A 144,179-nucleotide genomic window follows, 5' to 3' on the forward strand; every position below is an offset into this window, starting at 1 on the left:
TTTTTAAAAATTTAATAGATGGCCCCCATAAAACAGAATAGACAGAATTATTGGTGCTTTGCCACGTTATCTGAAGGTGGTTTCTAGGTCCAAGTAAGTTATCTTAAGACAGGTTCCATTTTGCACTGAACATGCAAATCTTACTGAGAGCAACGTAACTGACTGCATGCTGCAATTCAATGGTGAATGAACTCCTGAGGTTATTTTTCTCTATATACATGTATATTCATACAAGCAAAGGACAGCTAAAAATACACCTATGGATTCTTTTAAACACGTTCTGTAAATTTATTAATTTTCTTGCAACCTCCTCCAACTAGCAGCTTAATGTGATAGTGCTCTAGGTATGGCTCAAAAATAAATCCATGTTAATAACTACTTCATACTAATAAGAGTCAGCAACTTCACCTAATTTTATGGTTGTGGTCTTGTGTGTGTTCGGGGCTTTATTACTTGATGTTTCCTTACAATAAGTTAGATTGATGGATGAGGAGGCATGCAGGAATGAGATAGATGAGTTAGTTGAGTGGTGTGGTAACAACAACCTCGCACTCAATGTCAGCAAGACCAAGGAATTGACTGTGGACTTCAGGAAGGGGAAGTCAGGAGAACACACACCAGTCCTTATTGAGGGGTCAGTGGTGGAAAGGGTGAGCAGCTTCAAGTTCCTGGCCGTCAACATCTCAGAGGATCTATTTTGGGCCCAACACATTGATGCAATCATGAAGAAGGCACACCGGTGGCTCTATTTCATTAGGAGTTTAAGTAGATTTGGTAGATCTCCAAACACCCTTGCAAATTTCTACAGATGTAGGGTGGAGGGCATTCTGACTGGTTGCATCACCGCCTGGTACGGAGGCTCCAATGCACAGGTTCAAAAGAGGCTGCAGAGGGTTGTAGACTCAGCCAGCTCCATCATGGGCCCAACCCTTCCTGCCATCAAGGACAGCTTCAAGAGGGGGTGCGTCAAGAAGGTGGCATCCATCATTAAGGACCCTCATCATCCAGGCCATGCCCTCTTCACATTACCACCATCAGGGAGGAGGTACAGGAGCTTGAAGACCCACACTCAATGTTTCAGGAACAGCTTCTTCCCCCTAGACCATCAGATTTCTAAACGGTCCACAAACCCATGAACACTACCTCATTATTCCTCTTTTGCACTATTTATTTATTTTTGTAACTTATTGTAATTTTTATGTCTTGCACTATACTGATGCCACAAAACAACACATTTCATAACATATGTCAGTGATCATAAACCTGATTCTGATTCTGAATACAATGAAAAAATGGAAAATGGATCTTAAAAACTCTTGGGCTAATCTGTGCTATGCAATATGGAATTTGTAATTTGTATTGAGCTGACAGGCTGGTGCACTTTGCAGACAACGTTCTTTTATTAAGAAGATAAATTATTTTTGTTTAATTTTCTTTATTTTACTTTATATTTAAATTTTTAATTAATTTACAACAGTTTAATATATTTTAGCTATATATAAACTTTTTCAATTAAAAAAAATATTTAAATAGCTCTGACTTTTAAAGACATTTAATAGCATGAAACATATCATTCACAGAGGCAACTGTTAAAAACAAGGATAGTTTTGAAGGATGGTTCCACTGCTTGAACCGTAGTTGCTACTCATAGCATGCTTTGCCTCACAGAAGGGCCATAGAGTGGAGGCTCCATTATAATGGATCCCATCCAGCAGGGGAGGGTTAGTTCAGGTGTGGGAATCAAGTGGTAGCAAAAACAAGCCTTGGGGTGGGTTGAGAACAATCCAACCCAGTATAACATGAAATTGGTTAAATGTGATTCTGTTCCATGTGTATTGTGTAGGTAGCAAGGTAATCACCACACTCACAACAGTTTTATGAATAGATCCCATTCTCAATATTTTGCACTTAGAGTCATAGAGTCATAGAGCTATACAGCACAGAATCAGGCCCTTCAGCCTAACTCATCCATGCCGACCAAATTGCCTAACTGAGCTAGCGTATGCCCATATCCATCTGAACCCTTCCTACCCATGCAACTGTCCAAGACACTTTTAAATGTAATTGCACTCACCTCTACCACTTCCTGTGATAGTTCGTACCATATACTGTAAGCACCACCCTGTGTGTGTAAAAGTTGCCCCTTAGGTCCCTTTTAAACCTTTCCCCTCTCACCTTAAATCTATGACTTCTAGTTTTGTAGTCCCTTGCTCTTGGCTATTCACTCTATCTATACCCCTCATGATTTTATAAACCTCTGTAAGGTCACACCTCAGCCCCTCATGCTCCAGGAAAAAAAAGTCCTAGCTTTTCCAACCTCTCCTTATAAGCCAAACCCTCCAGTTCCAGTATCATCCTTGTAAATCTTTTTTGTCTCATTGTTTTTAATTGTGTTGGTATTAACTTTTCTGTTTACAATACAGGACTATATGAAAAAGATAGGAGATATGTTATTGTCTACACATAATAGAAGACAATAATAGCTTTAAAACATTTATTCCAAGTCCTTTCTCATTGTAAATATTTGCTTGGATTTGAGATTGGAAAGATGGTTCCTATAGTTGTTACTTCCCTGCCCTCCAATGTATTGATGCATTAATGCAGGTGTCTGTTTAAAAGTCTGAGCCCCGAATACTTTATTGGGATTGGCACCGACATTGACTGGTTGCTAACAAATCAGAGCAGATTTCAAAGCAATAATTATTACAGCTACTTATCTAATTAGAGATTATGTTTTATTTTTCAAATTAATTACAACTTCAGTAAAACAGAATACAATCATGTCATACAAGGTATCATTTACTTTTCTGAATTATCAGTAATTCTGGTTCTCCTTTTCTTTACTCGTGAAGCTGATTTAAGGCCTCAAGAGAAAGCACTCACTTAAACTGATGTCAGTCTAAGTTAACAAGATTATGTTGAGTCTGGCATTACTTTACCAGTGCTATTTTCCCCATTGTACAAAGTTTTGAAGAGATTACTGGCTGAGTTACTCTTCCAAAACCATAGCTAATACCACTGTAGGGTAACATCAGTCCAAGACATATTTAATTTGTTAACAGGAAAAGCTTTTCAAAAGTCAATTGACACCAACCTGAGGTGGATTTCTTCAATTTCAGGTGCTTTCAGTCAATTTTATAGGAATGTTTAAAGCTTCCATTAAACACAATACTCTTGAAGTTTTAGTAAGATGTGTATTTCTTGTTGGACAGAAGAAAGAAACAGTCTTTATCAGGAGTATACACTAAATAAAACCTGACCTTAGCCACAACAATGCTGAAGTCCTTGATGAGATCCGAAAGGTAAAGAATTCTTGTAGAGAGGACTAGTTTCACTCATTCCAGCAGGAATGTGGTCCACCAATTTAGCAGGGCAGCACAGGACCACTATCAGAGTTAGCACCATTGTTTCAGCATGTTTAGACCTCAGCTGATGCAACAGCTTTGAACAAACTTGATAACTGCATTAAGGTCATCAAATATTTCATTTCACCTTCGATCAATAAAAGTAAGTCTGGAAGAAGCCGGTGATCCAGACAATGTTTACCAATGATTCTAAAAACACTAGGATCTAGGTTAAAAAGATGGTTGACCCCTCGTTGAGGTATGGGGAACAGATAAAATGAAGACATTTGTACAAGAGGGTATGAATTGTCAAACTGGAGCGTTGGTAGGCTGAAGTGGAAGTAGGTCAGTAATGATGAGGGCAATGAGTGAATGGGACATAGTGAGGGATAGAATACAAGCATCCAAGTAATAGAACAACCCATGTTAATGGAGGCTGGAGGCCAATGGTTGACCAGGAAAGCTTTGAAAGAGTCATATTTGGAAGTGTTAAAGTCATGGATGATGGTTTTGGCAGCAGATGGGTTGACATGACAGAGAGTCATGCAATGTTATGAAGGAAGAAACGGAAGGAAGAACCCACAAATGTCACTCAACCTAGACACAAGTAGGATGCTTAAATTCAGAACAGTTGCCTCCTATCTGAGCATGTGGACAAGGAGAAAGGTGGAGTTGGTGAAAATTAAATGGAATTTATCACAGGAATTGAAGTCAATGGCTTCAATATTCCTGATTTTAACTAAAGGATGCTGCATCTCATCCAAGGCTGGTTATCTAAACAGCAGAGTGACAACACAAAGCCAGTAAAGGGATTAAAAGTGTCATTGGACAGTAGAGCTTGCAGTTGTCATGGTACAGGTAAACCTGACACCATTTATTCTGATAATGCAGATGAGAAATGTATTGTACGATAAATCCTTGCTACACTCCATACTTCACAGTGTGGAAGGAGAAGAGAAGGTATTGGAGCAGGTTTTCTGGCTATGATTTAAAGGGTAAGTTTGCAACCAATTGAAGCTGCTTTCACTTGCAAGGATAGTTTACCTGGAGGAAGATAATGTGGCCAGCTGTCCCAAAGTCTGCAGAGAGGTGAAGGAGAACCTTAATGGGTGGTCTCCAGCTTAATGATAAGAAGACATTGACTACCCACCCCTTTGTTATTAGAGGTGAGGATGGAGAGAGCAGAGGAAAGTGACTCAAGGCAATGGGTGATCATAAATAAAAGAAGCTGAAGGTACCAGTATTTTCCAGGATAATAATGGTGTAGTGAGTGTTTTTTTTTGCCAATAGTGGTTGATGCAATCCAATCATATTTAACAATGGCTGGCAAAACAAGTCAAGTTTTACTTCAGGGAATAAAGGGCTGTACCAGGCAAGCAACATGTGTGAAAGAGACAGGGTGTTTAAATAGTGCAGGTGAACGATTGACTGAACAGGTTAACACTGCAGAAATACTAAAACAAGTATAGAGCCAGAGGAAGAGATAAGTGAGAGTTTGTGTCCAGCAGCAAATGCAGAAGAGCAGTTGGTAGGAGGTAGGCCCATGTGAGTGGTGAGGAACACAAGGAAATAAACAGAATGGTCTTGAGTGTGAATGAGTTAACAAGAGGACAAAGGACAAATGAAATAGCAAGGTATATTGGCATTGATAAGAGAATTTAAATGTAAAGAGGATACAAGGCTTGTGAAATGTGAAGATCAACAGTCACTCGGTGTGGAAGTTGAAGAATGTGTGAGGAATTTTAGCATGTAACTAGGGGATTTCAAAGAAGAGATAAAAGGGATGGAATAAAATGACATGTTCAAATGATGCAAAGTACCAGAGAAATTTACTAAAACTTCCTACAGGGATTGCCCCACAAAACTGGTGAAGATGCAGCTACTGAACAGGAGAACCTTCAAGGGGAGTCCTAGCCTCTGTCCTCTGGTTATAGGAAAACAATGGTTGATTGTTCTCAGAGTCAGTTTCCAGCTGCACAAAACTGGTTCTCTGCACATAACAAAATCATAATCCAGTAAAATCATACAGTAATGAAATCCAAGATAGCAATAATGAGGGTTTTTGTAAGAAATGCACTAACGAAATCACAGTAAGTATGTACTCTTCAAAGGCTACACTGGAGGTATATTCCTAGGAGTAATTTGTCATATCCACTGTGGCATTGGAGGAAGTACTGCAGAATCCCACCTCCCACCCCCCCCCCCCGCCCCCCGGAACAGTGTAAACATTATTTGTCCCCTTCCATGTACTTTTGATGAAGTTACAGGGAAAGATTGCACATAAAATGTTATCCCCAGTCCATTAGAAGAAGCCTGGTACAAGGAAATGTTTTTGATCTAATTGTGCTGAACATGTTCAGGGAGTTCAGTCTTGACACATGGCGTATTTACTATTCTCCAACGCTATCGGACCCAACCTGAAAATGAACAGAAAAAAATCTCCAAAAACGGAAGATGGATTTTTTTAACTGATTGAAATAACATAAATGTTATTTTGAAGTTTATTTAAGTGGTCTGAAAGTTGGAATATTTATATGTGGTAATGTGATCAGTAGAATGGTTGTTGTACAGCTTCTGGCAAAATGCATTTCTCTGAATAAGAAGTCAGTTAATCTGTAAGGACATTGTGTGATTTATGTGTTATTCACAGATATTTGATATAAGGAAGCAAAGTAGAGAAAAACATTTATTTTACACTGTCAATTGAAATCAATGAGTTTGCAGATCCTGGTATGAGATCAAGCTCATCCCCCAGCACTTACATTGGGGAATCTCAGCAGGGTCCAGTTTATCCATTGGGAGTCCAGCAGCAAAGCATCTGTTTCAAATGCAGCACCCAGCTTCTTTAGTAATTTTGGGATTGCTGCACTTGTTATGCTTGTGGAAGTCCCAGACTTGCAGACATTTAACTGTGAATGCTGGTATTTCCATTTGGAACAGCTGGGATTTGCCAACGTAAACAGGCAACATTCTAACACATATAAACAATACTACCCTCTACCACTGACTACTTCCTGCACAGACCACCAATTTTACTGTTTGCCAAGCAGTAAAACTAATATAAAAGGTTATTAATACAATGGATGTCTTGGTTAAATAGGCATATGCCCTGGATTTACATATACCTTATAAAAGTCCATTGAACAAACATATGAGCATGAAACGAACAATAATTTCTGCCCCATCCAGATAATTACAAGACCTGATACATCTTTCATTCAGTCCTGAACCATACAATCTCCTAGAAAATGGAGAAATCCTGGTCAATTCAGGAAAAACCCTGGGAAACTGGGTGGCTCAGTCACTGAAGGAAAGCTCTGTTGCCTTTCTGTCTTCACCTTAGCCAAATGTACCCTTTCTAACTGGAAGTGGCCATCTATCCAAAAGAAACTGTAAGTCCTCAGTACTGGCGAAAACCTTCAGATGAATTAGGTGCATAAGTTTTGGACAATTAGTACACGGCCACATTACTTCATTGATTTCCGTGTCAATTTCAATCCTGGATTGCGGGCTACAGGATTGTGCCAAATAGCTAACAACAACTTCACCACTTCCATATTAGACCACACTTGCACTGTAATTACTGTTAGTACTGTATGTTAAAACCAATGGTTTTACCATTATTATAATTCAAAAATCCAGGCCACTGTTCTCTCCTGTTACTAATGTGCAGAATATCAAAGCAATCATTATGAGTAAAATAACTCAATTTTGTCTTTTTGTAGCAATACACAGAATGCTGGAGGAACTCAGGAGCATCTGCAGTCTCTTGTGTCTCCATTTTGTCTATTTGTACTTGGCTGCCACACATCAAATCTGTTCAAGGAACAATAATTGAAATCAGGTGTAATAATAACATAATACAGATCTACTATTGATCACAAAATTTGCTCTCTCTTGGGCTGTCTATTGTCTAAAGTCTCCATCAACCCTTAAAATAATGTAATTGGGCTGGTTAACTATGAAGACAGCTGTCCAACAACTTGTCAGATGAAACAATGTGCAACAGTCAGTCAATGGTGCTGGCAGTGATGTGGGAGAGGAACCTGATGTGCGAGCTCCAAACCTTTCCAAAGTGTTTACAGGTGACTTGGCAGATGGAAGGTGAAACATACCCTACTTCAGATCCCAGCTCTCCTGCATCCAAGCCTGATCTCTCTGGTGCCTCTGCGCAAAGTCCACACTAGCCTTCGACCAGCTTCTCCAGAGAGTGGTTGTGGGCAGGATATCCCCAGTTTCAGAGGAAATGCTGAATTTCTTGGAAGTTGTAGAGTCATAGAGTTGTCGAAACAGAGCACAGAAACAAGACCTTCAGCCCATTGAGTCCACACTGCCCATCAACCACCTACTTACACTAATCTTAGATTAATCCCATTTTTTATTCTCCCCATGTTCTCACCAGCTCCCCTGGATTCCACCACTCACCTATACATTGGAGGCAATTTATAGTGGCCAGTTACTTTACCAATCTACATGACTTTTCTTGACCTTATTACTGTATTTAGTTTCCTCTATATCTCAGGTAGATCTTGATAACGATTGACATGCTAATGTTAGGGTGAGCATCAGAAAGTGATCTGCATTTCATCAGTTTTGCCTGCACAAAGCATATCCTGAATAATGAGTCAATTAACATACCTTTTCACTGAAACCATCTGATATTGAATAAGCCCCCATCCATCCTCAATTTGATTAATACTCCAGATTAATTGTTTCGAGAAGAACAGAGTGCATAAAAGAAAGGAGAAGAGTTAGACCACCTCTTTCAAGCCTGCCTCAGTATTTGTGGCCCATCCGCCCCAGGCCAGAGCTCTTCTTCTGTGATTGTTACCCTTAGTTCTTAAGACCTTGATCTTTCAAAATTTTATCTACTTCTTATATACCCTGAATGATCTGGCCTCCATAACCCTCTCAGGTAAAGAATTCCAGAGTTTCACCATCCTCTACTAGTAGAAGTTCTCACACACCTCCATTTTAAATGACTGTTTCTTAATCTGTACCATCTCTCCTCATTTGAGAGTCCTCCACTAGTGGAAACATCTTGGCATCCACCCTGTCATGTCCACTCAGGATCTTCTATGCTTCAATAAAATCATCCCTCCTTCCACTAAACTCCAAAGACTATAGAACTAATGTCTTCAGTCACTAGTTATAGGACAACCCTTTCATCCCAGGAATTAGCCTAATGAATTTCTTTTGCACTGCCTCCAATGCCAGTATATCCTTACTTAAATAAGAGGACTAAAACTATCCACTTTACTCCAGGTGTACTTCCATTTTTCTAAAGTTCAACCCCCTTGCAATTTGCTCTCCTAATCACATGTGATTCACGCACAAGAACATCTAGATCTCTTTGTACTTCACTCATCTGTAATCTCCACTCCGCCCCCCCCCCCCCACCCACCCCAACTACTTTTGTGTCATCGGCAAACTTGGATATCTTACATTCTTCCCTCTCCTCTAGGTCATTAACATAAATAGTAAATAATTGAGGGCCACGAATTGAGCCTTTGGGCACCCCGTCCAGCTTGAAAAAAGCTTATTTATTCTGACTCTCTGTCTTCTATGTGATAACCAATTTTCAGTCCATGTGAATATATTTCCCCTGATACTATGGGTTCTACCACGTGCACCAGCATTTTGTGAAGTTCCTTGTCAAAAATGCTTTCTGAAAATCCAATTACATTACATCTGCAGATTCCCCTCTATTGACTCTGCTTTTCACATCCTCAAAGGACTCTAGAAAATTTGTCATTCATAAAAGTATGTTGAAATAGTTTGATTACATTAATGTTCTTAAATGACCAGTTATTTCTTCCTTGAATATAACTCCAGTAAATTTCCCAACAACAGATGTAAATCTAACAGGCTTACCCACTTTTAATCTTCCTCTTTTTTTGAACAATAGAGTCACAACTGTGGTTTACCAATCCATTGGCACCTTCCTGGAACATGGTTAGTTTTGAAAAACTTCAACCAATGGCTCCCTTAGCTCTGCAGCTGCTTCCTTTAAAATCCTCAGGTGCAGGTCATTGGAACCTGGCAGCTTGTTTGCCTTGTCCCATTTTATCCTATTAGTTTTTCCAGTACCTTGTGCCTTGTGAAAGTGATTGTCACAAGTTCTTACATACTGTTTGAAACTAATCTATCAGAAATCTTCGGGATGTTTGCAGTAACCTCAGCCAAGAGGACTGATGCAAAGTTATGATTTAACTTATCTGCCATTTCCTTGTTTCCCATTATTAATTCCACATCTCACTCTCTTAGGGTCCCACATTTATCCTCTTCCTTTTTATATATCTATAGAAACCCATACTGTTTGTTTCCTTACCAGTTTTCTCTCATAATCAATTTTCTCCCTCCTTCTTAACTTTTTAGTTTGTCGCTGCTGGTTTTTGTAACCTTTACAGTCCTCCAGTCTGCCAACAGCCTTTGCCAATTTGTATGCTCTAGTCTTTGATTTAATAATTTCCTTGACCTCTTTTGTTAACTAGAATGTTTCAGCTTTCACCTAAGATCTCTCTTTCCAGTTGGGGCAAATTTCTGCTATGAAAGTACAGACACCTCTACAATCAAGCATTGTAATTGCTCTTATTTAAGTGAAGGACATTGGTTATGGACCCCAGGTATTCACCTGCAAAATGAATCTAGAATTCCACCATGTTATGATTGTTAGTCCCCAGGGGATCCTTGACCACAACATCTTTTATTAATCCTACCTTAATACACATGACTAAATCTAAAATAGCCTGTTCCTGGGTCGGTTCTGTAACATACTGCTTAAAGAAACAATTCCTAACACATCCACACATTCCTCTTCCATGGTACCCTTTCCAGTTTGATTAGTCCAACCACATGCAGATTAAAATTGCCCATGATAATTGCAGCTTCCTTCTTACATGCCTTTGAGTAATAGGCATTAGTTCACCACTTTACTTCTTACCAGAGCGTGGCTACAAGCATTTTATCTCTATTATTAATTCAATCATGGAGACATAGAAAATTTGCAACACACAATTCCATCCATTGTATTTGTACCGGTCATAAAGGAGCTACCCAGCCTAATCCAAGCTACCAGTCCTTCAGATCACAGTTCTTCAAGTGCACAATGTGATTCAGTTTAAGCAAACTACTCTGAGTACAGTAACTGTAGTTTATTAAATTTTTACTACTACCATCATCTGTTCTCTGTTTCAAACTTAGTAGAAAAACATGTTCTGAGCCATTTTATGAAATCGTTGACTCTCTTTTCTCTCAAGTTCCAACAAGGAGGAGCAAACTCAAGGCCAAAACCATATGCTTATATTTACCGAAAAAACTTTGATAATTCTCCTTTGATAGATTTCCTAACTGATATATTTTGTTAACCATAATATATCATGGTTTCCTTTACTTACATGTGCATCATTCCCTTATTTTTAGTTCTCTCAAACTTTCTACTGTACTTTCTACATACTTAACACTGATTCTTGAAAACAAACAGCTGTGTTCTCGAAAACCACCAAACATTGTATTATTGATATGTCTCACTGCGGAATCTACAATCAGCAAGAGGGTGAATTCATGGGAATCTGGTTTTCAAAACAAAAATGTAGCTAATTTTTTTTACAAGAAGAAGATGCATTGTGGTTATAACTAATTTGATGCAGATCTGGTAAGGAAAGTACCAAACTTTACTAAATATTGTAGTTGGCATTGATCAGCACTCATGCCCATCAGAATTATACACAGAGAGGGAAAGACAAACAAGAAAACATTGAAAAAAAGCCTCATTGGTTAATATGGACCAAATCTCCAGCCCAAACACTTACAAAAATGAATAAAAATTTCCTAAATCCAGTTATATCTTGCTCCACTTGATCTCATCTGCCTAAACATTGGATGTCTGTCAGTGCTAGGGAGAAATGAAAAATTACGCTGAAACTTTTACATATCTTTTTGCCATGCATAGAACTATTAAGTTCTCACATTGTCCTCAAACTATTGTTTGCCCATTAATGCACAGAAATTAGACTTCACCTGTTATTTGTCATGCTATAACATTGTTGCATTCAGCACTAGAATCATATTGGGTCCCTCTCAAAAAAATTACAATATTGGTCAAATGGTTGTTTGAAACAGCCTGAAGGTGGTGTACATCCACAATGAAGCATTTAGATGGGACTTGAATGTCTCCTGCAAGGTCCAATTCAAATTTAACTCAGGAATTGACTCTTTGCTGTGTAGGAACTACAGATCATCCCTTCAAGGCACTTTCTATAGGTTGCTGCACCACACATTATGACTCCCATGGAGGAGAGAGAGGCTACACGAAGAGGGAGAGTTTTAAGTTTTGGTGAAAATGTCATCAAAGTCTTTTACATGAACAGTTTGCCAAGGGATCAGGAAACCCACCACGACCACCATTAGAAGAGCTGAGCAAGAGATGGCTAAAGGTCTACTCAAAGAGATGAATTCTCTCATAATGGAACAAGGTGGGAACAGTTTCTATGACCTCATAAGATGCGTCAATGTGAGCTGCACACCAAGGAAAAGGCTGCTGTCTTAGGCATAAATACTTATCACACACACACTGCAGATGCTGGAAATCTGAAGCAACAGAAAATGACAAGGGATAAGGTTGGTCCTCAGTTTAAAATCCTAAATTCGGGGAAGGCTGACTTCAATGGTGTAAGAGAAGATCTGATGAAAGTAGATTGGGAATAGATGCTTGTGGGTAAAAGGACAGCTGATAAGTGAAAATCTTTCAAAAAAGAGTTAGTAAGAGTTTAGGATCAGCATGTTCCATTAAGGAGGAAAGGCAAGGATGGTATGATTAAGGAACCTCAGATAACGAAAGATATTGAACCTTTTACTTGGTGAAAGTCTCTAGAGGAATCTGGTGGAAGTCTCTTAAGGAAGATTAAGGAGAATTCCAAGACATTCTATAAGTATATCAGGAGCAAGAGGGTAGCCAGGGAAAGAGTGGGTCCCCTCAGGGACCCAAAGGATAGTCTATGTCTGGGGTCAGAGGATGTGGGCAAGGTCCAAAATGAATACTTCTTATCTGTGTTCACCAAGGAGAAAGAAGTGGAAGATAAGTGAGTTCAGGGAGGAGTACATTGATAATCTTCACTACATTTAAGAAATCAAATACAGATTGGTTGACTGCTTTACCTCCGTTCATTCCACAAAGGTGACCCTCAGTTTCCTGTTATCTGTCACTTTAATTCTCTATCTACCCGCCACTCCCCTTGTCTTTGGCATCTCATGTTATTCTAATGCTCAAGGTATGCTTGAGGAAGAGCACTTCATCTTCCATTAAGACATTTTGTAGCCCTTGGCATTCAATATTGAATTCAGATTACTAGTCTTTCCAATTTACATCAGAACTGGCCAGTTTTGGTATCAGGACATTCACCTGTAACATTAACTCAGCTTTCTCTCTCCACAGATGCTGTCTGATCTACTGGCTATTTCTAACATTCTCTTTCATTTCAGATTTCTGGCAACTGCTGTGTCCTGCATCTCACAGTTCCAGCAACTTTTTCTCTCTCTACTTATACTCCACTACCGAGATAAAGTGATGATTATCTTAACATTCACTTCCCTCTCTTAGGAGGCACTAAAAGCAATTGGGTCACCTGCACAACCTTGGTCTTCACCCTACCACAGATGTTTCCTTTGATCTCTTCACCTTTCTTTACTCGGTAACTTCAAAGACTACATGTTTTGTCACTTTTTTCAGTTTTGATACTCATTGATCTGAGATTCTGCCTGATCTGCTGAGTATCCGCCTGATCTGCTGAGTATCCCCAGCACTTTCTGTTTTTATTAGAACTTACGAGTCAATTATATATTGGTTCAATTTGCCTAAGAAATGCTTTCTATTCCATGTGGAATAGCCAGCCTTTCCCCCATGAAAGCATGTTCAATATCCATGGGATTAAAGCCTCAAAGTAATAGGTTGTGCATTCAGGTCTGGGTTGAGAAGAAATTTCTACATCAGAGGGTAATTCAATTTTGGAACTCTACACCCAAGAGGGCTTTGGAGGCTTAGTCGCGGAGGATATTCAACACAGAAGTCGATAGATTTTTTGGATATTAAGGGAATCAGTGCATCAGGGTTGGTGCAGGAAAGTGACACTGAGAAAACAGAGCAGCCAACATTATATTGATGGTAGATTAGATATGAAAAGCCAAATGTCCTACTACTGCTTCATTTTATTATGTTCTTATGACGCTGTTCTAAATCATTTCTAGGTTAATTGACTTGTGGAAATTATCCTTAGCCTAGCTGGTTGCTTGGAGAATCAGGTCGAATTGATGTGCATGTGGTAAAGAACAGATTGCAGGGAAATAAGTAGAGGTATGAGATTGATGGGATTGTTCTGAGTGTCTGCATAGACTTGATGGGCCAAGTGGCCTCTACCTATGTCATGGAAAATAAGGCAAAGCTTGCTAAAAGCTGTTCTTTGTTGCATTTCTGCTTGGGAATCCATCCTGCACTTGTGCCTCTATTGATTTCAATGAAGAGGAACAGCTGTAAAGGAGTAAATTAAAAGGTAACTTGCATTTGTTTATCTAATAAGGTTTAGTGAACATTTTTAATTATGTTATTAAGTGCTTTGTTTTGGTTTTTAAAATTAACAACTTTTAACATTTCAATAGTTTTATTTTTCTAATATCACCTTTGTTTTTTTAACATCTGTTGGAAGTCTCGTTCAGCTAACTGTAAAAGATTTTTCAGCTTCTATCAATTCCATGATTACACCTGGAAAGTCCTGCTTTGGGGTAGCGCCTCAACAATGAAATTGAAGTCAATTTCATTCTGGAATTTCCACTAGGAGATTTGCTAAAGGTAATACAGCAGGGTAGTTCAGCAGGAAATTCCAGGCCACTAACTTACAGCAGTAATGACAAATGGAGAAGGGTAAAGCATGATTATTAGCAATGTAAAAAGGCTGAGAGGACTTACATTTATCAGTGGACATATTAATATGTTCAGTAAAACTTCGATATTCAAATCTTAATTAAATGCCCTCAATTTGTATACAAAGGTCAGAATTTTAATACATTTTGTTTTCCTGCTCTAGGTAAGGACTTCCCAAGTAAGCAGTGCAGTGAAACTAGAGCAGGTTGCAGTTTAAAGCCCTATTCACTCCTATTATTAGGGGTGAGGAGGTAAGCATTAATGAAGTATACTGAATATTAGCATGCCCACACTCAGCCCACAATGTTTTGCACTTCATTTCCCCCCCAAGAACAGTTCATGATACTGTGCCCCTTTGAAAATTTTACAAGAGCACAGATCATATTACTAAGTACAGCAAGCTTACTTCCCTAGTCAAAAACAAAAGGAAACCTTTCTGTTGCGTAAGTGTTAGCTAGTTCATTTTGTAGAAGGGTCATGCCTAGACTATAAGCTTGTAGATTTCAACTCCTTGACAGTTTTCTCAACTTTTTCTGGTTTTGTCACTCAGCCACAATCCTGAATGAATGCTGCATTAGCAAATGAAAGTTGAACTGCAGTTCGAAGGATTCATTCTGGTGTCAATCCTAATGTAATGTTCAGGGAGATTTCCAGGTGTTCTGGCCACTATTTCTTTCTCAACGACTACCACAAAGATAAAAGGAAATCTTCATTATTTTCATTGTCATTTGTGGAATCTTATTTTCTTTGCAATAAGCCCACTCCGCATGCCATCACAGCAGCCAAGGAAATTTTATTGCAAGTAAAATGCGATATTTCTGGATGTGCAGAAAGGCACCATATAAACAAAAGTCTCAAACTCATGGTAATCTGTACACATTTCACCAAATTTACAAATGATTAAATTTCTCTTTCTATTAATATAGATCTGGAAAAATCTGGCAATTATTATCTGATAGCAGTTGATTGTTGGCACCACAACAGAAGCTTATTAAACAGATTTTCCGTCCTGCTTCTCCAGACATGGTGCAAGCACTGGGAAGTAACATATAAATGCAGAGTTCATTACCTTCTTGAGATGCGTCCTAATTTTTTTAAGCAGGAATAAAATCATTTTGAGAATCATGGTTTTACATTTGCAGATGAATGCGGGTAGTTCCATGGGGCATTATCTCACATTATGTATCTCAAGCGTCAGGATTTCCAGGTATAGGTATGCAAATCGGAAGATCCAAACTTACTGCCTGCCCTTCATAAAGGATTCACAGCCACAAAAATGCTGTGAAGTCCAGAACCAGAGTGCAAAATTGTAGTAATTTACAGTGGAGAATCCACTCAAAAAATCCATGCCAGGTTATAACATTTTCATCCTTTTTAACTGAGAGTAGCAATTGTAAGAGACATGAATATTTAGCAACCTACCTTCGAGGCAAGCGAACCAGCTCCGAGAACGGAGCACGCATCGGCAGGAAGTCCTGCTGCAAAATGGCGCCGGGCCTTCTTCTTCGACAGGAAGGAGAGAAAGCTTGTGTGTGGGAAGAGTTGGTGACGTATCGCGGGCTTCACTTCCGTCCAGAGAGGGCGGGATCTGTAACGGGTTTAAAAGCTAGCGCGGGAAGTTGAAAAATAAATCAGTCTCAAGTTCAGACCTCCGACTGCGTGTTTTATTCTTAGCTCAGTGCATAGCACCTCGCTACATTGGTGACCCCGACGGTCCAAACGGGATTTGGACATAAGGTGACTGACCTTTCAGCTGTTCACGCAGTTTCACTTAAACTGCCAACTTTCTGGACGCTGCGGCCCCGACTGCGGTTTGATCAAGCAGAGGCCCAGTTCCAGATTCAACAGATTTCTTCTGACTCCACGTGCTACTATTACGTGGTGATCTCCCTCGACTAGGAAACAGCCGCCCAGGTCGAGGACTTCATTCAGTCGCCACTGGAAGAAGGCAAATACGCAGCATTCAAAGCGCTGGTCATTTGCACCTTCAGTCTCTCACAGTGGGAGTGAGGCGCCCGCTTGCTGCACCTGGACGGTTTGGGAGACAGGCCACCGTCTGCACTAATGAACGAAATACTGGCCCTGGCTGACGGACACAAGCCCTGCCTCATGTTCAAGCAGGCGTTTCTAGAGCAGCTGCCCGAAGTCATACATCTGCTACTCGCTGATGCAGATTTCAGTGACCCCCGGAAGGTTGCAGCCTGGGCAGACGTTCTGTGGAAGGCCAAGAGGGAGAGTGAGGTGGCCGTCACACAGATCACCAAGCCACGTGCCCAATGGCAGAGCAGACCAGGCCCAGCAACGGAGCGTGTGCAACCTAGAGGAAGCAGTGAGGGACCCAACGTTCAGTGGTGTTTCTACCATCAGTGGTGGGGCGCAGAAGCCCGCCAGTGTCGCCCACCCTGTGAGTTCCCAGGAAACGCCGAGGCCAGCCGCCGCTGATGGCTACGGCAGCTGGCCACCAAGACAGCCTTTTGTTCATCTGGGACAAACAATCGGGACGCCACTTCTTGGTCGACACTGGAGTGGAAATCAGTGTTTTACTCCTGATGGTGCGCGACACCCACAACAGGGAACCAGGGCCCACCCTCAGGGCCGTGAACGGCAGCACGATACGAACCTACGGCACCCGCACAGTGCAGCTGCAGTTCGGCGCTAGCCGGTTCACGTGGGACTTCACACTGGCTGCCGTGGCCCAGCCACTCCTAGGGGCGGACTTCTTGTGGGCCCACAGCCTACTGGTTGAATTACGCAGGAAAAGGCCGGTACATGCCAAGATTTTTCAGATGTTCTCCTTGGGTGAAGCCAAGTTACCGGTCCCACACCTGGACTCCGTCACGCTGTCGGACAACTAATTCACCGAAATCTTGGCGGACTTCCCATCAGTTCTGGCACCACAGTTCACAACAGCCATACCCAGATACGGAGTACAGCACCACATCCCGACCAAGGGACCACCCCTCCACGCTCGTGCACGACGGCTTCCCCCGGACAAGCTCCACCTGGCAAAGGAGGAGTTCAAGCGGATGAAGGAATTGGGGATTGTACAGAGATCCGACAACCCATGGGCTTCCCCCCTGCACATGGTGTCCAAAGCAGCTGGGGGCTGGAGACCGTGTGGCGACTACCGTTGGTTGAACGAGGACACAACCCCAGACCGCTACCCCGTACCCCACATACAGGACTTTGCAATGAACCTGCACAGGGCGAGCATCTTTTCCAAGGTAGACCACGTTCGGGGATACCATCAAATCCTGGTACACCCTGAAGACATCCCCAAGACAGCACTCATCACCCCGTTCGGCCTGTTCGAGTTCCTCCGGATGCCTTTCGGCCTGAAGAATGCCGCACAGACGTTCCAGCAGCTGATGGATGCCGTAGGACATGACCTGGACTTCGCGTTCATCTAGTTGGATGACATCCTCATAGCCAGCCGCAATTGCCAGGAACACCTGTCCCATCTCTGCCTTTACTCCCACTTGGGTGACTTCGGCCTCACCATCAACTCAGCCAAGTGCCAGTTCGGGCTCGACACCATCGACTTCTTGGGCCACAGAATTACCAAAGACGGGGCAACTCCCCTGCCTGCCAAGGTAGACACGATCCGCCACTTCGTCCGGCCCAACACGGTCAAAGGCTTGCAGGAATTCATTGGTATGGTCAACTTCTGCCGCCGTTTCCTCCCCTCGGCGGTACAAGTCATGCGCCCTTTGTTCACCCTGATGTCGGGTAAAGGCAAGGACATTAATTGGGACAAAGAGGCCGCGGCCGCCTTCGTTAAAGCCAAAGAAGCCTTAGCAAATGCTGCGATGCTGGTGCACCCCAGAACGGACGTCCCAACCGCCCTCACAGTGGACGCGTCCAACACGGCAGTCGGTGGGGTGCTGGAGCAACTCATCGAGGTGCGCTGGCAACCCCTAGTGTTCTTCAGCAAGCACCTGTGGCAGCCTGAACTCAAGTATAGTGCTTTCGACTGAGAGCTGTTAGCACTTTACCTGGCAATCCGGCATTTCCGGTACTTTTTAGAGGGCAGGCCGTTCACCGCATTCACGGACCACAAACTATTGACCTTCGTATTCACGAAGGCATCCGATCCCTGGTCGGCCCATCAGCAGCGACATCTGTCCTACATCTCTGAGTACATGACGGACATCCAGCATGTCTTGGGAAAGGACAGTGTCGTGGCGGACGCACTCTCCAGACCAGCTATCCAGGTCCTGTCCCAGGGAGTGGACTATGCAGCGCTAGCAGAGGCACAGCAGGCGGACGACAAGTTGCCCAGCTACAGGACCGCAGTCTCGGGTTTGCAGCTGCAAGACTTCCTAGTAGGCGCAGGTGGGAGGACCCTCCTATGCGATATAGCTACCGGCCAACCTTGCCCCATTGTCCCGGCAGCCTGGCAGCGGCAAGTTTTCAACTCTGTACACGGTTTGGCGCACCCATCCGTCAGGACAACCGCCCGGATGGTCTCCAGCAGGTTCGTGTGGCACGGACTCTGCAAACAGGTCAGCGAGTGGGCCAAGACGTGCGTGCAGTGCCAAACAGCCAAGGTGCAGCGGCACACCAGAGCACCGCCGCAGCAGTTCGAACCCACCCACTGGAGGTTCGACAACATTCATGTGGATATCGTGGGGCCCCTGCCTGTGTTGAGAGGAGTGAGGTACCTACTAACTACGGTTGACTGATTCACAAGATGGCCAGAGGAGGCCCCACTCACTGACACCACCACCGATTCCTGTGCCCGAGCGCTGATTGCAACCTGGGTAGCACGCTTCAGTGTACCGGCCCACATTACCTCCGACAGAGGCGCCCAGTTCACCTCCAGCCTGTGACAATAGACAACAGACAATAGGAGCAGAAGTAGACCATTCGGCCCTTCGAGTCTGCACCGCCATTTTGAGATCATGGCTGATCCTCAACAATCAATATCCTGTTCCTGCCTTGTCCCCATATCCCATGATTCCCCTATCTATAAGAAACCTATCTAGCTCCTTCTTGAAAGTGCCCAGAGAATTGGCCTCCACTGCCCTCTGAGGCAGTGCATTCCACAAATTCACAACCCTCTGGGAGAGGAAGTTTTTCCTCACCTCTGTCCTAAATGGCCTAGCCCTTATTCTTAAATCATGCCCCCTGGTCCTGGACTTCCCCAACATCTGGAACATATTTCCTGTCTCTATCTTGTCCAATCCCTTAATAATCCTGTATGTTTCAATCAGATCCCCTCTCAATCTTCTCAATTCCAGCGTGTACGATCCCAGTCTCTCCAACCTCTCAGCATAAGACAGTCCCGACATCCCTGGAATTAACCTCGTAAACCTACGCTGCACGCCCTCTATAGCCAGGATATCCTTCCTTAACCCTGGAGACCAAAACTGTACACAAATCTCCAGAAGTGGTCTCACCAGGGCCCTGTACAAATGCAAAAGAATCTCTTTGCTTTTGTACTCAATTCCCCTTGTAATACAGGCCAACATTCCATTAGCCTTCATCACTGCCTGCTGCACTTGCTCATTCACTTTCAGTGACTAATGAACAAGGACTCCTAGATCCCTTTGTATTTCCCCCTTACCTAACTCCACACCATTCAGATAATAATCCGCCTTCCTGTTCCTGCTGCCAAAGTGGATAACCTCACACTTATCCACATTAAACTTCATCTGCCAAGTATCTGCCCACTTACCCAACCTATCCAAATCACCTTGAATTCTCCTAACTTCCTCTACACGTCGCACTGCCACCCAACTTTGTATCATCAGCAAACTTGCTAATGTTATTCACAATGCCTTCATCTAAATCATCAACATAGATGGTAAACAGCTGCAGTCCCAGCACCGAGCCCTGTGGCACCCCACAAGTCAAGGCCTGCCATTCTGACAAACATCCATTCACCCCTACCCTTTGTTTCCTATCCGCCAACCAGTTTTCTATCCATGTTAATACCCGCCCCCAATTCCATGAGCCCTAATTTTACCCACCAATCTCTTGTACGGCACTTTATCAAATGCCTTCTGAAAGTCGAGGTATACAACATCCACTGAATCTCCCTCGTCTATTTTCCTGGTTACATCCTCAAAAAACTCCAGTAGATTAGTCAAGCATGATTTGCCCTTGGTAAATCCATGTTGACTCGACCCAATCCTATCATGTCATTATTTCATCCTTAATAATGGACTCTAGCATCTTCCCCACCACAGATGTTAGGCTAACTGGACGATAGTTCCTCGTTTTCTCCCTCCCTCCTTTCTTAAAAAGTGGGATAACATTAGCTATTCTCCAATCCTCAGGAACTGACCCTGAATCTAAGGAACATCAGAAAATGATCACCAATGCATCCACAATTTCTAGAGCCACCTCCTTTAGTACCCTGGGATGCAAACCGTCTGGACCTGGGGATTTGTCAGTCTTCAGCCCCATTAGTCTACCCATCACCATTTCTTTCCTAATGTCAATCCACTTCAGTTCCTCTGTCACCCTCTGCCTTTTGACCATCCTTACTTCTGGGAGATTTCTTACGTCTTCCCCCTTGAAGACAGATCCAAAGTACTTATTAAATTTGACTGCCATCTCCCTGTTTCCGGTAATAATTTCACCCGATTCAGTCTTCAAGGGCCCAACATTGTTCCTAATTAACTTCTTTCCCTTCACATACCTAAAAAAGCTTTTGCTATCCTCCTTAATATTCCTGGCTAGCTTGCCTTCGTACCTCATTTTTTCTTCCTGAATTACCTTTTTAGTTAAATTCTGCTGCACCTTAAAAATTCCCCAATCTTCTGTCTTCCCACTCAGCTTGGCTCTGCCATACTTCTTCCTTTTTAACACAATGCTATCTCTGACTTCCTTTGTCAGCCATGGTGGCCCCTTTCCCCTCTTTGAGTCTTTCCTTCTCTGGGGAATAAACTGATCCTGCACCTTGAGCATTATTCCCAAGAATACCTGCCATTGCTGTTCCACTGACAATTCTGCTAGGATGCCCGCCCAGTCAACTTTAGCCAGCTCCTCCCTCATGGCTCCATAGTCTCCAACTGCAAAATTGACCCTTCTGATTTGCCCTTTTCCCTCTCCAATTGCAGATAAAAACTTATCATGTTATGGTCACTACCTCCCAATGGCTCCTTTACTTCGAGTTCTCTTATCAAATCCTGCTCATTACACAGCACTAAATCCAGAATAGCCCTCTCCCTGGTCAGCTCTTGTACCAGCTGCTCCAAGAATGCATCCCGGAGGCACTCTATAAACTCCCTTTCCCGGGGTCCAGTACCAGCCTGATTTTCCCAGTCCACTTGCATATTGAAATCCCCCATAACTACTGTGACATTACCCTTGCCACATGCCAACATTAACTCACTATTCAGCTTGCATCCAATATCCATGCCACCGTTCGGAGGCCTGTAGATAACACCCACTAGGGTCTTTTTGCCCTTACAGTTCCTCAGTTCTATCCACACTGACTCTACTTCTCCTGATTCAATGTCCCCCCCTTGCAAGGGACTGAATCTCATTCCTCATCAACAGGGCCACCCCACCCCCTCTGCCCACCTTCCTGTCCTTACGATAGCATGTATACCCTTGAAAATTCATTTCCCTGGTCTGATCTCCCTGCAGCCATGTCTCCGTTATCCCAACAACATCATACTTACCCATTCGTATCTGAGCTTCAAGCTCGCCTACCTTATTCCTGACACTCCGTGCATTCAGATATAGGATTTTTAACCCATTTCTCCTCTCTTCATTCGTATTAATGTTCCGAAATTGTGTAGTTCCTACCTGTCCTCTACCCTCCATCTCGCTATCTTCTCTCTCATTCTGGATCCCCTCCCCCTGCAAATTTAGTTTAAACCCCCCCGAGCAGCATTAGCAAACCTTCCTGCAAGAATGTCAGTACCCCTCCAGTTCAGGTGTAAACCGTCCCGTTGGAACAGATCCCATCTTCCCTGGAACAAATCCCAATTATCCATAAACCTGAAGCCCTCCCTCTCGCACCATCCCCTCAGCCACGTATTAATCTGCCTAATCTTCCTATTCCTCTCCTCACTCGCATGTGGCACAGGCAGCAATCCTGAGATTGTTACCCTGGATGTCCTGCCCCTCAACTTAGCACCTAACTCCCTGAACTCCTTACGCAGGACCTCCTCTCTTTTCCTGCCCACGTCGTTAGTCCCTACATGGATCACAACATCTGGGTTCACGCCCTCCCTCCTGAGAATAACCTGAACCCGATCTGAGATATCCCGGACCCTGGCACCAGGGAGGCAACAGACCATCCGTAATTCCCGATCATCCCCACAGAATATCCCATCTATCCCCCTGACTATAGAATCCCCTATCACTACCGCTCTCCTCTCTTCCTTCTTCCCCTTCTGAGTTGAGGGTCCACTTTCGGTGCCAGAGACCAGACCTCCGCAACTAGTTCCTGGTAGGTCATCCCCACCAACAGTATCCAAAGCGGTATACCTATTATTGATGGGGACAGCCACAGGGGTGCTCTGCTCTCTCTGCCTGCTCCCCTTCCCTCTCCTGACAGTTACCCAGTTACTCTCCTCCTGTCTTATCGGCGTGTCTATCTCCCGATAACTCTTATCTATCTCTGCCTCCGCCTCCCGAATGATCTGTAGTTCGTCCAGCTGCTGCTCCAATTCCCTAACTCGGTCTGCTAGGAGCTGCAGCTGGACGCACCTTTTGCAGGTGTGATCATCAGGGACAACTGTGCTGACCCTGTGGTCGGCCATGGCCAGCCTGTTGGGAGCACGTTTACACCACACAACCGCCTACCACCCACAGTCGAACGGGCTGGTGGAACGCTTCTACCGCCACTTGAAGTCGGCTCTCATGGCCTGCCTGACAGGGCCCAACTGGGTGGACGAGCTCCCCTGGGTCCTGCTGGGAATCTGCACAGTACCCAAAGAGGATCTGCACACTTCATAGGCCGAGCTGGTGTACGGCGCACACCTGGTCATCCCAGGAGAGTTCATACCAGCCCCAAGGGGGCAGGAGGAAGAACCGGCAGCACTCGTGGACAGACTACGTGAGAGGGTCAGCAACCTAGCCCCCGTACCGACTTCATGACACGGACAAACCCCGACCTGTGTACCCAAAGACCTGCAGAACTGTAAGTTTGTTTTTGCTTGAAGGGGCGCACACCGGCCACCTCTGCAGCAGCCGTATGAGGGACCGTTCACCAAGTACTGAGGAACAACGGGTCCACATACGTCCTGGACATCGGGGGGAAAAAAGAAGTGTTCACGGTGGACTGGCTTAAACCGGCCCATGTGGACTTGTCCCAGACTGTCGAGGCTCAGGGTCCTCGGTGCAGACGCAGACCGCCCAAACAGCGACTGTCCCAAACTGTGGATTTTGGGAGGGGTATCGCCAGTTCTGGGGGGTGGGGGGGGTGGTCATGTAGCGACCTACCTTCGAGGCAAGCAAACCGGCTCTGAGAACGGAGCACACATCGGCAGGAAGGCTGGCTGCAAAATGGCGCCGGGCCTTCTTCTTCGACAGGGAGGAGAGAAAGCCCGCGCGCGAGAAGAGTTGGTGACGTATCGCGGGCGTCACTTCCGGACGGGATCTGTAATGGGTTTAAAAGCTAGTGTGGGAAGTTGAAAAATAAATCAGTCTCGAGTTCAGACCTCCGACTGTGTGTTTCATTCTTAGTTCAGTGCGTAGCACCTCACTATAGATAGGTAATTCACAATTTTTTTGAATGGAGCTGTTTAAATATTTAATTACTGTTAAGCATTCATTTAAAAATTAACAAGTTCAGATTTAAATTTTTAATTGCATGAGTGTTTTTTTTTATATAGGCTTTTGACATTTATGAATGTAGGAAACCCTGTTCAAGTTTTTGACAGGCTTAACAACTAGCGAGGGGTGGTTTAACTGACTGAAAATTTCTTCAACTGCTATGTGGAAGTGGCCCATTCTGTACTCTATCCCCATGCATTAATTATGGCTGTTATCCATACAAGTGCAGGACCTTGATGTTGCAAGGCCCATCACAATAGTGTTGGTATACATTGCTGCCAGTGGGATGTAACCACCGGCATTCGTTGAATGAGTGACTCAATGACTAAGTATTGGAGAAAGCACTCACTATTAGTTGTAGCAGAGTCTGGATTTTGGAAGGTATATTGAGTCAGTTCCAAAGCTACCCAGTCAAGTCCCCTGACATTAGCAGGAAGTCCTTTAGAAAAGCAACAGATTAGTGCAATGTTCTCCTGGTAGTGCCACAGTTGTCCAACAATCGATGAAGATTGCATCTTAATGTTGTAACTTATGCTGGGAAGGGCAGACATAAGCACTGTGCAAACAGTGAAGCTGTTGCTGCTCATCTAATACTGGAATTCAAGGGGAAAAAAAAAATCAGGAAAATTGTAATAACAAGCATCTTTGAAAGGCCTCCATGACATTGCCAGAAAGCACATAGCACTGAATATCTCTTTATCCTTTGTCTACAATGCCTAAGCCAGTAGTGGATTACTTTTCTGTGTGGGAAGAACTATTTTGACAATCTGAATCACTTCTGAAGCTGTTCAAATGGGATTACAAATCCTGACTTTCCTGAAAAGTTCTTGCCACCATCATTCCAATTGCTTTCTGATTTTTGACTTCACCTGAAATCCAGCATTGAATTGCCCACTTCCAGAAGTTGTCTGGCAACTACATCAGCAAATTTGCCTGCTGAACCTGCAGAAACATTGATAAACATTTCAAGCCCACTGATATCTTTGAGAGTCAGTAAGCCTGGAGGCATGCATGTTGCAGCATTTTTATATTGGGGGAAGATGGCCATTTATAGAAGGAAGAATCTGCATTCCACAATGACTTAGAAATCAGGTGCCAGCTTTAAGGACCAACTTTTCACTGCAGGTGAGTGCAGGCCAGGCAGCAGTGTGGGTGGCTTGCTGCTCACTGAGGTAGACTGGGGATGACGTATCATTGACTAAGCCTTCCACCGCCCCCCTCCCCCAATCACTACCTTCATCAGTTTGGTGTCGATTTTTGTCAAAGGGCACTTCAGGAAGTGGCGAGTTTTCTTTCATTTAAAAAAATGTATAAATGGTGGTGTTACTCAGATTGATAGCTGTGATTGCAGCTTGCTAATGCTGCAAAAGTCATAATCCACTATTTTATTGTTTCTCTCAATCCTTTTATATGCAGCAGCTAAAACCACTTGATACAGCACAGCAGTTTTTAATTTACTCTCCCCTGTTGTAATTCAGAGAAATGAGTTACAAGTGAAAGCTTTGTCTTTTTAAGAAGGAAAAGAAATCCATGACTGATAGGACTAAACAAACTTTAAAAAGGGGTTCCAGGCTTGGGAGAAAGAAAGCAAATTCATGAGAGACATAAATAGGCTTAAACAATGAAATCTCATTGGTTAAGCAGTTGCTGTAGAAAGCATACATTTTTAAAATGTAGAGGAGCAAAATACTTTGAAAAATGCCATCTGTCTTGTGCAAAATAGAGGCAATTAGTTGCAATATTTTCACTTAATGTTTAAATTTTTCCTACTAAACACCATCTTCTTAACATCTACTGCTGCTTAAATTTCAAACTTCCTTTTGATTTTCCAATACCAGATGTCTGGTATTTGAAGATAAAAAAAATCTAACCACCAGCAGCATGATGACCAAAGCAGCCTTGTGGATTGGAGCAATATAAACTTAGTCTTTATTGCCTTAGAATTTGGCTTTTGAAATGCAAAATAATGCCTTTAATTAAGTCTCCTGTCTGTTAACTCGTGCATTTTCCAGTGATGATATCATAATTATCTCAAATAAATCTTCAACATATATTGTTTCAAGTCAGGTTAACATTAATACTTCTTGCATTTTATTGAAGTTAGAGTAAACTTTAAAAAAATGTGGATGAGAACATGAATACTGGACTGTAATTTTGCTCAAGGATTCACATTTAAGCATTAAAAGTAGTGACATCAATATTAACAATTAAAAACTAACCCAAAGAGGAAATTACAGCCTAATTATTCACCCTCATTCTTCCATATTTTTTGTGTAGCTAGGAGGATTTTAGCAGGATTCTGAAAAAAAACACAAGCACTCTGTAATTATACAAGGTAATAGAATTTTGATGAAGCATTCATTGTGTAGAAGATACATTTATAGAAAATCTTAGCAAACACATCTGTTCATTATCTAATGAAGCTTGCTCGACTTTCTATAAATGGAAATCTACAACTTAATTAATTGAACAATATGCACGGGGCAACACACGCACACGTTAAATACCGCAAAGAATGTGCACTAGGTGAATCAATGGCTGGTAGGAGCTAATAATTTACAGTCTCAGAGGGAATACTAAAGTTTAGTTGATTGATGGATGAGAATTGTTGCTGTTTAAAAAAAAACATGAATTTATTTCATTAACACCGGGAAATTATATTCTTGTAGTCACGTGGTTTTTAAATTAAAGTTTTGAAATAAAATATCTCATACAAATACACAGAAACTCAACTGTGCAAGAGAACAAGTTAAATACTTTTGCAAGAATTTTGCCTTGATTTCACAATGGACTCAGTCAGGTACCTGACTACTTGGCATAGTATAGTGAATGAATTACTGGATATTCATAGAACTTAAATTGCACATTTTTTTAAAGAATTAGAGGAAGAATCAGATATAATTTACAAATAATCTCATTAAATAAATACTAATCTGAACGATAATGAGTATTTTATATTAGCTTATATAACACATGTGCCTCGTCCTCCATGGCTTGGATTGAGAAACGAAAGTAAGGACTTCAGTGTTAGTGAAGGTGACATTGGAATAGAATAGCAATTGGAAAGAAAGTGACAGCATTTAAATATAGAAAGATAAAGAATGGAGAGCAGAGATAAAAATAGGAGTAACGAGACAGAATGAAAGAAATTGGCATTGTAGAGATAAAGTGTGCAAAGTGAAATTGCCAAAAGATCATGTAAAAATTATCAATTCATTGATGAGAAACCAGGAATTTACATTAATAACTTTTTTTGCATGTGATTTCTTCCAATCTGTTGCTATTACTAATACATTTAACAGCTAGAGTTGCTCATTTGTTTTGTTTATCCAAGATTTCTACTGAAGCTTCAGTAGGGTATCATGGAACTACCACTTGCCCACACCCACCAAGCAAGCAGCAGACTCATAAGCAGCACCATGGCTGTACTATTATTAGTTGAAGCACTTATTAACTTTGAAGTCATTTGACTCTTAATTTTTGTTTTTCTTAATTTTAACTTATTTCTGTTAAACATTATTGGGAGATAGAGACTGGCTGTAAGAGAGCTTAAGTAATATTAGGGGATATAATCATAAAAAATTCTGAATAAACTGCATGTTTAAAAGTTCCCTTACATTATTGGCTTAAAAATGCTTTTATTCCCTTATTAGCATCAAGGAATGCATTGTTAAATCATACTTAGTTGAAACAATTTGATTTCTTTTGAAAGAGAAGACTCTGTCTTCAGTCAGGCAATAAACAATTCTTAAGGTTTGCTGCCCTCACACAACTTGGTTTAAGTTCAATTCTTCTTGAAAGTAAATTCATACAATCACATATAAGCTACAATACTGTTGCCATTAAATTAAAGTCAACCTGCTGAAAAGCAAATATATTTATTAAGCACTTTACTATACATAAGAATTTTTTGCTCAATATAATACAAGAAATAAAATAAAATCTTACAATGCAAAATTCAATGTACATTTAAGCTATTTACAACCAAATACAAAACCAAATGATTTAAGTGTAAATCTAACTAACTGAAATACTGTTAAGTGATTATTTGAATAAACAAAGTAGATTTGCATATCAAAACCAAAATTGGATAGAAGATAATAGAAACATACAGAATTCAAATACTGTCTAGAGTTAAGGGTAGAAGAAAAGGTTTTGAGGGCTCCACCAGCACTCTCCTCAGTTGTTTTTTTTAATCCAAATGACTAATTGAATAACCTTGGGCATTTTTCATTTAGAATCGAATAGGTGACTAAATCACTAAATGAGAGATTCAGACTGGTTCCAGTCAAGAGACCTGCTGCAAGAATACATTCTATTTTTGAGTCCCTTATGCTTTATGCTTTAGACAACTTAATCACCAATCCCAATCCATCTGATTGTAACTACTGGGAATTGAAATAAGGATCTGGAAAGTAACACAGATTTCGAAATGTTCACTTTACAGTATTTACACAGAAACATTAACATGGTATTTCCTAATGAGTTCAAACCAAATATGAATTCACAAAAGTCTAAATAAAAAAACTTTCTCTGAAAATCTTAGCACCTTATGTATCAAGCTGTAGCTATTGTCTAACCAGAATGGTTCTTAAGAAAGACATTTTTAAAACCTAAATAGTAATAAAGGCCGCAGGCATTATTTTAAGTTTTAAGCACATTCCTTGTGTAATATAACTCAAGAAAGGACCAAAATGAAGTTGTATTTATACTGATTCACTGCACCAAGGATTCAGTTTTGGATTTTAGGATTAATGGCACATGATAAAGCCTGAAGAGCCAAAGTCAACACTTTCAAGATCTGAAACTGCAGTCTTTTATCTTAATATATTGATCAAAGAGAATAGTCCACAGGACAAAAATACTGTGTTAGAATATAAATGTCTAACTTTTCTCCCAAGAGGCTACACCTAATTCTAATCTACAGGACATAAATTGATCCCACCTTGGAATCAGCTTTTTGCCTAAGTATCGACATGCAATATACCACAGTAGTCCTGCCATCTATACCTTCAACATCTTACAGTGACACACCTTTTTCTCCACACAAAAAGCCACAAACAAATAGCAAGCAGTTTTCTTTTCTGTGACACGTTATGCAGCTAGGTGTTGGATATCATTTTGTCAAATGGGAAAGAAAACTGCATATAAAAATCATCATGTATTCTTGAACACCATTACATTTTGTACATCCATCTTAAATTCATTACAAAGAACTTCCTTTCAAAACCATGAAGTTGCCTTTTTGTTTTGCATGTATCCATACACATCAATGCTTAATAAAAACATATAAATAAGAGACCGACTCATTCCAGTATCACTTTCAGTTTCATGTGGATGGCTTAACTATGAAATCAATTTGTTAAATAATTTAAGGAGAGATAGGGCAAAAAGCTTCATGTGTAATCAATGTACAAATTCAAATACAAGTTCATAGCAGTAGGTTGGGTATATTTTGCAGCAATCTGCAGCAAACATCAGATCTAGAACATCAGGAATGCCTTGTTTTCTCACAGGGCTGCAGTTTTCAATCAGTCTTGCCATAACTCCAATTTTGCATTCTGCATTCTTATCTCTCCCCAATGCATCAAAAAATATCTATAATTGTTCTAGTGTCATATAATGGTTTGTCCTTATGAAAGTATAAAGTACACAAATATATAAAGCATATATTTATATATGGTTACACTTAAAGATAGCTTTAATCATGGGCACAGATAGAATGGTTTTTTTAATGAAACGTCGTAATAGTAGTAAAACTTCACTTCCACTGCTTCCATCGAGTAAAGGTACTTTTAGGACTGATATTGAGTGACTTCATCATAACCAGGCCAGATCCACTAAGGCTGCAATTAGTTCAATGCCTTCAGGTTACTGGCAGCGAAGTAAGATGGGAATTAAATGCTGCACTTCTATGAAATCCATTTGTGTTTTATCTGAAAAGATTGAACAATGTTTACATTAAAATATATTTACATACATTTATGACTAAGAATTTATCAAATTCAATGTGTTAGTCATTAATTCTTGCCTTTAAATGAGGTAATAGTAATAAATTCCATGCTAAGCAATTTTGTAAGCGTTGCAGTTATTCATTGGTACCCTTACCAATAAACCTCTCCTCACGTTAATGTAGGTTGTGAGACAGTACTCTCTCTGATAGAACCATCAGAATGAAATCTGATCCCAATGTTAACTAACATCCACACACACATCTTTAAACTATGTTCATTGGATAGCAGCCAATTTTCTCTTTTTAGCTAAACTTCACCAAGGTCATACATAGTATACCAATTTGTACAACAGTTAAGGCAAACTAATGCTTAGACTCAGGTTCAAACTTGGGTTCCAAAGTAGCAGCAAATTAACCAATCTAGTCAAGAGAAACTAAACACTTATGAATATAACATTTGCTGAAAGGGTGATAACCATGAGGCAGAGAGAAATTTGTGATATACTGATCTGGGGAGGGATTGTTTATTCATCTAACCAATTGAGCAAATCCAAATGTCTTCTCTACAATCGGCAACTCCAGTATTTTATCTTCTCTTCTGAGAGTTGATAGTTCAAACAATGACATTAAATCTAACTCAAAAGATGGAACTTGGACGTTGGATTTTAAGCCACGAAATCGTCCTTGTCTTTGACCATACATAATAAATAATCCAATTGTAATGCAATTTAATCTGAAGATTTAAGAAAACTGCATTTGTAATAGTGAATGAAAAGCAAACAAAAACTGTAAAAGTTGGAAATCCGAAAGAAAAACAGGAAGTGCTTGAAATACTTAGCAAGCTGGGTAGAAATAAGAATTTCAAATTGATGACCTTTCATAAAAGCTTGCCAAAATAAGGCAAAAGCATGATTAAACTTGCAGATAAAGGTTTATGGTGGAGAGGACAAAGGAATGTCTGTGACGGGGTGAAAAGCAAGAGAGACTACAATATAAATGGTGGTTTGCACATATTTAGAGGCCAATCTTCAAGTCATTGTTGAATTGTTCACTGAAGCATTCATGAGAATGGGCCTTTACACTTAAGATATACAAAATAATAGTTCCCTATCAACCTGTCTACTTTTGTTTCAAAAATATATTATATTCATGAATATACAGATAGTACATAGCTTTCTTTACATTCATAGTGTTGTGCAGTCTAGACATTTCTAGTGTTCTTGTCTATACGTTTGTAGTGTCATCCAGTTAATACATTCTATGTACCAAACAGCAATGCCACATGTGCTTGCGAGGCTGTTACATAGGACCCAATTCCACAGTGCCCAGTGGTGGCAGGAATTTAGATAACAGTCCTTCCCCACAAAGCGTTTGTGATGGTTGCAACAAGCTTAATTGTGTCCCCTAGTAGTCCTTCTACAGCCTGGAATGTGCCAGGCAGCTGCATCTTGAACAAATTTCAGACAGAACAAAATGCATTCTTCACTAAGTTGATGGTCTTCCAGCAGCACTGGATATTTGTGTTGGGTAACATCCTTGGGAACAGCCCAAAGATCAAAAAGTCCTCAGTTATGCAGCTGCCCAGGATGAATCTCAACAAGGACTCTTGCATCCTTTTCCACATCTGCTTTACAAATGCACAGTTCACAAAGAGTTGGGTAATTTTCTCACTGTCATCGTAGCCCTCTCGAGGGCAGCGTGCATTGAAAATTAGAATCCCACTTGCAGGAAAGATCTAATGGGAAGGGCCTCTCTCACTGCCAGCCTGGTGAGGTCTTGGTGCTTGTTGATGAGTTCTGGTGATGAGGCATTCTGCCAAATGGTTTTGACAATCTGCTTGGGAAGCCATCCCACAGGATCCATTGTGCCCTTCTTCTGCAGTGCCTGCAGGATATTCCATGCTGTTCACTGGCTGATGGACTTGTGATCAAAGGTGTTTTTTTTTAATGGACCTTTCTACAAAAGACAGGTAATGTGGCAAAGTCCAACTGAATGGAACATTGAGCACCAACGAGGTCAGGCTTATCCTTTGCAACACTGGAGACACGCAAAACCACAACACAGTGACACTTGGTGTTCGTGTACTTAGGTTCTACGCACAGTTTGATGCAACCACACACAGGTGACTGCTATGGCAGAGGAATGGGATATTGGCCACAGCTGCATCATGTACAGCAACACTGAGAGCACCTCACACCAGGTGACCAGGTTCTTGACTGCCATCGAGAGGGATCACTGCTCCCGCATTCCCAACTTTTACTGGATCTTGCACACCCTGGCTCCTCCAAACCAGATCCCCAGAACCGATGGTGAAGAGAGTGGAGGACCATGCATGGCCTCACTCATCCTGCAGATGACTCTAGCCCTCAAGGCCAGCCTGCCTGCTGCACAACTTGATCCTCTGACAATAAAGGTCCATAGTGAGACCCTGGAAAACACAGACCACTTCCTAAATCTCAGGGACCACCTTTCAGTGAAGGTAATGATAAAATTCCTCACCATTTTGAGTGAGGCTTTGATCTGTGATGACAAAGGTGTTTGAAGATCAAGACCTTAGAGCCAGTGCAAAAGCCAAGACATCAGTGATTTCTGTCCTTCTATATGTTTCTGAGATTTAGATTATGTATAGCAGGCACCAAGCATAGGAGAGATATCACCAAAGCAGTCTGCAAATTCCTCCAAATTTTCCGGTAGGCTAAAACAAACCAAGTTCAGATATCCTCTCCAAGTCCATTTCCAGAATTAAGGTCTTTATTACATTCAATTGGCTCTGTTGTATCACTCGCATGCCCCGTAACACTCACATAGAACAAAGCTGCTCACTTCACCTGTCTACATCTAATTGCCTGAAATTTCATTGGAGTGGTAAGCCCCTTGTATTTCTTGCACATCAACAAGAAAGGAAGAGATTACTAGCCAGACAGAGGAAATGATTCAAAGATGCTCTCAAAACCTACTTAAAAAAATACAACAACCCCCTGACTTCTGGGAATCCCTGGGCCATGATGGGTCAAAGTAGACGTAGAATACTGCATAGCACTGAGAACCTCAGCTTCATGCACACAGGTGCTCAGCGTAAAGAGTGGGAGGGTACCTCATCCCAAACTACCGAACTGCCTGCTTCACCAAGAACCTTCTGTCTCAACTGTGGCAAAATCTGTGGGTCCCACAGTGGCCTCATCAGTCACCTCATGACCACAGAACTGAAGTGAATACAAGCCATTCTTGTTAACACGGAGCCATCTACTTTTGATAGGACAACCCTTTCGCCCCAAGAATTAGCAAAGAGAAACTCTTCTGGACTATTTCCACTGCTAGGATATCCTTTCTTAAAAAAGTTGAGCAAAACTATACACAGGATGTGGCATTACCAACACCCTGTATAATTGTAACAATACTTCTCTATTTTTAAACTTCAGCCTCCTCGCAATAGAGGCCTGTATGTCATTTGCCTTCTTAATTACCTGCTGCACCTGCATGCTAATTCTGTGTGTCATGCACAAGAACACCAAGATTGCTTTGTACTCTAGAGCAACAAACAAAATGCTGGAGGAACTCAGCGGGTCAGGCAGCATCAATAGAGGGAAATGGACAGTTGACATTCCTCAACCTGAAAGTTGCTGACATTTGATGCAGTAATATCAGTTCAGCAAAATGTCCACAATTTTGTGATTTCCATACATACTGTATGACATTTAACACAGAAGTACCAATATTGCTGTGAACAATCCAACACACCTCTAAAGCTTGCTCAATTTGCAGTCTTTTCTACTGCAGTCAAGGGAAATTAGGTGAATTTAAGTTATTACAAATTTAATTTTAAGATATCACACTTTTTGGACAGTATCTGAGTTTTTAAATGGCTTACTATGCAATAATTACTGCTTAGAAAAGTATCTGATTTTAATAAACTAATTATGTATAGGCTTTGAAATTTTGTAAGGATTTTTAAACCCAATGATGGATTTATGCAATATCATCAAGTAGTTACTGAGATTTCTAGGTCTTTCTGTGTAGCTAAATGTTCTTGTAAAATTTAAACATAAATTATACACAATTTATGTTTTTCTTTTGAATGTTGGGTATCTGATGCTATGTGCCTGTGATGCTGCTGCAAGCAAGTTTTTCATTGTACTTGTGCATATGACAATAAACTTGATTTTGACTTACATTGCTAACCACAGTTCCTAGCCCAATCATTGTTTGGCTTTCATTGCATCTGTTAAATTTATTTCCATTTATTTCCTAGTTTGCACTTCGGGTTTCTCAGAGAGGATCCTCCAGTCTGGTTTCTTTAAGAGCTTTGCCTTGCATTTTGTTTTACACTGCTTACAGAGATCACAAATCAGTGGACAGCAATATATTGAAAAAAGATTCCAGGTTAAAAGTATTTTCTGCTGAACGGCTTCCAAGAGCTTGTAGCAAGCTGTAAATAGTTGAGTGTTACTTCACCTCAAAGTAGAATCTTGGTCGTTATTCAAGGTAGAAACAAATTATTTCTGCTCCTATATGTAAAAGTATTAATACAATTCCTTGCACTGATGGCTAAGTTGCTAGCGTTTTGACAGGAGGAAAAATCAGTGCAGGATCAACACCAATGTAGACAATTATTGGCCTGCTGTGTTTCTGGAACAAGGAAGGAGGTGCCCAATACCCCCACATATATAAATTGAGGTCCTGTAATATAAACTGGTCTATATGTAATGTACTGGATGCAATGTACATTGTCCCTGCTTCATCTCACTGCATGGACATGAATGTAAACCGGCTAAGTCAGCAAATAATTCACCTTGTGTTGAAGCTACATCTCAAGTTCCCATACCTTTCTGAATGTTACCCTGCAAAACTCAAGATATTCTGGTTTCAAGTCTAAAGGAAAATTACTTCTTTGCAAGTAGTCAATTGTGAAAGAAGTGCAAGGTTATGTCAGTTTACATATAATGACAATATAATCAGATTTATTTTATCAGGTAAAGATATAACACCAGTTTCTTTCCCTTCCTACAGATGAGGCAAACTTACTGTTTGTGGTATGCTCAACTGTGAATAGGAGTGGAGCTGATGTTGGATGTCTGTATCTCTTGCTGAGCATGCACCACCCTAAGGGCCAGAAGATTTTTGCTCACTACCTGCACAGTAATTTGCAAGTCAAAAAAATGGTTGGGTTACATAAAGATGGATGGTCTGGCGCTTGAGATTACTACCTCGGGTAGCTAAAATGAAAATTTAAAAGTGATGTATGTACTTATCAATTCAGGCAGCTGTACAGTTAATATTCCAGACTTACGATCTTTCAGAACTGGAAAACCTTAGAGACTTAACAGGTATTGAGCAGGCAAAGTGGCAGCGAAATGAGGAAATGTAGGAAAGAACAAAAAGAAAAGGTATGTAACAGAATAGAAAACAAGTTAAATTGAGAAAAGGAATAGTACAAAGTATATAAAAACTGTAAACAACCTTTATGTCATTTAATTTCTTCCGTTCTCCAAACTATTACAGAACTTCCCTTTCGTTTCTTCCCTTCGCTACTTTCACTGTCTCCTGTTTAAAACCTGTTACATTTTTAACTTTGGCTCATTCTTTCCTCATTACTTTTGTTTCTCCAAAGATACTGCCTGACATGCAGAGTATATCCATCATGTTCTATCTTAATTTCCAAGGCATTTGTTTTTGTCACCCAAAACCGACCTTCATTGAAGGAATAGCTATCTTCCATCTATTTCTTCTGATGATTCAAATCAAGATGCCTTTCTAATGAGTTTCAATTGCAGTGACATCAAATATACAATCTAGATACAAAGAATCTATCACTGTCATTATGGTGTTACTTCCAATTTTCAAGAATTTTAGCAGAACAGATAAGAGGGAAACCACATCTGGGGAGTTGAGTCACGGATCAGCCATGATCTAACTAAATGATGGACAATAAGGCCTAGAAGGACTACTCTCGTTTCTATTTCTCCTTTCTATGTTCCATTGCATAGACTGACTCCTGCAATAGATGAAATCATGCATAAAGATATCAACCCTGTTATAGGAAATTTGGATCTACAACACTCTTCAGATGTCACAGCATTAATAATTGAATGCATTAGACAAGAAAATAAATAAGCTTGAGGGTACCTGCTACAATGGTGTCTCTTTCTTATAATTAAAGCTTGGGTCTGTCCCTTCGATCTGCAATTTTAGGGCTTGCTTTAGACTCAGTTCAGTCTCTGCTAATGGATAACCTTCCAAACATTCATTATGTCCTCTTTCCTGTGCACTTCTTGGAACAGCAACTCTGCTCAGAAAAACAGGATTCCCTTGCAAGTAATTTGGATTTGTCATTATTCCATTTCGTTTCTTCTGTTCTCCATGCTGTTGAATTAAGAACTGTTGTTGAGTCCTTGTATTTTCCTGTGGACTCTGTGGAATCAAGATTTTACACTGTGATTCATGTGATGTCTGTTTTAGTGATACTGCATTACTCTGCACCATTTTATTTATGGCTGTTCGTTTGTCAAGTTGTGTCATTTCATACTCTAAAACCTTTGGCTGAGGGGAGCTGTTTTGTTTGTTTTGTGCTGTTCTTTTTCCAGACGAAGCAGTTTTGGAACCTTCACTGGACACACCGTGTCCAGTTTTGCTGCTCTTACTAGATCTCACATTGGGTTTCATTTGTCCCCATTCATATTCACTGGTTGGGGAGCTAGCATGCTGTCCTATGGAACGTGTAGTAGATGATGGAGATACAATAGACTGCCTGCTTCGACTGCGTGGCAAAGAATGCTGCTGTATCTGTTCTGTGAAGGACATACCATGGAAACTGTCCATAGGTACAGTTTGGGCGGTTGCTGTGGATGATGTTGTGCGAAGAGAGGAGTTTTTGGAACTCTTTAGTGAATTATTGGACAGAGAGGACTTCTGCCGATCGACTGTTGAATCTGGAGATTCAGAGGGTGAACTAAAAGGATGTTGAGGGCCATTAGAAAAACCCCGCATTGCAGACTGTAGATCTCCTCCACCAGTGCTGCCTGAGCTATTTGATTTAATTGTCAAAGACTGCATTTTCACAGTGACAGACTGAGGGGCTGCCTGTTCCATTGTATGAACTGGAGATGGGCTACATCCATTTAAACTCGAGGCTCCATACTTTTCCAATAACTTTATGATTTGTGTATGGCCACCTTTTGCAGCAACCCTCATTGCAGTGCGCCCAAATTGGTCTGCATGATTTGGATCAGCACCGTGTTCTAGCAATATTTGGACAACATCCACATGTCCTTCCTGGGCTGCAATGCAAAGAGCAGTGGCACCCTGGTTGCATGTATGATCTACTGATGCTCCATGGTCAATCAGCAGCTGGACAACTTTCATGTGCCCCTGCCATGCAGAAGACTGTAAAGCTGACCTCTTCTCATTATCAGCAGAATTAACATCAGCATGATAGTTTATCAAAAGTTGAGCCATTTCCAAGTGTCCCTGCCAGCAGGAAACATGCAAAGCAGTTCTTCCCTCAGCATCTGTGCTTTCTACATTTGCTCCATTTTCTAGCAAATATTCAGCCATTGCTAGCTGATTTTCAAGTGCTAGGATGTACAGAGTTGGGCGGCTGTCAGCATCCTTGCAATTAACATCGGCCCCATGGCTCAAGAGAAGTTCAACTACATCTCTGTGGCCTTCTAATGATGCAACACGTAATGCATTCCTCCCATCATAGCCTCTCTGATCCACATTTGATTTGTTTTCAAGCATAACCTGTACACAGTCATAATGGCCTTCCTGACCAGCCAGTATTAAAGGGATTCGACCATCATTGTCCACCTCATTAGTTCTAGCACCTTGTTCAATAAGTGCTTCACATACTACTCGATGACCCTCAAATGCTGACATATGCAATGGAGTCCAACCAGCATCATCCCTATGATTCTCATCGAGTCCTCTGTCCAGCAGAGTACGCACCACTTCTACATTTCCTTGTGCTGAGGCTATACTCAATACTGTTCTTCCTTCACTATCAATAGTATCCACTGCTGCACCCCAAAACAACAAGGTGTTTACAACAGATGCATGGCCCATGGAAGCAGCAGCTAGAAGAGGAGTACGACCATTGTTATCTGTGTGATCCACATCTGCCCCTCCTTCAAGAAGCAAATCGACAACGTCCACATGACCTTCATAGGCTGCGACTAATAGTGGAGTCATACCATCTTTGTCACAATGGTCAACTTCTGCTCCTCGGTCAATCAGCAAGCTAACCACTGATGCATGACCTTTGCTTGCAGGGACACACAATGCAGCAACTGACAGAGCTGTTCTTCCATCCACATCTTCGTGATTTATCACAGCACCATGATCAACCAGGTGTTCAACTATTTCTCTATGCCCCATGTATGCTGCTGCAATAAGTGCCGTCCTTCCTTCATTATCTGCTTTGTTAACCTCGGCTCCATGTTGAAGCAGGTTTAGAACAATGTCCTCATGTCCGCCCCATGCTGCTGCCCTAAGAGCAGTTCGACTGTCTGCATCTGCACAATCCACTTTAGCGCCAGCATAAAGAAGTGCAGAAACCACCTCAGTGTGACCTCCCCAAGCTGCTGACCTCAAAGCTGTCCATCCATCTTGGTCAGTATGATTTATGTTAGCACCATGTCCAATGAGGCAATTAACAACCTTGGTGTGACCCTGCCTTGCAGCAAGTGTAAGTGCTGTCTGTCCATGATTATCTTCGATTTCCAGATCAGCTTCCCTGGATATCAGTAGGTTAACTACATCTAAGTTGCCACTGTAGGCTGCACTACCCAACAATGTTCTTCCATTAGAGTCAATCTGGTTAACAGAGGCACCATTATCTAGAAGAGTTCGAATGGAGTCCTCCCTCTCCAATGCCTGCCGAACAATGCACGATGTGCGGTCATCATCACTGTTGACATGAGCTCCTGCCTTCACTAAAAGCTGTAGTATTTCCTGTTCTTTAGGAATCATTGTCGACAAAGCTCCTTTCACAGGCGTACTGTTCCAAATCATCCACAAAGCTAAATGATGTGTCTCCAGCTGCAAGTTAGAATTAAGCAGGTGCAGAGCTAACTCTTGTACTTCCACAGGCGAGAGTTCTTTTGCACGACACGTGTAACTCATAGCCAACATTCTGTGGCCCTCTGCTGCATTACACAAGTATTTCTGGGTGCAGTGCTTCACGTCAAGCAACCACTCAGCAAAACTGTAATGAAACAGAATTTTAGTGCTCCCCAAGCCATCAACAAGAACCTTTGATAATATATCTAATTTCCGCTGAAATTCTTCTATTGTCATGGTCATATTTTTTGTCCAGACTGCATGATATAATTCCAAAGTCGTCAATGGCCTACAAGCAGCCAAAATTACATTTAGAATAGGCTGCACTTTTGCAAATTGTTTTCGCACAAAGAGCCTCTGACAAAGCCAGAGATAGAGTCCATTCAGTGTTCCTGGAATATCCCTAATCTCTCGCAGCATAATAAAACTTTCCACCACTCCATCAAGGACACGTTCGAGATAAAGGAAACAGCCACTGCTTTTAATATGAAGTTGGTTCAACATTTCAGCTGTTTCTTTTGTCAGATGCTGCCTGAGTGCTTCCTCTTGGTCCAGCCGATGTAGGATATACTGCTGTACATCTTTCACTATGTAGGCTTTACGTAGATCATCCAAGCTAATTTTTCGGAAGCCTGCAAGAAAAAAAAACTGCAATTAGGTAATATTATTAAAGTAGTTTATTGAACTTCTGGCTGCTAACACTTCTGCACTTTTTCATGCACCTTATAAATTCAGCCCTGATTGTATAACCCTTGGCCCTCGATATCTTCCCAACTACTTGGCCATCTGCAACCTCTCTTTTCTCTTGAAAGTTTTTGAACAACTATGCCTTTGGAAAATGAATATGCTTTTCCAGACTGTAACAGAAACAATCAGATCATCTTCTAACATTCTACTTTGAAATCTGCTTTTACCTGGTTTTGAGTCTAGCTGGATAATTAACTATTATTGCTTTACATCTTACCTTAATAGTCCTACCTCTGAAACTTTACAAGCTTTTCTTATCTGTCATTTACAAGCTATGCCTCAGCTAAATATCACTTAAAGATGCAACATCAGATATGTCAGATACAATACGCATGTCATTTCACCCCGTTCACCATCAGCTTTCTAGATCCCTTCACTATCTTGCTATTGCCGAAGTGCTCTTCCAACATCTATTCCTGAGTAAGCCGCGATTTCATTCAAATAAACAAAAAGATCAAAGATCTGCAAAGATCCAAAATTCTTAATCATACACTTCCTAATGGCACCATCTTGTTCAACCATTACCCCCATGATCTAGGATCTACATTGTCTTCCATTTTGCTCACGCTTCAACTTTAAAATTCACATTCCTGTTCATACATGACTTCACTCTATCCTATTTATTTAATCTTCCGTGGTCCTCCATGTGTGCAGAGTGCATAAGTGCATTCTCTGCACTCTTATGCATTCATAACTGCACCCGCAATGTTAATGGACATGCCTCCAGCGATCTAAATTGCAATCTCTGGAATTTCAGCCCTAAATCCCTCCACTTCATCTTCAGGATTTTCCTTAAAACATGCCACATATGTTTTAGTTACTTGCCCCATTATCATCTTCTTCAGGTCTGTATCAGTGTTTTGTCAGGCATGAATCCCATGAGGCACTTTGGGATGTTTCTCCACTTTAAAACACGGTCTTAAGCTGTTGTATGTTCCATAGATCAGAAAAACCTGAGATCCCACTTTAGATTTTTATTCCCTAACTTTTGCTGGAAAATGTATATGCAAACACTTATTAAGTTGAATTGGGATGAATTAACAAGTCTCCACATATACCTGACCAGTACTCACTTACTGAACTCACAATAACACACCAGAACGTACCCAACACCCATAAAACCAAATTCTAGAACAGCTTATCAACATCAGGACAGCAGAATATAAAACAAAAGAATCGATGGTTTTGTTGTATATAGGAGGAGAGAACAGGAAAGGAAAGACACTAATAAAAACACTGTTCCTTCACCTTAAGATTAGAGGTATTTTACCATGACGACAAAAACCTCAAATAATAGTATTTTTAAAATGAACTGTTAATTAAACCTCCATTATTTAAAAAAAACATGGATGATTTCCTCATTATCTTTAAAACATTTTGAATTTCTCTTCAGAGCTGCTTGTCACAGTTGCATCAATATTCACTCATCATATGAAATTATCTGAGGTCTTTTACTTTTAAGACTTAAAAGTTAATATTTGAAACACAAGGAAAACATGGTAACACTATTGATAGATAACAAAGTGATTTTAAAAAGAATCAACATCTTTCAATTTAATCAAATATATTCTATTGAAAAGTGTTTATCTCAGATCTCTGATATTCAAATTTTTCATTTTGCTAAATCCAAAGGTCGTACAAAGTGCCAAGGAAGTATTGGCTATTAAGTCACTCAACGGGAATTAGGTCAATCATTTTCTGACTTTGACCTGCAATCACACATTTTGGTGTTTCCAGCAGGTTTGACAAAAAAAAATTCACAAAATCATACCTGAATTTTTCATAAGGGACTGCAGAACACTCTTTTCAAACTCAAATGCCATAGAAATTCTTTTCCATATTATACTTAGTCCACAACAGAGTAGAAGCTGTGATATTAACTATTAGGTTAAAGAAGACCCATTCTCAGTGAAAACTGGTATCAACAAGGCTGTGCCCTTGCTCCAAACAATTTTTCTCAATCTTTCCTGCCATAATGTTGTATTTCACTTCCATTAAATGTCCTGTGAGAGTAGATCGAATCTCCTGAACTAATGGGAAGTCGTTCAACCAATGACGACCACACTCCAGAGTCAGTTATCCAACCACAGTAGCCAAGCTGCAGCATGCAAATGACACTTGCATTTATGGAAGACCAAGCAAACACACGTCAGTGTCCTTTCCTAGGCCAAGTTCCCCAGGATTGAGGTCCTTGTTTCACTCAGTCAGCTTCTTTGGGTAGGCCACATCATTCACATGGTCAATACCAGGCTCCTAAATTGGCACTTTATTCAAAACTCTGTCATGAGTGGAGATTATCAGGGAGACAGTCAAAAAAATTCAAGGACCTACTCAAAGCCTCCTTGAAGAAATATAAATGGGTGCTTGATGGTCAACATGGACTCTTTGGGCAGAAGATGCTATTTTCTGTCTTGCACAACTTTATGGCTCTATATCCACTGACAGAAAAGAAATGGATGTCATCCAGATAGACAATTAGGGAGGGTTTAAATTTGTTTGACTGGCTTAGACTTAAAGTAGCTAGTAAGAGGGTTATAAGACAGATGAGACATATTTTCATTCAGAAGCGGTAGGAGTCTCAAACTCACTACCTAAAAAGAGTGCAGACATGATGGGCGCTTACTATGTTGTAGATTTTTAATGATTCCATGACTTGTGTGGCACAAAATATGCTTGCCACTCATCTGTCTTAGCTGAATGTTGTTCAGGTCTTGCTGCAGACTAGTAAAGAATGAGACAAAGTTTAGAAACGGATAAGAATTTAACTTCAGGCAACATGAAGACAAGTTTGAGAAGAAGGGTGATGGATACAGGACTGAAGGTGTTGTATGTTCATGAAATAACGTAGATGAGTTCACAGCGCAGTTAGAAATTGACAGGTATGACATTGTGGGCATCATAGAGTTGTGGTTGAAAGAAGATCACAGTTGGGAGCTAAACATCCAAGGATACATATCCTATCAAAAAGACAGGCAGGTGGGCAGAGGGGGTGGGATGGCTCTGTTGGTAAAAAAAAATGAAATGAAATCCTTCGCAAGAAGTGACATAGGATCAGAAGATGTAGAATCCTTGTGGGTAAAGTTAAGAAACTGCAAGGGTAAAAAGACCCTGATGGGAATTATATACAGGCCTCTGAATAGTGGCTAGGATGTGGGGTACAAATTACAACAGGAAATAGAAAAGGCATGTAAAAAGGGAAATGTTACAGTGGTCATGAGGGATTTTAATATGCAGGTAGATTGGGAAAATCAGGTTGGTACTGGATCCCAAGAGAAGGAATTTGTAGAATGCCTACGAGATGGCCTTTTAGAGCAGCTTGTGGTCGAGCCCACTAGGGAAAAGGCAATTCTGGATTTGTTGTTGTGCAATGAACCAGATTTATTTAGAGAGATTAAGGTAAAGGAACCCTTAGGAGACAGTGATCATAATATGATAGAATTCACCCTGCAGTTTGAGAAGGAGAAACTAAAATCAGATGTATCGGTATTACAGTTGAGTAAAAGTAATTACAGAGGCTTGAGAGAGGAGCGAGCCAAATTTGATTGGAAGGGGACCCTAGCAGGGATGACAGTAGAGCAGCAATGGCAGGAGTTTCTGGGAGTAATTTGGAAGACACAGGATCAATTCATCCCAAAGAAGCAGCATTCTACAGGGAGGATGAGGCAACTGTGGCTGACAAGGGAAGTCAAAGACAGCATAAAAGCAAAAGAAAGGGCATACAATATTGCAAAAATTAGTGGGAAGCTAGAGGATTGGGAAGCTTTTAAAAACCAACAGAAGAAACCAAATAAAAAAGCAATAAGGGGAGAAAAGATGAAATATGAAGGTAAGCTAGCCAATAATATAAAAGTGGATACCAAAAGTTTTTTCAGATATATAAAGAGTAAAAGAGAGGCAAGTGTGGAAATCAGACTGCTGGAAAATGATGCTGGAGAGATAATAATGGGGAACAAAGAAATGGTAGATGAACTGAATAAGTATTTTGCGTCAGTCTTCACTGTGGAAGACACCAGCAACGTGCCAGAAATTCTCAAGAGAGTCAGGGGGCAGAAGTGAGCGTAGTTGCTGTTACTAAGGAGAAGGTGCTTGGAAAACTGAAAGGTCTGAAGGTAGGTAAGTCACCTGGACTGGATGGACTATACCCCAGGATTCTGAAAGAGGTAGCTGAAGAGATTGTGGAGGCATTAGTTGTGATCTTTCAAGAATCACTAGAGTCAGGAATGGTTGGGGAGGACTGGAAAATCATAAATGTCACTCCATTCTTTAAGAAGGGAGGGAGGCAAAAGACAGCAAATTATAGGCCAGTTAGCCTGACTTCAGTGGTTGATAAGATGTTGGAGTCCATTATTAAGGATGGAAGCTCATGATAAAATAGGCTGAAGTCAGCAAGGTTTCCTTAAGGGGTGCTCTTGCCTGACAAATCTGTTGTAATTCTTTGAGGAAGTAACCAGCAGGATAGACAAAGAAGAGTCAGAGGATGTTGTTTACTTGGATTTTCAGAAGGCCTTTGACAAAGTGCTGCACATGAGGCTGCTCAACAAGATAGGAGCCTGTGGTATTATAGGAAAGGTATTAGCATGGATAGAAGATTGGCTGACTGGCAGAAGGCAAAGAGTGGGAATAAAGGGGGCCTTTTCTGGTTGGCTGCCGATAACTATTGGTATTCCGCAGGGGTTGGTGTTGGGTCCGCTACTTTTCACGTTACATGTTAATGACCAGGATGACAGAATTGATGGCTTTGTGGCTGAGAGTGCGGATGATACAAAGATAGGTGGAGGGGAAGATAATGTTGAGAAAGCAGGGAGTCTGCAGAAGGACTTGGACAGGTTGCGAGAATGGGCAAAGAAGTGGCAGCATATGGAAGGGTATGGTCATGCACTTTGGTAGAAGGAATAAACACGTAGACTATTTTCCAAATGGGGAGTAAATTCAGAAATCAGAAGTGCAAAGGGACTTGGGAGTCCTAGTGCAGGATTCCCTAAAGGTTAACTTTCAGGTTGAGTCAGTGGTAAGGAAGGTAAATGCAATGTTAGCATTCATATTGAGAGGACTAGAATATAAAAACAAGGAGGTAATACTGAGGCTACAGTGTTATATCCTGCTACAGTATTCTTCCGAAACTGGGACAGCCACCATAGTTTCCACTGGAAAGGTTGCCTGTAATCTGAATCTCTCTCTCTAGCCAAAATCCACAATTTGAAAAGTATCACCAGTGGCCTTCCACTGTTGGTAAGTTCATTCCCTTTCAGCTGCCCTGCAGAAAGTGTGAAATTATGCATTCTAAAAGACAAAAAAAAGGGAGAAGCACAAAGTAATAAGAGGAAGAGAGGGAGTAGGATCACACAGATAATAGAGAGTATATTGTCTGACTTCCTACAAACAGCACTGTTGGTGATCCACTAACTTTAAAATTTTTGTTCATTCTATTTAGTTAACCAGCAACAAAATTACTTCAAATATCAAATTAGACACTTGTATAGCCAATAATGGGTCCATTAGCATTTAGTGAAGTGTGAACTGTTGTTTAAAATACTATAAACATTAATCACAACAGGCAGATGAGAAATGGGGTACAGAAATCTATTTAAGCAAAACATTTAAATTAAAAAGATAAATTTAAAGTAAGTGGTCCCAGTGATGATTTCTTCAAAAAAGTATAAAATGAATACTCTTTGTTGGTCTCTGTACAAACTGGTAAAAGCTGAATATCTTATTACAAGAATTAATTTGTTCAGTTACAAAATATTCAAATAGTGCAGTGGATTAACAGCATTTTTTTAACCTCAAAATTTCAGTGAACACATTTCTAACTGATGGGGTGTAACCCTCTACATCAATTCAGTCTAATCCAACTAGTTGATATAAACAAAACAAATTGGACCATATATTACAACTCTCATTCTGAATCTTTAGAATCAAGGCCAAGCCATTTCTTACAAAAACTTCTTTGGAAATACTGTACTTCAGTTAGCAGTGCCTGAAGTGGACGCAGGTAAATAAGAGCCAAGTTAGATTCCACTTGCCTACTTTAACTGATCTATATACTGCCACGAGAGCAGCTGGCATGTCTGACGAGGAAAAGGGGTTAGGGTGGGAAGAATAAAGGGAATGTCTGTGATAGTGTATTGATCAAGAGAAAAAGGATACCACAGATTAGTGTTGATAAGCAACTGATTGATAAAGACAGCTCAGCTGTATGGAGGAGGCATAAATAACAATAGAACAGTGGAGAAACAAAAAACCCAAACACAAACAAAGTAATGCCGGAACTGTGAGATACAGGACACAGCAGTGGCTATAAATCTGATATAAAGAATGATGTTGGAAAATCCAAATAAGTCAAACAAAATCTGTGGAGAAAGCCACACTAAGTTACATCAGAATTGGCCAGTGATTGAAAAGAGAAAAAAGAACACAAAGAGGGAAACAGAGCCAGTACTTAAGGTCCATGACCCCACATTGTGGAAGGCTACTGATCCAAAATTGACCCTGCTTTCCTCCCTACAGATGCTGCCCCACCCAGCAAACACACTCACCATTTCTTGTTCTTACATTAGAGCAGGACCACTGGTGGACTTTTTCAGCATTCTCCTTTATTTCAGGTTTCCAGCAACTGCTGGGTTCTGTATCTTACAGATCCAGCATGGCTTATTTTGTTTCTCTTCTCCAACAGCCGCCACCAAACTGTGTTCTCCCATCTTCCTTTGGTCTCCACCCTATCAAAAACATTCCCTTTGTTCTCTCTAACTTCCCCCTTCTATGTAACTTAAAACATGCCTGTTTTCTAAATTTTCCTGTGCCTCTCCAAAAGCCTCTTGATCACCACTGTCGTATCTTCTTCCACTATCACCCCGGCAGTATGTTCCTGACACTACCACTCTCTTTGTGAAAAAAAACTTGCCCTGCACATCCCCTTTAAACTTTCCCCCTTTTACTTTAAAGCTATGCCCTCTAGTATTCAACATTTCTACACTGGGATAAAGATTCTGGCTGTCTATCCTGCCTATGGCTCTCATAATTTTATACACTTCTATCAGGTCTCCCTTCAGCCTCTAATGCTCCAGAGAAAACAAATCTGTTTGTCCTATCTCTCCTTATTCCAGGCAGCATCCTAGTAACCTCTTTCCTCTCCAAAGCCTCCACATCGTTCCTGTAATGGGGCGACCAGAACTGCATGCAATACTCCAAGCGCAGCCCAATCGAAGTTTTATACAACTGCAACATGACTTCCTGACTCTTGTACTCTATACCCCTAGCGACGAAGGCAAGCATTCCATATTTCTTCTGTACCACTCTATCTACTTGCATTGCCACTTTCAGGGAGGTATAGACTTGGACCCCAAGATCCCTCTGTACATCAGTGCTATTAAGGGCCCTGCCATTAACTGTATACTTTCCCCTTACGTTTGACTTCCCAAAGTGCAAAACCTCATGCTTGCCTGCATTAAAAGCCATCTGCCATTTCTCCACCCATATCTGTAACTGATCTATTTCCTGCTGTATCCTTTGATGATCTTCTTCACTGTTTGCAACTCCACCAATGTTTGTGTCATTTGTAAACTTACTAACCAACCCATTTACATTTATGTCCCAGTCATTTATATATAATCACAAACAATAGAGGTGCCAGCACTGACCCTGCGGAAATGGAAACTACTGGCTGACTGAATTGTTAAACATATGGAATAAAGTGCAGAACACTAAATTGTTCCTGTTGTATAGGTGAGAAACTAAATCTTGGGGGGGAAGATTAAAATGAGATGAGTGTTGGATTAGTGTAAATGGATACTTGATGGTTTCAAACAGACTCAGTGGGCTGTAAGGCCTGTTTCCACACTGCATCCATCTATGACAGCCTCCATTGTTCAGAGATAAAAATAGATTCGAGATAGGTTGCAGTACCGCTAAAGATCTACATTTACATTACAATGCCAGCATTAATCGTGGAAACCCGTATAGTGAGATAGATTCCTCTTGTCAAGTTTATTTTTACACATGAAGCACTTATGCACCAATTTATTTATGTTCTTAACACCTATTTCCATCAACCATAGGTAAAATTAACAAATTAACACTAGACCATAACATTATCATGCTGGTGCAGTTCACCGCAAGAATAGACGCATAGCTGTTAATTTAAAATAGTAAAACACTAAGGTTTTTGGTACATTTCTAAGTCAGTGACTATTATCCGAAAAAAATGTATGAATTTTGTTGCACTGGGATGCATGTTGTTGAATAACTGAACTATAAAGATCACTACCTGCATCATTATTTAAGTCACACCTTAAGGTATTCATTTGTATGCTGTATATTAGTGTCTGTGGCTCTTTGTCTCACTTCAGACCATAAGCCTGCAGAGAAAATGAAAATCTCTCTAATGATTCAAAAGCATTTCTTTCATTAGTTGACAGTCATTTTGTTACAGGAAAAGGGAGACTTCTGTTTAACCACTTATCTCTTACAGTGTGCCTGAAGGCAAATAAGTGCTTTATTTTGATAAACATCTATGCATTTCAGTCAAGTTCCCATGGTTTTGTGCAGCTCACCAGACTATTGCATACCACAGTCACAACTTCCAGTTCCATGACCCTGCAACTTTGCCTCCTACATCATAGTTTGAATTTTTTATTGAAGATGTCATTTTCTATATTTAATCAGAGCTTGTGTGCTAGCTTCCTTGATTTATTAATTTCCTCTGCTTCTCCATAAACAATCCCTACTCAAATGCATTTCCTTGTTTCCCTTTGAGGCCCCTGGTTATCAAAGGAATGTTTCTAGTCACACAATACCCCAGGGCAAGGAACATCCCACAAGGGACTCCCACATCCTCTAAAAAAGAAATCTAATTATATTAATACAAACACTGTACTAAATATTCCACGTTTTCTCTTCCACCACCCCCCAGTTTTCTTGTAGTTCTTGAGGAAAAAATCCTCAAGACTAAAACCTCTATTAGCAGTACATCAGAAAGATTAAAAAAATACATGACCATTGAAAATTTTGTGTGGGGCTGTCTGAGAAGTTGGGACTAACCAGGATTTACTGTTCAAAATGTAATAACCCCTGACAGTCCTGATGCAGGGTCTCGACCAGACATATCGACTACCCCTTTGCCTTCACAGGTGCTGCTTGGCCCACTGAGTTCTTCCAGCAGTTTATTTTTTGCTTATAACTCCTGACAAACTGAAATATCTTGCTGGACCTATAAAATATAACCCATAAAACAAATAGTGCAAACACAATGAAGTAAGCATCTTCTGCACCACCCATGTTAATTTAATAGGATTATACTCTTCCTTACCAAATTCACTCCTTATATAGTCTCGCATGCTGCAAACGTCCAGTTATGCTCAAAGCGTTTTCCTAAGAAATAATTTTCAAGGGTGGCATTGTGGATACATTCGTGGAATTGTAATCCAGGGTAAAAAAAATCCGGAGATGCGAGTCCAAAGCCTACCTCAGCAATGTTGTGGAATTTAAAATCAGTTCATTAAAATGATCTGTAATTTACAAAACAATAGTCTCAGTAATGATGACTATTAAACTACCAAACTATAATAAAAAAAGGATGAAATCTGTCACCCTTAACTCGTCTGGCTGATTTATGACTCCAGACCTAAAAGACTGCGGTTTACTCTTAACTGCCCTCTAAATTCAGCCGCACAGTAGTGCAACTAGTAGAGTCCTTGTCTCACAGCGCCAGAAACCCGGGTTCAACCCTGACCTCGAGTCACTATGACACCATGAGTTTCCTCAAGTACTTTTCTCCAGGGTTCAATCCTGATCTCAAGTCCCTGTGACCTTATGGGTTTCCTCCCACATCCTGGTTGGTAGGTTTAATAGTGAATTAGTGAATTGTAGAATCATTAGGGGGAAGGGGGATTTGAAGAGAATGTGGGGAGAATAAAAATAGGGATTAAAGTAGGATCAGCAGAGAATGGGTGGTTGATGGTTGGAGCAGACTCAATGGGCTGAAGGGCCTGTTTCGGCGCGGTATCTCTCCGAGGCTCTAAAATAGTTTGGCAAGCAGTTCAGAAGTGTCAGGCACTATGTTAAAACAGTAAGAAGATAAAACCAGATGGACCGCCCAGTATTACCCCAGACATTAAAGTCTGTAAAGTGGGCCCAAGCCCAGTCCACCATGCAAAATCCTCCTCACAAACATCTGGGGACAATTTATATTGCGAGAGCTTTTCACAGGTCAATCAAAAACAGCCTAATGTAGTTGTACTCACAGAAATTTGCCTTATAGAAAATGTGTTTATCCATCACAGTATTCCATGCGCAGGACAGATAGATCAGTGGTGATGGTACAGTGGCATTCATATGGAGTCACCATCAACCCTGGACTCCATGAAGTCTCACAGCATTGAGTCAAACACAGGCCAGGAAACTGCCTCCTGATTATCACTTACTGAGCTCTCTCAACAGTGAAACATTTTTTCCTTTTATGTTGATCGACACTTGGAAGAAACACTGAAAGTAGCTGGAGCGCATAACGTTTTCTGGGTGGGGGACATCAACATTACCTCCATCCCTGACTGAGCTCACTTGGTCCTGAAAGGCATTGCTGTCAGATTTGGTCTGTGGCTGGTAGCAAGTGAATCAACACATGGGGTAAACTATCTTGATCTTATCCTCACCAATCTACCTCTCGCAGGTATATTTGTCCATGTGCATATTAGTGGAAGTGACAACTGCACAATAATTATACAGAGATAAAGTCCTGTCTTCAAAATAAGGATACCCCCCACATTGCATGACAGGGTCATCATATTAAATGGAATAGACTTGGAAATGGAATAGCAACAATGGCTCATCAACAGCAGCGACAAAATGCATCATGGTCCAGCATATCACTCACTCTATTAGAGACATGAGAGACTGCAGATGCTGGAACCTGGAGCAAAGAAAACCAAACTGTTGGAGCAAACTATTGGTCAACCAGCATCTGTGGAGGCAAAGGGATCGTTGACAGTTTGGGTTCAGATCATGCATTAGGAATCCACTGGACTGGATTTACCAAAAGCTATGAGATTGACAAGATATTACATATACTGCTGCAGATTTATAATCCAGAACTAGCCATAAATCTAGCCAACTGTTTGAGTACAAATGTCTAATAATGTGGAAAACTACCCAAATATTGTCAAGTATACCAAAATTGTCATGTCCAAAATAAGAAAGGCAAAATCCAATTCAGCTAATTTTTACTACCCAATCAGTCTATTCTCAATCGTCAGCAAAGTGATGGTAGGTATCATTGATCTGTGCCCAGACATGGTTTTGCCACAACCACTTTTGAGGAGTCACTTTTGGCTGAGAACAGCATCATGGAGCCCTGATATCAATGGGCATCAATAGGAAAATACGCCAATGTATGAGTCATACATTGCACAAAGAGAAATGGCTGTGGTCGGTTGAAGTCCCATAGTAGCACAGTTGAAAAGCCACTGCTTTACAGTGCCAGAGACTGTCTAAGTGGAGTTTGCATGTTCTCCCTTTGACTGTATGGACTTCCTCTGGGTGCCCTGGTTTCCTCCCACATCCGAAAGACATGTGGGTTGGTCCAATAGGCCACTTTAAATTGTTTGTGTGTAGGTGTGTAGCAGAATCTGGATGTAGTTATTGAGAATGTGGGGAGAATAGAAAATGGGATTAATGTAGGACTGGTGTAAATGGGTGGTTGATAGTGGGTGTGGACTCAGTGAACTGAAGGGCCTGCTTCCATCCTCTCTCTCCATGACTCTACAACTCTATCCTGCCGTGACGATGTCACAACACGAGTTCCTCAGGCCAGTGTCCTGGGACCAATTATCTCTAAGATGCTTCATCAATGACGTTCCTTCCATGATGTGGTTGGATGTTTGCTGATGACTGCACAATGTTCTTTTCCACTCACAACTCATCAGAAAATGAAACAGTGCACACCTGCATGCAGCAATATTTAGACAACATTTAGGCATGGGCAATTAATAGGACATGCCCCTCTTCCACAAGACTGAATTATACCAGCTACACTTGATATTAAATGGCTACAGAATACCAATATTCTTGGTCCAATGGAAAGCAGCATCTGTTTTTTATAATTATAAATAATGTAAGTTAAAATTCTCATCATGTTCAAATCTCGCTATGGACTTGCCCTCCTTATTTAGATAAACTCCAACAGTTTCTACAAGCCATTCTTTTTGCACATATCCAATTTTCTTCTCTCCTCTACTGCTGGCCTTACTTAATACGTTGGTTGTACAGGCTTCTAGGGAATTGCCCAAGACCTGGTGCTGCCTAGAGCCAGTGGCCAAATGGTGGTGAATCAAACAGACCCTTGGGAGTTGATTCAAGTAGCCCCTTGGGAGTTGATTCAAGTAGCCAAATTCTGGGTGTCTTGATTCACATTCTGAATCTGGGAAAGGTGATGCCTTCACCGCACTTCTCCTCTCTTTTCATTTATCTATTCTCCCAACTTCCTTGCTCTAGAATACCTCCCTTTCTTAAATTTAATTTGCTCAGTTACAAGTGCTGCTCAAACATTGTGAACATGTCTCACACCCTGGCCTTTGAGTAAGTTGTAATGCAAATCCTAATATTTTCTGCTTGAGTGGTTTTCTTCAGTTGTGAATAATAAAACGTTGTATTGTCTCCATCCCATTTCTTCATAGGGCCCTAGCCTGGAAACTGGATGCTGAGGAATACCCAATTGGGGTTGGAGAGAGAACACGATTTGTGATCCCGACCATTTCTTCCACAATGAATTCTTTCCACTAAGCCTAATGTACTCAAACTCCTAGCTGGAATTACCTAAAGGAGCAAAGTGCAGGCTAAAGGCTCAGCTGATGAACACTGATAATGAACGTTGAATTCTCCGATTTCAGGCAAACTGCTCCCACTCTGTCCCTCTTCTCTATCCTCCTGTTCTACCCAGTTCTTCTTAAACTCACAGCCCCCATGTGATGGCAGCCCCCATCACCCTGTACTCTCCCCTCCTCCATCTGTCCATCACACACACACCCATTCCCCTCCTCCACTGTTCCCATCTGCCCTCCAACTTCCTTTACTTGATTCTATGCTCCAGCTCCCACTCCTATCATATTCCATCATCAACCCTCTGTCACCTCCATCTATTACCTCTAAGCTGCTGTCACTATTTCCACTCCCCTCTCCTCCATCTACCTATCACCCTCCTCATCTGGATCCACCTATTGCTGGCTAGCTCTTGCTCCACTCCTTCCCTACACCTTTTTATACTGGTTATTTCCCCACTATCTTTCAGTCCAGGTGAAGGGCCTCGATCTGAAACATCAACTATCCATTTCCCTCCACAGATGCTGCCTGACCCATTGATTCCAGCATCTTGTTTTTTTTAAATGATAATGCACATGTTCCTTGTTAACTGATGTTAAGCTGAAAGTGGCCTAGGAAGCTGCTATTTGTCACTCTTCAACAGAAAATTGATTTCATGCAAATGCACTTCCCCTCCCCAACAACTCAGCAACATGACAAAGAAACATAAAGAACACTTATCTTTAACCTGAAGATATTTCTGTCTTGTTTATTAATGTCAAAGGGCAGTTAATTTGCATTAATCAGATGTTTTAAACAGTGATTAACTGAGAGCCCTGTTTTTAGGTTAAATTTTGTTAGGTCAAATTTTGTTAGGTCAGGATAAAGAAATTAGATGGTCTTTATGATTGGATGGAAGCCTCAATTACAGGGAGTGCCTAAATGGGCTCAAATCTATCCAAGAGTAGTGATTTATTTTTAAGTTAAAAAAGTGTTTCTTTTTGGTATTAATGCATGTATTAAATAATAATTTCCCTTCATGTTAAACATGCATAATATCTGAGCTTCACAGGCTATTCTGGACTACGTCACTTTTTAACTTCATGGCTTAAGGCTTCAAAAAACATATACATGTTGATCAGGATTTAAAGGAAGATGAGATGGATTTAAATGTGCTTTTTGTATGGCTTAATTGAATGATACTGGCTCAACACTAACTCTGTTGGGGGTTACTATAAATTACTGTTTGAAATAGATACATTACCATACTCTTAACCTAAGTAGTACCCTGCCAAGGCATGAACACCTGAACAAGAACAGATGAAACATTGAGAGCTTTGCCAGACCAATGCAGACTGTATTACTGGCTGACATTAGAACAACTGCGACTGATAAAATGTGGTGGTTTACAAATTAGTGGGAGCTAGAATCCTAATGATTGCAATTAAATCTTATATTCAGATGGGAATATAAATATGTGAACCCTTAAAAGGCAGAATTATAAAAAGCTTCAAAAAAAAAGGAAAAAGTCTAAACATCAAAATGTCAAAAATAACATTGGAGCAGCAGGGAGGCCACTTCGAGAAGAAAATGAATTTCATTCTATTGTCCCTCTGCAGTAACCTCTAAATTCACCTTTGCAGCACACTATAATTTTTCGTTAATAAATAATACAGCAGATCAAGATTACTTTGGTGCCTTTTCACACGGATCATGAAACTTGTTCTTCAATTGCCATATCAAGTTTGTGTTGGCAGTTGCTAGTGTCTAACATTAGTGCATAGGTAGTAGTTTAAATTTGGTCTTTGTAATTTCATCATTTGTCCCTGGTTCTTAGATTGCCCTGGGTCCATGTGTAAAGTAGTGGATAAAGCTCAGTTTTAAGTTTCATGTGCAAAATCTAGAAAGCATTTAGGATAGGAATGAAGACCATTTAAAAAAAACACTTGCCCCACTACTCACTATGCTACGTCACAACAATTTTAATTAAACAACAACTAACATACAACAGTACAGCACAATACAGGCCCTTCAGCCCACAATGTTGTGCCGATCTTCAAACCTCGCCTAAGACTATCTAACCCCTTCCTCCCACATATCCCTCTATTTTAAATTCCTCCATATGCTTATCTAGTAATCTCTTGAATTTGACCAACGTACCTGCCTCCACCACCACCCCAGGCAGCGCATTCCATGCCCCAACCACTCTCTGGGTAAAAAAACCTTCCTCTGATATCTCCCTTGAACTTCCCACCCATTACTTTAAAGCCATGCCCTCTTGTGCCCCTCTGCCTACCTACTGGATGCAAAGCAATTTACTTCTACATTTCCCACACTAATTCAGCAAGATCAATTTATCATAATAATGTTTTCTGTAGGACTCATTAGGAGTTCCAAATATATCCATTCCTAACCAAAGAACATTCAGGTCAATTGAAGAGCCCAAAACCTGACCAAGCTGAGATTATTAACTCAGCACAGACTATTGAGCGCATAGCTCAGTACGTGCACACTTTACTGACCAACTCAGTAGAAGTTAGCTATCTTTGGGGAAAGCTGTTTGATCCATCCTATCTGAAGCAAATGAATGATCATCCTTCAAATGGTTTAATAATTTCTTGCCTTTACTATCTTACCTAGAATTCCATTCCATTTGTTGACTTTTTTTTTTAAAATGAAGAGCTGACCAACATCAATCCTAAATAAGCTTTATAAATTGCCCTACCAATATACAGCTTACCCTGAAGTAATGTTCCATAATGACTTTTTTATGACATAACTATCTCACTATTTCCCTTCATTAGTTTTAAGACAAAATGTTGTAAGTTGACGTATTCAGTTTACAGGGCCACTGCTGGATCCCATCAGTCCCATTCCACCATTCTTATTTCCCTCCTTCCACCCTCCATTGATTCTTTTGCTACTTATCTGCATAAGTAGCAGAAGAATGCACAGCAGGCAAATAACCTTTGGAATATGGAAGTCCTGCATCGGGGGAAACCATGGGATGAATGTGGAAACTCCACAGACAACACCAGAGGTCAGGATTGAATCTGGGTACTTGGAGCCATGAGGCAGCAGTGCTAACTGCTGGACCACCATGCCATCCAGTGCATCTTCATCCTACCCAGCTTTTGAACTCTTTATCATTCAATTCTTTAACACTTAGAAACTATGATTCAATTCTTTAACACTTAGAATCAATTTTATAAATAACATCTTCTTCATCTATTCCTGCTCAGGAATTTTGTGGACTTCAATTTATTTACTATAGATGCAATAATTAGATTTATATTTGACAAGGAACTTTTAAGTTAAGCTCTGCTCAGTATCAGTTGAGTTCACTCAATCCTTAAAATGCCACTGACAAACAGCCCTTTTTAATTTGATGGCCTCTATTCTAGGTTCTAAAAGAGATGGCTGCAGAAAGAGTACAAGCGTTGATTGTGACTTTCCAACATTTCTCTAGATTTGGAATGATCACAATCGATTGGAAAGCAACAAATGTACCATTCAAGAGTGCAAACAGACCAGTTGTCTCAACATAACTGGCAAAACTGTGGAATCCATTATTAAGAAAGTGATAATACAGCACTTGGAAAAGCAAAACAATTAGGCAGAGCCAACTTTGTTCAATGAAAGGGAAACAGTGCATAATAAATTTGTAAAAATTCTTTTACAAGGAGTAGATAAGGAGAGTGAACATATTTCCAAAAGGCAGATGATAAGGCACCACATAAAAAGTTATTCCACATGATAAGGGCTCTTAGCACTGAGGGTGATATTTAATCATAGATAGGACTCAGTGATTAAGTGTCAGAAACAGAGTTGGAAATAAATAGACTATATCTTAACTTTAATATAATCATTCTGGCCTTTCAACAATTTAAAGAAGTTTTAATCTCATGGTTAAATAATAATCAAATGACAATTTACACTGTTCAAATTAGTTAAATATTTTAAGTGTTTTAAGTGCTGGCTAAAAATGTATTAATATATTTTAATTTCTTGATAGGTTTCATTTGAATTAGTTTTTTAAAGACTTATTTCTCTATGCCTAAGACAGTCAGAAATATTGAGAGTTTTTGAAGGGCTAACAGTTGTTTGACAGCCCTCTAAGCTTGGAGTGTGTTTAGCCTGTTGTCATTTTTTTCTTGCAGTTTAATTGGCAAGGTTTGTTCTAGCTTAATCTGTGTAATGTGTACTCCACACCACTCCAAATAAAGGCAGTAATGCTTCCAGCTCTTTGTTGTTGAGGCTTCAGAATGGCTCAGGAAATTCCCATTGTGCGAATCCACACAAATGTGCATGGGTCAGAACTGAGCAAGGGCATTCACTGTGACCAGAAAATCCACAGCATCTTTTTTCCTTTATTGGTGCATTAATTTGTTTTAGTGTTAATTGTGATTAATTGGTAATCTTACCATAATCAGATACTACTACTTAGTGCAACACAACTACTTGGTCTTCTGTCTTTTGTTGTCAATTTGCTGTGTGCCCTATATAACTCCTTGTAAAGAGAAGAAAATATTATTCAATTCAAACATTGTTGATGCATACATTTCTGATGGAATAAATGACAATGTCCTAACTTTGTGAAAGTCCTGATATAATGACCCTTTCTAGCAGCCACAATGCAGTTCATAATGGTGAAATTCAACTACAAGCAATAATAAAGTAATCAAAACAATCTTCTTCTTTATGTTTTTTTCTCTCATTGTTCTTCCCAAGTGAAAACAATGTGTTTAAAAAGATGGATCTGTTAGCCTACACGAACCTAATCTGTTGATTATACTTCGTTTTCCCACCTCAGCCTCTCACATACACCTCTAGAACAGTTTAATATACTAAATAAAAAGGAAAAAGTTGTTCCTGGAAAACATATTCAGTATTAGTTTATGTACAAATTAAGTTGAATTACAGCAAAAGCTTTCTGACAAATGGGCACAGTTACCCGCATTTGGACTTCGTTATTGTGGAAACTGAATAATAAAAATGTCAATTAATTTGCAAGCACTGTTATACCAGAAAATTCTGGCAAGCAAAGGTCAGCAATTAAATTATCAAATGCATTTTAAAATTAAGATAACTCAACTTTTGTTTCTGCAAGGCATGCAAGGTATGAAAAAACAGGTAAGCAAGATTTTCTGGAAGACATCCAATTTTTTAGTTCTTTTCTTTTATTCCCCAAATGCCGCATTTAAAATATTCTTTTGTGCAAAATGCAAAGTAATAAAGATTTCCTTTTTCTCAGTAAAAGCAAATCTATCCAAGACATGAGCAACTAGAAAGTAGCAACTTCACAATTCTTTAATAATATCGCAGAGGTAAAACAAACTTAACAGTGAAATACTCAATGATAAAGGCTGCTAAAATTAACAAAGAACATGGCAGCAAAAATATGCAAGTGCAATTGACCCATGCATAGCTCAGATTACAAACAAACTGTATATCTATCTCAACCTACCTAAAAGAAGACTGATTGTAAAATGGATTGTGTACATTGCCCTTGTTCTTATATCCTTTCTCATGTGGTTTGGAAACTCAAGGAAATAAGCTTCCAAACCATATGAGAGAGACAGGCACCCAGGATCCAAGCTGCTGAGCATCATTCCAAAAACAGCTGTTGAGAATGCAGGAACTGGAGCTGGGCCAAAGTCTGTTGAGATATAAGGTCTTATAAATTAAATTCCCCACAAGGTCAACTGATTCATCTTTCAATGATAAGAGACATGTGGTTTTATGTTTGGTGCTTTCCATTCAATCCCACCATGTGCAACATGATCTGGACATATCCAACTGACATTTCATGCAAATGATTATATAACCAAGTAATAGCTGGGTGAATGAAGTCATTGCCAATGAATCCAGACAACAATAAAGAACAAGGCAACAGCTGAATTATCAATTTTTGAAGTGTTATATCATTAAATACTGCTGTAAGAATGATGTCCAGCTAGCAGCTTTACATCCTGAAAACCTAACTTGCTGCTTTCCCATCCAACATCACTTAAACAGTAGCATTTGCTGTCACACTGCACATATTATTAACAACACATGTTTCAATAAAAAGGCAAGGACAACCCAAGAATGTACATCTTGCAAGAACTCTGCTACTTCTGCTCAAGGACAGCATATATGTCAAAAGGAAATAGTCACAGAATCCTCCATTTTGTCATTACTGATGGAAATTACTATTATATAGCACACTCATAAATTACGTGATTAAGAGCTTACATTAGAAGAAAAACTTAATCTCTAGGATAATCATGATTTGCAATAGCTGTGTTAAAGGAAACAGAACTAGAAAAAGGGAGTGGGATAAAAGAAGAAACCCCTTGTATTAAATTTGACCCTTAGAAAATTAAAAATTGGTGTTAACATTACAGGAGAAAATTTTTCAAGTTCATCTGACCATAAACTCACTAAAAAATGTACCAAAATAACAGCTCCAATTGCATGGTTTGCTATCATTAGAAATATCAGAGGTGGATACAAATTTGGGATGTTGAACAAAGTCACCACAACATACCCATCTGCATATAACTCTGATAAGATGTATAATAACTCATTACAAAATGCTAGTACGACTCTCCTGGCATAAAATTACATTATTAAAATTGAGGTGGCATATTGGCACTGAAAGAACTTGAGGAGTAAAATCTAATTATGGCCAAAGTGAGCACAGCCCGACCACCTGGGAAAGTTTCACAGCCCCGCTATTTGAAATTCTTCATTGCTTATGTTATCACTCACCGAATGTCCTCATTAACCTACTTGACAGGAGGACCACTGCAATCACATGAATGTTGGCATCACCTTTATTCATCCCTTCCCCCGCCTACTAGCAACTTAAAACTATTCTTCTCTCTTCTCCAAGTTTGACAAAGGGTTTTTGATCTGAAACCTTTACTCTCTCTCTTCAGATGCTGCCTGATTTGAATGTTTCCAGCAGTTTTTGTTTTTACTCCAGATTCAACCTTCATCCTCCATAACTGCTGCTACCTTGAACAGATGAATCTTCTGAAGGGACTGTTCTCTCAGTGATTTCCTGGTTCACTTATCCATCTCCTCTAACCACTTTAGACACACAATATTGAATTCAAAAATTTCAGATAACCAGCTTTTCCCCCCTCTTTTCACTTATGTTTGCTAGATATTTCGATCTTCATTTGTTCTTTTCTTTCTCATCATTCTTTCTTAAGTCTAAAGCTTTGTCCCATGGATAAAATATTTGGCTTCCAATACCCACACCATCTTTCTCTGTATTAGGAATGCTTATTCTCTGTATTAGGAACACTTCTGCTCAATCTGCAAGGGTAACCATAAGCTTCCAATTGCCTATTAGTTTAATTTGCCATCACATTCCCATGCTGACTGTTTTAAAAGAAATCTTTATTAGTCACGTGTACATCAAAACACACAGTGAAATGCATCTTTTGCATTGAGTGCTCTGGGGGCAGCCCGCAAGTGTCGTCATGTTTCCGGTGCCAACATAGCATGCCCACAACTTCCAAACCCATACGTCTTTGGAATGTGGGAGGAAACCGGAGTACGAGGAGGAAACCCATGCAGATATGGGGAGAACGTACAAACTCCTTGAAGACAGTGGCAGGAATTGAACCCGGGTCTCTGGCGCTGTAATAGCGTTACGCTAGCCGCTACACTACCGTGCTGGCTGTTCTATCTTTGACTGCCTACACCATTCCAACAAAGCTCAAAATAAGGTCAGAACAGCACTGCATTTTCTGTCTATGCACGGCAATTGCCTTGGCTTTCAATACTGAATTCAACAACTTCAGATAACCAGGTATTCCTGTTTGTGTCGGAACTGGCCAGCTCTGATGAATGGTCATCCACCTGTAACATGAGATCAGTTTCTCCTCTCTTCACAGATGCTACCTGAGTATTTCCAGCATTTTTCTTTTATTTTGGATTTCCAGCAACTACTGTTTTTTAGCATATCAGAGTTCCAGCATTTTTTTCCTCTCTACTGCCTTTATTTCTCTTCCTCTATGCTGCAAATTGATTAGTCATGATTAACAAACATTCATTGCCTCTTTTAGATGCCAACAGCAGCATCTGTACCACTTGGATAACATTATCTCTACCCTTTCACAGACATTACCTGTGTTCTCTCCTCCAAACCCCTTCTCAGCAACTTTAAAACAGCACATTTTCTCACTTTTCCAGTTCTGATGAAGGATCATTGACTTGAAATATTATTTCTGCTTCTCTCCACAGATACAGTTGTGACCCACGGAGTATCTCCAGAATTCTCTGCTTTTATTTCAGATGTCTGGAACCTGAGTTTTTTTTTACTTTTCAGTTTTTATTCATGGTGGTAAAAAATTGGCTTTCCACAAGAGATCTTTTATTCCTGGTCTACTTTTGCCTTTAGCAGAACTATGCTAGATCTAACTGAATCATAATGCAAAAAATTCTTTCTAATTGCACAGTTTCATTTCCTAAAACCTCAGTCCAAAACTACATTCCCTTTTGATTGGCTAGTTATGTATTGGCCAAAAAATTAATAATCTGCAGGTATTTTTTGAATAATTCTGCATCCTCCATAACTTTTACAACTATGCTGTCCCATATATTATGAGGATAATTGAAACCCTCTATTGCTACTTCCCTGAGTTACATTTCAGATATTTACCTCCAAATATGTCCTCTGATGGATTGGAAGTCCGTGATACACTCCAGTATGGCTCGTCTCTTTTCTATTCATTTCAATCCATTTAGTCTCATTTGATAATACTTCTACAATATAATCCCTTCTCACAGCTACAAATTGACAGTTTAACTACTCTATGCTTATCTTCCAGATCATTAGTCCAGGTTTTTGGATTACTTGTCCAGTGGAATAACCAGTATGTTGCTGTACCCATTAAGATTGGAGGCAGATTCCTGCTGAGATCTGCCATGTAGTACAAGCTGACAAGACGGCACAACTTTGAAAACATACCTGATTTCAATCCCTCTTCCTCTATTAACCAGAGACATAGATAGATTAATTAATGCCTTGTACAGGTATTCTTATCAGAAGTCCAAGAGTTTTTCTGCAATTGTTCAAAATGCAGAGATATTGCACAGATAGTAAAACAGATAATTCGTTGCAGCTAAAACTCAGCTTACATTCCCTTGAGGATAAAAACTATTGCTCAATTTTATGAAAAGGTATTTGATAAAAAGATTAAGATTTGATAAGAAGATTATTCTGGTGTGAGCATCCAGAATATTGGTACATAATTGTGAAAATTAGAGGGGTAGAAATCATAAAGCACGTTGCATGCAGGAGAAATCCAAACTTAGTTAAGTATTGTGAATATTGAGTCAATTAAGACTTTCAAGACTGAGGCCATTATATTTTTGTTGGTTAAAAGTATACACAAAGGGTGCCATAATCTTGTAATCAGGTTTGAGGGAAAAAAAGTAATGCAGCTAAGTGGTTCTAGAGACTGAATCGCTATTCCTGTTCTAAAATGCAATATCACAGCTGAAGCAAAGAATTAGGCCATAAATATGGGGAGACGTGTCCCCTCTTTTTCCATCTAGACATTTGTTTATGCAAGGATGCCTTTAAATGAAGGTTATGATTGTTAGCTGATAGTGTTGGATGGCAGATCACTTGTTATTTCAACCAGCTGACATCTTCATTGGATGCTCTTTCCAAACAACCTGCTCCAAAAGATCACTCTAAACTGCACAAGTGTTGCCATTTTCGCTTAACACCAGCTGTCTTGAAGCCTAGTGTCAAATTAGGGGCCATGTGTACCGAAGAAGTTACTGAGTTTATCACTGGCATGATTGATTCCAAGAACTTCTCTTGTATTTGGCCTAAATTCAATTCAATTGTTACAATCAGTGGTCAGTTTCTAACATGGTTTTGAATCGAGATTTCAATGGGCCGATATTTAGAATCTATTCTTCTGCCTTATTAAAATATCAAAATTATTTGCACTTTTACAAACACAATGTTTTCCCCTAAGTGTTTTGTTTGTCCCCCAGCCTAAAAATTTCAAATGCTAGAAGATTAAGACATTTCAAGATCAGTATTCAAAAAAATGTAATGAATATCCTAGGATATACTTAAACCCAATAATTATCAGGACACATTTTGTGCACATGTATAGAGATTCTGAAATTGCTCTCAAATAAAATGATAATAACCAGTCACATGCTTTGTCTAAATTGCCTGTTATGCCAAATATGTTGACTTTTAAGTGGAGAGGAAAGAAAGGACTTAAATGAAAAAAAAGAAACATGAAATTCATTAGCTAGAACTTCTGCTGCTCAGCACTATCCAGAGTAAAGCAGACAAGGGAAAGACTAAGGATAGGTATCATGTGCTATGATACCAAAAATGATGAAAAGCCTGTTGACATCCAATCTAAACTGCCTCAAAAACATTAATAATGGAAAATTACTTACTGGCTTTTGGAAAAATAAGAGAAACTGAAGTGAAATATTATTCATTATGACATTGATTTACTGCCCTTTTATTAACATTTCTTCAATTTGCAGATAATCCAGGATAATTCAGGAAATCCTTTACTATTTTTGTGAAACTACAAATTTTTACAATTGATATGAAGCCTGGTGGGTTTGTTAAATGCCTCCATATAACATATGTACATCAGGAATACTGCTATATGGTTGGTTATAGCAGTATTCCTGATGTACATATGATATATGGTTGGTTTTTACACAGAAATTTTAAATCAGATCAAGGGACACCTTTTATCTATGATTATGAATGGAACATACAACGGAAAAAGATAGTTCCTTCACAGAACAAGGTGATTCAAAATCAAACAGTAAAGCAAGAGAAAAATATAAAAACCAAATGTATAGAACATAAAGGAAGCATAAAGGGAAATTAAAAGTTAAATCACTTGGTAGGCTATGACACAATAAAAATGTTAATTTTCTAAAAAAGAAAAGCAAACAATAAAATTTTCCAATAGTTTTCCATTACAAAGACATGATTTATAGTCATCTCCCGAACCATTAACTTGTGCTTTGGCGATATTCAAATGGTCACATTTCTTCCTACTTAGTTTGCACTGAATGGATTTAAGTCAACTCGTTTAAAACTTTTGCGCCTTAACCTAAGGGGTGGTTCTCAGGAATCTTAGAATTAAACAGCAAAAAACAAGAGACATTTCAGGCTACTTTTGTATTGCATTCAAAATATCAAGTCACTCAATTTTCTGTTTCCTGCTGCACAGGTAAAAAGAATGTTCAATCTCAGTGTAATTTCAATGATTTACATGTTCTCTCAAATGCATAAGATATTGGTAAAGGATAAACATAATAATTGATGATTACGTAATATCAGAGACATGGAAAGACCCTTTTATGTCAGAATGTGATCAGCAAGAAATAATATAGTGGAAGGATGGCTTTATGAGTCTCAATCCACATACATGCACCCATCACCTTCCTTTCTTGTCAGATTCCATAATTTGCAGCCGTGTTGTCTCCGCTAATCACCTCCCAGCCTCTGTTGCTATTTCTACCTTTCCATCCTCACCTGGATCCACCTATCGCTTGCCAGCTCCTGCCTCACTCCTCCCCCTCACCTCTTCATATTGACTATCTCCCTTTTACACTTTCAGTCCTGAAGCAGGGCCTTGACCTGAAAAATCAATTATCCCTTTGCTTCCACAGGTGCTGCCTGACCAGCTGAGTTCCTCCAGCTGTTTGGGTTTTGCTCCAGGTTCCAGTATGTGCAGACTCTTGTGTCTATATACACACTACTTTGTGTTAGAGGACAGAAAAAATTCCACATAACACAGGTGGTGAAATTTAAGGAAATTGACAAGGTTTGACAGGATCTGACATAAGACGGTTCTTAAGGATGTGTACTGGGATTTGAGCTTTTAATCACTTAAGATCAACTACTTGCTGGAAAAGGTAGAGTTGTATACAGAGGTTTGCAGTGATAGAAGCAAGATACAAAAGAGGATAGACAGATTGTGCAAGTTGGAAAAATTATGTATCCAAGGCAAGTCAGGACACTTTTAGTTATGGAGAATAGGGACTGTGGAGGAGCTCAGAAACTGGAACAGTCCTTTCTACACCGCAAGCTGTCATATCCCGAAACCCATAATGTTGAATATCTTTGGTTCATATGTTACAATACTCTTCGGTTAAACAAGTTTCTCAATTTATAACTGAACTATCAAATATCTACTTCTGCATGAAGAAATGGTTCCTAAATTCATTCCTGTAAACCCTATCCCAAGTTTCCCAGTCAGTGAAACATTTCTCTTTATTTATGCCAACAATTTCTTTCATTGTGATGAAAACCTTGAATACTGGCACAGGGTTGAAGTGCTCATTGTCTGTTCCTGTTCTCTTCCTGACCCCCATCTCACCCCTTGTTCCTTTCCCTCATCAGTAAGAAAAGATTCTGAAAACTTTGATCAAATCAACCCTAACTTTCTACATTCTAGATGGCAACTACAAACATCAAACAATCTCTCTACTATACTAAATTTTGGGATCCAATTTCAGGAGAGGGATCAGAACATACAACCTTCCAATTCAGTGGTGGTATGAGGATTTGTATCACATCATCTGCATTGGTAATAAATGTGGTGAATAACTGAAGGTCCAACACAGATCCCTCCTGGAACACCAGTTAAGTCCTAATCCTGCCAATTAAAGTACTTGTGCATTAGACTCACTGTGCCCAGGTGGTCAGCATTGTCATATGGTTTAGGAGCCCAACACTGGCATTTGCTGTAGATGAAAGCAGTGGGCTGAAAAAGAGCAAAATATTCTGAGCTGTGTTTTCTCTGGACAACCTTCTCAGTCAGCTGAGCTTTCCATTTCTTCCAAAGTCCTCTTGAATAGTTAACCCCACGGAGGTCTTGACCATATGCATCTATCTCCCAGATGTCTTTGTTGCTGCCTGTTCTTTATATATCATATATAGTTGTGCTTTTAGGTGGGTGTGGATCTCCAGCAGGTTATGACACAGCGGCTAGATTTTGGGAATATCCAGTGTCATCCATCTAATAAACATAACCAATCCATTCCAAACACTATTGACTTCGTAATGAATGTATGTTGATGAAATTAGCACTCTCTGAGACACCCAAGTTGGTGACCTTGTCCTGCCAAGAGATTGAATGAATGCATCCGAGACAGCAAAGGATGAAACTTTTAAGCTGCTTCTCATGCCTTGCATATTTTATCTCGGCCTCACTTCTGTGGGGAAGTGTACTCAGGACACTGGCTTGGCAGACTTGCTGTTTGGTGTCCTCTGTTAGGTTGCTATTTCTCTGCACATTCTTGCTCAGATTGTTGATAATAATTGCAGCATTTCTAATGTAATATCAAGTGAAAGATTGCTGGTGATTGTAGAACCTAGATATACGAAGTTGTCAACAACCACCAATGTCACACTGACGGTATTATGGCAATGTCCTGGGTCATGATATTCACCTTCCCGACATTGTTGGTAAATTCAAACTTTACTGGGATGAATCTTTTCAGAAGCCACTAACAAGCAACTAAACGGTCTCTTGGCCATTAGTAGGGCGTGCTAGTATGGTATTTCAAAGCAACCCCCTCATGTGAACCTGGCACACTTCTTTTCTTGGCCCTCAGATGGGCAAGGCTGAATAACTTTCTATAATGAGACACCCTATGAGATAAGCTGAAGGCATATAACAGCAGCGATGAGAAGAAAATGCCAAAGTGGCAAATGCCAGAACCCAGTTCTGTTTGACTCTGCTTCTGACATCAAAGATTTCAAACATTGCTTTGTCAGAGCTGACTTTATCGCTCGTTGGTAGCTTTGGATGGCAGCTAAACTTCATCAACAGCTTGAATAAACTGCTACTCACACCACTGATTGCCTTGGTGAGATCCAGGAAGGTAGTAAATATAATGGCATTCTTTGTTCACAGCCAATCTCTTGCTACTGCCAAACTAAGATGATCATATTGAATGCAGATTTCCTAACTTTAAAAAACTCTGGGATTTGGAGTAGATATGTTCATTCAAGATCTATAACCAGGTCCAACAAATACTTTTCCCATGACGCTCAGTAGCATATCTCAGTAGCTGTCACAATTGTGGTTGGCTTTGTTCTTGTATGAGGTCACAGTCTTTGCATTAGCATATCCTGCAGTACAAACCCATCACTCAAACAAAGATTGAGAAACTCAAACAAATGCTGTTACAGTGACAACTTCTAGTGTTTGCTAGTTTCAGGCAAAATGACATCATCTGAAGCTCTGCCAATGGTGATGATATTTTCCTCGGAGTACAATTGAAGGCATGTTTCACCCATCCCTTCATTTGTTACAACTGGTGATAACCTTCCCTGTCTTCGCTTTAATGGATTTTTTTTTTGCAGATGAACCCATTGTCTTTTTGATCCCTTTGCATATGTCCTTAGTATTCAGTGTCAAGAGGACAAATACGTGCTCTGGCAAACTTGTACCCAGCAGTTGTTGGTATAATACTTAGCAACATATTTGATTTTATTTTGAATATTTTCAGTTGGGTTTTCATTATAGTTGGTGAAGATGGCTCTTATACCAGTGACAGGTTTCCTTGCAGCATTGTCGGCCTCGAACCAGTCATCATCTTTCCATTTGTATTTCTCATATATTGAGAATGCTGTGCTGTAAATGGTGCTTCAATTATATTCCAACAGGTTTTTGCACTCTGTATGGGAGTGCTAGGGAGTGAAATAAGAAAATGGGAGCAAGGGTAGGCCATGTGGCCCCTCAAGCCAACACTGCCATTCAATATAATAATAACTGATCTGCCCCAGGCTCATCTCCGCTTCTGTACTGGTTCCCCATAGCTCTCAATCCTCTTTAAATCTCTGAATGATCTAGCCTCCATATTCCTTCAGAGCAAAAATTCCAGACATTCACCACCATCTGCGTGAAGAAGTTATGCATCTGTTTTAAGTGACCATCCCCTAATCTTTTAACTATGTCCCATCATTTGAGATTCTACTACTATTGGAAATATCCAAATATCTATCCTGTCGTGTCTCCTGGAGATCCAAAGAATATAAATCTAATTTCTTTAGCTACCTGTGATAGGACAACCCACTTGTCCCAGGAATTAGCCTACTGAATCTCTTTAGAACTACCTCCAATTGGTCTCGCAGAAGTAGAAATAAGATAAGATAAAACTGATAATTCCATAAGAAGTAAACAAGGCATTCCATCATACAATAACTGTGTGTATGTGTGGTGGTTGGAATGCAGCAAACTGCATATTTGGATTATTCTGAAATGCAGAACTGAACTTGCTTCAAAAGGACACTTGCTTGCTTCTGATAGAGATCGCTGAAGACTACAATATTGCATGTTGTCCATAGCCAAGAAAATGAGAAGCAAGTCATTTATGTGTATTGTTCTCCAACTTATGAGCCAATTGCCAAAACAAAAAGTCAACATATACAGCATACATCAATATTAGGCGTCTCAAAGGTGTCTGCAGGTTAGTTTGTAGCTATGTCATTCCAGGATTTGCAATCTGCCTTAGTATTGTGCATTGATATATCCCAGAAAATACCTTCTTCGATTTATTGTAGATTCTGTATCCATGAGTACTTTTCAAATGTTTTTGAGATAACAATCACGAGGAGAGGGTAATTCCCTCACCCTGAATAGAGATCCAGAGGAATGACTGAAAACCCTATGTTGCAGGAATTTCTCACAAAAGTAGGAAATTCTCTTATTTCAGGAATAACATACTCAGTTAAAGTCAAGTCCTTGCACAATTTATCCCCATCAACTAAATCAATTGACAACTTATAATAGTATAAAATGCAATTACTCTGATCAGAATTCATTCAATGGATAATGGTGAAGCAAAAAGCAGATAGATTCAACTATGGTGTTGCATTTGGGTGAGAATCATCTTCTGTGCCTAAAGGGCTGTTTAAGATTCTAGTACATAGAGAACACCAAAATATTGTACATAATTGTATGTCAGTTTCATTGCAAGATGATACAGCTTTCAACGTAGACTTTTGCATGATGCCTGGGACAGTTAATACTCTAAACATATATGATAGTTATTTATTCAATTTCTACTCTATATTCTGTTTGCTATGGTGTCAATTTTGGAAGGAACCAAAGCAGGGAGTGGGTGGCTCTGACCCTTGTTTGATAACAAGGCAAATATTAGCAATTATTAAATTTATTTACAATCTTGTTAATGCTGATATTGCAAAAAAGTTAGCGAGGAAAGAATGTAAACCAGTTCTAAAAGTTGCTCCAATCTACATTTATTGAAGCTGATAACATTTTAGTTTAATTCTGGCAAGTGGTGTTTCAAGGTGACAGACTTTCAAGCTGGCAGACCAAATCTTCACAACAGTAATAATAGCATCTTCCATCCAAAGATATGAGAACCACTGAAGGTTGGCTTTGCAATTATAACAATCCACTACAAATAATCTGGAGGAACACGGTCAAGAGGTAAACAACTGGTCAACAACAACAAGAAAAACAAATGAACTACATACTTGAAATAAATCCATGCCAAAATTACTTAAACTATTTGGCACAGAGATCAATTTGCATTCACAGATGTGTGTACATTCCCATTTCCTTTTGGTGCAAAGAAACATTATGTAAGATAGGTATTTTTCTTTTGCCCAATGAATTCTTCTTCAATACATTTTTGTTTACTTTCTTAAGAGAGTTAAAACTTCATGTACAGTTATAAAGTCTAGAGAGTAAAATATCATTAGTTTGAAAAATTTTGAATCAGCCACACAGAACAGCAGTGAGCGAGGAGCTATTACACTCCCTACAGTTGCAGGGGAAAGTGCCTGGAGAGGGGGAGGGATGAGCGAACCAGGGAGTCACCGAGGAAGTGGTCTCTGCGGAAAGCAGAAAGGGGTGGGGAGGGAAAAATGTGGCTGGTGGTGGAATCATGTTGTAGTTGGCGGAGGTTTCGAAGAATGATGTGCTGGATGCATAGGCTAGTGGGGTGAAAGGCAAGGACCAGGGAACCTCTATCCCTGTTCTGTCTGAAGGGAGGTGGAGTAGAGCAGAAGTGCAGGAAATAGAGGAGATGCCGGTGAGAGCTTTCATCAATCACAATGAGGTGTTACACCTCCTATTGTTGCAGCGGAAAGTTCCTGGGGAAGCAGGTAGGGATGGCGAGGCGTTACACCTCCTCTGGTTGCAGGGAAAAGTTCCTGGAGAGGGGGGAGGGATGGGCGAGGTGTTACGCCTCCTACCGTTGCAGGAAAAAATGCCTGGGGAGGGGGTGGCATCCAACATAATATTAAAATCGCAGCTGTTTTGTTTTCAAGCAAGTATACTGGACTAGCAACATGTAAGAGATTTAACAACAATTTTTTTATAAAGATGGGAAGGGGCATTTTTATACAATAAACCTAAAAGTTCACTTATTGTTAAACACTAAACAGCTCTTACAGATGTTTTCTTTCATTCAAACAAGGTAAAAGACCAACTGAATCTCCCCTTGCATTGAGCAGGATTCTTTTGCAAATCCAGAACCTAAGCTTACAGCATTTTTGGCCCAGTTCCTGAGCTCAATGCTGGAGTGCAACTGACTGCTCGGGTCAAAACACTGACAGCATTTTTGGGATTTCCACCTTGACATGCACATGTGGAAATGTGGACATTACTGTTATTTATATAGGGTAATGTTGGTGAATACCAATGGAAACATTGACAATATCCCAGAAAATCCAGGTCGGAAGTAAATTGGAATAGGTACTGTTATATTTGTACAATTATGCTTCCAATTGCACAATTACTTATGCATTCATTATTAATATAAATACACTAGTGCATGTGTTTTAATATTTCTTGGTATTTAGTTCAAGCACGTTCATGTTTCATTCCTTCCTCTTGGCCTGACACACAATGCTACAGGGCAACAAAATGTTTTGTCTACTAAATTGTTTTACCCCTAAGGGGGTGTTAATGAGTATAGGGAAGGCAACTTGGGCTGGAATTTAAAACTGTACCTTTTCAGACAATCAGTCAACAACTGGAGTTTCCACTGACATCTCAAATGCAAGATACAGGTAGATTGTGATCTCCCTGGAACATTCCAAGAACAAAGTGCACCAGCCATACTAGCTCAACAAGTATCTGCTATTTTAAAATAGATACTAGATGTATCAAGGATTCAGATCTGTAACTGTTATGAGGAAGAATATTAAATATACCATCTTTTGAAATATCATGGATCTCTGATATCTGACAGTGTGCACCCATTGTGAATACTTCGATTCATCTTGTTTCGGCCACTTTTTTTTGGGTCTCCTAATTTTTGAGGAAATATCCACCTCACTGGATCCAACTGACATATACATTGGCATGTAAAAATGGGAACATAATGTAATGACATTGCTTTATTCTTGTTCTCAGAATGTGGAGTGAAAAAACACACAAGGATCATGGAAGAAGCAGTTAAACATAATCTAGGGTTAAAGAAGGAAACCTATGTGAATCCAAAGGAAAACCTAACTGGCAAATTACAATTATAAAACACATTTAAGGCCACCTGTGAGAAAAGGTGCACTGACCACACAACACAAACGAGGTCTGCATTATTAGCAGGAATGGGCAAGAAAAACAAGCTCACCTGTGAACATTTTTGTCACCATTTTGCTTTGTCTTCTGGCAGAGCAGACAAGCATCAGCCACGGTGGGAAAAACTCATGATGAGATGCCAGAAGCTCTGCAATAGTCCGTGTCAAGCCTGTTGGTTTTTGCTCTCCTTCAGCATAATTGCAGCCTTCATCAACAGAGTCCACAACGATGAAGAGATTCTGTTGAGGTGGTTTTATTCCCAAAAGTGGCAGGAGTACACACCTTAAATAAGAGACATGAAACATGTTACTAGAATCTCACACAACTTTGAAAGTACACTTCCTTCATTGGAAAATAGCAATTACTTACATCAGATTGTAGGCCAGAGCCTCTATTTTTGTTTCAGATCCAAATAAAGCTCAAAAGAATTCTATTTTCAATTTTGGTGCCTCAGGTTTGAGAGACTAAAACAAAAACTTTCTTTTTTATGGATTAAAATAGTCACCACACATTATACCTCTGTAGCGGCTGCTACCGTGATGCGAAAGTAAGACACTAGTCGATGAGTTGCAGAACAAAACTGATTTATTTTCCCACCTTGCATGGGCCTTTTAAGAGGAACGGTTCCCGCCCACCGAAAACGGAAACGATGTATGCGCTACGTCATCAAACTTCTCCCGCGCGCAGGTTCTCCCCGTCGCTCGGGGAAGACGAAGGCCCAGTGCCATCTTGGGCCTCGCCACTCCGACGATGTGTGAACTGACCGCCAAGCCGGTTCACCTGCTCGGACGGTGAGTCGCTACACCTCCATATTAAAAGTTTTATAACTGATGCATATGGGACAATGATGAGGAAGTGCCAATACGGCTACATTCAAAATGTATGTAACCTTAGTTACTTTGGGCTAAGGAATTTGAGCTTAAAGCTCTTATCAACATAAATAGTGCATTTCATTACATATCCCTGACTTTTGTGATGTCAATCATATTGTTGACATTTTTCAAATATCTTGCAAACATAGTGGTAGTACCCAATCCATCCCAGATATGCTAATAACAAAAAGACACAAGATAATAAATATTTAAAAAAGTACAACACATTCCTATAAATTTATCTGTTTACTTTCAGAGTTTGGAGACCAGCTAAATTTTCATCTCAGATAATGTAAACCATTGTCAGCAACCACTACACTATAACATATTTAACTTTCATCTGCATGTCCTGTATTAAGTTTCACTGGTTTGCCTTAATCAATGAGCTTTTGCTTATGGTTGATATTTTTCAAAAGCCATCATTTGTAGAACATCTTTTATGATTATTTTAAAAAATGCACTTGGTAGAAGTAATAAAGACAGTGAGGGAACAGATGTTGGATCTTGGATGGAGATTTTAAAAACGATGATTGAAAACTCAATCAAAACCAGGTTCCTTAAAAGGCTTTTTACGAGGAAGAGAAAAGATTGAACATTTAGGTTGTAATTCCAGAAATTAATGCCAAAGTTCTTGAAGGCTTTGCTTGGCAAAATAGAAACCTGAAAAAACACAGAAGACCAGTGCCAAAGGAGCAAGAAAATTCACAGCATTGTTGATTTGGGATACGCTGGGTCAACGAGAGATTTAAAGACAAAAGCAATGAATTTAACTTTCATGCATTTGGGGACCTGAAAGCTATCGCAGAAATCTACATGGATCATACTGTTAAGAGAGGTAATGAACAACTACAATGGAAAAAAAATGCTAAATTTTCAGGTCAATATTCTTTCACCAGGAGGGTATGGGCAAGTGGATGTGAAAGAAATTGAACTTAGAAAGCCAATATTATGGTAGGCATCGACTTAGGAAACCAATAAGGATACTGTAAAAACTGAATCTGTGGGATAAAACTTCACCAGGAGAGTGGTTGATTCAGGGAATGGAGGGCTGGCACCATTTCAGAGCTAGAAATTGAGTTTGGTTATGAATGTAACCCATTTGAAGCTCAGGTCTGAAAAAAAAGATTGCCAAGGTTTTGCAATCAAAAGTATGGCTGAATTATTATAGTTTGCAGAATGACTCAAAACAATAGTCAATTTTCTTGATATTCAGTTTTAGAGCTGAAAATGACTATGACTTTGGGGGGGTGAAAGGCAGAAGTGAATGTTATCAGTTCATTTGTGGAAGTTGATCTACATTTCTGGTTGACATTGCAATGGGGATCATGAGGCAAAGTGGAATCTCAGGCACAGGCAGTGGACTAACAAGGTGCACTAACAAGATGATTATGCATAGGTGAAGAGAACCATCACTGAAGTGGCATAGGATACATTTGCATAAGCAGGAATTCAACCTCTGTTAGGTCACACTGAGAGCTGGACAATGGACAAGAAGTGATGTAGGAGCATGATACTGTCAGTCATTGCACACTGTATAGTCAATGTTAAGAAAAAACAAGTTGAAATAAGGCACCATAGCTCTGGTTAGAGGGGGATCTTATTCATGACTTTCCTGGGAAGTAAAGGCATTTTAACCTTCAAAATATTACAGTAATACTTTAGTGGTCCATTAGTGATACTTAAACATGAAATTGAGGAAAATCTTAAAAGTAAGAAGAGATTCATCTGGTTACAGATGGGGTAGCAATGAGGACCAATGTTTGTTTTTCAGGAAGCCAGTATATTTGCATCTTTCTGTGCTATGGACTTTTACAGTTTTATAAATCTGTCAAACTGATTTATATATCAAGTTTCATAAGGTAGTGTTTTTGAAAAATCTATGTAAATAACGAGGCAGATTTTCAGTTCCATTAGCAGGCCCATTGTTGCTCTGGCTGTTGGATTCTTCATGGAATCCAACAGAAAAGCTTGGTCTTTTATGGGCTTCCCAACTCTCAGATACAAGCACGGGTAAGCCCATTCAAATGAAAACGAGTCATTGGTTGCCAGGAAGAAGTAGTCTTTTGTTATTAAAGCTAGTTCAATGTTTTCAATTAGCTGTAATGCTATGTTTTACAGGGCTTCAAATGTAAATTTTTATAATATTTTAAATTATTTTAACAATTTTTTCTTTGAAAGGAAATTACGTTTCAATACTTTGACATTTGGAGTCAATAACACTGACTCAGTTGGTGAGGGAGGGGACATGATCTTGCAAGCTGTCAAGGCAGTTCTGTGAATACAACAAGGCACCTGAGTCAAGGCAGCCCCTATACTGAGTTGAGCTCTCAGAGAAACACTGTGCCCAGAGGCAAGTTGGAACAAATAGCAAGGTACACTAGCATACAGACAATGACCTTGGAGCAATGAACAATTTGTTTCAATAGTAATGACACTGTCCTTCCAGTATTTGAAAATGTTCATAGTTTGGGGCTTTGTGTCCTGTGACACAAGTAAAAGGAATGCAGATGGTAACCACTTAGAATTCCACATAAATTATGTATATTCACTGTTGTATTTGCTAAATAAACAATCCTTCAAATCTGTTTTCAGGAAACACTGCAAAAGTTGAAGGCAAGCATGTTTTAATATCGCTTACTTGATGTACAATCTGAATTACTTATACCAAATAAATACATCTTCCATAAGGGCTTTCACGTATATGCACAGGAGGAAGAAAAGCAATGCTTACAAACAAAATGTTGGTGTGTTCTGTCCAAAGCAGTCTAACCATCAATCCTACCAAAATTCCTCATTGGATCTAAAGTGCAATTTGGCCCCTCACAACAAATTTGCCATCAATAAAATGTTGGCTGATCCTTAACCTCAGTGTACTTTCCTGTACTAGCTCTTATGCATCGATTCCTTTGACATCCAAAAATCTATTGATCCCCATGCTGAATATACTCAGCAATGAACCTCCACAGCTCTCTTGGGTTGACATTTCCAAAAATCTAATACCTATCGGGTGAAGAAATTTCTTCCCAACGCAGTCCTGACTCATTACTTTTGAGACTTTAACCCAAGGAAATATCTTCCCTGCATATACACTGTTAAGTCCCATAGAGAGTCATACAGCATATACTGTAAATAAGGCCCTCTAGCCAACGGAGTCGATGCCGATTATCTGCACCCAGTTGCACCATTTCATTCTTCCCACAGTTCCATCAACTCTCTCCTGATTCTTACTCTTACCTACACTCTAGTGGCAATTTACAATGGTCAATTAATTAACAAAACCACACATTTTTGGGATGTGGGAGGAAACGATAGCATCCAGAGGAAACCGTGCAGTCACATGGAGAAGGTACAAACTCCACACGGACAGCACCGGAGGTCAGGATTGAACCTGGGTCATTGGAGCTGTAAGGCAGCAGTTCTCCTTGCTCAGTCACAGTGCTTAGCTCTCATTCTTCTGAATTTTACAGAGTATAGGTTCAGTCTGATTAATATCTCTTCATTGGACAATCCCTCCATCTCAAGAATCAATATTCTGAACCGTAGCTTCCCACGATTGCAAGTACATCTTTCCTTTGGTAGAGAACCAGACCTGTGCACAATACTCTGGTTGTGGTCTCACCAGGGGTCTAGGTGATTGCAGTAAAATGTCTTTATTCCTGTACTCCAGTCCTCTAGAAATAAGGCCAAGAGACTGCTTGCCACCACCCACTCCCCCCGCCCCAACCATTTGCCAGACCTGCCTATCAACTTTGTGATCTGTGTAAAGGATTCCGAAGTCCCAATGAAAACCAATAATTTTGAATCTCCCACCATAAAAAAAAACTCTGCTTTTCTATTTTTCCACTGGTATATAGCCTCACATTTTTCTAATTTACATTCTGTGTCCTCATCCACTCAATTAGCCTATCTGTATTACATTGAAGTCTTGCTGCGTCCCCTTCTAATCTCATACTGCTTTGCACGATCAGCAAACTTAGACATATACATTTGCACCCCCCCATCCAAATCATTGGTATAAATTATGAACAGCTGGGGGTTCAACATCAATCCCTGATGCACCCCAAAATGCACAGCCACCCAACCTGAAGGTATCCCATTTATTTATTTCTTCCTCTGTTTTTTTTTGATCATCCTCTATCCATGCCAGTATATTACCTCAATTCCACATGCTCTAATCTCGTGTGGCAATTTATCGAAGGCCTTTTGAAAGTCCAAATAGACCACATCCACTGGTTCTCCCTCATCTATTTTGCAAACTGCAATCTCAAAAATCTCCAACAAATTTGCCAAACAGATTTCCCTCTTATAAATCCACAATAACTTTGTACAAATCAAATGTAACCAGAAATAGTGGAGTTACATGTGTTGTCTTACAATCTGTAGAAACTGTTCTAGAATTCACAGAATTTTGGAAAATAACTAGGTCATTCACTAATGCTATAAGCCACCTCTTTCAAATCCTGGGATAAGTTCGTCAGGTCTTTTAGTTCTGTTTCTTCAATACTTCTTTTAAACTAATGGTGATTTCTTTCAACTTCTCTTTCATTCTAGACCTGTAGTTCCCCACTATTTCTTCCACTTGTATTCTTCCATGAAGACAGAACAAAACATTGGTTTCATTTCTCTGCCATTTTCTTATTCCCTGATAGAATCCTTCTCATCATTGTCAATAAAGGACCTATGATGATCTTTCAATTTTTACGTCAATAGGTTTTACTGTCTGTTATAATGTTGCTCGCTTTCAAGATCCATCACAAATATTTATGTACAACTATTCAGAATCAAAATTAAAAAAAACATTGGTTTTATTGATGCAGTTGATAAAATATGCTTCTCTATATTAAATATGATGTATAAAATATTATAAAAAGCACAATAGTATGCTAAATATTAATTAAATAATTGTGGTATAGCTTTGGAATGAGATGTTCTAAACAAAATATATTGTAACATGTATCAACTTGGCTTGGAATTAATAGTTTCATTGGAATCTAGGTTTAAAGTCTAAATTAAATTGACTCAGCATGTTTACAATTATTTGCACTGCTCCTGTTTTTAGAAGTCAATACAGTATTTCATCTATGACCTTCTGAGATATGATTTGATGAATAAATTTAACATTTCATTTATTCATGTAATATTCTAAGTACTTTACACTCCCAAGCAGCTGTATTAATATGTACTAATGAAAAAGGTAAATAACAATTTTGCAAATAAAATTAAATTTTATTACATTTAAGGCATTTTAAAATTTAACTTACACATGGTCATGCACCTGTTGAATTTTTGTTCAACACACTTCTTTCACAAGAAACCCTTCTTTCCCTTAACTTCTTCAAATCCGAGGAAAAATCACTCCAGTTTTGTCACCCAAGTAATCACTTTTGAGGCTGTGCTTTTTATGAACATATAGTATTTAAAAATACTACAATTACTTTTTACAATTAGCAAAAATGTAAGACTTAGAATGTATATATTCAGTTGTAGCGGTTGCTACCGCGGAATAAAACAAGACTCTACTCGGAGGATTGCCAAACAGAACTGGTTTATTTTCCCGCCTTGCGCAGGCCCTTTAAGGGAGAATGTTCCTGCCCAAAACAACCGGCAATGACGTAAGTCCTACATCATCAGGACTTTCCCGCGCGCGGGTTCTCCCCGTCGCTCGGAAAGACGAGGCCCGCCGCCATCTTGGGCCTCGTCGCTTCAACGCCGCGCGACCCGACTGCCGAGCCGGTTCGCCTGACTAAACGGTGAGTCGCCACACAACCCCCCCCAGAACCGGCGAGACAGTCCCCAAGGTCCGTGGGCTGTGCCAGCTGCCGCTTAGGGGGGCGGCCTCTGTGTCGCGGCGTGGCAACCTCGACAGGCTGTTGCAGATCCAAATGGGCCGGTTTGAGGCGGTCCGCCGTGAAAACCTGTTCCCTGCCTCCAATGTCCAAAATAAAAGTGGATCCGTTATTCCGTATGACTCGGAACGGTCCCTCATATGGTCGTTGCAATGGCGCCCGAGGTGTGCCCCTGTGAACGAAAACAAACTTACAGTCCCGTAGTTCCTTGGGCTGGCAGGATGGGGCTTGACCGTGCCGTGAGGTGGGAATCGGGGCCAAGGCGCCAAGCTTTTCGCGCAGTCTTTGTAGGACTGCTGGGGGTTGTTCCCCTTGGTCCCGAAGGGCAGGTATGAAATCCCCGGGGACAACTAGTGGCGCCCCGTACACAAGCTCAGCTGATGAAGTGCGGAGGTCTTCTTTGGGGGCAGTGCGTATGCCGAGCAGGACCCAAGGCAGCTCGTCAACCCAGTTAGGACCCTTCAGGCGGGCCATCAAGGCCGATTTCAGACGGTGGTGAAAACGTTCCACCAACCCGTTTGATTGAGGATGGTAGGCCGTGGTGGTGTGCAGCTGCGTCCCTAGCAGGTTCGCTAATGCAGCCCAGAGACTGGAAGTGAATTGGGTGCCTCTGTCTGAAGTGATGTGGGCCGGAACGCCAAAACGTGAGACCCAAGTTGTGAGCAGCGCCTGGGCGCAGGAATCAGTTGTGATGTCAGCCAGGGGGGTTGCCTCAGGCCACCTCGTGAACCGGTCCACGATGGTAAGGAGGTACCGGGCTCCTCTTGAAACCGGCAGAGGGCACACGAGGTCGACGGGTATGTGGTCGAACCTCCTACGGGTAGGCTCGAACTGCTGTGGTGGGACCTCGGTGTGTCGCTGGATTTTTGACGTCTGGCAGTGCGGACAAATCCTGGCCCACTCACTGACCTGTTTGCGCAGGCCATGCCAGACAAACTTGCTGGCGACCAGTCGGACAGTAGATCTGATGGACGGGTGCGCCAACCCATGTACCGAGTCAAAAACGCGTCTCCGCCAGGCTGCAGGGACTATAGGACGGGGCTGACTAGTCGCAATGTCGCAAAGTAGGGTCCGCTGACCTGGACCAACCAAGAAATCTCGGAGCTGCAGACCCGAGACTGCGGTTCTGTAGCTGGGCAGTTCGTCGTCGGCTTGCTGTGCGTCAGCTAGGGCCGTGTAGTCGACACCCAAGGATAGGTTGTGGATGGTTGGTCTGGAAAGTGCATCAGCAACGACATTATCCTTTCCAGAGACACGTTGGATGTCAGTTGTGAACTCGGAAATGTAGGATAAATGTCTCTGCTGACGAGCTGACCAGGGATCGGAGACTTTGGAGAAGGCAAAGGACAGAGGCTTATGATCGCTGAAAGCGGTGAAAGGCCTGCCTGCTAGAAAGTATCGGAAATGCCGGACCGCCAGATACAGCGCTAGAAGTTCCCGATCAAAAGCGCTGTACTTCAGTTCGGGCGGTCTAAGGTGCTTGCTGAAAAATGCCAAGGGTTGCCAGCGGCCTTCGAGTAGCTGTTCCAGTACCCCACCCACCGCTGTGTTGGACGCGTCAACCGTGAGGGCAGTCGGGACGTCAGTCCTGGGGTGTACCAGCATCGTGGCGTCTGCCAGGGCGTCTTTGGCCTTAACGAAAGCAGCCGCAGCCTCGTCAGTCCAGGTGATGTCCTTGCCCTTACCAGCCAGCAGCGAGAACAGAGGGCGCATGATACGGGCTGCTGCAGGGATGAACCGATGGTAAAAGTTGACCATCCCAAGGAATTCCTGTAGGCCTTTGACTGTGTCGAGGCGGGCAAAATGGCGGATAGCATCCACCTTGGCGGGTAGGGGTGTTGCCCCGTCGCTGGTGATTTTGTGGCCGAGGAAATCGATAGAGTCAAGTCCGAATTGGCACTTGGACGGGTTGATCGTGAGGCCGAAATCGCGGAGGCGGGAATACAGCTGGCGGAGGTGGGAAAGGTGTTCCTGGCGGTTACGGCTGGCGATCAGTATGTCGTCCAAGTAAATGAACATGAAGTCCAGGTCTCGGCCTACCGCGTCCATCAGCCGCTGGAAGGTCTGCGCGGCGTTCTTAAGGCCGAACGGCATCCGAAGGAATTCGAACAAGCCGAATGGGGTGATAATCGCAGTTTTGGGGACGTCATCCGGATGGACCGGGATTTGGTGGTATCCCCTAATGAGGTCCACTTTGGAAAAGATGCGGGCCCCGTGTAAGTTCGCTGCGAAGTCCTGGATGTGAGGGATGGGATAGCGGTCCGGGGTGGTGGCATCATTCAGCCTGCGGTAGTCGCCGCAGGGCCTCCACCCTCCGGTGGCTTTGGGGACCATGTGCAGGAGGGAGGCCCAGGGGCTGTCTGACCTGCGAACAATCCCCAGCTCCTCCATGTGATGGAACTCTTCCTTTGCCAGGCGGAGCTTGTCTGGAGGTAATCGTCGTGCTCGGGCATGAAGGGGTGGCCCTGTGGTAATGATGTGGTGTCGTACCCTGTGTGTGGGCCTAGAATTTGTAAACGAAGGTGCCAAAATCGATGGGAATTCGGCTAGGAGCTTGGCGAAATCGTTGCCAGAAAGGGAAATGGAGTCCAGGCGCGGGGCTGGTGGGCTGATTTCTCCCAGGGGATAGGTCTGGAGAGTGCTAGAGTGGACTAACCGCTTCCTTCGCAGGTCGACTAACAGGTTGTGGGCCCGAAGGAAATCGGCTCCTAGGAGTGGTCGGGCGACGGTGGCAAGGGTAAAGGTCCAGGTAAAACGGCTTCCACCAAAGTGTAATTGAAGCGTACGGGTGCCGAAAGACCGTATCGTTGTACCGTTGGCGGCATTGAGTAGAGGACCTGGTGGCCTGTCACGAGTGTCGCGGCCTGTCGGGGGCAAAATACTGACCTCCGCTCCAGTATCAACGAGGAAACGCCGTCCAGATTTCTTGTCCTGAACGAAGAGGAGGCTCTGTCGGCGGCCAGCCGCCGTGGCCATCAGCGGCGGCTGGCCCTGGCGTTTCCCTGAAATTTGCAGGGTGGGTGGCATCGATGGGCCTCCGCACCCCACCTCTGATGGTAGAAGCACAGCTGGTCACCCATGTCGTCGTCTGCGTTCCTGGGGTGTGGCTGCTCGGTTGCTGAGGCCGGGCGAGGCGGGCGTTGGGCTCGCGGCCTGGTGATTTGACTGACGGACGAGCCGCTCTCGCGCTTGGCCCTCCACAGGACATCTGCCCGGGCAGCCACCTCACGGGGGTTGCTGAAGTCGGCGTCAGCTAACAACAAGTGGATGTCATCGGGGAGCTGTTCGAGGAAGGCCTGTTCGAACATCAGGCATGGCTTGTGTCCCTCGGCCAATGCCAGCATCTCATTCATTAGGGCAGATGGGGATCTGTCCCCCAGGCCATCCAGATGAAGCAGGCGGGCGGCGCGCTCACGACGGGAGAGGCCGAAGGTCCGGATCAAAAGGTCTTTGAAAGCCGGGTACTTATCTTCCTCCGGAGGCGACTGGATGAAGTCTCCAACCTGGGCGGTTGTCTCCTGGTCCAGAGAGCTAACCACATGGTAGTACTTCGTGGAGTCGGAGGTGATCTGCCAAAGGTGGAATTGCGCTTCGGCCTGGTCAAACCAGACGCTGGGCCGAAGTGTGCAAAAGGTGGGCAGCTTGAGGGCCACTGCGTTGGCTGCTGCGCTGTCGTCCATTTCGCGGGTCCAAAAGCCCTTTGGACCGTCGGGGTCACCAATGTAGCGGTTGCTACCGCGGAATAAAACAAGACTCTACTCGGAGGATTGCCAAACAGAACTGGTTTATTTTCCCGCCTTGCGCGGGCCCTTTAAGGGAGAATGTTCCCGCCCAAAACAACCGGCAATGACGTAAGTCCTATGTCATCAGGACTTTCCCGTGCGCAGGTTCTCCCCGTCGCTCGGAAAGACGAGGCCCGCCGCCATCTTGGGCCTCGTCGCTCTGACGCCGCGCGACCCGACTGCCGAGCCGGTTCACCCGACTAGACGGTGAGTCGCCACACAGTAATATTTGCCCCAAAATGGCTGCAATGCAGCTATGACATGCAACCACAATAACATTCCTCTTGTCAGATGATGATGTTAAAAATGGCATGGCAAAGACATCAATATTAAAAACAACCAAAAAACTGAAGGAAAATAAGCAAACAACATTTTTGGGGATGATAAACATGGAGTTTATCAAGAAAGGAATAGAATAGTTTGAATAAGGGTTAGAAACAGATGGTGGGAGATGACTACTACAGATCATGAATACCAGCATGGATCTGATAGGATGAATGGCCTGTATCTATGCAGAATATTCTGTATAAACAAAAAGTTAATGTGTTATTCATTCTTCCAAGAATTTCTAACCTGGGTTTGCCAGTTTCCATTTTGTCCTGTTATAACCAGAAAACCACAAATGGATTTTTTTGGGAATAAAATTTAAGAGCTGTTATATTTTGAAATTGAATTGTTCCAGCACCCTACCTATCAGGGGCACCTCATTCATCTTCAATTTTCATGTTTCATGCTTTAGAACCATTCCAAGGCAATCTAAGTCTTTTGAAGAAACACTGGTAGTACTAAAAACCTGATACATGATAAATCCATGCCCATTTGACCAGGTGCAAGACAAACACTGTCATAAATGCCTCAATATCTCAATTTCAACCTGCTGCCAGAAGCAACCAAAGTGCTTTTACACAAATGTGAATCCATTAGGTTCAATTCTGTGAACGTCTAACACTAGGTTATCTAGATACACAATTAAACAGCTGTGGTTGGAGGTCACATCCGAGGTCAATGCCAGAAATGAAGGTTCAAGAGCACAATGCCATAAACAGTTTAGTGACCTTATATGCATGATCTGCACAGACATTAAGCTCTGTCTGTAAATAATAAAACTACTAGTCTTGCACATTACTCCACGCACACACGCCCACCATTCACAAAACAACAATTTCTAACAACCAGGACTTGTGGCAAACATTCATGTACCCCACCACACCTCTTACTACTTCAACCTTCACCCTAGGCTATTTAGCTATGACAGGCACAAAACAAGACAGTCACAAAAACATAAAAAGTAAAAAAAATCAGATATTGGAGATATAAAATAAAAACAAAAAGTACTGAAAGTAATCAACAGATCAGTTAGCATCAGTGGAGGGAAAAACAGAAAGTTAACATTTCAGGTCAATGATACTCATCATAACTATCTGATGAAAGGTCATCCATCTGAAATGTTAACTGTGCTGCTCTGTCCAAAAATGCAGCCTGACCTGTTGAATATTTAAGATTCTATGATTTTACCTCACTAATACACTTCCAAGTGCAAGAGCAGCTGGCACAGAACTGGCACCAGATACCGACTGTGTGGGGTGGAAGGAGAGGGGAAATATTATCTGTTTGCCCAGTTGCCTGGTGAAATGTGTTCTGGACATCACTAGCAATGCTGCCAATGAGACTGTGGACAATGATGGCATAGAGATCACTGAAGATAATAGTATTCATATATCAAATCCGAAGCCTCATATCCAATTTGGGATTTGTATAAATGAGTGCAACAGTCAGTGCAGATGTGGTGGGCCAAAGAGCATGATTTTATGTTGTGCAATTCTATAACTTGACTTTCATCCAACAATCTCTACACTATAAAGTCGTCTATTGTCTTTCAGATAGCCAAGAACACATGCCTAGTTGATTAGCGGCTGGGCAACAACCAAAGATGTTTAAAAATACGATCTGATGCTCCAAGCCACTAGGTCAAATAGTTGCACTTGTTTTCTGTAGGATTATTACAAAATCATTACAACACAGAAATAGGCCACATAATGTGCTCTCCATATCAGCCAAAAAGGAACTATTTGGACTAATCCAACTCAAGCCTTTAAGTGACACTTTACATGCCCTTCCTGCCCCCAACAGCACTGTTACAATGAAGCCCAAGATAGAGAGGTCAGAGTGGAAATGGAATCAAAGTGGCAGGCCACCATAAGCTGAGGGTTACCTTTGTCTATGAATTTATGGTACAACGTTCAGTGTCTACAACTTGGTCTCTAACGCTTTGCAGAACACTGCCATTCAGTCCACAAGTGTGGCCCTGTGTTTCCAGCTGCTTGTCACTATAATTTTCTGTCCCAATCCCACAGACCTCTTACACTACTGCAACAAAGTCCAACTGAAGCTCAATGAACAGCGCCTCATCTTCCAACTAGGCATAGTTCATTAGAGTTCTCGGGCTTCACACTGAATTCAACATATTTAGAAAGCCAGCCTCTCCAGCTTGTATCAGAACTAGATAGTTTGAAAGATATGTTATCAACCTGTATGTTAACTCAATTTTTCTCTCTCCATAGATGCTACCTTACTTGCTGACTACCAGCACTTTCAGATTTCCAGCATCTGCATTGTTTTCCAGCAATTTTTCCCCCTCTGTTTCCATTCATTTCCTCCTTCTATTTAGATCTCCTTCAGACAGAACAATGGCTCTGAGCAACCTTTCAACAACTGGCTCATTCATTCTTCTTTAGCTCCACCCACTCAGACATCCCATTTATTCTCACCACCCCTCCTCTTCTCTACAAGAGAAAACATGCTTCATTTCTAACTATCCTAGGTTCTGATGAAAGGTCATCAAACTATGTTGTAAACTCTGGCCCTTTCTTCAAAAGATGCTGCTAAATCTGCTGAGTATTTCCAGTATTTTTTGTTTTTATTTAAAGATGTACATATTGGGGATTCTGTGGGATAATAGCAATAGCAACTCCGAGACCTGGGACTCAACACCTCCCTCTGTAACTGGATCCTTGACTTTCTGACCAACAGACCGCTATCGGTGAGGATAGGCAGCAATACCTCCAGCACGATTATTCTCAACACTGGTGCCCCACAAGGCTGCGTCCTCAGCCCTCTACTCCCTATATACTCATGACTGTGGGGCCAAATTCTGCTCTAACTCCATCTACAAGTTTGCAGATGATACCACCGTAGTAGGCCAAATCTCAAATAACAATGAGTCGGGGTACAGGAAGGAGATAGAGAGCTTAGTGGCATGGTGTCATGACAACAACCTTTCCCTCATTGTCAATAAAACAAAAGAGCTGGTCACTGACTTCAGGAAAAGAGGGCGGTGTACATGCACCTGTCTACATCAGCGGTGCTGAGGTCGAGAGGATTGAGAGCTTCAAGTTCCTGGGAGTGAACATCACCAATAGCCTGTCCTGGTCAAATCACGTAGATGCCACGTCAAGAAAGCTCACCAGTGCCTCTACCTCCTCAGGGGGCTAAAGAAATTCGGTATGTCCCCTTTGACACTCACCAACTTTTATCGATGCACCATAGAAAGCATCCTATCTGGATGCATCACAGCTTGGTATGGCAATTGCTCTGCCCAGGACCGCAAGAAACTGCAGAGAGTAGTGGACACAGCCCAGCGCGTTACGGAAACCAGCCTCCCCTCCTTGGACTCTTTACCTCTTGCTGCCTTGGTGAAGCAGCCAGCATAATCAAAGACCCCACCCACCTGGGTCATTCTCTCTTCTCTTCTCTTCCATCAGGCAGAAGATACAGAAGCCTGAGGGCACATACCACCAGGCTCAAGGACAGCTTCTATCCCACTGTGATAAGACTATGGAATGGTTCCCTTATACGATAAGATGGACCCTGACCTCACAATCTACCTTGTTGTGACCTTACACCTTATTGTCTACCTGCACTGCACTTCCCTGTAGCTGTGACACTTTACTTTGTACTGTTATTGTTTTTACCTGTACTACCTCAATGCACTCTGTACTAACTCAATGTAACTGCACTGTGTAATGAATTGACCTGTATGATCGGTATGCAAGACAAGTTTTTCACTGTACCTCGGTACAAGTGACAATAATAAACTAATACCAAATGTCGAGAGTACAAGGTTAGGCATTTTCTTTCTTGAGGTAATCGCTATCTGGCAGTTTGTGGCATAAATGTTGCTTGCCACTTTTCATCCCTAGACTGAATTTTGTCTACATCCTGCTGAACTCTTAAAGAAACCCCTTCTTCACTAAACCCCAGATGATACTTCTTAGGTTCCTCACTAGAATCAAAAAGTAATCAAATCAGTCCTTTACAACATGGTCAGAATAGGCCTTTCATTGATTTCTCTTCCTCCTTTTCCTGCTGCTTTAACTTTTGTCCATAACTGAGCAAATCTAATATATTCATCAAGTTGCGCACGATACATCAAGCCACAAAAGCAAGAAACCCACTGCAAGAGCTTACTGCAGTAAATTTCCAGGTAAGTTCATGCATCCATATCATTTGAGAACTCCAAAAGGTGGAATCTAATATTTTTCTGAAGACTATAGCTCTACTTGCACCTTGTCTCACAGGCAGCCACCAGATATATTGGTGTTTTATTACAGCGAAAATATAGTGCTTATGGATGACTGCCACCTACATAGATAAACAATGCAAGCTCCCCATGTGTTGTGTTCTGAATTTGTCTTTCATTTGACAGGGAGGATGAAGAAAGCCTCCAAAGACCAGACCAAACTGTCAGAGAAGTGTATTTGTGAAACTGCAACAGGGCAAGAGTACATAAAATAAATGGGAGGAACAGAGAGAGCTTAGAGTGTATCTTCACTGATCTTTAAAAGTATCAGGGCCAGTATATAATTAGTGAAAAAGGCAAACAAGATGCTTTCCATTATTACCAATGCATGGACTATAAGAGCAGGGAGGTTACATTGAAACTGTATACAAAACCATTGTTCTGATCACCACATTCACAGGAAAGACAACTGAGAGTGTATAGAAATTTGTGAGAATGCTGGGATCAAGACTTTTAGCTATGATGATGGATTGGATAGGCTGGGATTCTTTTCTTTGGGACAGAAGAAGTCAAGGGGAGGTTTAATCGAGGTGTATAGCATTAGGAGGAGCTCAGATAGAATACGTAGGTGTAATCTATTTTAATGGGTTTGAACTTTTCCCTGGTAGACTGGTAGAGTTAGAAACCCTCACCGATTTAAAGTGTCTGGATGTATGTAATCTGCAAGGCTATAGATCACAAGGTACAAAGTGGAAATATGCCGGATAGCTCTTTCTCAACCAGCACCAACATGATGGCCTGACTAACCTTCTGTATCATAAGTATTTCATGATCCCATATAGTTGCTGAAAACAAAAAATGTATTATGTAACTCAACATACAAATCTTTAGCAGTAAAATTTTCAGCTATGTGCAAAATGTTTAAACAATTCAATAATAATAAATTCATGCAAGAGACTGCAGAAATTTAGTCTTGGCACTGGTATTAGGAAAGATTCTTTAAATACATGTAGATGCAGTGGCTGTGTAGGGGGAAAAATTACAAGGAAGCCAACTTGCACAGGGAATGAAAACCTTTACTTTCAATGAAATGTTCACTTTTAGTCTTGACTGTGATAAGAGTATTTTCACGACAAAATTAAAAAAAGAACTGTATTAGAAATCTAATTATATTTACAATCTATTTCTATTCAAGAATTATGAACCTTTAAGTACCAATAATGGAATCCACTTGTTAAGGTTCCATTCTATTCTTTCCAAATAAATAGTGACATCTTCTAAATAAAACATGAGCAGTACTGGATAAGTCAAGACAATTAAAAGATATGCTCTTTCAGCACCACACCCTTTCCATATTAGCTACTTCAATGGCAAGTTGATTTTCAGTTTGTCTAGCAAATGATGTATGTTAAGTGATAATCTGCTCTTAAAAACTTTAATACTTCCTACCAATTTAGTGTGCAAGTAAAGTTCCAGATTGTGTCCCTATTTTTGCTAACTCAGCTCAAACAAGAATAACGTAGATATAATAAATTGGATCACCTTGCACTGAGTGAGAAAGGAGAAAGGAAGAACTAAAGAGTTTGCACTCATTAATTATCCAGCAATCTTTTTGGAAATGAATGCTTGAAGACATCATGAAGATGTAATCTAGCTCAGTTGTGATGGTTTTGCCAACAAATATACTTCTGGCAGAAATATCTCCACTAGGGAAATGTGTACCGTGTTTGATTAACATTGAGACCAGGGCCAAAATGAAACCTGAACAAGTCTACTATTTCTACTGGTTTATAAGCATCCTATCAATATCTCATAATATCTTTGCCCATTTTTGCTCAGGTAAAAACATGAATTTTTCCAATAGAACAAAATATGTGATTTGTTTTGATCCTGTTGATCCTTCTCTGTATAGGCAAAACCACCCATTATTTTACATCAATTGTCCAGCTTCAGGCAAGGATGGCTGGTGTAAAAAAAAGGATAAATTTGCCTTGCCCAACAGAACAAGTTTCTGTAAGGTAGGGATTAGGGCACACATATTGCTGATCATAGAGAGTAAATTACTCACAATTCCTTTTCTTCATCCACTTCTCAGTTTCCCCTTGCTATGGTACTTGATCTTTGCACTGACACCATTAATTAACAGACATGTGTTCACTTGAGATATTGCATGGAACATCTTTGTTTACCTAGTTTGTACCAACAATTCATCAGGGAAGCTAGCTTAAAATACATCAATTTTAACAAGATAAATACCAAAAATCTAATACCAACTTGTAGCTGATTTTTCTTTTGCTAAAGGAATTTAATAGTTGGGTTTGCTCATTTTCATTGTGCTTCTGTTTCAACATTCAGTGCTGAAATCAACTGAAAATACTCTACCCCTGCAAATTTTGGAAACAGTAAACCACGACAATTTTTATGCTAAACTGATCAAACCATAAAAACTTTATTTATAACATGGACAAGTAGGTTTAAGAGTGAGTTTTCACAAAACATGGAATTGTGTATATTGATTGCTGAATCTCATGCTTTGGGCTTAAATTTTTTGGCTTAGCTTTTGGTTCCATTTGGAAGTGTTTTATCAGTTATTAATCAAAACATTCATGTCTTACAGACCAATAATTTGTGTTAGTTTTATTACATCAGTGGTTCTAATGGGTGTTGGCACTCTTCTTTACTCCATTTATAGTTCAGGGCCAAAGATTTGGTATCAATAGAAAGTTTTCCCGTGATTTTTATATATATATATACACACACATACATATAGTATATACACATACACACACACATACACACACACACACACACACACACACACACACACACACAGTCTTCACATCTTACAGTTAAATGTACAGAATTCCAGCGCACAGTGTACTCAAATGTATAAAACCTGGAGAAAAGCAGACCTGACTTGGAAACAAATTTGCAAGAAAGTAGCTATGTACCATTCTTTCCATTCAGACTGAAATTCTGTATTTATGAGCTTTTGGTCCTGTTATGAATACTGGCAAATCAATTTTCTCTTCCTCAGCAGCAAACATGTAAACTCAAATAAAACTACTTGAGCAATGTAAACAAACTCACAACCAATTAACACTACGTCATGACTATGATAGTACTATCAATCCACAGAGTGCATTTAAGTACACATGAACCATCTGGTTTAAAGCATTTAAACTTACTTGACTGTAGACAAGGACAAGATTAGACTCCTTGACTGGATTACAGTCTAGTCAAACCTTCTCATCCTTTGTCCTTAGCATATCCACAATCAAAATTAATCTCGAAGTTTCTATATAAATCTTGCCTCTTAGATAACTATCTTTTTCTTTGTGTAAGTTCTACTTTGAGAGTGATATTCTAAAACAAAACAATTGAAATAAAGACTAAAGAAACAAAATAAGAAAAGTTATTCAATTTTTTTACTTCCATTTATATTACAGTGCCACCAACAGGAAAACTACACAACTGCTGCTTGAAATATTCCTTTAAAACATTTAATGATTCGTTAAAGAAAATACAAAAACCACAGATGCTGGAAATCTGAAACAAAAACAGAAAATGCTAGAAATACACAGGAGGTCAGGCAGCATCTGTGGAAGGAAAAGCAGTTAACATTTTGGATCTGGAGTCTTGTTAAAACTTCGCCAGTTCTGAGGAGGAGTCTTGAACACAAAATGTTAACTGCTTATCCTTCAACTGGTGCTGCCTGGCCTATTTAGAGCTTTCAGCGTTTTCTGTTTTTCTTTAGTGACCTGTTGCCTAACTGAACCAGCTCTATTTTGGATTAATTCTGGAAAAATAGTTCAATGGTTTGTACCTTTACTCTCTTCAAAGGTTAAGGGGGTTCGGCACGTCACCAAACACTCTTAATAAATTTTTAGAGATGTTCTGTTGAAAGTATTCTGGTTGCATCATGGTCTGGTAATGGCAATTCAAATGCACAGGAACGCAAGAAGTTGCAGAGAGTAGCGGACTCAGTCCAATACATCACAGGTACCTCCCTCCCTACCATTGGTAGTATCTACATGAGACTCTGCCTCAAGAATGCGACATCAAAGATCCCCACTATCCAGGCCATGCCATCTTCTCGCAGCTACCATCGAGCAGGAGGTACAGAAGCCTTAAGTCCCTCTCCACGTTCAAGAACAGCTACATCCCTTCAACCATTTGGCTCTTGAACCAACCTGCACAACCCTAATCACTACCTCAGTGTAGCAACACTTTGACCACTTTTCACTACAGTGGACTTTGTTTTTTTTTGTTCTAATCGTTGTTTTATTCTTATAAAAATTGTATAATTTATGTTTTCTTTGTGAATACTGCTTATATGATGCTATGTGCCTGTGATACTGCAAATAAGTTTTCCATTGCACCTGTGCATACATGTACTTGTGCATATGACAATAAACACGACTTTGACTTTAAGTGGACGGCAGTCTTAAATTATCTTATGTTGGATATCAAGGGAATCAAAAGATTTGGGTTAATGAAGGAAAGTGACATTCAGATAAAGAATCAGCCGGGATCTTACTGAATAATGGAGTAAGCACAAGGGACCAAATGGCCTGCTTTCATTTATTTTATGTTCAAACACATTCTTCATTTTCCCTAGGCAACATGTAAATAAAACTAATACTCTTTCTTCCTACCCTTCTTTGCTTTAAAAAAAATGATCTCTGGTAAACCATTTGAAAGCCTAGGCTATTTTCAATTGTATGCCAGATGTGCTAGGGAATAATAGCCTGTAGTTATTTTGCTCATCAAAAAGAAATTTTAAAAAATCTGTTGAAAATGTGAGCCTGCGTGTCAGGTAATGGGTGCAAACTCTCTTGATACCACACAATGGCACAGTGCTGCATTAGGATTAGCATTCAGTTCAAACTTGACGTAATCTGAAGAGGCAGGGTGAACAGCTAGAGGTTGTGGTACATATTGGTACCAATGACATAGGAAAAGAGAAGAGGTCCTGAAGAAGGAATATAGGGAGCTAGGTAGAAAAGCAGGACCTCAAGGGTAGCAATCGCTGGATTGCTACTTGTGTTACGTGCCAGTGAGGGTAAGAATAGGTTGATTTGGCAGATGAATGTGTGGCTGAGGAGTTGGCGCAGGGGACAGGGTTTCAGATTTGTTGATCATTGGGATCTCTTCTGGGGAAGGTACGACCTGTACAAAAGGGATGGGTTACACTTGAACTGGAGGGGGACCAATATTCTTGCAGGCAGGTTTGCTCGAGCTGTTGGGGAGGGTTTAAACAAGTTTGGCAGGGGGATGGGAACCTGAGTGATAGGTCAGAGGTTGGTGCATTTAGTGTACAAGTAGATGCTGCATGTAGAAAGACTGTGAGGAAGGATAGGCAGTTGAAAGGGCAAAATTGCAGTCAGTTGGATGGGCTGAAGTGTGTCTACTTTAATGCGAGAAGCATCAGGAACAAGGGTGATGAACTTAGAGCATAGGTAAGTACATGGAACTACGACATGGTGGCCATTACAGAGACTTGGCTGTCACAAGGGCTGGAATGGCTGCTGGACATTCTGGGGTTCAGGTGTTTCAAAAGGGACAGGGATGGAGGTAAAAGAGGTGAGGGAGTAGCTTTGCTGATCAGAGACAGTGTCATAGTTGTAGAAAGGGAGGACGAGCTGGAGGGATTGTCTACTGAGTCCGTGTGGGTGGAAGTCAGAAACAGAAAGGGAGCGATCACTCTATTGGGAGTATTCTACAGGCCCCCCAACAGCAGCAGAGACATCGAGGAGCAGATTGGGAGGCAGATTTTGGAGAGGTGTAAAAATAATAGGGTTGTTGTCATGGGTGATTTCAACTTCCCTAATATTGATTGGCACCTCCTTAGTGTAAAGGGTTTAGATGGGGCAGAGTTTGTTAGGTATGTTCAGGAATGATTCCTGACACAGTATGTTGACAGGCCGACTTGAGGAGAGGCCATACTGGACCTGGTGCCTGATTAGGTTTCAGATCTCTCAGTGGGAGATTAATATAATCATCAGAAGGATTCATGTATCATTAAATACCAACACTACAAGTTTTTGCAGGGAGTTTAATTCATTTCAATAATGCCAGTGTAGCAATTTCACCAAAACTTAAGGACATGACAATAAGCTCCAGTTTTTGGGAGGGTAACAGTGCAGTGGCATAAATTGTTTACCAATTTTCAGTTCCTCCCTCCTCCATCACAATTTGCTGAGTTACTTGTATACTAATAACTGTGTGGATTAAACTGGCTGCTATCTTTTCCAGAAGATTCCATCTCAATATATTTATTATTTATTTGTAAATAAAATGCCCTTATTAAAACAATACTTATTTTTAAAAACTATCATATTAAAAGACTAATTTGTAAAATCACAATTAAAGTTGCATGTTGGATGAATTATGCTAAACTTTGCTTAAAAAAACAATAAGCCTTGCAAATGACTTGAGCTTGGAGGAACATAACCATTGCATTATGCAAGATGCACAGATCTTCACGAAGGTTAAAAACTAATGTGCAACGATTCTTATGTGGCACAACAAAACAATTGTTTTAAACTGACACATCTTCTACTCAGAGTCCTTTAAAGCCCTTCCCCCAAAATTAAAATAACAATGCTGCAAATGACTCCCACCCACCCAACTAATCCCATACCTCACAAGTCAAAAATTACAAAGCACTTCCTTTGTATCTGACCCCCAATTCCCATCTTCACTTCTCCTTTTTTGTTCACCTCCTCCCCACTGCTCAATCATCAAATCAAAGCTGCATTTAAAATGCAGCAGCACTATCCCCTCAACTAGGACTAAATATAAAACAAAGAAAACTCTAACATAAGCAAGCCACAGCACTAAGTGAGTTCATTTTCTTTGTAAATAGATGTTCTTTGAGTCATTTTATTTCTTAGCATATGTGAAATATTCATCTAGCCAATCACCTATCCTCTCTAGAGACCAAGAGTGATCAATGTCCCTTGTGCCATTTTGTTCAATGCCACCAAGTACCCTTCTCTCAAAAGGATCCTGCACAACAAGGGTATTGAAAGACATCTGTACGCGTTCATAGTTTTTCCATTTATTTTATTCTCCCAGCGGCATCAATTAAAAGCAAAAAATGTCACATGCATCTTCAACAGCTGGATATCAGATGAAGGCTACAATGACTGTTTGATCCTACCACCTTTTTAAAAAGAAATGTCTTTGCTGATAGATTCCAACAAGTATTAAGACATCATTTATACATGGAAAAAAAAGTAAAACAAAAATTTTACTTAGCCTTTTCCATCAAAATAAAACAGTAGCTTGACTCACACGAATCTCATCATGAGAAATCAATGACCATTCACAAATGAGCATTTTGCATCAAACTATTTTACTGGCTCAGATTTTGCTGCAGCAATGATAATGAAATTACTGTTTGCCATTATTACTTATGAAGTTGAGAGGCTTCTAGATATTCATGTACACTAACTTAAGGTGGGAATACTTGTGTGCGACCTAGCAGGAATTCACAGCCTGATCTGTTTTCAGGCTTCCACATTGCAATCAAGCTATAATCACTTGAATTACTAGGAGGTCATAGTGAGCTTTTAATGTCATATCATATTGAATGCTGAGGAAATAATATGGCTCTAAAAACCTTTCTATGTCATCCCCATAATATGCTGAGATTCATTTATTTTGTCATTTATTATTGTCAAACTATCGACTTTATGACTCTGGGCTGCACAACTTAGCCAATGCTAGGCCAATGATAATATAGTGATATGGCATATGTAAATGAATAAGACAGTTCTTTCAGTAACCAGTTATCACACACTTCCCACATAAGGCAACTGACTGGGATCATTTACCATTCAGACTCTTGCCATCAAAAAAAACAATTGTGGTGGCAGACTTGATTCATAAACTAAAAACTTTTTCCTCAATTTGGCAGGTTATTACAAATGCATATTTTACTTTAGTTGCCATTCAAGCTTTTTCATAATCACATCACTGCATTTACTTTATCCAGAATACACGATCTTAATACTTGGTTGACTCGTTCAATATTCCAGAAGAAAAACAAAATGCTACTGTTCTTTCCTCCAGAAAACAGGTTGAAGTGATGGCAGTCTTCATGATTATGAAAAAGTTTTATCGAGAAGACAATGTTTCTACACGTGAAATAAATCCAATCAGAATTTAGAAGAGATGTTTTTATCTAGAGAAATGCTGGAATGCAAAATTCATTTACCAGAGAGAAAACAATTTTAAGAAAAAAAATCTATACAAAAGGATCAAAGGTTAGTGCTAATAGAGCTGGATGATTAAGGATGGCACATTTATGGTACAAATCCCAGGATGTCCAATTGGCTCAATTTCTGTGCTGCAAGTTTTGTGTAATTCTATATAGAACAATGATATTTGCTGCAGTATGCTTACGTACAAATACCAAAAATTATTAAACTACAAGGTTCCTTTTTAAGTTGGTTTTGTCATATTCATAACAATTGCTTTTAATTGGTATTTTATTGTAAATCCTGGCCACTTAAGGGTGCATTGATCAGGTGTAGATTTAAATAAACTTGAACCATGTCATAACCTCAAGCATAAATGGATACAGGTCATGTAAAGATCTATTTGGTTTTGAAGCTTCTGTCAGGCCACTTAAGTTTCCAGGTTATAAAATAATAGTTATTTTATTTAAAAAATACCAGGGAAACCCTTCCACTCTAACCTATCTACATATCCTCACAGAAGTCCTGGTTTTCAATACAGCTGTCAGTCTCAATCAACAGTGGCATCTTCTGCCTGGCTACCTTTGCTGTTTCAGTGGACTCCTCATGATGCTCAGTAGGGTGATATGAGCTTCTACTGATTTCACTGGTCTCAGGCTGGAAAACTGCCACTGAGCCTGTGGAAACATGCATGGCAATCCCATTCAAAAAAATAAAAACATAACTTGCTGGAAATACTCAGCAGGTCAGGCAGCATTTACTTAACCAAAACTAATTTGTTTTCTATTTTCCCCCCTCTTCTTCTCTCTTTCCCAGCTCTGATGACAGATCTTCAATGTAAAGCATTAGCTGTGTTTGTCAACTTCTGTTATTCATTTCAGATTTCCAGCACCTGCAGCCTTCTTTTATTCTATTGATATTAATTGGAGACATCAGCTCCCAAGAGAAAGGTAACTTATTTTGACTAGTTTTAATGACCTTGATCCATTTTTAGTGTGTTAGTTTTTTAAAAAAAAGTTTTGCAATGGAAAGGAATGTTTTAATTACGAGGCATAGGCTGAGTTTGATTCCTTGGAGCAGAGGAACTGAGTGGAGATCAGATAGATTCATACAAGATTATGAGGGGCATAGATGATCTGGATGGTGCAAATTTTTTCCCCGCAATGGAGATGTCTGAAACCAGAAGGCAAAAGATAAGTAGCAAGCGAGTTAGAGGGGATCTGGGGAAAATATTTTTTCACGCAGATAGTGGTTGCAATCTGTAGCACACTTCCTGATAAGGTAATGGAGGCAGAGACTCTCAAAACATTTAAGTAATATGTAGACAGGCACTTGAATTGCCAAGGTATCGAAGGCTATGGATCAAGTGTGGGTAAATGGGATTAGTACAGGTGTGTGCTTGGTGATTGGCATGGTGGGCTGAAGGACCTGTTTCCGTGCTATATGACTCTCTGACTCTAAATGTAAAGATAACATAATATTTTTAATTTTACTCATAATTTTTCTGTACTTATTCACAAATATTCAGTAAAAATTAGAATGTTAAAGACATTAATAAACATTCAAGGTCCTTTGAATAGATTTGTCTTATTACGTGGAATCACACTGAGGCTGAAATAGGTAAGCTCCCATCCATTAGTATACCAATTAAACTTTCAAGGACACACAAATTAAATATATTAAATTCAATTTCACAAGATGTTTTGGGATATCAACAAATGACTGAGTAATTCCGATACTATAACTATTAGGTACTAAATAGAAATGTTGCAGGTTAATCTTTGAGATCAATTTATGGAATATCTCAAAAAAGTGTAAATTGAACTATGTCACCGTGTGAAACTACATTGAAAACTTCAACATATCAACGGATATTTAACAGTAGTTCAAGCTTATTGGTAAATTTCCAACCACAGAGTAGCATGTAATAGAGACCCAGAGAAGGCAAGCGATTCCAGCTCTTTCAATCATAACAACTAGAAGTAACCACACTATAAAAAGCAAGTATTACAGAAACATAAGTAAATTGATCTAAAACAGAGGAAGTATCAAGAACTGAACTTTAATGGTTACTGACAACTTACTTCAAAATGACCATCATGAATTGTGACACCTAATAATGAAGGGAATTTAAATAATCAGATTGAGAGCAAGGTTCAATAGGATAACATTAACTTGGGCACGTGAATGTTTTACTTGTCACTGAAATGTACAATAATTTATCTGGCTTGTCAGATCAACAAATAAACTACAGCAGGTTAATCAAGATAAACTACCAATATATGTTCCTGCAAAAAAACAGATTAAAGCTAGTGAATGTTTCCCAACCAGAAGAAATAATAACACCATACTACGAGTTATATATCACAACTGAGATCAAACCTATTTATTCTGTAGACTGGACAGATGACTAAATTGTTAATTAATGAAAAGGCCAATGACCAATTATAAGCAAGGATCAGAGTAAAATGACCTTAATGCACTGACCCAAGTTACCATGCGTAACTTTCTCCATCTTCTGTTCCAATATAAATGCCAATATCCAAAAAAAACAGTAACTGGGGCTCTATACTGTAGCAGGAATCCTTAGAGAGGGAGGGAGGGAGAGAGAGTGTGTGTGTATATATATGTATAGATATATATACACACACACACACACACACACACACACACACACACACACACACACATACTCAAAGAAGGTGCACAAGCTGAACATTGCAGTGGCACACCTGCAGCAGGATTGAAAATATGTTTCTGGTTTATCTGGTTTGGTGGGGGTGGGAGAGTGTTAGAGATGCCTGTTAGTCACAGGATCAATTGTTGCCTATGTTGTGCTCCCTATGCTGTGCTCTGAGGGGTGGTAAAGGATGTAGAAAAATAAAGAACCACAGGATGAAAAATTAATAAGAGACTTCTTTCTATGGGTCACAGTTCTGTGCTATCCTGAGAATACTCAATGACATCCATTCCTCAGACAGCATAGTTCAAGTTCCCCTGCAATGCTCCAAAAGGAGTGTTACCCAGGTAATGATGTTATCCCATTCATTCCTGTTGCAATAAACACCTCAGGCCACAAAAGTGACTCATGCATGAGCGTCCAGGAAATGTTAACGTTGCATTCCAGAGAAAAAAGAAAATCGATATTCTGTCACTTTATACTGAGAAGAGTTATGCCTTTCAATTTCTAGGCATATTTCTCCTACACATCTAGTACTTCCTTTTAACTTTCTTCTATCTTCCCAAGTTTCAGAGTCACCCCATTCTTCAAACAATATTTGCAAAATCCTTTTCTTTTAAACGTGCAAACAAAAAGTGAACATCAAAAGCACAATTCTTTCTATCATCATCTGATGTCTGTATAAATGTGCATTCTAGAGTGTTATTGGAAGGTGATGATGCAGAGAAACTCTGCTTTATATTTCTCTCCCTCTCCTTCTCTCACCTGCCTACCCCCACCCGAGGATTCTGGGTCCAGCGTAATGAGAAAGCTATGTTCTGTGACTTCATCCAAATGCAGCTAATTTTACCACGGTGTTACACAGCCAAAGAGAGCATCCTGGCCAAGGCCAGGGCCAAATGTAACTTCACTCAGTTTTGTGTATCTGCATTTTTTTTTAATTGTAGCCATTAGGAATTGAAATTCTGCCTGCTTTTACTCTCCCAAGTATACTTTTACTTCCTCAAAAAACTATAAATAAATAGTATAACTGCAAATTTCAAAATGAGCACGCTGGATATATCAGTTGCTTTCTTTTAATGCAGTGGTACGACATCTACTTAAGCTAAGAAATGATCACGTTTTGAGGACTTAATAACTTAGACTGCTACATATTGACCTCACAAATACTAGCTGCTGGCCACCTACACAGCCTTTACAAAAACACAATGGAGATATGCTTAAACAAGTCTCAATGTCAAGCACTGGATAAAACACATCGCAAGGTGACAGTGCACAACCAATGTCCCTTTACTGATGACAAGGAACAGAATTCTGAAATTACAAATTCAAAGTGTTTTCTGCCAATACAATATTGCTCAGAGCTTGTTTGACTTATTCTGTGTGCATCAAAAACTGACATAGATCCAAGGCAAACATTAATGATGCACTTTGTTCAAACTTGAAGAAAAAATTGAAATTCCATATGTATATTAATCTCCCAACTTCACAAGCCAACACTGAAAATATACTACTCTACCTCCAAATTTAATTTGCATCTCATAAATGGTTAAAACAATGAAAATTATACCAGTTTGATGTATGAATGCCTGACATGTACGTCAAGGGATATATGGATGTGCCTGCACAGCAATAATCTTATCAAGAAGTAGACAGTATGTCAGGTCAAGGAGATGCCCAAGGAGTTTACATTGTAGCAATTAAACTATTCCATGTGCAACAAAATATATTGGGAACCTTGCACTTTAATTGTTTTGTGTGGTGACTATCCGCAAGCAGTGACATGCACTTACATGGAGTAGCATGGTCTGGATTTTGAGGTAAAATCAATATTGAAACAATAAGAATTATTTGATGCAAAGGAATCAGACAGCAACTTTGGCAAATGCATACCAGGAAGCCAGGCAGCTCACATACAGGCTGTTCCAGTTCTCCACAGAAATGTCATTAAATATCACTGAAACATGCATTCAAATACTTCAAGTATGGGAGGATGCATTAGGTACCCTTTAAAGTGGCCCAAGAGCATTTAGACTTCAGCCATGAAAACATAAGTAAACTTTTAATAGAATTATTGCCAAACAACTTTTACTTTCATAAAAATCAAAATAATTTTCCATTTTTCTTTCTTTCTGCTTTGGATGACTCTCAATCACATCCTTCTTTGTTGTATTTGCTGGATGTGATTTGACACTGGAATTCATGTTCTAACTTAGACCAGCTGGTTTAAATTTTGTGGAGGCTAAATTGTATATAGTCCACAAAAACAGGAATCTGGATGTCTGATTAGCCTACGTCCATTCAAAAGGCAGTAGGCATCTTTGCACTTTGTGATCATTATTACTGTAAATCTGTAAGCAGCCAGGACTAACTGCGTTAATTCTGTTTTCATGGGGAAAACAGAATTAATAGTGGCATAACTTTAAGTTCAGCTTCACTAAATAAAGCTGGTCTGCATCGCAAAGGGAAGGTACATTGTGGCTGTAGCAGATGCTGGTTGTTCTTTGCAAGCAAAATCAGATCTGGAAAAGAAAGAAGAATGGACAAACATGGGCAAGAACACATTGTAAGGGTTTCCAGCTACACTGGAGACCTTGGAGCAGCAGCATAAAAAGACAAAAGAGATGCCTCATATTCAGGGGCATGCGGTGGTTCTCCAGCCTGCAATAGAAAGGTAATAGATATGAAAATTTAAAAAAAACTGCAGATGCTGGAGGTCTAAAATGAAAACAGAAAATGCTGGAAATACTCAATAGGTCCAGCTGCATCCGTAGGAAGAGAAACACTGTCAACATTTCAGGTTGAAGACCCTTCATCGGAAGTGTCGACCTGAAACGTCATCTCTGTTTCTATTTCCATAGATGCAACTACTGTATATACCTACGGTGTATTTCCAACATTTTCTGTTTTTATTACAGGCAGTAGAAGTGGATAGCCATGGAGTTTAATGTCAGGACCTAAATGCATTGCTGTAAGAAACTTAATGGATGGACATGTTCCACCCCAACTTCACATAATTAGGGCCATTTCAAACCTCAGGTCCACATCTCACAATTTATGCACACAATGAGATATTCAGTCACTACAACCACACAGCAACCACATCTACAATTATATAGTATCTTGGTCAGACTACACAGGTCAGTCTTCCCTACTTAAGTAAGGATATAATTGCATTAGAATGGGCTGCAAAGCAATGTTCACTAGGCTTATTCCGGGGATGTAAGGTTTGTTCTATGAGATGTGGTTCAGACTATGCTTGTATTCTCGAGTTTAGACGCATAGCAGGTGATCCCAGTGAAATAAACAGAATTCTTACGGGGCTTAATAAGGTAAATGCAGGGATGATTTCCCTCTGACTTGGGTTGTCTAGAACCAGAGATCGTGGTCTCAAATAAATTAAAGATCAGCCATGATTTTACTGAATGGCAGAGTAAACATGAGGGACAAATGATGAACTGCTCCTTCTATGCTTATGTTTTAATGGCCTCAGTAACTAATTAGTTCATCTATCTATCAAAAATCTCTTATCAGTTTGGGTCCTTAACTAATATTAATACACTACATTGAGGAGACTGCCAGAAAGGGTATGTTCAAAAGCAATAACCTGGTACAAGACTTAAGAACTCATCGTTTTCAAAATGGAACTAGTGGCAAAGTCCATCAAAACATTTGTGGACCTCCCAATAGTAAAACATCTATTGGACCATGAATTAGCTTTCATTGCTGCACAAATCAGTTTCAATCAAAAATCTGAGTACTGCACTGGAAGCTCAGACTAGTGTCAAGCAAGATCAATCTTGCTGTCATGCAATCTCAGATTACTGCCATGGCTCTGGATGCAGGATGTCTTACCTGTCTAACAATACCACCTTCAACAGAATGCTAGGATTTCTGACCTGTTGGCCCGGAGCAGCCCAAGTCACTTGATGAAGTCTGCTGCTTTCTCCTTTGGTCCCATAATTCCCATCACATCAAAAATGAGAGGGCATAGGTTTAATGTGAGAAGAAAATTTTAAAGGGGATTTGAGAGAATAGTGTCTTTTTGTTTTTACACAGAGTCTGATTGATATCTGGAACTCACTGCCAGAGCAAGTGGTGGAGTCAGATACGATCACTATATTTTAAAGACATTTAGACGGGCACTTGAATAGGCAAGGCATAGAAGGATATGGAACCTATGCAGGCAAATGGGATTAGTATAGATGGCATGGAATGTAGTGGGCCAAAGGAATCATTTCTGTGGTATACAACTCCATGAATGTATGACTCATCCCTGCAAGCTACAACAGCTTCCTAAAACCGCATCCTCAAGATTTCTACACTTCTTGAGAAAATTACATCTCTACTTTTCATATAAAATTAATTTTAATCTCTTAAAATGAATCACTTTTCCCTTAGATCTTTTAAAAATTATTTTTCAAAGTAATATACATTTATTGAGAATATTGAAATATTTCTTCAGGTTTTTGTCATCATTTACTGGCAAGCTAAAACTTCCCATCATGCATTGGCTAATGCACCTCTTGCAATATACATAATTTGATTTAAATTCAAAGTTCTGATTTCCGATTGTGTCCTTCTTAATGACATGCGATTACATTTCTCAAGGATCCCTTACTATGAGGTTACCAATTAACCCTTGTTCATTGCACAAGATAAAGATCTGAGATAGCCTTTTGCTTGTTGGTTCCAACATGCGTTATTTCAGGAAACTGGCCTAAAAGCATTTTAACAAACGACTCCTCCAAACTACATTAGGCAATTTGACTGAGTCAGCCTCTATGAAGATTAAATTTCCTCGTGATCATTTTGTTACCTTTGCCAGAAGCTTTTCTTATTTTCTGTCCAAGCACTGTTTTGCCCCTTGTTAGATCTTACCCTCCACCCATCCTGCTTCTATTCCTATTTTTAATGGGCCAAGGTCAATTCTCAACAGCCTCAGAATCATTTATCCTCAACATTATGTGACCAAATCCCCCATACCCTCCAACATCTCTATCCCCTTCCCAAATACACAAACATCCAGATACCTTTCTGCCATCTCCTTTTCTATTTTGTCTGTTCTTTCCAAATACAATACTCTGGAATAATGAATTTCCAACTTTGACCATCTCTGTGAAAGCTATTACATCAAGATCATGTATCCCCATCTTGCTATTAGTTGCCTAGTGTGTTTTGTTTTTTCCAAACACATTGCCTTTAATTTGAACTTTTCACTGAATCATCTTTTTTTTAAACGATTCATTGTTGCCATTAAAGTCTGTCCATTCCTGTTACTATACTTATTTATCATCCAAACTGCTTACATGGTCTGTAGTCTTGTTGTTTCCCTTTAAATAAATAAACCTTCCCTCACTTGAACTCTGCTCCCCTGCTTTGTTTTAGTTTCAAGCCACGTCATTCCTTTTCTGCTTCATCCCAGCGTGGTCAAAGCGGAGAATATCCCAACAAAACGGATCTACTCTCCAGCAATGGTGCTGGTGGCCCATGAATTGCATCATCTTCCTTCTGTATTTGCGTTGAGCCATTCACTTAACTTTCCACTCAAACCTATGCCAATTTACATCTGGTTCAGTTACCAATCCCGAGATTATTACTCTTAAAATGCCATTTAATTTGGTCCCTAGCTTTTCAAAGTGTCTCAACAGTTATCTTGCCTAGTTCCACCTGTATCGCTGGATTCTGTGCAGACCACGAGAACTAGATCCTCCCCCTCAAAGTTCTTCCCCACCTTTGTGGCTGCTGAGAACACCATCAATAATCCAAACTATTCTGACCTGATACCAGTATGTTCCTTTTAATTCTCTTCCTCATGTGTCATGCTGCAGGGGTCAGATTTCTCATCCACACTAGAGTCTTTTATCCTATTCAGACAGATAGCAAGTACCTCATATTTGTTGGACCAAATTGAAGGCAGAGTCCCCAGCATCACTAGGTCCTGGGTCCCAATTGTGCCGGACCCAGTCAATCCTCCTGTCCCCGACCACCACCCAAATCCAGGCTACTAGCTAGTTTAAGGGTTATGACTGTTTTAAGGAAGATGATATCTATGTAAATACCCTCATCCCTAATCATCTAAAGCATGCAACTCTGATTCCAATTCAACAATGGTCAGTGGTCCCCAAAACACAATGCAGCCACTGCACATCATTTGGCTGGCCAGCCTGATCAAACCTTGGCTAACATATTCAATTAGTTGAGGTTTCTAGTCATTAGATATTTAACTGATTACTTTATCCAGTAAAAATTAATAACTCACTTTTAGAATCATTTTAGGATGATGCAAGTTTTCAAAAAGACGCACACTAACTTGAACTATCAAAGACATAAAATTTAAATACCATCTGAAGCTTTCACAAACCATTTACTGTATATATATTTTAGAGGCACAACATCACTTCCTTCCTCCTCTGACCTAATTCATGGCTTGAGCACTTTAATGTTGGAATGCATTTATGTTCACTTTGTGCATCAACAAATCTTACTTATTTACAAATTTCTTTAACCTCATCCAAGTTACCAAAGTATTAAGTGAGCCCCTGCTAACAATAATTATCATTTATTCAATAGGCAGTTGGTTTGCATTCAAAACTGTAAATGATACAAAATAAGCAAACTTATAATTGCTAAATAGTTTTAGGATGAGACTACTCATTTACCGACTGCCAAACTAATTTCCCAATTTTTGGGACTCTACTAAAGTTGCATTTTCTTCAAGTTTACTTTGTTTAACCACTTAATGATTACTTAGTGGATGGTTTTAGCAAAATTTCCAGAGAGAAAGACTCCCAGAGCCACAACATGTATATTCCTACAGCACGTGGTGTTTTTGCAAAGATGCAAAGGGCCAATCAGTAATTGACAATAAAAACTTGGGTACAGCAAGTCAGCTTAGTGCAATTCATGATCCCAAGTTCCTTCAATTGTAGATAAAAGGCTACCATCTTGACCTTATCTTTGTCAGTAACAATATTGTGACACCATTATGCAAGATGAACGTGGATCCAATCCTACACACCATCAGCCAGTTATGATTCAAATTTTCTCAGCTATAAGGTTGTTCTATTCTGTCAGACTCAAGAACTCATGAAGCAATGGCAAACATCAAATCTAATAAACCACAAGTAGCTTGCAATGCAATGCAAAAGTCAGCCCAAAAGACACATCCCTCTATAGTGCTAAAATAAACAGCCTACCAGGATTCAGACCTGAACTGGCCACCATTCAGAACAAATATATTTGAATGCATACAGTGGATACAATTGCTACATAAAAACTTACAATTAGATTGGCAGAAGAAAAATGCAAGTCATGGTAGGATTGAAGAAAACCAGATTCAAGTTATATTAGCAAGAAAGCATGGCCCATGATCAAGAAACTGAGCAATGACCCATGGAAAACAGAGCAACACTGCCATGCAACAACTAACAAGGCTGCAAGCTAACTACACTAAATCAGCAACCAACCAACCAACAAACAAAGAAACAATGTAATGACAAGAACATCATCAAGAACAAAATCTTTTGTGAATGATTTAGAACAGATAAATTGAAAAACCCATCAAGAACCATTGTGGCTTATGTTGAACTCTCAATGGCACATGATACTGTCAATCATCAACCACTGCTTTAGAAGACATTAGACTTGAAGGACTCCCAGCTAATCCATACAATTTAAGCATGATAAAAAAAATGCTTCCACGTGGGATCTGGGGGGGTGCGAAGCCACAGCCGCTAGCATTTGCAATAGAACAACCTACCCCCAGGAATTGGATCTACTGATACTTTTTAAAAACCTGCACAAATGATCAACAAATTTACTCACATACATGCTAACAACCTGGCAAATGCAGGTCAAATAAGGGATTTTATCCCAATTGGACATACTCTGACAACTGCACTTTGCCAGATTAACCACTATACTGCCAATAATCTTCAATCAAATCCATGACACAGGCCAAACACTGGTGAAAATAAGGAGCTGAACATCAAATGCAAAGGGAGGCTCAAGAGATTGCAGATGCTGGAACCTGGAGCAACACACAAGACGCTGGAGGAATTCAGAGGGTCAGGCAGCACCTTTGGAGGGAGATGGACACTCAACATTTTAGGTTGAGATCCTTCATCTGGACTGATGATGATGATGATAATGATGATGATGATGATGATATAGTCCAGATGAAGGGTCTTGACATGAAACATCGGGTGCCCATTTCCCTCCATAGATGCTGCCTGACCCTCTGAATTCCTCCAGCGGCAAACTGAAAGGGTTCCACTTGGCTGACTATGTGAACCCAGTTTATTTCAGAATATCTTTAGACTGCACATTCTTTCAAGACCCACAAAGAGAAGAGAGGAAGATTGTTTGCACCTGAAACAACATGATTCACAAGCTCAAAAATAATCCATATCAGGAACTCCACATTCGCCGAGTGCTTGCCTGAAATAGGAAGGGTCCTGACCCAAAACATTGACCGCCTGCTTTCCCCCACGGATGCTGCCTGGCCTGCTGAGTTCCTCCAGCATCATCGTGTTTTTCATCTAGATTCCAGCATCTGCAGTCCTTTGTTTCTCAACTGAAGTTGGAGCTGTGGCTACATTTTTCCCTACAAAAAAGTCCTCATTGAAGTGCAATCATCTCAAATACTGTTGACCAATGAGGAGAATTGGTTTCTTAATATCCTAGAACAATATAGACTTCTACTAAGAGTCTTTTTTTCTATCCTCCTCCCTCTTCCAGCAATTTGTCCTGTTCTGCATGGCTCTATTCAATATTTCACTAATGCTCAGAACAGCGAAAACTTTCAGATCCTAATGCTTAAACAGGTATACAGATAATCAGTTTCAAAGGAAGACTTTGCCTAATGCCGTACATTAAAAAATGTGCAACAACATAGTTCCCTAGTCCTCTCTCAGACAAAGTAACTTATGTCCTTCACAGGTTAAGACTCTTAAGACACATTTGTTTCTCTTTAATGCTATCCTGAACCGCACAGTACAAGGTGACAGGGTTAATTTATGAATTGGAATACTGAGAATTATAAACAGATATTTTACATAATTAGATAAAACATTTTTATGGCATTTTCAATAGAGCAAGTATATCAAGCAACAATTAATGTCAGAATCGAACAACTACTTAACACGTCTACTGAGATAGAAATATTTTAAATTATAAAAAATTATACCACATGACAATTTCATTCAACATCTGCCTTTTATTCTAAGTGTTTTCCCTTAATAAGAATAAATAAATCACATAACAATTCAACAGCAATGAATTCAACAGCAAATCCAGCCAAGACTTTCCAGCAAATTATACAGCCAGCAAGTGAAATGGGTCCACTTGCTGTGCAAACACTGCTGAAATTACAATTCCTAAGAGAGCACAAGCTTTATAAAAGTGTGTTGAGGATACCATTTCCTCAGCAAGTATTCCAATATAACACTTGACATCACTTGCAAGCGTCAGGAATAAAGACAACATTTCTTTTAATCAGCTACAAATCTCCTAGATATCATTTCAATTTGGTCCAAACATGAACCAAAGAGCCAGAATGCAAAATGAGATGAGAGTTACTGTCCTTGACATCAAGGCAGCATTTGACCAAGTGTTGCATCAAGGAACCCTGGTAAAGTAATGGAAAACACTCCAATGGTTTGAATCACAACTCACACAATGGACAATGGTGGTGGCTATGGGAGGTGATTCATTCCACCCTAGGATATCACTGCAGGAGTTTCAGTGCCCTTGGTCCACCATCTTCAGATGCTTCATCAAGGAGCTTCTTTCCATTATATTCCAGATCTTGGTAGATAGTTGCATAATGTTCAATCCTATATGCGACACTGTAGCCAGTAAGCCAGTGCATACCTACATGAAGCTAGACCCAGAAAAAAATTCAGGCATAGCCTGATAAATGGCAATTAAAATCGCCTGATACTTTTGTGATACAAATAACCACCTTCAACAAGGGATCTAACCTTCCACCTTTAATATTCAATGGAATTGCCATTGCTGAGACCCAAATCATAAATACCCTGGAGCCGATACTCAATTGCATCAGCCATATAAATGCTGTGGCTACAAGAGCAGGTCAGAGGCTGAATATCTTCTAACCAGTGAGTCACCTGATACCCAAAGCTCTTCTTCCATGCAGATGTCATAAGTCAGGAATAATGTAGAATACCCTCCACCCGCCTGGATGAATGCAGCACCAATAGCACTCATGAACTCAACACTATCCTAGATAAAGCAGCCTACTTGATTGGTGCCCTATCCACCCCTTATATTTTCATTCCCTACACAACTGGCATACCTTAACTGGAGTGTGCGCTATTTCCAATGTGCCTAACACTGCACTGCAATTACTCAGCTATGCTACTCTGACAGCGCCTCCTAAACCCACAAGTTCTACCGCCAAAATGGACAAGAGCAGCATGTGTAATGGATATCACCACCTGCAAGATTCCCTCTAAGTCACACACCCATCACAACTTGGTAACATATTGTCAGTACTTAATTGTCGCTTGGTCCAAATCCTGGAAATTTCGCTCCACAGTACCTTCACAAGAAGGACTGCAGTGAATCAAGGAGGCAGCTCACTACTGACTTCTAATGGGAAATTAGGGATGGGCTACAAATACTGGCCTTGCCAGTGGTACCCAGAATCTGAAAAATGATTAAATTAAAGAAATATACAAATTAACTAGAATCTCACGTTACTTCTCTTCCCCAAACATGTCACAACATGAACTTGTTTCATATTTCAGATTCAGGATAGATCTTCTCTCAGACTAAGTGAATATTTAAGTATTGTTTTGTTCTGAATTCCTACTATTTTTGTGGTAGACAGAAGCAAGGGATCACATTGCACTTCCATTACGCACAGCAAAACACAAATTAAATACTAAAGGCATGTGCCTCTGAGTTTTCAAACTAGATCAGACAGAGTCATTCCAAACATGCACTTGATATTTTTCCATCTGGCCACTAGAACAAAATCTCAATTGCAACATATGTTAAAATACATAGCATACAACATAAACTTGTTTTCATTTTAAATTTTTATTTCTTTGCAAATTTTTTTTTTGAAAATGGTTTTTAAAATGCTTTGGATTGCCTGAAAGAGTCAGTCTTTGACTGTTCCAACAAAGACAGCATTTTTTTCACCTTCATGGGTGGGATCTGTTCTTCTACTAAGGTAAGATGGTCTTCTGAATTTGGACCTCACTGCCAAAGGTCCAGTTGGATCTCCCCTACTAGTTATTGTCGGATCGCTTTAATTTCTTAATCTTGTGCTGCCAATTAACATAGATTGTAATCTTTTTTTAAATAAAATGCTGATAAAAGAAACAATGGTACTGTCACCTTCACTGACAACACTTATCTCTTAAGTAGAAGGTGACTAAATACAAAATCTACAAACTGCACTGTCAATTATAACAACAATACTTAATCCGGAACAGTTTTGTTAATTCACATGAAAAACATGATGTTGCTGGAGGAACTCAGCAGGCCAGGCAGCATCTATGGAGAAAAGCAGGCGGTCAACGTTTCGGGTCAGGAACCTTCTTCAGGACTTAAGATAGGAAAAGGGGAAGCCCAATACACAGGAGAGAAATGGTGGTGATAGGTAGATGCAGGTAAGAGATAGTGATAGGCAGGTACGGGGAAGGAGGGGAGAGCAGATCCACCAGGGATGGGTCAAAGGTAAGGAGAGAGAGCAAAAAAAAGGGGTAGAAAAAAGAGAGAGGCTAGGAAAGGGAAGGAAAGAAGAAGCATGGTTGGGGGCAGTGTGGGGAAGGGATGTGGGGATTACTTAAGGTGGGACAATTCAACGTTCATGCTGGTAGGCAAGAAGTGGTGGAGAATGATTGTCTACCACTTCTGCCATCTCCAACAGGACCCCATTACCAAGCATATCTTCTCCTTCCCACCCCTTTCTGCCTTTTGCAGGGACTGCTCTCTCCGCGACTCCCTAGTTCACTCCTCCACACCTCCCCCAACCCCCACCCATCCCACTCCCACCCGGGGAACTTTCCAGCGCCCCCGCCATAGGTGCAACACCTGCCCCTACACCACCTCCATCCAGGGACCCAAGCAGTCCTTTCAGGTGAGACAGACTTTCACCTGCACCTTCCTTAATATCATCCACAGCATTTGGTGCTCTAAGTGTGGCCTCCTCTACATTGGTGAGACCAAATGCAGACAAGGTGACCATTTTGCAGAACACTTGTGCTCTGTCCATAATCACGATCTGCATCTCCCCATTGCCAGTCACTTCAACTCCCCCTCTCACACTATCACTGATATGTCAATCCTGAGCCTCCTCCACCACCAGGAGAATTCCAAGTACAAACTGGAGGAACAGCCCCTCATTTTCCATCTTGTAACCTTGCAGCCTAACGGCATGAACATTGAATTCTCCCATTTTTAAGTCATCCCTACACCCCACCCCCACAACCATGCTTCTTTTCTTCCCTTTCCTAGCCTGTCTCTCTTTTTCCTACCCCTTTTTCTCCTTTCTCCTTACCTTTGACCCATCCCCTGATGGATCTGCTCTCCCCTCCTTCCCCACACCTGCCTATCACTAACTCTTACCTGCATCTACCTATCACCACCTTGTGCCCACCCCACCTCCCCTCTTTTGTTCACCAATCACTGCTCCACTTTTCCCTCCTATATACTTGGCTTCCCCTTTTCCTATCTTCAGTCCTGAAGAAGGGTCCTGACCCGAAATGCTAACTGCCTGCTTTTCTCCACAGATGTTGCCTAGCCTGCTGAGTTCCTCCAGCATCATAGTGCTTTTCATCTAGATTCCAGCATCTGCAGTCCTTTGTCTTGTTAATTCACATGGTCTAGGATGCAATGAAGGGAGGGAAGACAGAGAATAACATCCAGTGTCCAGTATAAAAGTTTATACTGGTGAATGAGTCTGTATCTTTTCACAGTGACATCACTCTCTCTGCACTTAGAGCAAAATTGATAACAGATTCTTAATGACACTTCAGATTAAAACCATTTACAAAACGAAGTCGGTTCATGCTGTTGTTAGATTTGAACATTGACATATCTTAAAGCAACTGTACATTTAAAAAAAATCAATCTATGCATTTGATCTGGATATTAATAACAAGGCCAAGACTTGTTATCCATCCCTAAATGCCTTTGTGATGTCTAAGCCACCTTCTTGAACTGTTGCAATCTGTGGGGTTAACGTACTTCAAATGTCTTTTTGTTAGGGAGAGAGAATTCAGGATTTTTACCTTAGCCAAGATGAACAAATAATGATGTGTTTTCAAATCAAGATTGTATGTGATTTGGTGAAGATCCTGTGGTGGCAGTGTTCCCATGTATCTAATGACTCGAGTTTTCTAGCTGATACCTGTTGTGGGTTGAGATGCTTGTTAAGATTTTCACAAGTTGCTGAAATATTTTTAATTGATGGTAAACACAATAACCTCAGTGCATTTGTGGTAGAGGAAGTATATATTTAAAATCATGGTTAGGGCACTTTGTTGTATGGTGAATAGCTTCAAGTGTTGTTGGGCCTGGACTCATCAAGGCAATTGGAGAGCACGTCATCATCTAGTACAATGCACTTCAGATTCCTTACTTCCACATTACAGATGGTGCAAGAGCTTTGAAGAGTCCAAAGATGAGATGCTTTCCACAGAAAACCTGGTCTTGAGCTACTGAATATGTAGTTTCTGGTTAGTGTCAGTCCCCACGATATTGTTGGAAGGAGATTAATTTTAGTAATGTTGTTGAATATTGTGGGGAGGTGTTTAGATTCTTTCTTGAGGTGAAATTTCTCTGGCAATTGTCTCTTAACAGTTTCTTCCTGAATGTTTTCCAGATCAGGTTATACAAGGACATGATTTTTTTTGTATTCAGCAATATAAAACTTTAGTCAGACTGCACTTGGAGTATTGTGTGCAGTTCTGGTCGCCCCATTATAGGAAGGATGTGGAGACTGTGGACAGGGTGTAGAAGAGGTTTATCAGGATGCTGCCTGGATTAGAGGATATGAGCTGTAAGGAAAAGTTGGAGAAACCTGGGTTATACTCCCTAGAGCGTCGGAGGCTGAGGGGATACCTGATAGAGATTTTTCTAAATTATGAGAGGCATTGATAGGGTAGATAGTCAGAATCTGTACCCCAGGGTAGAAATGTCAAACACCAGAGGACATGCTTTTAAGGTTAGAGGAAGTAAGTTTAAAGGTGATGTGAGGGACAAGTTTTTTTTTAGAAAGAGCAGTAAATGCCTGGAATAGATTAACAGGGACAGTAGTGGAAGCAGGCAGTTTGGTGGAGTTTAAGAGGTTTTCAGATAGACACATGAATATGAAGGGAATGGATGATACACAGGAGGACATTTAGTACAAATTGGCATCAAGATTGACACAACATCATGGGCTGAATGGCCTATCCAGTGGTGTACTGTTCTATGTCTATGTTCTATGTTCAGTGCATTCAGTCCTTTTCTTGAGGGAACATTAACCATTTCTTGATGCCACCTGGAATGGATTGAATTGGCTAATAACTAGCTTCTATGATGGTCGAGACCTCAAGATAGAGACAAGGTGGATCATTTGGCATATCTGGTAGAAAATAATTGTGAATGTTTTAGGCATATCCCTGGGTTACGAATGTCTGACTTATGGACATTCTACGTAGAAACAAGTTCCCATAATATTATTAAATTCAAAGTCCGGTATACATGCATATGTTTGTTCCTACATATGGCAGAACCAGCTTCCTCCCTCTCTCTTCTCCCCCCTTCTACTTTTAGTAATTGTTCTTTGTCAGTCTGGTGTGCTTTAGATGCTATACATTATAATACTGTGGAGGTATGGTTACCATTTTTAATGATTTTTGTATATTTTCTGATTTACAGACAAAATTGACTTATGGACATTGGTATAAAAATTGAAACTGTTTGTTACCTGGAGATGGGCTGTACTCATTTGCTCGGTTCAACTATCGTTCATGATGGGAATGTTCATGGCACATCCTATTTCTCCTGTTTAATTGGTGACCGGCATTGTTGACTGCATCCTACCAAACAAGAGCTTTGATCTTATCCCTTGGTTTTGAGATGGCTTTTTTCTATTTAAAGTATGCTGCTTCTGCTATTTAAATTTTACTTTGAGTTAGCACCTCATTTTTAGGTACATATAGTGTTACCTTTAGCATGCATTTATAATCCTGATTGAATGAGGGTTAGTTGCCTGGCTTGATGGTAAATGCATGCATAAGTAACTTGTTAATCTGAGCACAACCTTTCCCAATGCTGAAGCAAAAGTTTCATCATATCAGCAATATGGAAACTGTATTACTTGTCTATATAGCTAGGAGCCAAGTTCAAAACAGCAAACCAGGCAATAAATGCTGTTGGCAGCAGCTATTTGTTTGCTGCCAATGGAATTTTTTTTAAAAAGAGAGGTTTACAATGCCTCTGCCTGCCAAATGCATAAAACATTATTTAGGCCACAGCTATAGTACTAGGTACACTTTGGTCATCATATTACAAGAAGGATGTGATTACATGTTGGGGAGAGTGGGGGGGGGGGGGGGGTGCGGTCAAGACAGATTTACGAATATGTTAAAGCTGAAGTAGTTCAGTAATGTGGAAAGATGGGCTTGACTGGGGTCACTTTCTTTGAACCAGAAGCACGAAGGGAAATTGATAGGGTGAATAAGGTAGACACAATTCCTTTAGCACTGAGGTCAATAAATAGGGAGCAAAGATGCAAGTTAATCAGTAAATTCAGAGGGGATTTGTGAATTTCTGTTTGTTGCCTAGAATCTTGGGAGCCTGGAACTTACACCCTGAAAATCTCTAATTATATTTAAAAAGTACATAAATGTGTACGATGTCCCATGATTTACAAGCCTACAAATCACCAGCTGGAAAACAAGATTGGGCTGAATAGCTCTTCTTCAGCTGGTTTGGTCATGATAGGCCAAATGGCCTCCTGTGTTGAAAATTCCTACGATAATAGTGGCAACTCTGACATCTTATTAAAAATTTCCACATGAAACCAAATACAATACCAAATTTATCCTTATTTAATAAAACATGTGGCAAGAGCACTGCCATATCATTACACATATTACACAGGTCGAGTTTCATCCGCTAGAGAAAAATGTGCAGCAGTTCATTAACCCTACCAACTTCCAGTATGTATTTCCAATATGTACATGACTGCGCCAGATCCTAAATAAAGTCTCTAAGACTTTATAGGTTACAAGAGACTATTATCCTCGGGAGGCTATAAAATTTAATGAAGTCTATACAAAATAAACTGAAGTAGCAAGTTTTCTTCTGTAATAGCCATGAGAGTCAGTGACTGGAAAAAATACTGAAGCACGTTCAGGTAGCTAGTTCAACTCGTAGCTGTGCACAAGCAATTTCAGATTCTAGAGTACTTGGGTTTCTAAGAAGGAAAACAATAATTTTGAAATAGTTGCAAATGAAAAGATTTTCCTCAGCCCCCAAATTGATAGAGAAGGAAACAGAAACTGAGAAAATGGCCACACAAAAAAAAACTTTTATAGGAACTCAATACTTCAGATGTAACATTCTCCTGATTTCATAACTTGTATCATAGTTTGCTAGATCTTGTTTTTGGTCGTAAAGAGGTCTAAAACTGCCAAAGCATCTTGAACTGGTCAATCATGACTTGATGTTCCATGGAGAGATTTGTAAACTAGGGTGAGAATTTTAAATGGGAACTAACATAGAAAAACAATTACAGATAGATGAACAGTACACATTAGAACACAGGCAACACAGCTTTGGCTCCATATGGGAAAGCTTTATCTTTACAATGACTCAAATTATGGGGTGCAGTCTCAGTCCCATATTTTAAGCACACTGCAGCAGAAAACCTCAAAAACCTCATCACATTTGCTTTGCAGTATAATTGCATAAAGCACTATTAAAACATTTAAAATTTCATCTGCTAAAACAGCATAAACTATCCCAGTTAATTTTATTGGTACTAATTATATTCCACATCTGGATATTGAAAAAAAACGTGTGTCAACTGATGAATTGTTAGATAAGGGCATCCAGAGGGTGGGTAAATTGGATGTGGTGTTGATCTAACTGAAAGACAGAAGTAGTAAGAGGTGCAAAATGTCAGAGCACCATGTAAAACTTGGAGCACAATGTGGGATTGCCACCTCATCATTAAGACTAAGTACCTTATGACAGGATTACCTCTGCATCTATAAAGTGAGAAATTTGTAATGTAGGTTTGCAGAAACAGAATCCCAACTTTGTCTATGGAATCAGCACAGTCTTTAAGTTATTCACATAAATTATATGACCATTTATAGGAATTATTTGTAAAAGCAAATTAAAATATTCTGGATTAAAACATTCATTTATACATAGGCAGTATGCCATTTCTTATATTAAAATATCTTTCTCAGAAGGATTATGTTCAGGTTTTACCGCACTGTACCTTTTAAACGCTTCCCCGGGATTCCTCTCACATTCGCCAGCCTGCAGCACGCTGTGGACGGTCGGATCTCGCAGTTTCTCTTCATATCCCTGGACCAGGCTGCTGTTACGAATCTGAGAAACAAGGCTTCGTATGAAGTTGCTAACGCAGAGCGTGTCTGCATCCTGGGCTTTGCAGAAGTGAAAGGCGAGTGTCTGCCGGTGCAGTCCCCGCTGAACCAGCTGTGGACAGGTGGGCCAAACCAACTCAGTGCACAGCGCAGTTTTTCCACTCCCGGGGCCCCCAACGACCAAAATACCCCCGATTCCTCCAGTGTTTTTCCCCGAGGGTCCAGTATTCCCACTGGGATTAGAGGTCCCAAATGCTTTTCCATTGTTCTTTTCTTGAAGACAATGCTGGAGTTTATGGAAAACCCACTCCCTGCAGAAAAACCGCTTTCCTTGTAATAAACTCTGAGACATTTTGCGTGCAGAGGCGATTTTCTTTCGGTGCGACGTTACAGTTTTAATGCATAACGCCTGGGAGATTTAATATACAAAAGACACAAGATCTAACCAAAAAAGCAGAATTGCCTGCGGATTAATTACTCGTTAATATTTCCTGCAGTAAAACACCTGCAGCGAAAGTTGAGCCATTTTTGTCCTCTGGTTACTCTTTGTTGGTTAAACAGTGACAAATCCAGTAAGTGTGTTCACAGTGTTACACATTAGCCACATTATAATGAGTGGACGTTGTGTACAATATCCATCCATTTATATTTTATTCTCTTATCAGTCGTTTTCTTTAGTTTTATTCTTCCACGAATCTCAAAATGATCAATATCCTCGACCCTCTCTTCATCGTTGCCTTCATCGTAGCTCCATATGGATTATTTCATTTGCAGACCGACTGCAATTGTCCGCGATCTTTAGGAGCCCTCCACATCGTAAACCCAGCACAACAAAGCTTCTTCGAGAGGAGGACGAGGAGTTTCCAGTGGTGCAAGGCTCTTGTCTTCCTCACTTAGTCGCTACGCGAGAGCGACTAACTCCAGCCTCCCAGGCCAAATACTCACTGTTCTTCCGCTTGCCCAGTATAAACTTGATAGACTTGAGATCCTGGGATCGGGATGAGAATTGTTCCGATGCAGCCACTCCAGTGAGAACCAGCCAACGTCTCAAAATGTTGCGGGAGAGTTGTCCTGAGTTAACCTTAGCCCCCGCTCCCACTGCCGGGCTGGTCGCAATCGTCTGTTCTGTTCCCTGGCTGATCCCGATCCCCGCTCCTTTATCTTGATCCCGATCCCCGCTCCTTTATCTTGATCCCGATCCCCTGCCCCGCTCCCTGCGCCGGGCGGATCCTGATCCCGATCCCTTGCTCCACTCCTCGCTCCCGGGTTGATCCCGATCCCCTGCCCCGCTCCCAGCACCGGGCTGATCTCGACCCCCTGCCCGGCTGATCCTTATACCACCCCGCTCCCCATTGATCGCAATCCCCTGCTCCCGGCTGATCCCAAGCCCCTGCTCCGTACTCCCGATCTCCTGCTCCCGGTTGATCCCGATCCCAATCCCCTGCTCCGTACTCCCGATCCCCTGCTCCCGACTGATCCCAATCCCCTGCTCCGTACTCCCGATCCCCTGCTCCCGGCTGATCCCAATCCCCTGCACCCTACTCCCGATCGATCTCGATTTCCTGCTCCCTGTTGATCCCGATCTCTTGCTCCGTGCTCCCGATCCCCTGCTCCCGATCTCCCACTCCGTGCTCCCGATCCCCTGCTCCGCTCCCAGTGCCAGGAATCCTATCGCTTTCTCCTTCTGCCTCGGTCTCTCCAGTCAACGGCTCCTCCTCACTGGAGCCTAATTGGAGGCAGTCCCGGGCAGAGTGTTCCGCCCTAACCCTGCGGGGAGGTGGGTGGAGCGGCTGGCTGCGTCAGGCCGGTCCCGCGGCGCCTCTCCTCCTACTGGAGAGCAGCGGCAGCGGCGGCTGCTGGCGCTCGCTCGCCCCGTCCGTCCCCCGCGCTCGCGGAGCAGCCGTTACACTCGGACAGCACAGGCTGCGCGAGCGAGCGGCAGATACCCCGCCCCCTCCAACCGCCCCAGCTCCATCCACCGCACCCACCCCCACTGCACTCTGGGACTTGTAGTCCTGCCGCCCCTGCACCATAGGCGACAATCTCAGCAAAAACGGTCCTTGAAAAACACAATACGCGGCATGTTCAGGGGCGTTTTAACGTCATTCCAATACCACACGCTTTAACCTTCGAAAATCCAGCCGAAGCATGTAAGTGAGCTGATAACAAACTACAAGTCCCAGGATGCACTGGTGCAATTTGTGGCGCCTGCGCAGACTTCACATGCTTGAGGTGAAATCTTGTTTGCGGCAGGAGCTGGCAGGGAAAGTAATTGGTTAACCGCGAATTTAATTAAGGCTGTTGTGTTTGAAGATGCAAGTATATTTTAAAAAAACGGGAAGTATTTCTTTCTTTAAAATGCAGGGTCTAATATTTAGAGTATTGTGTGTAGTTCTGGTTGCTACATTGCAGGAAGGATGTGGTGGCGACCGAGAGAGTACAGAAGAGATTCACCAGGGTGTTGTCTGGATTGAAGGTGATGGAAAGTAAAGAGAGGTTGGATTAGGTGGGTTTATTTTCATTGGGCTGGAGGGGGCTGGGTGGTGACCTTATAGAGGCGTATAAACTTATGAGAGATATAAATAGGATAGTCTGTGATTTTTCACCAGGGCAGGGGAGTCTAGAACTAGAGAGTAAAGATTTAAGATGTGAGGGGAGAAATTCAAAGGAGATAATGAAGGGTAAGTTTTTTTCCCCCCACACAGGGTGGTGAATGTTTGGGATGAGCTACTAGAGGAGGTAGTGGAGGCAGATACAGTTATGATGTTTAAAAGGTATTTGTGCAGGTACTTGGATATGAAGGAAAAAGAGGTACATTGCCCTGTTGTGGTCGTATGGGATTAGCATATATAAGCATTATGGTTGGCATGGATGAAGTGGGCCTAAAGAGACTGTTTCTGTGCTGTGTGTTTTTGTGATTCTATGAATATAATTGAAGTTGTTAAGCATTTGAAATGAATGTGACTGGGTAAATGGAAGCATTTTTGCTGCTGGCTCCCTACTCCTGGATTTGCTCCTGATCTAAGTGGAGTTTGCATGTTCTCTCTGTGACTGTGTGGGTTTCTGCTGGGTGTTCTGGTTTTCTCTTGCATCCCAAAGACTGGCTACTGTAACTTAACCCTTGGTAGGTAAAGTGGCAAAAAAAAAGGTATTTGATGGGTAAGTGAGATGCAGACTACAAGGAAATAAGAAAGAATGGGACTGATGAGCTGAATGATGTTTGTCATAGGAAAGTAAGTAAACCTTCTTACTTATGAATGGCAAGGCAATGGCTTTCGTTTCAACAGTTAGTGACTGTGCATTCAAGATTACCTTAAATTGGTGACTGGAAGATCTGGGATTTAAGGAATGAGGAAAAAAGATTAAATGTGACTTGTAAAGAAAATTGTGTGGTTGAGCCCCTTTAGTACTTTTTCTATTATTTCAATGTCAGACCAGGTTGAACATTAAAATAGAAACCACCTCAATTTTAATTTGAGGGAAGTTGTTAACAATTAAGTTTGATAAAATATTTAACATGGAGTTTCTGAATGGCAACTGGACTTAAATGGAATGTAAGCAGGCACATTACTGGAGCATGGTAGTTTACAAATTAATGCAGTCAGTAAAAGAGATAGTAAGGGGATGACCAAAAGCCTTGCCAAAGAGAGAAGGGCAGTTTTTGATAAGTCGTGGTTTAAAGTCCAGAAGTGAGTAGATGGCCTTCACTGATGAGGTGAAGAAAGTCGGCAATGCACAGACTTGTTGGAAAAGTGTAGCTCTCAGAAGGCATTTGGAATGATGAAGGTTAGAGATGGAAAGAGATTAAACCATGGAGGCATAAGATGAAATTGCATGAGATTGAGAACTAAAATAGGTGAGTGAACAATGGGTGACAGTAGGTGCAGGATAGTCTTCTAATCAGGACAGCATCCAATCAGAAATTTCCATCTTTTTCTTGTTATCTCACTAGTTATGAAATGTATTAAATAAGATTCTCTATCAGTACATAATGTTTATATATCAGCATATGGGGTTGTTGCTGGTGGCTAGGCTTGCATTTGGTGAGGATAGGATTCAAAAACAACCAACAGATTTCAGTGCAGTACACAACACCACAAACACATTTTTTAAAAATAGTTATTTGATGGACACGTGTTCATAATTTGACTGCAGTTTGTTTCTTTTCATGACCCACATGTAAGGCAAAACCCAATGTGAATGACATCACCAACATTTAAAAATACAATGGCTTGCAGTTACTCTGTGCCTGTAATGTAAGAATCACAACAAAGTACTTAATAGATAAGAAATAAAAGAATTAAGAGATGATCTGGAAAGGATAGGGAAAACAGGAGAGAAAATACAAACAAGTAGTGATTGTGCCAAGCTTGAGGTTTGAAACTCTGAAGGGAAAAAACCAATTAAGTATAAGACAGGCACAGTGGCTGTGACTGCATGATGTAATTCAAGTGTATCCAGCAGATGGGGTGAGTCAATGAAACAGTGCTACTTGGAAAGGTATTAGCTGAGAGGTACATGAACAGCAAAGGAGACAAAGTGCTTCTTAAGCATCATTAGACTAAACAATTTCTTTTCAATATTATTCAAAATTCTTAATATCTATAGCAATGGCAGATAGAAAAATGAGAGCTATGTGTTTTGAAAGCCTTTTATGATCTTATTGTTGCCTGTCCTACTAGCATATGATTTTGATTTCGATTCTGATTCTCATCCAACTTGTATTTTATAGCCAATGTTATTTAAGAGGTCTGAGTAGGCAAAGTTTCGAGATCACACTGCATTTGACAACCAAATACTTTATCCCTGCATTGCAGTAGGGAGGTGTTTGGATGGTTTGACAATGGGAGAAGTGATAATGCCAAAGAAGCATTTAAAAAAATCTTTCCACACTTTAGGCAAACACTATAAAATGATTTTTTTTCAGATAGCAGATAAGATTTATGAAAAAGTCTTTTAGCAGGAAAATGTAAATTTTGCTTTTGAATTATGAATTCTAATGTATATAACAAAGAAGGAATGTGATCTCATTTAAGTATTAATAGTATATTCGAGGGGTCAATGTGTATCCAAGCCTAAAACAATAACGATTGTCAAGAGGTCAGTGTTAGGAAGTCGGTCACTGGCAAGAAAATAAAATATAAAGTAGTGGAAATTAAAATAAAAGGATGTAATACTTGAAGGCAACAAGCTATTAATTCTTGTATCATGATGCTCAGTAATTAATTATAATTGAATAAACTAAGTTTTTCAACTCTTAGAATTCCTACCAGATTATATGAGCACAATAAAAATGGAAGATGTGTTATTGGCGAGTGATTTTAGATTGCCAGTCTCATACAAACATCCAAAGCCAAAATTATCACCTTCAGTGACGCAAATGCTCATTTATGTAGCATAAAGTGATAGGAAAAAAGGTTTAACTTCTGTTACAAAGAAAAAAGAGTGATGGAAATGACCTGTTAAAAACTATTACATAAAAATTTATATTAAGGAAAACTGCTGTGCATCTGTGGCTCTCTGGAGTTGATTTGCTAAAATATTCACAGCCACCTGCATTTCAATTCTAAATGGCTAAATGGTTGTCCTGAGACTAACCCCTAAATCTAGACTCCCTTGCCAGATGAAACAGCCTTTTGGCACCTATCCTGTTCAATCTCTCTCAGAATCTTAAATATTTCAGTAAGATCATCTCTTCTAAATTTCTGCTAGCATAAGCCAATTCCCATCTCCCATCTCCCCTCTCCCACTGCCCATCCCAGGAATCAATCCAGTGAATTCATGCTGCACTGCTTCCAAGAGGAGCATATTTTTCTGTTAAAGGCACGTTGACCTGAAACAAATATATCTCCACAGATCCTATATTTTCAACATTTTCTGCTTGTTAGCTTTTTCTGTTTCTTAGTTTCACATTTCCAACAATTGTACTATTGCAATTCCTGAACCTTGTACATCAACCCCTTTGTGAAAAGGGCAAACATAGCATTTGCCTTCCTCATTGCATGCTGTATCTGCAAGTAAAATTTTTGCACTTCATGAACACCCTAGTCAAGTCCCTCTGTACATCAATGTTTAATAAATTTTCAATTTAAACATTTGTACTTTGACTAAAGCGAATATGCTCTCCCTTTCCCACATTATGCTTCAATTAATGTCATTGAATGAAACAGGAAAGGAAACCTACAGAAACTATGGATTTTGCCTCTTTTGCTGATGAATTGCTACTCTTCCAAGATGAAGATGAATTGCAAGAATTTTGATGAGACTTCAACATCCATAAAAATATAGCAGTAGAGCATTCAGCTCCTACTGTGCCATTCAATAAGATCATGGCTGATCTTTTACTTCAGTGCCGCTAATACTATATCTCTCAATTCCCTTAATATCTAAAATCTATTGATCTGCTTTGAATACACACTATGAGCTTCTAGAACTCTCTTGGGTAGAAAATTTCAAAGATTTACTACCCTTTGTGAAGAAATTATTCTAATCTTAGTCTTGGGTGGCTTGCACCTCATTTTGAAATAAAATACCCCATCCAAGACATGTCAAACCCTGCAGGAATTTTGGATATTTCAATGAGATCACCTCTTATCCTTCGAAACTCTCAAGAGAATATGCCATGTCTTCTTTGTCTGTTGTTGTATGTGCCAGCACAGGAATTAATTTGGTGAACCTTTGCTACACTGTCAATTGCAAGTGTATCCTTCCCTAGTGGGGGAGAGTGCACTTGTGCACAATATTCTCAATGCAATCTAAATGGATTAAGAAATCTATACTTTTAAACTCATCCTATCACAATGAGAGAGCAACATACATCTTGCCAATCTAATCACGTGCTGTTACTGCATTTTAGGGATTCATGATCCCTTGGAATACCAACACCTTTTAGTCTCTAGCCATGTAAAAATACACCTTTCTTTTGAAACAAAGTGGATGATCTTTTTTTTCACATTATATTCCATCTGCCATGCCTTTGCCCATTCACTTGATCTGTGTACTGTATATTGCCCATTAGCCTCTCTGCATCCTCCTCTACCCCCACATCGATCTAGCTTTGCATCAGCAGCAAAATTAGGTATGTAATATTTGATCCCTTCATCCAAATTGTTGTTGTAGATTGTGGACGGTTGGAGCCCAAGCACCCAACCCAGCAGTATCCCACTAGTTACAGCCTTCCAATGAAAACAATCTATTTATTTCTACTTTATTTTCTGTTTGTTAACCAATTCTCAATCCATGCAGTATATTATTTCCCAACACACAGTGCTCTAATTCTTTTCAATAATCTCTTTTGGTATCTTGTAGAAGGTTGCCTGAAAGCCCAGACACACTACATTCACTGCTTTGCCCTTATCTGCTAGTTACAATCTTAAAAACTCTTAACAAATTTGTCAAATGCAATTTTCCTTTTATAAATCCATACTACCTCTGCCTAATCCTATTATTTATTTTCTAAGTATTTAGTATTAAATCCTTAGAATGAAATTCCAGCTTTTTCCCTATTACTGATGTCAGACTATTTGGTCTATAGTTTTATATTTTTACAGTGTCAGATGGACACATATTTGTTTTATTCCTCTGCCATTTCCTTATTCCCAATGTAATCTTTCCTGTTTTGTTCTGTGAGGGACCCATATAACCTTTTACTAATCATCTCCCTTTTCCATATCTATAGAAGTCCTTGCACAATCTGTTTTTAGTTTTTTGTTAATTACTTTCATTCTAATTTAATTTTCCTTTTCAATTCCTTGATCCTCCTTTGATGATTAAACCATTTCAGAATTCATCAGGCTTACTGTTTTGTTTTAAGCAATGGTATGTGGTTATTTCTTTGATCTAAAACTATCTTTATCCTAAATAGAATTGGCTAGACCACTTTTTCTAATTTACTTGTTGACTTCCAAAGATGTATATTATTTATAAACTATGTAGTAGTTCTTTAAAAGTTAGCCATTGTTTGTTTACTCTCATATCTTTAAATGTAGTTTGCCAATCTGCCAGAGCTGACAGATATCTCGTACCTTTGTAGTTTGTCTTATTCTGATTCATGACCCTGGTTTCAGAATGAACTAAATGTTTAGGGTTATATGAAACTATCATATGATGATCACTGTTTTCAAAATGACTCTTGGCTACCACATCATCAATTAACCCTTCCTCATTGCACAACACTGGATGGAAAATAGCCTATTCCCTCAGTTCCTCAACATTCTGATCTAGAAAACTATCTCCCCGCTATTACTGATTTTTACTTTGCCCAATCTATATATAGATTGAGTATGGCTTGGTCTAGGGACTCAGCTGGTCAAGTCATAAGCCAAATAACATGCAGCTTGGGTCTGTGGGTGGTGGTATGAGAGTCCATTTCTATCACAGATGAATCTCTATATCAGAATTGATCAGCGTAACCACCACACAGTTTTTGTTTGTGAAGATTAAATCATAATCAACAGAGACACTCTTTATTGTGCTGTATGATACTACCACTGTGCTATATTGGATAGATCCAGAATACACCTTGCAATTCAAAACTGGTATTCAGGGCTGTCATGGGCGTTAAATGGCAGTGGCAGGATTCTATTGTCCCATGCATTCTGCCCCCTGAAATAACCCAGTAATCCATTCAGTTCATGGACTGTTAATATTGCAAAGTAAATGCCTATTTTGCCAGTGACACTTGTATCCCACAGGCAAATAATATCATGTATGTGAAATTACAGAACACTGGTAAAGTTGGTGAATGGGAATCAAGAAGAAAACTTCCATTTGTTAGTTTTGTACATAAGAGGAAAAATCGTTATGGAGCTCCAGAACATGATGGCAGGAGTTCATAAAGTGAGTGCCTTAAGAACAGCCATCATCAACTACTAACATTCTGACCTTCACTCATAGCAAAAGGGGGAATATCTTTCACTGGCTGCATAATATTTAATTCTATTCATAACCCCTCAGAGTTTGTGCTATACATGGAGTAAGACTGGAAATAATATTCAGAATTAAGTTTATGAGTAGCAATTAATATTCACATCACACAAGTGCCTGAGAATGGTATTGTACCCCATCATCATTGTCCTGGGTGTCATGATTGACCAAATACTTATTTGTACCAATCATATAAACATCATACAGGAGATTCTACACTTTTTGTTTATCTCCAACCAATAGGACAATATCATTAGCCAAGCAAAGCTTAGGTGTTGCTGACGTTGCACTTATTTAGTCAACTGTACAATATTTTACCGCACTACTGACTTGTATCTTGTAGATGGTGGAAGAATATGAAGAGAAGAGGTGAGTGACTTGCAATTACTGTAATGATTTCTTTGCCTGATTCAGTTGCTGAGATGACCTTTGCTTGCCTCTGGTGTTAATAGTCATCAACAAATGTGGTCTTGGCCTTCTGAAGTAGTTTGGATAATATGGTTTCAGTCCATTGCTTGATGTTTCCTAACAAAGTCTTCTTTATTTCCCTCTCCATATTTTCTCTTTTACTAGTCCATGAAACACTCTTTTTGAGAAGTTGTTGCTCTTCATTATACGGCTAAAGCACTGAAGGTTCCTCTTTTTGATTGTATTAAGGAGAGGCTGTTGTTTCTGAGCTATAAAGGGAGATTTTTATTGTTAGTAATTTTGATTTCTAGACACAATCCTCAGGATCTCATGCTTGTAAATATTTCTCTCGCTTGAAGTCCACACTTCAGAGAACTTTCTGCATAATGTGCACCTAGTGGATTAAGCTAATGTACTTGCTTCGCAATAACATTTTTAATCAATCATGACTGGAATTCCCATTGCTAACCTTGTCTTTACTTCAATGAGTGATGTCCTGTCTGAGGTGATAGTGAAATCTAGGCATTTAAGTGCATTTAGCTTTTTCAGATTCATGCTGTTCATTATCAAACTTGTATTACTGATTGAACTGTTAATTAAAACACTGCTTTGTTCAAAACTGTTTTCCATCCTGTAAGTGCCAGCTCCTTTTCCAGACTCATTGTTAGATCCTCCAATCCTTCCTCTTCAGCCATTAGGTAAATACCATCACCAAGTTAGAGTTTGGTAATAACTCTACCTCTTATGATTATAATTTTATTCCGATGGATATAATTTTACTCAAGTTCACCGGAATCTCCTGTATGATGTTTTTCAGGATGTTGAACAAAACAGGACATATCTGACTAGCTTCCATTGTTGTTGAAGAGCGGTCAATTGCTCCATTTACAGTCAATGCACAGAGTCTATGTAAGATCTGAATTATCTTCAAAATTTCTTCTACAGTATAAGCCAGACCCCACCATTCCATACTCTATCAATATCCTTCTGAACAATGAAATTATTTGCAATATTTGTAGGTGTTTTTCAATGATGACTCTGATGTCAAATATTTGTAAACTACCGAACCTCAGACCTGCCCTTCTGGCCATTGTATTTATATGATTGGTGCAAATAAGTATTTGGTTAATCATGACACCCAGGATGATGATGATGATGGGGTACAATAGCACTGAGCCTTGTTTTATTGTCTCCTCATTGACTACCCTAAATATGTACTGGCTCTGCCACAACACACCAACATTGTGGTGTGTATCAACTACAAAGTACACTATAGCAACTCATCAATTTACTTTCTTTGATTGCTCATTCCAAATTTATGATCTATGTTATCCGGAAAGACAAGGGCAGTAGGCTTATGGAAATATCACCACCTGTAAATTCCCCTCCAAGTCTTGTGCCATTTTGAGTCACTGGTCAAAATCCTGAAATAGAACTGTGGAAGTATTAATTGTTCAAGAAGGTACACAACATTGCCTTCTCTAAGGCAATAGGGATAAGCATTAAATCCTGGTTTTGGTCCTTTCTATATGGAATCAATAACTAGAACAACCAGGCTGAGAAACCAATTGGGAAGTAAAAATTATTGAGTTAATATTGTACTGTTTTAACATGAAATAAATTACTGTACATAGTTATCTTTTAAATTAAAACACAGATTTGACAAGTTTCTGAAGTTATGTGAAGCAACACTTAATGTGCAATAAGAGAATGATGTGTTTATAAATTTTCAAATTTCATTAGTTATGTGTCCTATTTTTAGCACTTTGATTAATGAGTTTTTATTCATGATGAATTGCATCTGTGTTAAGAAAACTGCTAATCAGAGTATTAACATGCTGCACTGTTATAACAATAAAACAAAGTTGTTGATCAGCGCAGCTCAGAAGAACTTTAACATTCCTCAGTTGTTATTTCTGGATTGAATATCATCCTATATAGCAAATGCCAACTCAAAGAAGCTTTAAAAAAGGAACTAGATTTGGGATTGGCTGCCATATCAGTTTGACCACTTCAAATTAAATTGACTGTCATCTCAGCTGGATCTAAGGGATTTATACGAAAACAAAGCAGAACAGCCTTAATTCTACCTGCAAATTGTTAGAAATTGACTGAACAAGTAAAGATTATAATTCTGAGCAAATTGTTACTTTAAGATGCCACAGCAGTAGTGAAAAAAAAGTGCAGTAAATGATATGCTGATGTAAGAGCTCAAGGTAGACATTTGTACAGTTGGAATAAAAGTGGCTTGGTGTTGACATCATAGTGCCAACAACTGAAAATAGTTTAATTATCAAACTCTTAGGCCCTTTAAATATTGTTGTTTGTCAAAAATTTAAAAACTAAGAATATGTAAAATGTTGATTGAATTTTTACAAGTAGAGGAATATTTTTAAAAAGTGCTTTCAGTATGAAGATTATCATTGTATCACTAGATTTAGATAAGGTAACCTGTTTACCTTAAGGTTCTGTGAACAGTGGGGGATATTTTGTTTACAAAATTCCATATTGATACATCCATAACTTGTTACTCTATTAACCTTCAAAGCAGACCAAGAATGCACATCTCTTTTTAAGCTCTCATTATTCTGTTCCCAACTATGAATGTATTGGTTTGTAAGCATATGAAGAAGTGTTGACAACATCATTTCAATTTCTGGACACATCTATCGACCCAGTTTTGAAGAAAAAAAAGTACATAAATGAAATGATGATGGTAATAGTTTAGGTTGTTCTGTGTTGGACTTACTAAAATACTACAAATGGTTGTTGTGACAAACCAGAGCTTTTAAAGCAGCTGAGGATCATGTAGGTCTAAATTCAGTCTGATTGGAATCTATTCTGAGGGTTTTTTTTTACTTCTATATACAACATACGACAGGTGTCAGATGGCAATCTGATACAGTGCAACAACCTACTTCAGGAACATATGGCTTTATAAACAGTCTGCAAGATCAGATTTAGTTAGGTGCATGAATTCATTTATGGGTGGGTTACTGTGAGGTCCAGTGTCATAAATCTAGATCCTATGAGGTTACAAAATGTCTCCATCACCACTGGAAAAACATTTTAAAAATACAAATATAGCTCTTCCAGTGATTTAGTGTGTAACTGCGCTTTAAGTGAGAATAATGAATCATGGAAGACCAGGAAAATATCAACATTACTGAGCTAATAAATAGTTGAGCAGGGTGCTACTATATCACAGTGAGTTATAGGCTAGAAAACGTAGTTGCATAGTACCTGTTGTTTGGATGCTGAGTTGCTGATTTAGATTGAAATGTATCCGTATGCATGAGCACATTTTAGCAAGGCACACATCAACAGCCTTGCTGTAAAGAAAGCAGCATGTGCTACACCTAGGCACCTTGCAGATATTCAGAATAGATGATCTTCATATCAGCACTGTTGGCAAATTGAATCTCATTTCTGCAGTATGTTGAGTTTTCAACTTGCCCAGAAGACCAAATGTTAAATGGTAGGAACCTCTCCACCCCCACAAAACAAACCAACTATGCTAGTCAAAGGTTTAATCAATTAATTCCATTCAGTTGCTGATTGATTTGCATTGGTTGCACTCAAGTACTGTTTGACTTACAACCCTGTCACAGCTTCTGAAGTCTATAAAGGCCAGTGTGATAGTACTTCGGAAAGTGTTCTTGTCTCTAGATTTCAGCCAATCTGCTTTTAGACAAAATGTGTGGAATGATGGGGAGAATAAGGGACAGCATGCAGAGTTGGGCAGGCTGTCAGTAGAGGGAGGGCAAAGAGAGGGAAAAATGGGCCTTGCAAGGGACCAGTTTCCCACATGCATCTTAGCAAAGCCACTGCTTGAGAAAACTTGAATTCCTTTAGGAGGTACTGACACACAAAGGTGGCTATAAGGACAAGGGCAATGCTGGTAGGCTTTTTTCCTCATTCTCTGGAAATGCAGGAACAGAGTATGGGCTACACCTACGCCACGTACAGCAACACTGAAAGCCTGCTGATCAGGTTCTTGCCAGCCATTGTGAGGGAGCACTGCTCCCACAGTGTCAATGTTTATTTTATCTTGGCTATCCGCTCCAGCCAATTCTTGCCACATGCCCCAGCTGCTCCAAACTAGATTTCCATCATCAGGTATTCAGACTTGATGGTGAAGGGAACAGGGATCAGTCATGCCAGTTGCCAAGGAATGTGACCTTTCTCTTCCTGTGGCTTACCTTTGCCTCAGAGGCCAGCTCAAACTGGTTGCAGATGCTGATTAATTTTCAGACTGACCACAGGTCAGAGAGGCTTTGATCTGACTGTCCCCACTGACTGGCATTGTTACCACCCTTATGCCCATGTCCTTGCTGATGGGTTGGGCAAAAGCTTCTATACAGCACACAAACCCAGACAAAGAGTGGGCACCCTTGCCTGACTCCAGATTTGATGGGAAGCCATTAATTTGGAGTGTGCTACTAATATCTATGTAGAATAGATGTATCCAATTGCTGATTCCCTCCCAAAGCCCATTTTGGAGAGCATGTCCATCATGTATATGTGTGATATTGTGCCAAAAGCCTTCTCCTGGTCCAAGCTGACTGGATAGTGATCAGGTACCTGCCCATCTGTATGTAGGCAATAGTATCCCGGAGTAGCACAAGGCTGTCAGAGATTTTCTTGTCGGGTACAGTGGATTTCTCCAGGTGAATTACCTGTCCCAAAACAGATTTGACCTGTTTGGCAATGACAATGGATAGGACCTTGTTAACCACATTCAACAGTGATGTGTGTTGCCAATTTTTGACATCCTCCCTCTTCTCCTTTACATGGTTGAGTGCGGTTATGACCTTCAACAGGGATTCTGACATGTTGCTGGTTAGAAGCAGAGTGTTGTACACTTTTAACAGGTCTGGGCCCATCTAGTCCCACATAGTCAAGTACAACTTGGCCATTAAGCCAAAGCAGCATTAGCATGTGAACATGAGCATTGTCAGCTTCCCTATGGGGCTATTAGCTATGTGCACATTACATTGAAGGTATGACCTTTGTATTCTTTTATTTTTGCATTCACAAAGATTTCTGTTCCTGAATGTGCACCTGACCATAATAAGACTGATATTCTCTATCCATTTTACGGGCATTCATTGCAGTTAGTCCATAATGTCATCCATTTTTGTGACAGTAGAGCAGACCAAAACTTTATTATCAGGAGATGAAGACCTTGGATTCTGACCTCTTGGCACTTGATTTCACTCTGAAATCCATGCAGAAGAGATGAACACGCCTTCAACAAAAGGCGTACTGCTGCCTGAAATCTAATCTGCAGAATATCAATGTTATCACGGATGCCTCTGCACCTGTTGGTGTCCTGCAGTATCACAAGATGTTGTTGGCAATGGCAACGGTGTTATTTCTGGTTAACCTGAACTGCTGCTAGACATTCATGAACTTGAGCCTAGTGGTTATGTTTTGTTCAGCAACAGTGTGGCTTGGCTGGCTGGTTTAAGAAAGCATTGTAATGATATTGCACCATGAAGTTCTGGTGTGCTTCTGATTGAATGGGGTTGACTTGGGCTTTGAATCTTCACTCTTTTTCAGGAGTTAACTAATTTATTCCAGTTTGTGATCAAGAGGCAGACATATGGAAGGCAAAACTAAAGGAAAAATCTGCTAACCTTAATGTAATATGGGCAGTCAATGAATTAGTTGGAAAAGTTCACAATTTCAGTTTCTGATGAATAATAGTTAAAGCAAACTTAATTCTTGTGGTGTTTTCTGATTAGTATATTTTCCTGCAAGCTATCTGATATAAACTACAAAAAAATTGCAGATGCTGGAAATCTGAAATAAAAACAGAAAATTCTGGAAGCACTCAGCAGGTCAGGCAGCATCTGCAGAAAGTGAAGCCATTAACGGTTCAGGTCAAAAATATCCCTAAGGGTATTTGGCTGTACCAGATTATTATCAAAATTCTATCATACACAAGGCTGAAAATATCCTGTACAATAGAACAGGTCTTGTGCACTGCACATCCACAAAGGCTTTTCCTTGTGCTCTTATGGACTTAATGAAGAAATCAATTGAGCTACGGATCACAGTGAGTTGTCGGGGTAGGGAGAATATTAGGGTGTTTGGGGGGAGGGGGAGGCAGGTGTCAAGCTGGATGCTGAGAGTTAAGATTAGACCATGGTCAGGGTCAATCAGGGAGAGGATCAGACCTGGTTTGGAGGATTGGGTGTTGGACAGAGGATTGACGTAGATTTGGGTGATCAAGTCTGGTTCGAGCAGACAGGTGATAAGGGTCAGGTTCAACATTAGACAGGTGAGCCCACTCCAGGATCAAGGTTTTGCAATCTTCCCCCCTTGTTAAATCTACAAGCAATGTTCTGTTATGGAAGACAGAAATTAAGCCATTCCATAAGTACAGCAAAACTAGATTGTTGATTATATTTGCAAGTTTTCTTCAATAAGCTTTCCTATCCAGATTCTTTCTGAGGTGGTCACGTGGGCTCAATTGTTGATCTTTGATGTATGTTGGATATCAAGATACCTATTCTATTTTTGAAATTAAAATGTATTTGCATATATTTAATAAGCCACTTAGTGAAGTCCTACAATAAGATCCTAAATTGGTGCAGGGATTGGATAAAGGATTGGGTAAAGGATGAGGGATTTTTCAAGCTGAAGCAGCATGGAGAGCAATTCATGTAATCCTGAGAACACAACACTGCCAAAACAATATATAATCAGAGGTAAATGGTACAGAGATAAGCTATTTGAGCCACTCATTCCATGTTGGCATTATTCTCCACTTAAACCTCCCACCACATTTCTTCATTTGAATCTGTTTAAATTAATAATATTTTAACATTAACACTTTCTTCCATTGACCCCTTCAGTGAGGGTGTAGTGGCTGCTGCCGCGATGCAAGAATAAAGACACGAGTCTGCAAGCTGTGGAGGCCTTTTAAGCCACGTGGTTCCCGCCTTCCAAAAACGGAAATGATGTATGTGCCACGTCATCGAAATCTTTTTGCACGCGCGGGTTCTCCTGTCGCTCGGAAGACGAAGGCCAGAGCCATCTTGGGCCCCTCCGCTCCGATGACGTGCGCCCCGACCACCAAGCCGGTTTGCCTGCACGGATAATGAGTCGCCACACAACATCCCTCCATTCCACCCGCCCCCCCCCCCCCCCCCCCCCCCCCCAGAACCAGCGATACGGTCTCCAAAGTTCAGGGGCTGTGCTAGTCATTGCTTAGGTGGTCAGCCTCTGCGTCGCAGTGTTGGGACCTCAACCGGTTGTTGTAGGTCTAAATGTGTCAGTTTGAGACGGTCCATCGTGAAGATTTCTTCCTTGCCCCCAATGTCCAAAATAAAGATGGACCCATTATTTCTGATGACCCGGAACGGCCCCTCATATGGTTGTTGCAACGGTGCCCAGGGCGTGCCCCTCCGAACGAAAACGAACTTAGTCTCGTAGTTCCTTGGGCTCACAGGATGGGGACTGACCATGTCATGAAGTGGGAATCGGTGCCAAGCTGCTGAGCCTCTCGTGCAGTCTTTCCAGGACTGCCGCGGGTTGTTCCTCTTGCCCCCTAAGGGCGGATATGAACTCCCCTGGGACGACCAGGGGTGCACTGTACATGAGTTCAGCTGATGAAACGTGGAGATCCTCCTTGGGGGCAGTGCGTATGAGGAGCAGGACCCAAGGAAGTTCGTCGACCCAGTTAGGACCTTTCAGGCGGGCCATCAGGGCTGATTTCAGATGGTGGCGGAAACATTCTACCAACCCGTTTGACCGAGGGTGGTAGGCTGTGGTGGTGTGCAGCTGTGTTCCTAGCATGTTCGTTAATGCAGACCATAGGCTGGAGGTAAACTGGGTGCCCCTGTCTGAAGTGATGTGGGCCAGAACACCAAAGCGCGAGACCCAAGTTGTGAGCAGCGCCTGGGCACAGGAATTGGTTGTGATGTCTGAGAGAGGGGTTGCCTCTGGCCACCTTGTGAACCGGTCCACGATGGTAAGGAGGTACCGCGCTCCTCTTGAAACTGGCAGGGGACCAACGAGGTCGACGTGGATGTGGTCGAACCTTCTACGGGTAGGCTCGAACTGCTGTGGCGGGACCTTGGTGTGTCGTTGGATTTTTGATGTCTGGCAGTGCGGACAAGTCTTGGCCCACTCACTGACCTGTTTGCGCAGGCCGTGCCAGACAAACTTGCTGGCGACTAGTCGGACAGTTGATCTGATGGACGGGTGCGCCAACCCGTGTACTGAGTCAAAAATGAGTTTCCACCAGGCTGCAGAAACTATAGGGTGGGGCTGACCGATTGTGACGTTGCACAGGAGGGTCCGCTGACCTGGGCCAACTACGAAATCTTGGAGCTGCAGGCCTGAGGCTGCGGTTCTGTAGCTGGGCAGCTCGTCATTGGCTTGCTGTGCGTCAGCCAGGGCCACGTAGTCTATACCCAGGGACAGGCTGTGGATGGTCGGTCTGGAGAGCCTGTCAGCAATGACATTGTCCTTTCCAGAGACATGTTGGATATCCATTGTGAACTCAGAAATGTAGGACAAATGTCACTGCTGGCGGGCTGACCAGGGATCGGAGATCTTAGAGAAGGCAAAAGACGATGGCTTGTGGTCAGTGAATGCGGTGAGAGGCCTGCCTTCTAAAAAGTACCGGAAATGCAGGATTGCCAGGTACAACGCTAGTAGTTCTCAATAAAAAGTGCTGTATGTGAGTTCAGGTGGCCTAAGGTGCCTGCTGAAAAACGCCAGAGGTTGCCAACGGCCTTCGATTAGTTGTTTCAGTACCCCACCAATCACGGTGTTGGATGCATCCACCATGAGGGCGGTTGGGATGTCTGTCCTGGGCTGTACCAGCATCACAGCGTCTGCTAGGGCTTCTTTGGCCTTAACAAAGGCAGCCGCGGCCTCGTCGTCCTAGGCAATACCCTTGCCAGACATCAGCGAGAACAAAGGGTGCACGATACGGGCTGCTGCAGGGATGAAACGATGGTAAAAGTTGACCATCTCCAGGAATTCTTGCAGGCCTTTGACCGTGTTGGGATGGGCAAAATGGCGGATAGTGTCTACCTTAGCGGGTAGGGGTGTTGCTCCCTCGCTGGTGATTCTGTGGCTGAGGAAATCGATAAGAGTCGAGTCCAAATTGGCACTTGGCTGGGTTGATAGTGAGGCCGAAATCACTGAGGCGGGAGTACAGTCGGCAGAGGTGGGAAAGGTGTTCTTGATGGTTACGGCTGGCGATGAGGATGTTGTCTAAATAAATGAACATGAAGTCCAGGTCACGGCCTACCACATCCATCAGCCACTGGAAGGTCTGTGCGGCGTTCTTCAGGCCGAATGGCATTCGAAGAGGCCAAACGGAGTGATGAGCGCAGTTTTGGGGACGACGTCAGGGTGGACTGGGATTTGGTGGTACCCCCGGACGAGGTCCACCTTGGAGAAGATGTGGGCCCCGTGTAGGTTTGCCACGAAGTCCTGGATATGAGGGACGGGGTAGCGGTCTGGGGTGGCATCGTTCAGCCTGCGGTAGTCGCCGCAGGGCCTCCATCTGCCAGTGGCTTTGGGGACCAAGTGCAGGGGGGAGGCCCAGGGGCTATCTGAACTCCATGCAGTGGAACTCCTCCTTCGCCAGGCAGAGCTTGTCTGGAGGTAGTCGTCGTGCTCGGGCGTGAAGGGGTGGCCCTGTCGTCGTGATGTGGTGCCGCACCCCATGTTTTGGCATTGAATTCTTGAACTGAGGTGCCAGAACCGATGGGAACTTGGCTAGGAGCTTGGTGAACTCGTTGCCAGACAGGGAAACGGAGTTCAGGCACGGGGCTGGTAGGCTGGCTTCTCCCAGAGAGTAAGTTTGGAAGGTTCTGGAGTGTGACCTCGTTTCCCTCGCAGGTCGACTAACAGGCTGTGGGCCCGGAGGAAGTCGGCTCCTAGGAGTGGCTGGGTGACTGTGGCGAGGGTAAAGTTCCAGGTAAAATGGCTGTCGTCGAATTGTAATTGGACTGTACGGGTACCGAAAGTCCGTATCATTGTGCCATTTGCAGCTTTGAGGGCGGGTCCCTGTTGCCTGCTATGAGTGTCGCGGCCGGTCGGGGGTAAAGTACTGACCTCTGCTCCGGTATTGACAAGGAAACGACGCCCGGACTGCTAGTCCCAAACAAATAGGAGGCTGTGTTGGTGGCCAGCTGCTGTAGCCATCAGCAGCGGCTGGCCCTGGCGTTTCCCTGAAACTTGCAGGGTGGGCAGCATCGACAGGCTTCCGTGCCCCACCTCTGGTAGAAACACAGCTGGTCGTCAGTGTCGTCGTCTGTGTTTCTGGGGTGTGGTCGCTTGGCTGCTGGGACTGGTTTAGGTAGGCATTGGGCACGCGGTCTGGCAATGTGGCTGACGGACGAACTGCTCTCGCGTTTGGCCTTCCACAGGATGTCTGCCGGGGCGGCTACCTCACATGGGTTGCTGAAGTCAGCGTTGGCCAACAGCAGGTGAACGTCATCAGGCAGCTGTTTGAGGAAGGCCTACTCAAACATCAGGCAGGGCTTGTGTCCCTCAGCCAAGGCCAGCATCTCGTTCATCAGGGCCGATGGACATCTGTCCCCCAGGCTGTCGAGATGAAGCAGGCAGCGCGCTCATGATGGGAAAGGCCGAAGCTCTGAATGAGAAGGGCCTTGAAAGCCGGGTACTTGCCTTCCTCTGGAGGAGACTGGATGAAGTCTCCGACCTGGGCAGCTGCCTCCTGGACCAGGGAGCTGACCACATGGTAGTACCGTGTGGAGTCGGAGGTGATCTGTCAAAGTTGGAATTGGGCTTTGGCCTAGTCAAATCAGATGCGGGGCCGAAGCGTGCAAAAGGTGGGCAGCTTGAGTGCCACTGCATTGGCTGCTGTGTTGTCGTTTATTGTGTGGGTCCAAAATCCGTTTGGACCGTCGGGGTCACCAATGTAGCGGCTGCTACTGTGATACGAGAATAAAGACATAAGTCTGTAAGCTGCGGAACAAGACTGATTTATTTACCCGCCTTGCACGGGCCTTTTAAGCCGCGCGGTTCCCATGTTCCGAAAACGGAAATGATGTACGTGCTACGTCATCGAAGTCTTTTTGCGCGCGCGGGTTCTCCCTCGTCACTCGGGGAAGATGAAGGCCCAGCGCCATCTTTGGCCCCGCCGTTCCAACGACGCGTGCCCCGACCGCTGAGCCGGTTCGCCTGCGCGGACGATGAGTCGCCACAAGGGAACTATTTCCCACTGCTTTTAGACTTGTGAGAAAATGTCACAGGAAAGCAATTATGACCTGGAACTCTGCGATCTTCCACTTCTGGCCCCGGACACTGGAGCTACATGTTGTGCAACTATTCCCACAACAATTGAAATCAACCAACTTAGCACATACCAAGGTTTGAATCAGATCATTCTGGTTAGTATTCTCAAATACTTGCATAACCTTATGGTAGAGTAGAGCTTGACATTGTGCAATAGCATAAAGTGGCTTTGATGCAAATCAAAATTAAGAGAACTGTAAAAAAGCCTGCCAACATGTTATTCCTTTTTTTTGGAAACTGAAGTATCAAGTTAAGTTGAGACATCTAAGGCCATTGACTTTATAAATGAAAACACAGAACAGATGTAAGAACTGCTAAAACTATTCTGCTAAAACTGAATAAAATATTCAGTATAATGCATACAATTTTATGACTTTATGAATAATGTCAAGGTTTTAGAAAATGTGTAGCTGAGGTCTATTAGAATGGTACTAGGGATATAAATCTTCAGTTATTTAGAGAGACACAAACTGGAGTTCTCCTTTGAGCAGAGAAGATTAAGTGGAGATTTGACAGGGATGTTTGCAATTACGCAGGATTTTATCCACTGGCAGTAGAGTCAGTAGCCAAATCATACTGTTGCTGAATGCATAGGTTGAAGGTAGCTAAGAGATACCACAGGAAACATGAACATTTTTTTAAGCAACTGGTTATTGGAATTCACCATCTGAAAAGCTGGTGGAAGCAGATTCAATAATAACTGTAATGGAAATTAGTTACTTTAAGGGAAAATATTTATTGGGTTTGGGTAAAGAACTTTGGAATAGGATAAATAAGATGGCTCTTTCAAAGAACCACCAAAGGTACGATGGGCTGAATGACTTCCTTCATTTTAGTATTGTTCTTTATTTCACACCATCGTCAAAATTACTCACATTGAATTAATAAAGAATAATGTCAGTAGTTCAGTCATTGCTGAATTATGTCACAATGCTTTACATTTTGAAACTAATATCAGAAATACAATTAGAATACAATATTTTAACTTTTTCAGTTCTGTAATGATATTCAGATCAACTTTAGTTTTGCAAAGTATACATGAAGTACAAAATAAAGATTGAATTGAAGTAATTTGTACTGGTGAAGTAGGTTGCACAATTCAGCATCAACTCTTGTCCACATTGCTGCTTTCAGCTGTTTTCATACAGAGATTCCCTTACAGATATTTGCAATTGATTGTTTTTGATGCTGTAACTGTGGTTGGCAAAAGCACGTGAGATTTGTCTAGCTCTTGCTCCAAAATGAAATGTACTACCACCTCAAAAACAATCAGATTTACTGTACACTCCAGGTAATCAGTAGTCTTCTGTTAAATATTCTTGCATGAATCCAAGTGAGGCATGATTTTCTGATGTTATAAAATCACCCATAACAAATTCCGCATATAAAGATAAGAAATGTATAAGTATAAAGAAATAAAAGAAAATATTAGCTTCATTTAACTCATCCAAAAGAGATGCCTGTTATTTAAACCCCTTATTTTTCAACATATTTATTATACTTCTGCAACAATTTCTACTATTACAGTTTTCAATTTGTATCAAAAATGTGAAGAGAAAACTTGACAAGATACTAAACCTATTTGGCAAATGAGCTCATTGCTTAAATCAGCTTTTGGCAATATTCCATGAAAGATATTTAGTTATGTCTGCATATCTATCAAATGTGGCTGTAAACTGCTACATATGATAACAATATTGTTCTCAGAGAATGGGCGTGATTGCATAATTCTATTGCCGATCAAACCTGGTGACCATATTGACATAAATGGTTGAGATTGAATTGAAGTACGTCATTTACATGGAATATCTTTCACTTCATTTTTCTGGCAAAAATACACTGCTATTGCTGTAGATTATTTCTTGTTCTGTTTCTTGCTCTTTTTAGCAAATTGACTGTTTGCCATACATTTGGCTATTTGCTAAGGGTTTCAACATCTTGCCTCCAGATCATTAGCTGACAATTTTGTTAATAGAGAAACAAAAACAAATCAGGCAGTGCCTATGGAGAGAGAAATAGAATGAATAACTCAAATCAGTGACCCTTCATTAGAAATGGAAATGTTAATAGAGACTAATTATCATAAGTTATCTGAAATTGAGCCTCATCATGAGCATTGAATGGTTATGATAGCAAAAGAAAGAAGGAAAGAAAGGACAAATAAAGGAGGAGTGCAAAAATTTTATTACAGATAGGGGGAGAAATGACAGTAGTATGGGGAAAAAGTGCTCAGAGAGAGAACAGTGGCCAAAAAAAGCCTAAAATAGCCCTATTTTTATATCATAGCTTTTTTTTATCTTGCCCTCACCTTCAGCTAACCCATGATGGCTAGAAAGCATAACTCTTGTCATTGGATGAGTGTGATTGCTGTTGTGGAAGATATTACATTTTCTGTGGCTGAATATCTTTCCTTCAAATCCAGCTGAAGGAAATTTTGTCTATTTGGGTTTAGGCTCAAAGAGCTCATAAAGTGTGCTAAGTTACCAACAAACAACAAATAAACTGATTCAATGAGTTCATAATAATGGAGAGTTCTCTACTAATGTTTCACTTGTTGATTTTTGAAAGATGACACAATTTAGTGATAATAATTGTATTACTGATAATGAATTGTATTAGTGATAGCGAATATGATGCTATGTGCCTGTGATGCTGCTGCAAGTAAGTTTTTCATTGCACCTGTGCATAGACATACTTATGCATATGACAATAAACTTGACTTTGACTTTTATTTTAGTGCTTCATTTGCAAAATGTGGGTATCATTGACAATGCAGGCTTTCAATTGCTATCTGCAGTTGAATTTAATTTAGTGGCTTGCTGAGCCACTATAGAGCCCAGCTAAGAGTAATTTGCATTGTTGTGGATTGGAATTATAAGTAGCCTAGGTTTGGTAGGGATGTTAGATCTCTCTCCATTAAATACAATGTTGAAATGATGGGTTTTTAATGAGTTTCATGGGAACTTTTCCAATAGTAGCTTTTTATTTTCTTAGTTAACTTTTGAACTTTCAACAGTGAATTCTTTAAGTATGATACTGAAATTATACAGCATTGAAGGGGACTGTTTGGTACATTGTACCATCTTTTTGAAAGAATTGTCCAAGCTGTGAACTTGGCCTTGTCTCCATAAGTTCCATTAAATTTACATACTTTATCGCCTTCTGAAATTTCCTTAGGAATCTGATACCTCTATCATTTCAGGTGCTGTATTCCAGAACACAACAGCCTTCAATATAAAATATTATTTCTAGGTCTTTTGCCACTTTGACATTATATCTGCTTCCCTAGTCACTTGTGAGGGAAAGTATTTTCTCCTACCTTCTCTACCAAAACCCATCATAATTTTGAACTTATCTATTCTGTCTTAATCTCAGCTTCAAGGAAAAGAATTCTAGCTTCTCCAACCTCCATATTTGAAGTATTTTATCTCTTGTATCATTCAAGTAAATTTCCTTTATGCCCTCTCCATGGCTATTGATTTCTTTCCTAAATTGTGGTGGCTATCATTGTATACATTTGTCCAGAATTAGGATAGTGCAGCACCTAAAATTCAGCCCTACGCAATCCAGTTTCGTTTTTATTCAGAGTAAATTGTATTAGCAATTAATTATGGGTGAAATTGTAACCATCGCAAAAATGGACATGGTACTTTCTCCAAAAATATACTTTTTTCATACAATTCACACTTGTACATTTCAGAGCAATTACCTATCTTATTATACAGTCATATCATGACATTTGTGTACACTATTTTTATAGTGTCGACATAGCATGAGTTTTCCTTCCCCAAAACTCCATTAGCATTAAGTTTGAGAGGGCGATTACATAGATCCCGGCCTCTTAATGGTGTGAGGACCCAATGCTGTGGTCTTTCATCAAAGAGCCTCTGCAGTGGATTTACAAAGCTTAAATGTATACCTCAGCACATAGTCAGCTCCTTGGAATGTGCCAGTCTGCAGCATTCTGTTGTGGACAGTCTCTTGCACTGAAAGACTGGCAAGTTTCTATGGAACAAAGCTTCTTTCATCAGGTTGATCTTCCAGTTGACGTCTATCTCAGTTTACATCCATGGGAACAGCCTGTAGCGCTTCTGTGTTACATAATTGCTTGGGATGAACCTTTATAAAAACCACTGGATTCCTTTTCAGATCTTCTTGGATTATACACACTCTAGAAGGTCTCTTTGCACCATTGCTGCTCAAGAGTACCTTGCAGTGAGGTTGAGACTTGGGCTGTGTATTAAGGATCTGATGGAGAGGGTTTTTCTCATCAACCAAGGAAGATCTTAGTCTTTATTTGAAAGTTCCATTGATGAATTATTTTGCCAAATAACTTTGGCACTGTGCTCAGGGAACTATCCAACAGGATCCTCTCTCCTTTTCCTGTAGGATCTTGAGGACATTCCATGCATAACACTACCTGATTGATGTGACCAAAGAATTTTTTTTTCTGCAGAAAACTTGCAACAATGGACAACTGGTATGGAATGGTCTAAAGGAATGGAACATTCCATAACAAGATTAGGCCCTTCCTTTACAAAACCAGGGACCCAAGCGTCTAAGCACATCTTGATGCAGCCACACACAAAAGTAGCCGCCATGATGAGGACCACACTGAGTATATTTTTCTCCCTTTCCTTTGGTGAATTGTACATGGCATCCCTACAGACTATTTGAAACTCCAGATGAAATTGAAGACACCTTGGTGACTGCTACAGTGGAGGAATGAGTCATGGCCTCTCATTGCTTCTGCTCCCTCCAAAGGCCATTTCAAAATGGTCGTAGATGCTCATCTGCCAATGACAATGGGTCTGAGCAGATGGAGGTGATGACATTGATGTACAAGGAGCCTTTAATCTGAGTCCTCTGCTGTTTGAGATCATCACTCTTCGTGCTCATGTCCTTCCTGATGGATTTGGCAACTGACTAGATGCACCACAAAGGCAGGATTGAGGAAAGAGGGTAGCCTTGCCTGACTTCAGATTTGATCAGTTAGCTTTCCATTTCCCACCCATTAATTTGGACTGACTCCTGACATCCATGTCAATTACAGATTTGCTCCCCAAACCCTAATTTGGAGAACATATTTGTTGTGTCCATGTGCGATAATCTGTCAGTGCTTTCTGGTCTAAGCTGATAAGGCAAATGTCCGTAACTCATGTCCTGCATGTAGGTGATTGTATCTCTGGGTAGAACAATGTGTCAGAGATCTTCCTGCTGGGTATGGTGCAGGTCTGGTCTGGGTGAATCACCAGCCCCACAGTGGATTTGATTTGATTGGCAATGACCTTGAACAGAATCTTGTAACTCACATTTAATAGTGAGATGATTTGCCAATTTTTGATCCCTTCCCTCCCCTACCCACTTCCTTCTTGTAGATGAGGTTAATAATACCCTTATTCGTCCATTCAGTTATGCTACCAGCTAGAAGCACATTGCTGTACGCTTCCAGCAGGACTGGGTTGATCCAGTCCTATACAGCCAACTAAAACACAGTCGGTAAGCCATCACTTCCAAGAGTTTTATTCATCTCAAGGAAATGGAGAGACATAGGCAGCTCATCCAAAGTCAATGAGTGGTCTAGAACCTCCCTCTTGCTGACATCTAAAATTCTGAGAGAGAACAAGAAGTTCATCGATGTTGTGACTACCTGTCCCATATGCGAAAGAGTTTGGGGCTCCTGCGTTGGCCTTTTTAGCGTTCTCAGAATCCACAAAACCAGAGGAGAAGCAAGTCATCCTTAATTCTGACAGACTGACTAAGAAGATGATTAGACATATCAGCCAGCAGTTGGTTGATGGCAGTAAATCTTGTAAGTTTGCTGTGTTGTGCTTGATTGAATTACTGTCTTAAAGCTGGTTGCAATCCCTTCATTATTCTAGCTGTAATTTATTTTGTCATATTAAGAGATCATTTACTATTCTGCAAATGCTTGGTGCTGCATTTATTCTATCCTCTAAAATCATTATCTATTAAAAGAACTATCTTTGTGAGGGAGAAATCTTTTTCTTCTCTTTGTTCTTGTAGTTCAGGAATTTAGAACATAGTCTTCACATAGATTGAATACAAGTGATGTAAGTATAATCAAAAAAGAACTAACTTTCATAGTTTAATATATTTTTGTTATCTGTTGCCATACATGAGATGATATTAGTCCAGAATTTGATAACAAAATGAAGAATGACTAACATGTTTTAATTGGTGTCATCATTATTGATGTGTAAATCATCTAGCAACTTATGATGAGGAAGGGATACCCAATGAACTGTGAATCACCACAAGTTGCTAAATGGTTTGTGCCAATTTAATTGAATTCACTCTCAATCTTGCCCTTAGTTTTAATAATTTATTGAATTTGCATAACAAATACTTATTAAAATCATTACAGTAATTTAGAGCTGGTACTAAACAACTTTTAATCCGATGCCAATCAATCGTTCTTCCCAGAAACAACCATTTGATCTAAAACTGGAAACTGCTGGAAATACTCAGCAGGGCAGGGAGCATCTGTGAAGAGAGAAGCAAGGTTAACATTTCAGTTGAATGGCATTTTAGATAAGATAAGATCTTTATTAGTCACATGTACATCGAAACACAGTGAAATACATCTTTTGCGTAGTGATTTTGGGGGGGGCAGCCCGCAAGTGTCGCCACACTCAAATTAACTCTGATTCTCTCCTCGCATGCGCTGGCTGATCTACTTAGTTTTTCCAGCATTTCTGTTTTTATTTCAGATATCCAGAATCTGCAGCATTTAGATTTTGAACTGTTTGTACTGTTGAGTTTCATTCCTTCATGTACCTTGTATATTTTAAAAGGTATGTATTTTTCTTTTTGTATCCAGTAGAGAATGTAAAAGTACCAGTCTTTTCTTCTATTTCTCATTTTCTTTCTAATTTGACCAATCTTCACCATTTTCTCCTGACACTTAATCCTTTAACTGACATTGTTGAAGAAGGAGAACATTGGTCCTATCATTCACTAAAATCCCAATCCCTTGCCACACCTTTCAGCTCTCACTTCTAACAACTTACTAGTTAAGTATTTTATTTTGAAGGAAACAAAATATCTGGTAACGTATGCCAAAAAAGTAAAGCATGTGGCATTATTTTACAAAATATTTGGTTTGAAAGCTTACTTTTGCTCCTGAGTTGTAAATGTGGTACTAAGACAGGGATCTTAGAAGATAATTCTCCTCTTTGAGATTGCAACTGAAATTGTCACTGCACTTTCAGTATAATTATAGAATCTCAACTTCTGTAATTGATGCATGTACACACAATATTTTGTTAAATCAAATTTTATTATCTTACGTGATATTGCGTGATTGGATTTGCTGATGCAGCTCTCAGTTTAATTCGATGAGACATCTTCAGAACAGAATCAGACCATGCATACCATAACTGGTGAAATGAATAAATTATTACATAGAAATGAATCTGCGACAATGAAAAGGTCAGTTGAATACTAAATTTTGGTGGTGTAATAGTCCTATGAATTTAAATAAAGAGTATGTAATTGGGGAGTTAATGGGTGGAGGGAGGGTTAACTACAAAGTCATCTAATGCATTAAGAAAAATGTGACTCACCTCTCACAATGTTAATTATAGTCTGGTTATTTTTGAATAAGCAATAGCTGAAGATGATAAAGCTGAACCCATGATATTCATTAATACCTGAGCTAAATAGAAGCACTATAGGAACCAATCCTTATGTTGGTGGAAACAAACATAGTTATACTAAAGGCTAGAGTATTTATTTTGAGTTTTTTCCTGAAACAGCTGGATTCAAATCAACATGTTTGCTCCTGTGCAGGCTGCTGTATTGTTTTGCTATCTGTCAGACATCCCCTACAAGTAGCATTGCTGTTTTCTCATTATACATTCTACTGACATTCCAAAGTGTCAAAGTTTTACTTGTTTTTTTAACTAAAATTGGTGAAAACAGCAGTTTTGTTTAAAAACTTCAAAAGGGACAAGGTTTTATATTCTCCAGCTTCTCCAGGTAATATCCTTAGCTGATTTTTGGCATTAGCACAGAACAGTCATTTTTTATTCTTGTTATTCTGGATTTTTGGACTGTAAATTGCACATATGGGGGAGCCAAGCTGAAATTGCTTAACCCAGCAATACTTGGAAAATGAATGAAAATTTACAGTTGAAGCTGAATCTCTTATTGATTTTGCAGTAATTGAAGTGATTTAAGCTTATACGTTCTTCTTTCAAGGCTGTATTCCAAAGCATAGGACACACTACCAATTGTTTACCTCGAATGATAATCTGTTGTAATCTACAGAATTTTATTACTGCATCTTTACATTGCCAGAACTCTTTTAAAAAAAAATAATGTCCTCATAAGTGCAGTGCTAATCTGCTAATTATTTAAATGCGAATGCTTGGTATCTCATTATTCTCATTAGTTAAGATGCACTACAGTCAGTTGTAAGACAGTGCTTAAATTGTGTTCATAATTTGCAGTTTTTGTTCTTACTGTAGAAATCAATTGTTGCATGTCTCTCTTTGGTTAAGTTATCTGTTGGCATAGAATAACTATTTGTATTACACTGTGTAATATTGAAGCCCAATTGCATTGTGAAGGATTGAATTCTCAAGCTTAGCTTGAATGATAAGAAACACTTGGTCCAGGGACAGAACTGTAGACACACTGATATTGCTTCACTGAAGATAGAAGAATATGAAGCTGGAAAACCATATTTACTCCTTTCCTCTGTTGTAAAGCTGCTTTTAGGAGACTGTTGACTTGAGACTGATGCTTTAGTTCATCTTTTAAAATCCTATGCCTGGAATTAATTTGGTTCCTAGAGCTATTATTCTGTCACCTGATGGAAGTTACTAATCAGGAGTTATGACTGCACTGGTTATACTGGGAATGCATTTTTAGGTAGCTTCAGTCATCATCATTGGTGGGCGTGTATG

General features: G+C 40.5%; 1 protein-coding gene across 1 annotated transcript; it reads right to left on the reverse strand.

Annotated features, from left to right (window-relative positions):
• Positions 1–28,478: 28,478 nt before the first annotated feature.
• Positions 28,479–116,522, reverse strand: ankrd50 (ankyrin repeat domain 50). The gene is made up of 4 exons (XM_052044886.1): positions 114,507–116,522; positions 71,168–71,397; positions 36,074–39,639; positions 28,479–29,933 (listed from the first exon to the last, which is right to left on the reverse strand). The coding sequence occupies exons 1-3, from the start codon at positions 114,965–114,967 to the stop codon at positions 36,077–36,079; spliced, it is 4,254 nt and encodes a 1,417-aa protein (XP_051900846.1). The 5' UTR covers positions 114,968–116,522; the 3' UTR covers positions 28,479–29,933; positions 36,074–36,076.
• Between the last annotated feature and the right edge of the window lie 27,657 nt (positions 116,523–144,179).

Source organism: Pristis pectinata, chromosome 2, assembly GCF_009764475.1.
Source record: "Pristis pectinata isolate sPriPec2 chromosome 2, sPriPec2.1.pri, whole genome shotgun sequence".
NCBI lineage: Eukaryota > Metazoa > Chordata > Chondrichthyes > Rhinopristiformes > Pristidae > Pristis > Pristis pectinata.

Excerpts from the sequence above, each read along its gene's own strand:
- ankrd50 (XM_052044886.1), bottom strand. The coding sequence starts at position 114,967 with ATGTCTCAGAGTTTATTACAAGGAAAGCGGTTTTTCTGCAGGGAGTGG. Across the intron at positions 71,398-114,506 it reads CCCGGGGAAGCGTTTAAAAG|GTGTGTACTCCTGCCACTTT; the intron begins GTACAGTGCGGT and ends CTCTTATTTAAG. Across the intron at positions 39,640-71,167 it reads GGTGACAAAAATGTTCACAG|GCTTCCGAAAAATTAGCTTG; the intron begins GTGAGCTTGTTT and ends TTTTTCTTGCAG.